Source organism: Pseudonaja textilis, chromosome 1 (genome assembly GCF_049901715.1).
Source record: "Pseudonaja textilis isolate UNSWEBS1 chromosome 1, rPseTex1.2, whole genome shotgun sequence".
NCBI lineage: Eukaryota > Metazoa > Chordata > Lepidosauria > Squamata > Elapidae > Pseudonaja > Pseudonaja textilis.
The window spans coordinates 227,763,471-227,870,124 of record NC_141990.1 but is presented as its reverse complement, the minus strand read 5'-3'; the positions used below and the strand labels follow the sequence as shown (position 1 = coordinate 227,870,124).

Below are 106,654 nucleotides of genomic sequence, written 5' to 3'. Positions count from 1 at the left end.
CTGCAGACCTATTTCAAGTAAATTGCACTTATTTCAAATAAATGCAGTGTTAAAAGTATAGAAGGCAGTAATTTGAATATAGACAGTCTCCTAGAACTAAGACTGCAATTCCAAGCACACTTACCTGTGAAAAAGTCTCACTGAGCCTACTGAGACTGTTTACAAGTAGATATGCAGGGTTACATTATCTGTTACCACAAAGTATAGTTCTTCTCAATCTTCTTCACAATGTACAACTTCTAAGCATAACATAGCATACTAATCATTCATGGGAGCTTAAAAAATTCCTCAAAACCACTTTATTTTAACAGCCTACTTGGAGGCTTACAGCTGCAAACTTAAGGGATTTACTAAGGACATACTTCATGACCTGTAAGATGAGTTTAGTGTACTTTGTAGAACCCAGACACAGTATATTGAACTAGTCTGAAGGTAAAAATTTGCTGTGGCATTAAAGTCATATTCAGTTATATTTTAGCACAATACAAGATTATTGTATGCATGTAGATCAAGTGTTTAACTTCTACATAAATGTTATTTCATCCCCAATTTCTCCATTGGAAAATCCCTGCAATTTTACACAGTGTCACCCTGTTGTCATAAACATAATTGTGAGCACCAAACTGCAGATTAATAGCTGAGATGCGATTTCAGGAGCTGCTGTTGTGCAGTTACCTCATATTCATAAGCCCGTAATATTCAGTTGGGTGTTAGGATGCACTACACAGAGGGTTAATGCCAACATTCCAGTCTTTCTTTCTAGTAAGGATATGTAATAGCAATTATTCTTACTTTTTCCCTGGCTGAGTTAGGGCCCCTTGTCAATAGAGAAATGGGAAGGGCAGAGAGCACATTTTTCCCACAAAAGTAGACATTTCCTGATTACCTCCCAAATGTTTAGTAGATCTGTAAACATACATGAGATTTCAATATGCAGTAAAAGCCCCTTTTTTCCTGAATTCAGAGACAGACAATATTATACTGCAATTATAAATGGGAACAAAATAGTTCCATACTGAAGGACTTGGGGAATAATGCAGGGCATAGGCAAGCTTCTTGAAGAACAAAAGCTAGTTTAGACCAATTAATCCATGCAAATAAAGATGACAATTATACTAGAGAGCAAGATTGTCTCTATTTCATAGTGGTTTGGGGAGCTGTGTAACAATGTGAGACCCAAGAGACTGTTCACCCCTCCAGTGGGTGATGAAAGATGGAAATGGCCTTCAACTCTCCAGCACACGTATTTTCTTTCTTCTTAGAAGAAGAGCAGATATCACTGAACACAGAGCTAATCGGAGGAGCACAGGTTGCCCCATCCCAATTCTCACTGCACCCAGTTAGGGTTTAAAGCAGGAGGCTGCATTCCTCTGGAACGCAGTCAATGGCTATAAAACGGGAGAGCATGTCATTAAAAAAAATCATGGTGACAACAATAAACAGGTACTTGGATCAAACATGACACACTAGTGCAATAAAGCCCAATGTCAGAATTTCCTTGATTTTGACATGACAATTGGGCATTATCAGACCTCAGTTACTCTAATTATGTAGCCCATGGACAGTACGTTCATAATTTCAGCAGGAAAGGCAATGAGTCTGCCTTCTTGTTAAAGAAATATGCTGAGGTAGGGAAACCAATCATCTAACTTCAGTGAACAAGACCCTGAAAAGCAGCAAGCTGCATTAGGCAGTGATTTTCTCCCTAACTAAAGAACATGACCCATGATGTGGCATCTTTCATGCTGAAATCCTTTGCAGTGCCATTAGTGTAGCACCCAGAAAGGGAAACTATACTTCCCCATGCATTTTCACCCATTCTCACTTGCCAAGAGACCAGCTCCTCCAAGTGCTGTCCCAAGATTCACTATTATAGGATTAGGTATTCTGCACCTTCTCTCCTATATTAGAGGGCTGAGATCACAAGGTCTTCTTGTTTGGCAGGACTGGTCATATTTCCAGTGGGAGTGGAAGTCCGGATTTTGTTAGTGGTGAGGCATTCTTGGCTACTCATGCCTGTAGGAGTGAGGTCCATAAGCTCTCCAGAAGAACTCAGAGGGAAAGAAGGGGAAACAGATATGCCTGAGGAAGGATCTGTTGAGCCTGCAAATAACCTGGGGGGCTTTGGGACTAAATTGGGTTCATACTGTGCTCTTAGCAAGATCTCCTGGTCACTGACTGACTTGGGAATCTCAGCAAAATCACTGGTGCTGTCCGATACCATCATGCAGTAAATGTCCTGAAAGGAACTGCTTTTGCTGTCCAGGTTAAAGAGACTATCTATAAACTCTGCAAACTCCAACACTTGTGGGCTGGGGGCATCACTTAGCCTCCCATTTTGGAGGGTCAATTCTTCTGGAGTAAAGGAAATATGATCTGTATCACTACCCGCGCCTTCATCGCTGCATCGCCGCTGAGGAGTGGTCTCTCCACTGTTCTGCAGGCCCTCAGGAGGTTGAGTTTCCTGGGAGTGTTTGGAGAGGCTGTCAGCAGCAAGCAGTTCTGTCCGTGAGCTCAGAGAGGGGTTCTCCTCAGGAATTGCTGGATCAATATAAAAACAATGAGTTTCATCTTTTTCCATGACTGCATGGAGACTGGGTGAGCCACGGATGCTACGGAAACCAGAGGAACGCCTTGAATCAAAGCTATAGATGGATTCATTATCAGATAGGCTCTCCATTGTAGCAAGAGGAGCACGCCGGTCCTGCAGTTCTACAGACAGGCGTTCCTTGGTATCTAGTAGCAGGACCTCCACAGGATCCTTCTGCACTGGTGACAGAAGCTTGGTTTCATAAAACCCTTCCAAACTGATTTCAGTGTGAGCCTTAGTCCTGCAAAAAGAGAGTACAAATTATATGAGACTAAGGTAAGACTAGTACTATAATTTCCTGGAACAAGCTACAGAAGTGCATACAGAAGGCATGATTCTTTATGAAATTATGATATTCACCAACAGGATAGCAGGAAGGAATAAGATCACCAGCAGCCCTCGTAAGCCCTTCTAGAAAATCAGAGCCATATCCTTACTTAGTACTGCTGTTCCTTCTGTCCACTGTTATGTCTCCAATTCCAATCTGTACAGAAGGTCTACTAGGCAGGGGTTGATTCAAGAAGATTAATTCCGGGTTGAGGTCCACTTCTGTAGGACTCACCATCACTTTGGCTGCAGAAAGCAAAGCTGTTTTGCCCTTGTTGTAATTTTCCAGGACCTATGTAAAATAAATTAGTGAATAATAACTTTCCTGTATTTTCATTTCTGTTGAGTACTGTTAAATAAATGCTAAGACAAATGTAGATCATGTTAAAGTAGCCTATAACAGATCATGTGATTTGTAGTATAATTAAGATCTTACCAATGGTAAGATGGATAAGAAACTATTATACTCAGGGAAAGTACCAGCTCAATATAATCAACAGACATCCAACTTGTTGCTCAAATGACAATTGCTCTCCCTTCCAAAAATCTCCTTGCCAATTACAGTAAACAATGACATTCCAAGGTAATTTTCAGCAAGATATTATAGCAGATGTAAGTAAGTAAACGTAAGCACAGACCACTTTATCTTAGTCTGGTTTTACAAAAGTAATGCATTTGCATTACTCAGAACATGAGTTAAACGGAATGATTGTGTATATGATGGGTCCTTGATGCTCTCTGAGCTTGTTTTCTTGCAGACATTTTATTACCCAAACTAGGTAACATCATCAGTGCATTGTGTACATGTGTCTGTTTTGCAGTACATAAATGTAGAAGCATTCATGAAAACTTTGTTACATTATGTTCTACTCATTCCATATCTGTGAATCATAGAATCTACATTAGTTCTCCTCATCAAGACACTCAGCATGGTGTCTAATTGTTCACTCATCATTCAATCCCAAAACCATTGAATGATTATTACCTTGTTAAGACCCTCCATTACTACGTATGGCAGATGTTCATGTAGCATTGCTGGAGAAATTATCACTTCATTAAATGCCTTGTTGTCTCCCCAAATGGCAAAGTACGTAGGTTCTTCCTGATCACAGCAGCTGTAAAAGAAATCAGATGAGGCAGTCATTAACCATCACTTCTAATTTATCTTTTTATGAGGCTACTGTGTGATTTAAGCAGAGTAAACACAAAGAATTTATTCAAATCTTCTGCCTTGCCACTGCAGCATTTTCCTTACATAACTTTTTAATTCAAGAATCAGGATAATGAATAAACCATTTCATTGCATAACACTGCATTTTATTGTATAAGTATATATCAATATTATACAATGTATTTCCTTAGACACATGATTGTCAGTAGACATTAAGCATAACTGTACTGCAAACCTAAAAAAACTAATGAAAAAACATCAGGAACATGTCCATATTGTACTTCTTAGCTGAACTATAATTACTTCTAATTCAGAAATTCAACTTTGTAGCTTATCTTTCAACTAATAAAGCAGATACTCAGCTGGCTTTGTATTGTGAATAGATAGTGAATTGCCTTTGTTTCAGGACCTTTAAGTTCCGGTTAATTGAAATGACTAGTACCATTACCTGCAAACAATTTGGGTGGGTGTTATCTTTATTCAGCTTTACATTTTTTGGTTACATTTGGGGTAGGAGAAGAGGAGAGATAATTATTTAATTTTGTGGTATGTGTAGAACAGGGGTGTCAAACCCACATTGTCACAGCAGCGTCACGTGACATATCAGGACTTTTTTCCCCTTCCCTAAACTGGGCGTGGGCATGGCCAGTATGTGACGCATCCAGCCCACAGGCTGCGAGTTTGATAGCCCTGGTGTAGAACATGTAAAACAAAACCACAATTCCCTGGGAAGTAATAATGAAAATATATACAGCATCATCAATAAGCATCACCAATATTAAAAGTTCAAAGAGATATTTTGAAAAAACAGACCTATATTTTTTCATTCTAAAAACCTCCGATAACTTTGTTAGTCATTATTCCTCCACTTACCAGCACTGTTCAACAGGATGATTATGAACCACATGGATAATGTGCCCAGGAGGATAGAGAGGTGTGCTGGCTGACAGGGCAATAGTTAAGTCACTAGGATGAGTCCAGAGGCGGTTACTGGTTATTGAGTTCCCTTCAGGCTCTTCAGGGAGCTCAGACTTGGGTATGCATTTGGTTGCACCAACTATGATTCTCCACTATCCAAGGGGGAAAAAAAGTAATAAAGGAATATGAATTGTCCATTATTAAAAGCTAGCAGATGAAAGAAAACAGCAATCATTTTTTCTCATGGTTTTAATCTTTAAAGTTAGTGGGTGTGGGTGTGTTTGTGTGTATCAGAAGCCACAGTATCTCAGCTTGACAGACTGAACATTTTTGTCCATTTAGACTTAACACTGTGCCTTCATTCAACTATAATATGTTAATCAATACAATAGCAGAAATTCATCAACACAGTATACTACAGCTGAAACCACCTTTTGTGTAATTCATATGTTCTGTTACTCTTTCATCTATATTTACTGATTTATTCCAGAGAAACTGTGCTATGGTAGTTAAAATAATGAATAAGGATTATAGAGACCCAGGTTCAAGTCTACCATTAATCACAGAATTCATTAGATAATTTTGGGCCAGTCACTTTCTCTCTGTCCAATGTAACCTCAGAGGAGTTGTGAAAAATACTGGAAGAGAGGGTGCTATATAGTCTTGTGAACTCCTGGAGAAAAAAACAGGATATACATCTAATAAATACATATGTACATAGCACAATACTGTGCTAAGATGTGCATACATATTCTTTATTTCCTTAAACTTTAAAAAATATCCTGACCCTTGTTGTTGTTGTTAGTTGTAAAGTCGTGTCTGACCCATTGCGACCCCATGGCCAATGTTCCTCCAGGCATTCCTGTCCTCTACGATCTTCTGGAGTCCATTTAAGCTCACGCCTACTGCTTCAGTGACTCCATCCAGCCAACTCATTCTCTGTTGTGCCCTTCTTCTATTCCCCTCAATCTTTCCCAGCATTAGGCTCTTCTCCAGTGAGTCCTTCCTTCTCATTAGGTGGCCAAACTATTTGAGTTTCATCTTCAGGATCTGGACTTCTAAAGAGCAGTCAGGGTTGATCTCCTCTAGGACTGACCGGTTTGATCGCCTTGCAGGAAATGACCCTTAAGTAGGTTTAATGGTAAACTATCTCTCTTCAATGATGTATTAATACAACTGAAGTATTATGCAAGAAACACATCTTTAAATAATGTGTCAGTTTGAGAATAGGTCCAGTTAGGAATTCCAATACTTTTAAAACTAGAAAAGCAACAATAGGAATTCAATGGAAAATAAATGCAAAATGTACTGTACATGTTTAGAGAAAATTGATACAATGTTTGTTGATTGTCAAAATAAATAATTCATACTTGCAAGAAATACAATAATTCATAGAATGAAAAGATTTTAAATATCATTTTTTCTTTTCTTTTCCAGCTGCTTCCTGTTAAGTAAGTTAAGTACGTCTGTTCACAGAATACCTAAAGTAATTAGGTATTACTAAGCCTCATATTCCTGTAAAGTATATAAAGTTGGCTGTACACATGGTTACGGCTACTAGGACACTTTATATTTCTCACTTGGAATTACACATAAATCTCTTTAGAGGAAACACAGACCAAGCTATTGGAGTATGCATTGTACAGCTTCAAAAAGGCCTTACATCTTACACTGTGAAGGTCTTGGGCAGCCTATACATTTAATAAATGAATAAACAAAAATGAAAGCAGTATCAACTCTGTATTTTTTAAAAATAGTCCAATAATTTAACATGAAAACAATTTATGGATTAGAATTCTACAGCTGGATATGTACCATATCCAAAGTGTGAGGTTCTCTTAACAGGAAACTGCCAGCTAGGTTGGAAGGGGGGAGATCAAGCTAAGGCTTAGCTTTTGCATAGTCACAAAAGGCAAAAATGTGTCTGCCCCCAAGATCCATGAAACTTTATCAGGTTGTTTCCAGGGAAAGGCAAGTGACTCTGGGGAGATTCTTGTAATTTAGGTAGAAAACAATAAAGTTCCTTGCTTCAGCCATTTATGAGCAGCTCTGGTTGCTTGCACCTGACAGTTACAAGACAACTACAACCTACATAAATCCGAAACAAAAAAAATTTAAAGAACAGTTTTATAACAATTACTTTCATTTCAGATAGATTTGAAATTTGTTTACCTTTGGTTTATTACTTCTCTGCAAAACATCAAGAAGTTGCCGGCGAAATCCTTCCAATTGTGAGAGGCCAATCCTGAATGATAAAGAGTATCAGATGCAATGATGCAGGTTTAACTATTATGAGAATCATAAATAGAAAAGCAAAGAGAGATTTAATCAGATATAACTTACCCATGATAAGGACAAAGTATATAAACACCCTGGATTTCATCCATTATCATAAGATTTAAATAATACATACAATATATTTAGATACTGTATGCTACTAATAACCAAACAAGAGTTCAAGCACTTAGCAAATAACACTTGCTTACTGTTCAAAACATACAGTTGACCAAACATATGCAGGAAGAGTTACTATGCTCTCTAGGACATGAGTGACATTTTAGAGCTCACATTATAGGTGAACTAAGCAATAGTGATCTGAAACAGATCACTATTGATACTAGAAGATATAGACAGATTTTCCTTTACGAGATTATGAAGATATGCATCAGTATTTTTAATTCACAGATTTCAGATGTTACACAAATCAAATATAGGTATTAATATTTTTGCCTCTATTGGGAAAATGAAGTATGTTAAATGTGATTATTACTGATAGTCAGTTGAATCTTTTTTTCTGTAGCCATTCCTTCCTTCCTATATCCTGCATTTTTTGTAAGAGTCAAAAATAGCAATGTGGTGTTTGCCAATTTTTTGCTGGGAAGATTTGCTATACAATTTTCCCTTTGCATGGAGACTATCTTGTCTTCACTACAACTTCCATTATAGTGCTTGCTCATTGTCTTTAGCTGTCAACATTCCTAAAATAACTATGTGAGAATGATTGCTTCTGTGACTTAAAAAAAGTACTGTGCAAAGATTCATAACTGCATTCTAGCTACAATGACAAGGAAACTGAAAAAACAGAAAGTAACAATGCACACATCTGAAATGAAATACCATTCAGGTAAGCAAGGAATGATAATATACATAAAACAATAAATTGTACACAACTATAAGATGACACAGCTCACATAATACAAAGATGCTAGACAGAAGGAAGATGACAACACTCAGAGATCAAGATAAAGTGCATAGATGGGAGATGGCACGGAAGATATAGCCAGGAGATAATTCACAGATGTAAGATGGCTCAGGAGAAGTGACCTGGGAGAAAGTACAAATGTATAAATGACAGCATAAATAACTAAGGCGGTGCTACATATTTGTGCATATTTCACCTTTTTCAGTAATAGAGACAGTTGAGAGATTAAGAAGGGTTATGTCAATATCCAGTATATGGTAAAGTACAATATGAGTTTATGGAAAAGATACAGTTAATGGGTAGATAGCTGGAAAAAAAAGTCAAGGAAGAAGTATAAGAATGGTTGTTAAGTGGTAAAATGAAACTGATTTTGAGTGGAATTGAGACAAGGCATTATAGCTTAGTATAAATACAAGAAAAATGAAATAAAGAATTCCAAATGAACTGACTTGCCTGGGAACAAGGTCTTTGCCTAGCACAACTGCAGTCACAAATTCTTTGGAGTACTCCATAGCATCTTCGCTGTAAGAAAAGGATACAAGAAAATGATGCTAATATTTAACAATGTAAAAAAAAGTAAGTATAACAAGTAAGAAATCAATGCTCCAGATCAAGAGGCATGGTGGCTCAGTGGCTTAATGAAGCTGGAGATGGTCTCTGCTCCAATGGTTTCAGTCCTAGCACTGTGTAGCGGGGTAAGCTTTTGTCACTTGCCTCAACTTCTGTACGCCTAACATTTATGAGGTGATTCTAGGGAGAGGAGGGAGCCTAGGATACTGCTGCAGGAAAAGTAGCTCCCTTTCTTACTGATGCTAAACCAACTCGCCCTCCTGAGGTGCACCTTGGGAAGCACATGAGTGTAGCCTACAACAGAGCTGGTAAACTGGCAGCCAAACTACTACTCTGCAATAGCATTGTGGTCTCCTGGCTACTGTTACTACGCCACATAACAACAACAACAACAACAACACTTTGGAAGCTTTGCCAGAAGTTTAGATTCAAATGCAGAAAAAATTACTGGGAACACCAAGTTGACAAAGTTCTTGAAAACGAACAGGTTAAGATCCTATGGAATTTTTGGATCCAAACAATCAGATATTTGGCACACAACATGTGTGATGTCACTATTATGGGAGGGGGGAATTAATATTGCATTACCAGGTGATGCATGACTTGAAGAGAAACAGCTAGGGAAAAAAAAACACCAAAATATTGTGATTTGTGAATTGAACAATTGTGGAGGAAGAAATCAATGGTTGTACTAATAGTAATAGGAGTCCTTGGAGTAATACCCAAAGGGCTACCTAGATACATGGAAATTTTGAATTTATTAGACCTGAATATTCTGACTTTGCAAAAACACCACCTTACTCAAAACTGTCCATCTGCTCAGATGTTATTCTAACAGCATTTAGGTCCTTGGTTAGAATTTGAACTGTTTAGTTTTTACCAATCCCAGACTGTGAATCAAATTGAAGATTAAGTCAATAATGATGATGATGATTCAGGTCTGCATAATGTACTTCGATATCAGGAGAAAAGCAATTTGCAGAGAATTATAGATTATATAGATTATAGATTATAGATAAAATTTACTCCTGGGAATCCCAGTAGATCACCCATTTGCCAGTACACAGAAATGTATACTAAGATAGATACTTAGTAGAAATCACAAAAGAGAACTAATAGAAACATACGAGGTTACAGGAAAATGGAAAGTCAATGTTGAAATACTTTACACATAAGATTTTAGTTTGACAGAAGATTTGTAGAGGGAGAATATATATTCAGGAACCAAATCCATTAAAAAATTTAACTATCAAAGACATTAGACTGCCTGATAATAGGAAAGTACCAAGACCTAGTTGAAACACCAGCTGAACTGTTTAATATTGCAGAGGAGGCAATTCAAGTGCTAACATTTCTATGATAATAAATGTGAAACAAATAGAGATTGGAGAAGATCAATGTACACCAAAAAGAAAAAGAAAAGAAAAGAAAAAGGGAAATGGAAGAAGATCCACATATTACCAAACCCTCGAAACTAATTCTTCACACAAGCAAAGTTTTGCTTAAGAACTTAAAGAAAAGAATAGTGCCAAGTATAAAAAGGAAAATACCAAATGAAGAGGAAGATTTAAAAAAAGATAGGGATATAAGCTCAACAGCTAACATAAAAAAAAATAAGGGACAGAGAAAGGAAATAAATGAAAGATGTTTATTTTGCTTCATTGATCACATTATGCCAAATTGTGAGTTGCACTAAGAATATCATGTATGCCAGAACACCTGATTATTCTTCTGAGGAATATTTCTAAAGAATAAAAAATTATTGCAACCATACAGTGTGGAGAAACAGTGTTTCAGAATAAAGGAAAATAAGGTTTTATTGTGTTCCCATACCATTTAATTTGTACAACAAATATACAAATGGCAGGTCTGGAAGAGATGACGAATTCAAAATTGGAGGATGAAACACTAATAAGTTGGGATGAAAGTGAAAGGCTGAAAGACGTAATTATAAAGTAAAAATGGAAAATGAAAAAAGAAAAATAAGGGATAATGTCAAATATTAAGAACACATATAGAATTTTAATTTTCTTGGGCTGAAAAATAAAGTTGGATTGTAAGGAAAATAAAGAAGAGATTACTCCTAGGGAAGAAGATATGGATGGATACACTTAAAACAAAATCAAGAGTAATTCTATTTTGGTTATCTTCTCCCCGCCCCTCCCCCAATCTAAATAGAACACTTAACACATTGAAAGAGTAACAACATATTTGAATGATGGCTCTGGAGATCATTAGTATGGATACTCTGGACAGCAAAAAGAATCCATCAATGGTCATGAAAAAAGAATGACTGACTGTTCTGTTAAGGTGATAATCATACTCTGGCCTATATTCAAGTCATAAATTACTGCTACACATGCAGAGTCAAAAGAGAATATATGAAATGTAAGCAAGGTTGGAAAATTAGCACATCACAGCAAAGACTGATCACAAGTAACTGAAGCCTAATCTACAGTTGCTGGAATCACTGAACAGATGGCCAGGCATAGATTTAAATTACATAGGATGGGCCATCTCCTTTGAATGCAGTTTTGCTAACTGCTTAAGAATGTTTGTTTATTTATATGCCTGTGCATCTCTCAAATTCAATTCTGGGTGGTTAATAACTTGTTAAACTATAGAACCAAACAATCAGCAAAGACAAGGACAAATTGGCAGCCAAGGAAACCAGCAACAAACCCATCTGGGCTCCTCTAACTAAAAAAAGAATCAGGTCTTTTAAAGCTTTCAAAAAGGTCAATAGGGTCAGGATTGTTATGCAATGTTATGCAATATGGTATTCCAGAAGGCATCTGCTATGATACAGTCTCACAATTTGCGAACTATGTGTGTGTTATACACACACACACATCCTTTATTCTTGGGGGCTGGAATTTCTTAGGAATGAAGGGAAAGGGCAGAATAACAGAGTTGGGAATGAGCTTGGAGGTCTTCTAGTCCCGTTAATTCTATTTCCAGGAGGACTGATGGTCCAATCTCAATTTCATCTGGTGGCTGTGCCTTGTCCATTTGTTCTGAGCCATGTTATCGTTCTTTTCATTTTAGGATTTAACCAGAAGTAGGTATGACACATTAGCTAGCGTATGACACAACTTCATGATGGATGAGAAAAATCAACTGTGCTTGGCAAGGCTGTGGCAAAGAGAAATGGAAGGTAATGGATAAGGTGAATGAACAGAATCAAAGAGAATTCTGCTACAATGACTTTGCAAGAGCAGGGAATTATCAGCAGAAACAGGTTGCTGGATCAGGATAATTGAGGGTATGATAATACCTAATGAAGTAATTGACATGGAATGTAAAAATCCTCCTACTAACAGGGGAGTTTAAAAAGTTGGTAACTATTCTTAAAATGGTAAATAAAACCCTGAAACTATTTGCCAAAGTTTGGTGAGATCTCAGAGGTATTATCACTTCTTGTGATCTTGATGTATCCTAGGAATGCACTGCCTTTTTCGGCAGTTGCAGCTCATTGCTGACTCATAACTTAGAGTTCCTTATTCTCTTATTTTCTAAATATACTGTAGATACCTACCTTAAAAGCCCACCTGGTGGAGAATAAGCAAAGCACTTTAGAGTTGGATACTGTGGACGTAGTAGAAAGGACAAAATGGCTGCTGTGCCTGCTCCTAAGGAATGGCCCACTACAATTAGGCCATAATGTTTTGTTCCTCTGCCCTACAAAACAAAAGCCTTTTAGATATTTGAAGGATTAAGGTATTTCCATCTATTTATGCAGTTATCTACCATATCTTTTTAAACTAATTGTCTCAAACCACAGTGTAAAATGTATGTTTTAATTAGTATTGAAACAAGCATTTTTCTTAAAACACTATTTAAACATGCCATTTTGATAGTAACAAATTGCAATGTAACATTTAAAGAATGAAAAAGTGGGGAACAAAAGAAAAAAAGTGGCACTCAGGCTGATATTTTTTAAAAATAAATAGAATACCAAATAAAACAATACATAATTTCTTGCAATAACCAATGAGAAACTTCCAAAACATTCACAAATAAGACCTTTTTAATTTTAGCAAACATAATCTGTAATCTTCTAAAAAAATTGCTACAATTTGCTCATGAATTTTTTTTAAATACATAAATCAATTCCAAATGTTTTAACTTTAATTTAATTAAATTTAAATTAACTTAAATAAATGTACACCATTACTCTGAATTAAAATGATCTTTTCAATAACTATCACTCAGCTTTATAAAGGAAAAAACTCTTGTTTTCAGATGATGTTTTTGAATTTTAGTGGCAAATGTTTTCTAATAGCAAATGAAAAAGAAGTGTTCGGGGTTGCACAAAAGCCACCTGCAGGCAATTGACTATTTTCTCATATTCTAAACAGCATAGTTAGCATGAATGAGAAATCACATTATTTATGAGATGGATACTTGTGAAGGCTTCTTAATCAGTAACATTTTAATAAGTGATGAATACATTTTACTTTATTTTTAGCATTTGTAATAAGGGACCTTTTCATCACATTTTAATGGTTTCAATTAATTCATTTGAAAAGGTGTGTATAGTTAATGAATGTCAGTAATATTTTAAAATTATAAATTGTTTTTAAATTTTTAAAAAATTGTTTCAAGTAATTGTTCTTAGAGTAGTGGAAAATGCTGGACATTTTTAAATTGTAGAAGTATTTCAAATACTTTGGACATAGTGTTCAATAGTTAGTAGCAAAACATGGAAGTAAAACTCTAGTTTATGAACATATTGCAATAAAACAAAAACTTACTAAATCACGGCCAAAAGCCTGAGACAACACCATCTCTTGCTCCAGTTTCTTTTTTATATATTCAGCAGATAGCACCATCCCCTAAAAAGAAACAACAAAGAAAACAGAAAATGTGAGTTTTAACAAAGTTAAAACGCTGTACCAGCATTTTAAAAATTAGACATTAATTCAAGTGACTGAGGCAATGTGACTCTTTCCTTCTTCAGTAAAATGGGAAATCCAATGTTGATAAAGGATCAAAGGGACAGATTACACTGAGCACCACTTCTAAAGCTTAGTAGCTCATATTAGTTTGAGTAAGGGAAATCAAGATTTCTTGGACTTCCCTAGAGATTGAATCAATGGGAAAAGAACTTGGGAGATCTCTAAAGGAAACAGAGAGACTTTGATGAAATAGTTTCAGTTCCAATCCAAACCCTAGCCTGTTATAATTTTGTCACTCATCGCCACTGTGTTCATGTTTTCTACATTTTAATTTACATTCTTTTTTAATTATTCTACATTTATGGTATAAAATTTGTTCAGTACTATACACTGCCAGGTGAAGCATAGTATGACAAGTAATATATATGTGCTTAAATAAATGATAAGATATCCCTGGCAGAACTATAGCTAAAGCGTTTTTTGTCGGTAAGCAGAGCAACTTAGAGACAAACTCCTATACCCAGATAGAGAAGCACTCTGCCTCATCCTAACCCTCTCTGACACCTTTCTATATGGCACAATGTTGCACTGCAACATTACAGTTTATTACAGTATGCTTGTATAGTATGCTACTGAGTCTGTCAGGGACTCCAGACAATTTTCAACAATCTAGAACAATTAAAAATCTATAGTTGTGTATCAACAAAATATTCACAGTAAGAACTGCAGTAATTTAAGATACTCAAACACAATTCTGGTAATTTTACAAGCTAAATTAAAATATAACCATTTTCAGTAAACGATCTGAATGATCAGAAAAAAAATCCTAATCCTAATAATTGTTCTATTTATAACTGAGTTCCACCATTATCTGGGGCCAGTTCAATTAATGAGAAGCAGTTCCATAGGTCTAGGGTGGTGGTAAAAGAAAAAGCAACACAAGCATTGGCCTAGGATGAAAGTGAACCCAGCAAATGTAAATTGGACAATCAGTGAGATGCGGAACTGTGATGGGATATGATTTTGTTGTAAGGTTTGTGGGTACATTTATTTTGTTTATACGGAATATTACTGTAAACTGGTTAGGAATATTGTGCATAATACGGGTATCTACATTTGCTAGATAAAAAGCCTCAGTGCTTTCACTTCATGAAAGTGGGAGACAATATATCTCTTATATGGCATGAATATATTAGTTCAATAGATTATGGCTGGTAAGGCAGTCCTCCATAATGTTAAGCCATAGAAGGCTTTTTCAATTTAAATCAGCGCTACTGATAATACCCAGAAATCTGTTAACAACTAAAACAGATCTTGAAGATATGTACAGCATGTCAAGACCTATACCTGGACCGCTGCATTCAAGACCGTTTGAAGTTTTTGAGTGCTAATCAAAATTGTCTCAGCTCTATGCCGATAGATGAGACACGCTGCAGATCTCTGATCTCATCAGTCAAGAAATTCTTAGTAGCAGGGTCCAGGAGAAGAGCCTTCTCTGTTGTGGCCCCAGTCCTTTGGAACACCTTGCCCGCTGAGATTGGCTCCTGCCCTCTTGACCTTCCATAAGTCCCTGAAGACTTGGTTCTGTAGTTGGCTGGGGGGGGGGCGCTAATGGGGGAGTATCACACTGCAGGTGGTTGATCAACTTCCCATCTTTTAGTTTTAGTTGTATAGTGTCTGTATTTCATTGTGATTTTATACACTGGTATATATATTTATGGTTTCGATGTATTGCTGCCCAGATCTGCCTTGCAGAGAGATGGGCAGCAAACACATTTAGTAAATAAAAAAACAAAATGCATTGAATCATTTATTTTCAGTGTGTTTTAGGAATATTAGGAATGGTATTTAAAACTGGGAAGTTAGGTACTTAACTGGGAAACTATCTGCTAATAATGGGAAGAATCAGAAAGAATGGGTATACTCTGATATATGAATCGACTATTATAATTCAGATCATAAATGTTACTTTTTGCATCTATAAAATGGCAACTCATTTTAAAAAAATATAAATCTATTCTATATCTTTCAAAAGGATTTATGAAGTGATAACAAGGCCTTCCACAGGATAAGGATTGGAAAAAGCTATAATAGAATATGCTTACCAGATGGAATCAATTATCAAGACACAAGAATGCACTGGCTGGCATAAGAATGTCAAATTCCAAAGATGGAAAATGTAATTTAAGATTTGTGTGAGTGCATTCAGCAGATGTCACTTGAAATGGTGATTTGTAATTGCTTATACATAATCTTTTCAGATTTACTGACTATAGAGCAGAGGTCAGCAGATCTGCAAAATCTTTATTATTTTTTAAAAGAACCTGGTTATCGGTACTGGTAACCTATTGGCACCTGAAGATTCCTAGCTTTTTTTAAAAAATCTGCATGATGTTAACATATTTTAACTTAATGAAACTCAAAGCTCTTCCACTCATAATCTATTTTTAGAATCCCTCCCCTTGCTTCCAGCACTGTCATTCAAGATGAGGGAAAACTTCTTTGGTAGTAAAAAGTTCTGGCTGAGCCACCACAAATCATCCAGAGAAAGAAAGCAGTTCCTGACTTACACTTGCACTGTAATACTGTCAAATGTTTTATCATTTGTAAACTATTGTACATATGCTTGCTTTTCTTACCTCAGGCTTTTATAATTTTTGGCTTAGTTTTTCCTACTTTTTTAATGCAACAAAGCTTTCTCCAAAAGCAAACAGAGTAATGGATAGGTAGGTTTGCATGCAGATGCATCTTCAGATGATGTACAGTGACATCTTTGGCATCCTGGTGTCATAAATGCTTTTATAGCAATAGCACTTATATACCGCTTTACAATGCTTTATAGCCTTCTCTAGGCAGTTTATAGCATATTGTCCCAAACAATCTGGGTTCTCATTTTACCCACCTTGGAAGGATGGAAAGCTGAGTCAACCTTGAGCCTGGTGAGATTTGAACTGCCAAATTGCAGTCAGCTGGCAGTCAGCAGAAGTAGCCTGCAGTACTGCATTCTAACCATTGCACCAACATGGCTCTAAATTCTGTTCTTGCCATATTTGTTAGATATACAGACTCATTACATTCAACTTTTATTGCATATTTCAAAACACAGTATATTCAAACAAAATAAATGAAACATTGATCGGCAGTATATCCACACATTCATTTTCCATAATCCAATGTAATAAAGGTATTTCTAATTATTAAGCATATCAATATATAATAAAATATTCTGCACTCCTTGGAACGTTAAAATTGTCTTCTGTTACAGAATTATATTTCATGTTCCATCAGTCTTTAACTGCCAGTTGTTTTTGGGGAGGACACCAATTTGAATGAAAGTAACTTTCAACAGCTTTTTATACCTTTTTCAGTACTAACAGATTGCATGCTGTGGCTTTCATACAAGGGGTAAAAATAATCTTAAATTATATATTCCAAGAGAAATTTTAAAGGAATGATTTGAAATTATAGTGCATATATTAACCAATTAAAATCAAAAGCATTCTATAAATACCTTGTGTCCAAGCCATGTTCCGTGATGACCCTCCACAGGGAGGCGCTCAGCATCTCCAGTCAAATCAGTCAAAGCATCCTTTGGGGTGAGGAGAAAAAGACTTGCACATTATGAGGCTTAGACATTGTTACAAATCTTATTAATACACTTGCACATTAGCAGATTTCTAGGATCAGAGCATGAAAGTGAGTGAAAAAAACAGGAAAAAAATTACCTTTGGTGATAAAGTTCCTCGAATGCTGATGACTACTTTCTTCTTTTCGTGATCTACAGCCACGTAGAAGGGGGTTTCATAAACCTAAAAGTAATAAAGTATATTACAATATTTAATGTTTATAGTGGTGTCTTCAAGTTAGTGCTGACTCCTTGGACAACTTCCTGCAGCTTTCTTGGTAAGGTTTTGGAAGTGATTTGCCATTGTCTTCTTCCTCGCCCAATGTTATCTAGCTTTCTTTGTTCCTAAGGTGGAACTAGAACTCATGGTCTCCCAGTTTCTAGCCCAGTGCCTTAATGACTATACCAAACTTGTTCTTTCTATTTAGTCTTACCTAAATGCCATGCATTTTCTTTCCTAATTAATTTCTGGTAGAGAAGCAACATTTTTGAGCTAATTCTGTCAGGAATTTATAATTTTACACCTGATAAAGAGAATTCAGATTTGTCAGCTCCATTATTTTACCCCAGGTGGAAAAGTCAAACACATATTCTTATACTGATAATATTTGTTGGGGATGAAATGGGAAGGAAAGTAGGACTGAAAGAAACAATGGTAGGGCCAGAATCAAAGCCATAGGACTACTTAAGATTGTTTGAGGCCTCCCTTTTTCACTTTTTGGCATCTGCTTTTTCTCTCCAAGACATTAAACATAGAAAAGCAATCAACAATGCTTACCAAATCTGTGAAATGACCTCTTACATAAAGGGTTTGAAAGCTGCTTTCCTATTCTTACCTTAGCACATTTCTCTGAAACACTTTAGCAGTATTCTCCAGCACAAGTTATTTCTCATATAGCCCTTACCGCATCATGACATGAAGTGTACACAATGTCCACAGAAGTCATGTTTTCATCAAGGAAATGGCGTCGAATGGCAATAGTATTGCAGCCACAGCAATTATCTTCCTCAATGGTGACACCAGGTGCATAACGGGGCCGAGTAGTGCAGAGGCAACAGCAACTTTAAAAGAAAGCATCAATCATGGAAAGAAAAAAGAAAACAATTCACACTACTTCTTTTTACACAAAATTCCACTTTAGTGTTTCATAAGAAAGCTCTAAAACTATTAGACTTCAACTGTCCAAAATTGTCATCTTTTTCTCAGTACCCTGGAAGTCAGCTTTAATGGCAAAATGCTTCTAATCCTAACAACGTTTTTAGTTTGAACACATGAATAAATAAATGCTCATCTCAGCTATTAGTATGCTAAGGTTCCCCTTGTGTGTATTAAAAAAAAAAGAGACAAAGGATTTCTACTGCAGATAGCAAAACAAAACTTTAAATGAATAGCTTGCAATGGCCTTTTAGGGATTTTATGTAGGGAGTTTATATTATGTTATGAATATTTATTAACTTAATTTATAGCCCTTCTTTATGCTCTGATATGTACCTAAGATCCAAAGTAAAATTAGTAAAATTAGAAATGAAATACAGTTTATATTAATTTCTAAACAATTGCCAGTAGTTAATACATAATTGAGCACTGATTCATGTGATGATGGTTACTAATTTGAATGACTTTATCAGATATATTCATGTAGGACGGGCTATCAAGGGCATGTGAAAACCTAATGTTAGGGTTACAATAGGAGCAATATCCTGCCAAATAGATCAGTGGTGCGAGAAAGATGTATTCATGTTCGTTGTTTGTGAGCTCATTAGGAATATTTGTGGTCAGAGAGAAAAACTAAATGCTGGCTCAATTCAGAACTCTGTTCTTCAGTTCTAAAAAATAAATCAAGTCTTCACAAATTTTCTGTATGCCAAGGGTATTTATTGTCCAAACATGCTTCCATTCTAAAGCTGGGAGCAAATATATTTTTTTTTTAAAATGAATGAATGAATGAACAGATAAAAATAACAGATAACAGATAATCAGAGTTGGAAGGGACCTTGTAGGTCATCTAGTCCAAGCCTCTGCCTAAGCAGGAGACCCTACACCATTTCTGACAAATGGCAGTCCAATTTCTTCTTGAAAGTCTCAAGTGATGACGCTCCCACAACTTCCAAGGGCAAAGTGTTCCATTGATTGATTGTTCTCATTGTCAGAAAGTTCCTCCTTATTTCCAGGTTAAATCTCTCCTTGTTCAGTTTCCATCCATTATTTTCTTGTCTGGTGTACAGGTGCTTTAGAAAACAGCTTGACCCCTTCCTCTCTGTGGCAGCCCCTCAAATATTGGAAGACTGTTATCATGTCTCCCCTGGTCCTTCTCTTCACTAGACTAGCCAAGCCCAATTCCTGTAACCGTTCTTCATATGTTTTAGTCTCCAGTCCCCTAATCATTCTGGTTGGTCTTCTTTGTACTTTTTCTAGAGTCTCAACATCTTTTTTATAATGTGGGGACCAAAACTGGATGCAGTACTCTAGGTGTGGTCTTACTAAGGCTTTATAGAATGGTATTAGTACCTCACTTGATCTTGACTGTATCCCTCTATTAATGCAACTTAGGAATGGCAGATCCAAGAAGCAAAACAAAACACACACACAGACCTCAATAAAGGAGGAGTGCATGAGGAGACAGAGGAAGAAAAAAAAATAAAGGAGATAATAAAGTAAAAGACATTTAAAACAATCTGGATCAATACTTACGAGCAGGATCTGGCCAAGCGACAGAGTCCACAGGTAGGCTTCCTCATCAAATACATGGGCCAACCATAAGCAGCCAAAGCAAAGAGCATATAATAGCATACTTCTTTATATCGCAGCATCTCTTGCTGAAGGGAATAAAAGAAATATGGCATGATGCCATGCTTAGAAATAACTTCCTCTCACTTAGTTATCAAGAAACTATAATTTCTGATTAGGTTTTCATAGTCTATTTGATCTTTCAATTAAGCTCCAAATAGCCACTTCCAGGCACTGTTTGATGGAAGAAGCCTGAGATTAGCACTCTGGGATAGCTGCTGAGTGGATGAGAAATTATGACTTCCAGCTGGAGAACCTTATTATTGCGTACCCTAGCTAAGAAAACTGATTTGTAACATGCGATCTACTAATAAGCCAAGTTCCTAACCCTTAACTTGATTCTGGCTTGTTTGAACAACTAAACGAAGTTCATGCATTTTTACAAAATGAAGCCCTCTGATTAGTTAAAAGTGGAAGCAAAACCTAAATAGTAATAATAAGATGCAGTGCAGTCAAAACTAGATTGGGCAAAGGTATTTCCCCTACTGCTAAAATATTATTGAATGAACTCATGTGTAACTCCAAATATTTTTAGAGACAGAGAATTTGTAAGAATTGGAATCAAAAGTTGGAATACCCTGTTTTAACAAATGAACGGTTAAAAGAATATTAAGATATCATGATCTTAAAATGAGACTAATTCAATGACAGATTTTTTCTATATTTATTAGATACTGCATAAAGCTTTTCAAAAGAATTGGCTATCAACTTCATTATGCTGTAAGTGTAAAATAATGGAAGAGACACTTATGTATTCATGCCACACTTATACAATTTGGGTTTGTTTGTTGATGATTTTGAGAAGAGTGCTGTATAGTTTACACGTGCAAGTTGAAATTACGTACAATTTTTATTTATTTATTACCAAATGAAGAACTCCTGATTTATGAAGTGTGGAATTTACCAGAACATAACATTCTTATATGATAAAAAGACAGTGCTACACAGAATCCTGGATTGACGATGTGGATTTGCTCACTGATCATAAATTAGTTCTGTGTTGATGTAATGGAAAGAGATACCATTATTTTGAGTGGTAAAGCTTCATGAAATGTTTAAAAACAGCTGTTTTCAAAATATGCATTCTGTGTCTTTTTTCTTAATTTTCTTCACTTATGTATCTTTTTTTGTATGCTACAGCAATAAAAATGTCTACATTTGAGGTTTATAGCTTTAATTCAAAAGTATTACTTATTTAATAGTGTAAGACTCACGAAAGTCCCAGAAAATTTCAAATGTTTTTATTACCCAGGTATAAACAGTGCTATAAGAAAACAGACTTTAGTGGTCAATTCATTCGTATATATAACTCATTTGTACAAATAACTGTTTACAAAAAATGGTTTACCTATTCTCAAAATGTGGCCCATTTTCGTGCCCTGAGACCCTTTCAGGCCCCCCGAAAAACAAAGAAATAATTTAAAATTTCTCAATTTTAAATTGTAGTACAGTAAATATAATTAAAAATAACCCATAGATCAAAACTCTTTGGGGCCTTTTTACTTCTTGTCTATATTTTCAGGTACTGTGGAGAATAGGTATATGGAGAATAACCCCCGCTTCTCTGTGATAGCCCATCAAGTACTGGAAGGTAACTATCATGTCACCCCTATTCCTTCTCTTCAATAATTAGACAGACCTAGTTACCTTAACCATTCATCATACGGTTTTACCCTCCAGACCCTTTATCACCTTTGTTGCTCTTCTTTGCAGTCTTTCTAGGGCATCAGGATCTTTTTTGTATCGTGATAACCAGAACTGGATGTAGTATTCCAAGTCTGGCCTCACTAGTGCGGAATAGAGCAGTGCTATCACTTCCATATTCTTGATGCTATCCCTCTGCTGATGCATCCTAGGTCTGCAGTGCTTTTTTTTTTTTTGCATCTGCAGCACAGTGCTGACTCATACTTTAGTGGTGGTCCACTAGGATACATGGATCTCTCACACAGTTACTACTGCTGAGCCAGATACCACCTATTCTTAACTTGTGCATTTTATTTTTTCTGCCTAGGTGCAAGGCCTTACTTTTCTCACCACTGAACTGCATCTTGTTAGATAGGGCCCATGCTCAAGTCTGTCAAGATCCTTCTGACTCTTCAGTCTGTCTTCTAAAGTTTTGGCAATTGCCCCCAGCATGGTATAGTATGTAAATCTGATAAGGTCCCCTTCTGTCCTCTCACCTAAATCATTTATGAAGATGTTGAAGGGGTATCCTACTACATGCCTACTACATAACCCTAACCCATCACCCAAGACTAGGCACGCACACCCCCAACTATTCAAACTACAACTGGCCTTAAATGCAAGCTATTCAATGCAAGAAGCCTTATAAATAAAATACCTGAATTTCTCCTCTTACTAAATACGGCTAAATTCGACTTCATATTTGTCTGTGAAACATGGCTCAATGCATCTCTCCCTGACTCCATTACCTCAGTAAGAGACTATTATGTTTACCAATCTGATCGTGAAATCCATAGAGGAGGTGGTGTTTCTATCTTCTATAAAAAGTCCTTACATCTAAAAAACATCCAAGTTACCCAAGAGCTTGCTCTTCCTGAGACCATTATCTGTGAACAGACTTTAAATATCACATTTTGGTTCTTAGTATGTTACGGAGCCCCTGATTATGACATTGAACATGTAAACAAGCTAAATACACTACTAACATGGGCAGCATGCTGCCCACACACTTTTATCTTTCTTGGTGACTTCAATCTATCTCATATTAACTGGACCCTAAACGAATGTACAACTGAACCCATACATGCAACCTTCTACTATGCTGCAACAAATCTGGGACTGGAACAACTACTAACCAACAATACTAGGCTTAACAACTGCCTCAATCTCATCTTCTGCAATAGTTTGAATTCAATTTACGAAATACAAATTAAAGAACCCTTTTCCAACAGTGACCACAACATGATTGACTTTTGTCTCAACATACGTCCACACAAAAATCATCACAATGACAAAATCCCCAATTATAACTTCAAAAAAGGCAACTATGATCTTATAATCAACAATCTCTCTTCCCTTGAATGGCAATTTCTATTCACTGGATGCAATACTGTTGAAGACCATTACAACATATTCTTACTAGAAATCAAAAGAGCCATCAAACTATATGTACCAATAACAACTCCCAAAACCAGGAAAAACAGATTACCCATAACAATAAGGAAGCTTCAATCCAAAAAGAGATCACTTTGGTGAAAAAACAAATCTGGTCACGTTGCCAACTTCAAAAACTGATGAAAACATCTATGTTACCAGATAAAAACTGAATGCACTAATTATCACATTAAACAAGAGGAAAACCTTCTACGCACAAATTTCACCCGTGCTTTCTACAATTTTGTAAACAACAAACTAAAAGACTCAAGGTCCATCCCACCCCTGAAAGTACCTAATGGTAAAGACTGCAACAACGACACCATCAAAGCAAACCTCTTTAACACATTATTTGGCTCAGTATTTGTAAACAGCAATGAATCAAGCCCAGTACTTCCTAGTCGAACCACAGACAACTACAATGATCTAATGCATATCGATTTTACAGAAGACATTGTTGAAAAAGCACTGCGCAATATAAAACCATCCCTATCTGTTGGACCAGACGGAATATGTGCCTACTTCTTAAAAAAGCTATCCACTGACATAGCCGAACCTCTTAAGCATAATCTTTGGAAAATCTTTCAGGACCAGCTCCTTGCCAAAGCTATGGTCACAAGCCACAGTCATCCCCATCTTCAAAAAGGGAGACCCCAGCCTAGTTGAAAATTACAGACCAATCTCCTTATGCTTCGTCACCTGTAAAGTCATGGAATCAATTATTAACCAATCCATTATCCTCCACTTAAGAGACAAACAACCTACTCTCTAAAAAACAATTTGGTTTCAGAAATCTGAATCCCTGTAATCTGCAACTCTTACACTGCAAAACATATGGACTACACAACTCTGTCAGGGCAAAGCAATAGACACAATCTACATAGACTTCTGTAAAGCCTTTGATTCAGTGGTACACGACAAACTACTACTAAAACTAAAATCTTATGGTATCTCTGGACAACTGCATAACTGGAAAGAAGCATTCCTGTCAAACAGACAACAAATGGTCAAAATTGGGAGTGTCCTATCAAATTCTGTAGCTGTCAACAATGGTGTTCTCCAAGGCAGTGTTTTAGGACCAACTCTCTTCATACTCTACATAAATGACCTCTGTGATCATATTAAGAGCAACTGCTTTCTCTTTGCTGTTGATGTAAAGCTATTCAACACCACAGACAATACTACTACCCTCCAAAAAGACCTTGACTATGTATCAGAATTATCAATCAAATGGCAACTTCAAATCTCAACAAATACATGCTCTGTTTTACATACTGGCAAAAAAATATACATCAGAAAATAAAATACAAACTGAACAGTCAAGACCTTGTTGAGGATCCAAACTCTGTCAAGGACCTTGGAGTACTCATCTCTAATGATTTAAATGCTAGAGCCCATTGTAACTACATTGCCAAAAAGGTATTAAGAGTTGTTAATCTAATCCTACATAGCTTCTTCTCTGGTAATATCACACTACTAACTAGAGCATTCAAAACATTTGCTAGACCTATACTTGAATACGGCTCATCAGTCTGGAACCCATATCATGTATCTGATATTAACACAATTGAAAAAGTCCAGAAATATTTCACAAGAAGAGTTCTCTGCTCCTCTACTCATTGCAGAATACCTTATATCACCAGACTTGAAACTCTAGACCTAGAAAACCTAGAACTACACCGCCTTCAATCCGATCTAAATATAGTATATAAAATCATACATTGCAATGTCCTACCTGCAAATGAATATTTCAGCTTCAATCATAACAATACAAGAGCACACAATAGATACAAACTCAAGGTTAACTGCACCGAACTTGACTGCAGAAAATACGACTTCAGCAACAGAGTGGAATACTCTACCTGACTCTGTGGTTTCTTCCCCAAACCCCAAAAACTTTAACCTTAGACTGTCTACTATTGATCTCACCCCCTTCCTAAAAGGCCTGTAGGGGGCGTGCATAAGCGCACCAATAGTGCCTACCATCCCTATCCTATTGTTTCTTTTTATTTTTCTTATAAATAGGGAGTATTCCAAACTATGTTTATTCTTATGGATGTATCTTGTAAGCGATTGACAAATCAAATAAATAAATGCTTTCCTCCGTGTAGATGTAGTGTCATTGAGGACTACACATTGAATATGATTGATCAGCCAGTTGCGAATCCATTTAGCGATGATGCTATCTATCCCACATTTTTATACCTTATTAACAAGTAGGCTGTGATCTACTTTGTCAAATGCCTTCCTGAAGTGTAAATAAACTATATTCTGATATCTCTCCAATCCATTCATTTAGTCACTTTGTCAAAGAAGTCAGTAAGGCTTGTCTATCATGATCTTTGTTAAACAAACCCATGTTGGCTTCCAATAATCACCTTGCTCATTTCAAGATGCTTGCAAATCCACTGCTTATCTTTTTAATTATTTTCCCAGGTACTGATGTCCACCTGATTGGTCTGTAATTTCCTGGATATATTTCCTCCCTTTTTGAAAATTGGAACCTTATCAACTCTTTTGTAGCACTCTGGCAGTTCTATGGAACTCCAGGAGCTTTGTATTGTATGTAGGAGCATTCTACGGAGTATTTATTTCAGGTTAGAAGATTTCAATCTTTCAAGAGTTACATGGTACCTCTTTTAAAGAACTGACCAACATTAGAAGGAAATTTCAAAACACAATTAGGGTATAGCAATAACTCTCTGATACATCAAAGAAACTGAAAAGAGAATCACAGAAAACTGATGACAAAAAATACTCAGTGGTCCATCAAGTCTGTTCTTTGTTTTGTTTGTTTGCATTTTCTTTTTAATTTATTAATTATTTTAATTATTAATTATATTTATTTTTGTTTGATTTTATTAATTAGATTTACTTACACTTTGACAGTACTTTACTTGTGAAATAACATCTGTTGTTTCCTTTGGCAAGTCACATTCATGGGGGTTGTTATGAACTAATATATCTCTACCTTATCTAATCGATCTCTTAATGTCTAAGATTAGAACAAGAGTTTATCCAAGGAAAGACAGAACAACTAATTCCTTTGATCCACTGAGTTTGTATATTTTCTGTAATAAACAATCTGATAACTTACTGAGTTTTTCAGGTCCAAATATTTTGTGTTCCTGGTAACTGGCATTCCCGACAAGAAAGCTAGTATATCATTGTTTGCCTGTAAATCATATAGGTTGGAAAAAAATGTAATTAAAATATTCAGCATGTACTTAAGAAGTAAACACTTCTTCGTTTGAATTAATGCAATTGGAAAATATGTTATTCTCAATGTGTGTTATCAGTTTCTTTCCTTTGTTTTTCTGTCTTCTCTGAATGTTGTAGGCTGAATTCTTTTTTCTTTTTTTTAAACTGAATCTGAAGCCTAGGAATGTATAAAACCGTCAGTTTTGTAACATCTTATAGGCAATCTTATTTATTTTTCACATGTTTGAACCGCCCATCTTCTTCAAATAGAGCAATACATTTATGGCTTGGCTTTTGTGGACTAGAATACAAGTACGATAATCTGATTAAGTGGATTCTAATCCACAAAAAATTAGGTTTAATTAAAATAATTATCAGCCTTGAAATTGTTAAAAAAAATTGCTTGGCTGAAACTAAATTGTTGTATAACTGATGATCACTCATTGTCATTGAACCTTCTTATGACAATAGCTGTTTTGTCTCTCTTGTCATATTCCCATTACTTTCACACAGTTTTAGTTGTGACCTATATTGCTCAGCTGAGATGCTTGGCCAACATTAAGGTATTTTCTGTCTTCTGGATGGAAAGAGGAAAAGAATGTTTAATAGGATATTTGCAACTATCTCTCATAATAAGCAATTTCTTCATTATTCAAATCACAGTATTTGCCACTACTCAATTGATCCTAGATGTTCTCTATATATATTCCTAGAATTAGTACTCAGACCAAATTAAAGTGTTAATTGGTTAATTTAAAAAAATCAGACAGAAAGAATTGGTGCTTTATGGTATATTTTCTCTAATAACGAACATGATATTGAAAGGCATTTAAAACCGTAATTTCCTCTATTTCAGTACACGAATATTAATTCAATCTTGTCAATAAGAAACAGTGAAACTGTAAGTAGCTGGGAAGTGAATTATGATGAAGTGTTAGGTAGTTTTCAAAACTGAAATGTATCACAGAAGGTGATTTTAAGTAACATTAAGCCTATTTCGTCCACTTTTCATTGTTAAAATGAGAATTCCTCACACTCACTTCATCCAATACTGCACTGCGTTTTGCTCTTTGTCGTTGACGTAGTAGAACGAGGCCTGCTATAATATCAGATGGGACTATGTCAAGATCTCGGAAAAATTCAGCAAAGAGATATGCAATTTCAGAGTAAGCATCCTGAAAAATCCAAAGAAGAAAAGATGAAAAATTAATCTGCAACGAGCAAGAGTCAAGAGCTTGAAATAGTTGTTAGCTTGTTGGATTGCTAAAGGCATCATATTAAACCACAATGGAGTTTGCTTTTTTTAAAAAATACAGTATGTAAATAATCTTTTATAACTTAGTTTATGTGTGAATTAGGCAATCATTGAGTAAACAGTAATCCTACCTTGGTATTATGTATAAATACAGCCATTTCTGGATTACCAGTTTCTGCACTTGGCTGAATGTATTGATTTTTATTTGCATTAAACTTTTCTTCTAAGACAGTTAAAATAACATTCATAGCATTTCTTCAATTTTTCTTTACTGTGGTAGTCAAGAAATAATGCTTGAATTCATATATCATATGTCAAAAACAAGCCAATTATGAAAAGCTTTTCTATTGTTACAAAAGAGAATCACTCATTGGGTCAACATATATGTGTGGAATATCCCAATAGGATACTAGTACCATATTTCCTCTCATCATCAGCTACAGTTTTACTATAATACTATCAAAATCACGAATTATATTTGTTTTTTAATGAAGACAGTAGTTGCTTACTGATTGTGAATCTTTTGTTCGTGTACAGCAGAGGAAAACTTTCAGACGGCGGGTCCAGCTGCTAGCCTGGCCTTCTTCCAAGCGATGCCTTAAAAAAAAAAAAGTTACAGTCAAATGTCAGTCAGATCAAAAGGACATCAAGAGCTTAACATCAAGAATATATAAACACTGGAATAACATGGAAAGAAATTGTGAAAGTTCTGAATGTCATCTGTCTTAAAGCTTCCACATAATTTTCTGAATAGTGGCAGATTTAGAACTCTATAGTTACTTTATAAGGTAAAAGTAAAGTCTTCCTCAAATACAGCTTAGCTCCTAGTAATTAACATGATGTTCTTTTGCAACAGAAGAGAAATGGTTTCCCACTGTCTTCTTCCAAAGCTTTCTTTCTTTTTTACTTCCTACTCCAGTTTACAGCTCTGGGATTTCCCAGTGGTCTCCCATCCAAATAGTAGCTGAGCCAACTTTGCATAATTCAGCCAAAGTAGGCTAGATGCTGCCACCTGCTGGAATACAGTTGCATTACAGAGATACATAAGTCGCCGTAGAAAAAGAACGTCAGGAATTACTCAGATCAGAAAAAGGTGTTTACAAAGCCTCCTCACTTGATACATTGTTGATTAAATAAGTCCTTATGCTTAAGAGATAATGGAAACCTTTTCCTTTTGTACCTTCCTCTCTTCAAATTTGTCAAGGTTTCTGTCTTTGTGGATTTTTCAAAATATGCAGCTCTTACTTCAAATACAATCAGTGTCAGTTAGCATTTAAAAACAAATGGACTGACCCCTTACTCTGCATCTCAGTTAATACATGTTGGGTATATGGATACACCAACTAAGTTTGGGTGACTAAATATATAAACCTAGGTTTAAGTGTTTGTAGCTTTAAGCACAAAACTGCAATGTAATAAGATAATTAAGGGTGCGGTTGCAAGCAGCAATATAAGGAAGTAAGAGAAACGTAACACTTCCTGGTCACTGCCCTGGTTACTGGTCTCTGGTTCCTGGTCTCTCTGCTGTCTGCTGCCTGCTGTTTACTCCTGTTTGAGACGTCTGCTTGTTTGGCTACTGTGCTGGATACCGTTTCTACTGAACAAAAGGACTGTTTACTTGGTGAGCTGATATCCTGTGCATACTCAGCGTTGTCTTCGAGAGAAAGGTATCGGAAGGTGAAGATAAAGACATTGTACTGTCTAGTTTAATGAACTAAGTTACTGGATGGATATATTGGATAATGACATATGGACTGATTGACAATGCTTAAACTCTAAATGAATAAAATAACTATTTAAAATTACAAACAGTGTTTTTGTCTCCAGTGTGTGTATACTCTTGGGCCCAGCCTCTCTCTCATTTGGCTGCCTGGCTTGACTGCTGCTGTGCACTCTGCTTGGGGGTTTGTCCCCAAACACTAACAAGGTGATTAAATAAGTCCTTATGCTTAAGAGATAATGGAAACTTTTTCCTTTTGTACCTTCCTCTCTTCAAATTCGTCAAGGTTTCTGTCTTTGTGGATTTTTCAAAATATGCAGCTCTTACTTCAAATACAATCAGTGTCAGTTAGCATTTAAAAACAAATGGACTGACCCCTTACTCTGCATCTCAGTTAATACATTATAAGCATTTTTAAATTGGGAGGTTCTGCTACTTAATTACTCAGTATTTTTAGCACTCTGTTTAGGTTCTGAACCATATTCTCCAATAAGGACTTCTGCTCAATTCAAATCTCCAATACAACCTAGGCAATATTACAGAAGTATAAACTCCATGGATTGTGAAGGAAAACAAAATGATGGAAAATGTTAATATTATATGTTTGATCAAAAATCCTACACCTTTGTGGGTGGGGGATCATACTGACTAAATTAAATTAATTATAAAAGTTTTACATATCTATTTTAACTTTTTTATTTTAAAAAATAGAAAATTGCAGAGTTGAAAATCCCATTTTGTTGTCAAATACTCCTGGCTTATTCAGTTATGACAAACCAAATATAATTATTTTGTAGCTTTGGGTGAATGACCTCTAATGTGTCATGCCCTTGGTAGAGTCGGACTCTGAAGGAGAGGAGGAACAGCCGACAGGGAGTGGAGGTGTGACTCCGGAGGTTGTGGAGGAGGCTGGGGAAGGGCAGAGGCTGGCTGAGCAGTCAGAGGAAGATCCAGGCCCTGGAACGGAGAAGGAAACAACTTGGCTTATGAGAGGGGAAGTGGCCATGATCCCCCTCATTAGTTGCAGCTCAGGAGAACAGTATATAAGAGAGACGGTTACAACACAGCGTTGCCAGAAGCAAAATGTGTTTTATTTTGGACTGAAGTTATCTTGGTTGGTGTCCTTCCAATAGACTGTGCCTTGTTATCTCCTTGAATTTGGTTAATTACTTATTATCCTGGTCCATTGTGGAAATTTCTTCATTGTAGTTTATTTGGTTTTTTATTTCACTTCTGTCTGCTCATTAAGTTCGGACTGTATTGTTTTCTTTTGAAGACTATTTTTGAGTAAGTTTTATCTCCAACTGAGAATTATTGAACAGTGGGGCCAAATTGGAAGCATTAAAGGACATTTATTTACATTTTGGATTTTGTTATGTTTGTGTTACCCTCTGGGTCATCACATAATGTATTCCATTTATACTTGGATGATCTTGGCTAAACCATTACCTTTTACTCTTAATGTACATGATAGTATCATTGAGAAGAAAAAAAAAGAAACCAACATTGACTAATGTATGTTACAAGACCTTTATTATTTATAATTTTTAAAAAGTATCCCTAGCACATAAACTGCACTATTTGCTGCCACACTCATTTGTGCTCATCTACATTGAAGACGAAAGATTTGTATTTATCTAAATTGAAAATCTATTTTATACAAATTCTGAGTCAACCTCTACAATTACACTTTTCTTACCTCAGGTTATATGTTCTTAGATTACGCTGTCTCCTCTTTGTGGCTCGCAATTTAACAAAAGTCCGTCCTGTTGGGTCAAAGACGCAAAGGACAGTGATGCAGACGCTCAAAATGACCACCCAGTTACAGACCACCATTCCTAGTGAAACAGAAGAGGCAGAGGATAAAGCCCAGCTGGTAAGTGGCAGATCTCATTTGCACACTTTGCTTGAAGTTCATGTGTTCTTTTTCATGGAGTAATATTCCCTGTTGTTTTTTTTTACAAGATAAAGATAATTCTTGTATAAAACTTCTGATACTCTTGGAGATTCTGTAGCATCATAATATATCATAAAATACATTGCTCAAAAAAATAAAGGGAACACAAAAATAAGACATCCTAGATCTGAATGAATGAAATATTCTTATTAAATACTTTGTTCATTACATAGTTGAATGTGCTGACAACAAAATCACACAAAAAATATCAATGGAAATCAAATTTAGCAACCCATGGAGGTCTGGATTTGGAGTTACACTCAAAATTAAAGTGGAAAAAAACACTACAGCTGATCCAACTTTGATGTAATGTCCTTAAAACAAGTCAAAATGAGGCTCAGTAGTGTGTGTGGCCTCCATGTGCCTGTATGACCTCCCTACTACACCTGGGCATGCTCCTGATGAGGTGGCTGATGGTCTCCTGAGGGATCTCCTCCCACACCTGGACTAAAGCATCCCCCAACTCCTGGACAGTCTGTGGTGCAACGTGGTGTTGGTGGATGGAGCGAGACATGATGTCCCAGATGTGCTCAATTGGATTCAGATCTGGGGAACGGGCGGGCCAGTCCATAGCATCAATGCCTTCGTCTTGCAGGAACTGCTGACACACTCCAGCCACATGAGGTTTAGCATTGTCTTGCATTAGGAGGAACCCAGGGCCAACCACACCAGCATATGGTCTCACAATGGGTCTGAGGATCTCATCTTGGTACCTAATGGCAGTGAGGCTACCTCTGGCGAGCACATGGAGGGCTGTGCAGCCCCCTAAAGAAATGCCACCCCACACCATTACTGACCCACTGCCAAACCGGTCATGCTGGAGGATGTTGCAGGTAGCAGAATGTTCTCCACGGCGTCTCCAGACCCTGTCACGTCTGTCACATGTGCTCAGTGTGAACCTGCTTTCATCTGTGAAGAGCACAGGGTGCCAGTGGTGAATTTGCCAATCTTGGTGTTCTCTGGCAAATGCCAAACGTCCTGCATAGTGTTGGGCTGTAAGCACAACCCCCACCTGTGGACGTCGGGCCCTCATACCACCCTCATGGAGTCTGTTCCTGACCGTTTGAGCAGCCACATGCACATTTGTGGCCCGCTGGAGATCATTTTGTAGGGCTCCGGCACTGCTCTTCCTGTCCCTCCTTGCACAATGGCGGAGGTAGCAGTCCTGATGCTGGGTTGTTGCCCTCCTACGGCCTCCTCCACGTCTCCTAATGTACTGGCCTGTCTCCTGGTAGCCATCCATGGTCTGGACACAATGCTGACAGACACAGCAAACCTTCTTGCCACAGCTTGCATTGATGTGCCATCCTGGATGAGCTGCATTACCTGAGCCACTTGTTTGGGTTGTAGACTTCGTCTCATGCAACCACTAGAGTGAAAGCACCACCAGCATTCAAAAGTGACCAAACCATCAGTCAGAAAGCACAGGAACTGAGAAGTGGTCTGTGGTCAGCACCTGCAGAACCATTCCTTTATTGGGGATGTCTTGCTAACTGCCTATGCTTTCCACCTGTTGCCTATTCCATTTGCACAACAGCATGTGAAGTTGATTGTCAATCAGTGTTGCTACCTAAGTGGACAGTTTGATTTCACAGAAGTGTGATTGACTTGGAGTTACATTGTGTTGTTTAAGTGTTCCCTTTATTTTTTTTTGAGCAGTGTATATTTAATAAGGGTTATCAAGCAAGGCTCAATGAGTATTGTTGGATAACAATAGTGACCCCAAATAGTTGCATTACCACTTTGTTCAATTTACATCTTCAGTCCTTCAGAGGATCATGGCATAAATGTATAAAGAACACTTTTTTTTAGCACAGCCTAGTTAGATTTCAATAGTTACTTCCTTTCTAGTTGTAATACTATTGTTATCCTATGAATAAATGTATATGAATGGTTTTAGCAAAACCAAATTACAACAGTAAAACAACAAAACCTTAAAAATTATGCTTGCTTAGCTTTATGAACAGGTTAAATCTCAACACACTGTGGTGAGTATACGTCAGGGGTGTCAAACTTGCAGTGTCATGGTGGTGTCACATAACATTGGGACTTCCCCGCCATTGCTAAACTGGGCATGGGCATGGCCAGCGCATGACACATCCTGCCCGCGGCCAGGAGCCTGACAGCCCTGGAATATGTGATTTTAAATACTTATACTTTTAAAGACATACCCAAAGTAACACTCTTGGCAGTAACATCATTGCAGGAACTGTAGTACTGGGTTAACCAAACAATACCCACAATAGCGTAGACAAATTCAATCACCAAGATTGCTGGAACAATAAGAACAGAATGCACAATGATATAACAACAAAAACAGCAATAGCTGATTTCACCATATTTCTTAGCAGCAATTCTTAGGCAATGAGAAAAATATCCATTCTGATGTGACATTCTAAATAGGATGATCTCATTGCAGTAGCCATACCAGAAGAGGTTAGGTGATTAGCTTGCTTAGATATCAAATTATAACAAATTATAACATCTATCTTATTCTATAGTGCCATTTTATAGTGATTTTATGGTTTTATCTTGAATATTGTATTGCCCACATATATATTTGCTGATATATTTTATTTAAACTTATATTTTTAAACTTATATTTGTGTTTCTATGTACAGTATAATGTGTTTTGTTAAGTGTTGTATATCAGTGATTGTATAACCTTTGTAGATGCCATACACTAAATAAAAATAAATGTCATTATTTTCACTTTACCGAGGCATACATGCAATGTAGTTGTCTAGGGAAAAATATTAAAGAATGATAATGGGGAACCTTAACTATGAAAATGAACAGGGAAAGAATCCAAAATGTCTTATCTCCTACCTCTCTATAGCACATGTATCTGTATGTAGCCATTTTGGGGAGGGTTGAAGTGAATCGCATAATATATTCCATACACACTTTGGGGTGGGGTAGATAGGCATCAGATTTTTTACAAATGAAAGCTCATGGTAAGCAAACAAAGGAAATAATGTTGAGTTTGAGAAAGATAATTATAGTATGTGTTTCTCTTCACAGAATAGTAAACTATATTTACTTATCCTTAAAAGTATCATGGTAACTTGTTTGTCTTTTCTGAATACAAAAAACAGCACACATGCAACGTTATCAAGGCATTAGACAAAGTATATGTATTTCATTAATGAGGTTGTGATTTTTTTAACAGTAAAAAATCATAAATGTGCATTCACCCAAGAAAAATTGATACAGATTTTATGGAGTCATAAATAGGCATATTTTCCTATTAGGGGAAAATAGGAGTTTGTTTTCCCACATCTGCAAAAGTAGTGAAACAGTCACTAAACTTGCAAATAATATTTAACTTCTATAGGCATATAACCAGATGCAGACGTCTTTCGGTGCCACAAATGCCCCTGGATCACTCAATGTTTGTCAATATTATGAATGGAGAACCCTTTGAGAGCACGACAGCCAGCTGCATCAAGACTAAACATTAATAAAAAAAAAACCTTGGCTGCTGCCTCTTACCTAGTCTGACGTATAGCACATATTGCATGGAATCCCGGGGTTCTGTGTACAAAATGCTGCCACGCATGCTGAGCCAGATGATTGCAACTTCAGCGATCATGCAGCTGAGCAAAATACCCAGATAACCTCTGCCATGGTCCACCAGATTGAGAGAGCAGGTCTCATTGGGATTGTATGCCAGTCCAAAGAGCACCACAGAAAGGATGATGAACCTGCCGTACACAAGCCACATTCTTTTGACAAAGCTTGGGACAATATATACATGACCAAAGACTTTTAGCCATATAAGGAACAAGAAGCCTAATGTTTATTAGATTTTTTTTTAAAAAAAACCTGTTGTGATTTGTTTTGCTTTTATATAAGCTGAGAAAGGAAGTATCTCCTTTTTAATTCCTGGGAATAGTTATTACTATATAAATAACCAAAACTGTTTGCAATTTATGAAATTAACTGCTGCCAAAAAAGGCTTATCCCACAATAAATTACTATTGTATCTCTAAGATATTGTAGTATGTGTAATATTATATTCACAGAAAAATTATTTTTATATTATTCATAAAGTAAACATGTCAAAATTTCAGTTCCTATATAGATTATCACATTGATTTTATTTGATTTTAGATACGGGGGTTATGGGATTCTCAGATAATAGAATGCATCAGTTCAGCCAACAGCAAGTTTGTATTTCGTGAATATCATATACTTATGGGTGTTATTCATCGTTGTGCTGCTGCAATAGTAAAGTGCTGATGGTTAGCTAACAAAGTTACCCCCACCACCCCTCCCACCCACATACTGATTTCTGGATTGTGTCCCAGAACACACTCTGTGTTCCTCTGCAATACAAAGGGAAACAAGGCTGCATCAATCTCCTTGAGATTTACTTGTCTCTCCATCATGTAAAGGGGCCTAGAAATGAGAACAGTAAAAACCTGCACATACTTCAACAGTCAGCAGAGGGCTTTTTGATTCCATACACCAATTATAATGTTTTTATCCTGGCATGTAATCTACCATGCTTGCCAATACATGTGTACACATTCTCTCCCTCTCCCTCCCTCCCTCTCCCTCCCCCCCCCTCTCTTTTACACACACATACAGTACATCTTAACTATCACAGGCTCCTAAATGTAATAAATTTGTTTGCTCATGAGGAACCTACCCAAGATGACACATAAATGCCATTACCACCAACAATTATTGTTCTGTCCATGACATTAGGTTAACAAGTACTGATTTGTTTTTTATTAGAACCTTGAAATCTCACAACAGGAAACCAGTCTCACAGCAAAATAATTCCGAGGTCAGATATTAATATTAGGTATCAGAACTAAGGAGAGATCATTATTCTTTCACACACAAAAACCCTGTCCCCACTTTGTTAAATATCTGATTGAGAGTGTCTCTGTGTCCAACGGTCCATCCACCCAATTTTATGGTTTTTAACCTCAACCAACGCAGCATTTTTTGTCATATCCTTTCTCACTTCCATCAACTTCTTGTAACATTTTGTATAATAAAAAGATCTGGGTATCTCAAAAATGTGTTTATGGTTTTGTATATATTTATTTCTAATAAATAGAACACCAGTGTAGTTATTGGATTTCTTCTCCTTGGGAATAAGTATGACTCACTTTAATTACAAAAATATTAATGGACTGATATGGAAGAACTGCATTTGCCTCCAATCTGGTTTTGAGCTTTCCAAATGTAGCTTGATCCAAAAAGCTCTGCTTTTAAAAGTTTCTTAATGGATGCTGACATGGTTCAGCTTTCTCAGTGGCAGTATTTATGTAGAAACCATTTAAATCAGTGGTCACCAACTGGTGGTCTGTGACAAAATTTTGGTGGTCCTCAGAGAAACGTCACCCCCAGAGCACCCACTAAAGAAATTAATCCAGGCTGCGCGGGAACACAAGGCTGTGCCACCCACATGGCCCGTGGGAACCCTCCCCGCCCATTCCTTACCTGGCAAACTTGCCTGCTAAATTGCTATTTTTCTTTTTTTCCCCACGACCATCAGCTGTTCTACTGTGCCGGGAGATTTAGATTAGCTAGAACCGAACCTTCCTTAGAACTGAAGGTTCTATTATTCAGTGCAGACTCAGGTAGCCGATGGCAGAAAGATAGATCTCTGAATGAATCTGTGATTCTGTGAGCAACTCAATCTGCCTGCCTGCTTTGCCTGGTTTTGGGTAAAAGTTGCTTTTTTAAAAAAAATAAAAAATCCAATATTTACATACATGGTGTGTTGTGAGTTAATTTTGTGAGTTTGCTTGCTAGCAAATTTTATGAGTTTGCTTGCAAGCAAATTTTATGTGACAGACTCAGGTAGCCAATGGCAGAAAGATAGATCTCTAAGTGAATCTGTGATTCTGTGAGCAACTCAACCTGCCTACCTGCCTGCCTGGCCTGTTTTTAAAAAAATAAAAAATTCAATATTTACATAAATATTTACAATATTTATATAGAAGCCATGCCCAGCCAGTGACATGACCATTAAGACACACCCACAAATTAGGCCATGCCCACAAAACTAGTTGTTAAGAAATTTGAATTCTACCCCTGCTTCTGTGTGTTTGTGTGTGCGTATGTGAGAGAGAGAGAGGGAGAGAGCGCGATTAGACCAGATCTCTCTCTCTCTCTCTTTTTCTCTTTCTCTGTCTCTCTCAAACATTTAAAAATAATTATTTGAGCCTGAACTTAGCTACATGCATAGATTCACTTCCATACTTTGTATATATGAACTTTAGCAGAATATTTTAAATAGCACCGTAATATTAGTACCTGGACATGAAAATTACAAAACAAATATCAATGGCTTATGACCTAACAACAGAAGTCTTCTTCTCATGTATATTTTCACTTACCAAGTTGTATGAAGAACAAAGAGAAAAATGGCGGGCAAAACAAGATCATCACTTCCCACAGACCAGCGACGACGGAACACCACAATGCCAGGCATGGCTAGTGGGCCTGAAAAGGGTCACCAGGCACAATATTAACTTTCTGTAATAGAAATAGAAAGAACAGAAACATAAATTATTTTGATATATGACAAAATCAATATTGTTGCTACAAATTTACTACAAAATATAATGTCTAGACTCACTGCTTTTAAAATTCTATGTTTGTTAAGTCTTCGAAGAATCAGTTGCAGCTCATTTTTATCAGAAGTTAGAATATTTAAGTTAAATTAATACTATTTATGTTAGAATAATGAGTGGATCATGAAAATGGAACCTTACATCACAAGCGTAAACCTGGTTTCTTTTCATTTTAAAATATGCTAACATTACAAAAAATGTGGGTTTTAATATATATGATCTTTCAGAGAACATTTAGTAGATGTTGGGTGCATCTCCTTGCTTTTGGAGATCCGCAAAATATAAATCAACAAAAAAAATTTGTTGGTTATATTCACCTATTTTGAAATTCAGTGTTTGAATTAGGTTTTGTTTTGGGGCTTTGGTTTCTGTAAAAAAGAAAGGAATGGGACTATTAATAATTTACTTTGTTTTGGTTTCTTTCTTTTTAAAAAACAACAACTCACATTGTTATCACCATTTATAGACACAAGGAAAGACAGAAACACACACACATACACATACAATCACACTTTCATTTGATTGGCTTGATTTAATAAAATATGAAAATTACATTAGATCTAGGGTTGTAACAAAGTGAATTAATATCTACAGTAATCTACAAACTCACGCAGTTATCAATACAAGGGGAGATGTACAAAAATTGCCACAACCTCTACTTTGTACAATGTATAATTGCATAAAAATTGTTTGCAGCTTTATAATATCATTTCTATTATTCCTTAAAACTCTGGGGGATAGGTATCTGATCTTTCCATTACGCATTTTTCTGATTACTAGATGATAAAGCTGAAAACAAACAAAAAAAACTCCTGTTCAAATAAGAAGGCAGAGCCTAACAGAACTGTATTCCCGATTCTAGAGGAAATTCCCTTAAGTCAGGGGTGTCAAACTCAAGACCCGAGGGCCAGATTTGGCCTGCAGGATCACCCTGGAAACAGCAAAGGATTCGCCCGCGGTGCCTCTGCCAATGAAAATGGACCTCAGGAGGGACTTGTGCAGCCCTCCCTAGCTCTGTTTTTGGGGGCAGACGATTGCAGGAGGCTGTTGCAGCCGAAAATGGAGCCCACGAGGACTGCATGCAACTCTCCAGAGCTCCATTTTCGCTGGCAGAGTTGCAGGAGGCCATCACTGTTGAAACAGAGCTCGTGAGGGCTGCGGGCAGTCCTCTAGAGCTCCATTTTCACTGGCAGAGAGTTGTAGGAGGCCGTCACAGCCAAAAATGGAGCTTGGGAGCCCATTTTTGCTCAAGCACTCGGGCCATCACAGGGGCTCCTGACACGAGTGATGTTGAGCTGGCCATGCCCACCCTAGCTATGCCTGCCCCTGGCCCTTCAAGATCAAACACAATCCTGATGCGGCCCTCAATGAAATAGAGTTTGACATCCCTGCCTTAAGTCATAGGAATTAACTTAGGCTATATAGACTATATTTTATTTCTTATAACCAATAAATAAATCAATATAATGAAACATAAATGAAAAGGATTACACATATGCTATTTCACTGGACACTGTTGTGTTATCTGTTCAGACAAAAATATTTCATGGTTCATTTCAACTTGATCACCAGAAAAAGAGAGCCTACAGAAAGTAGCTACTGGCGTTAACATCTTCAGCCTAGAGCACTCTGCAGATTGTGCAGCACATCTGCAGATGCAAATTGTGTATCTTGTAATGTCAATAAATGTGAAAAAGCTAATTATCTACATGCAGCTATTGCTACTTTGAGGTTTGCTCGTGTTACTATTCCTCTGAAAGGTCATGATCCCCCTAGGGATCAGATACTACATTCAGAGCAAGCCAAAAGATACACTCTCTAGCCACCAATTTTCCAGATTTTCACAAGAGGCCAATTATTGAAATTCCAATGTATGGTTCAGACAAATTGGAGGTCATTGGCACACCTCCAGTGTATGCCATGTATACATTCCCTGGATTTAGAATGGGTTTGGGAGCAGGAATAAACATAATTTCTTATAGCCACTAAAAGGTCAGATTTATCTGAGATATAAAGTAGGATACATCTTCAATTTTTTTTGCCTTGGTGGATGACATAAAAATCTTCCCTTATACACTTCTATGTACTTTCGAACAAATCTAACATTATAAAAACAATTTTGTTCCTTGTATGTACACTGAGACTTTATGCACCAGAGACAAATTTCTTGTGTGTCCAATCACAATTGGCCAATGAAGAATATTCTATGCTGTGCTATGCTCTGCTCTGCTATGTTATTCTATCCCTACCACATCCTCTTTCTTCAACCTTCATTCATTCTGAAAGTTTTTCATCCTATAGTCATTCTCATTCTTGTTTCTTTCACTTTTTGACCATTTTCTTGGACTGATATAATACACTGTTTTCTATGCAGTCTACACAAAACTAGCAAAGATATCTATTCGGTTTCAGTATTTAGTGGATCTATTTTTAATATCTTTAAACAAATGGCAACTGTGATTTTTAGTCATTCCTTGCTATTTGTACAACAGCTAGAGGAATATAAACTACCTACACAAATGCAAAGAAAGTTGTGCAACTGGCTGAAAATCTGATAACAGTTAATAATCTATAGTAAGCCTCAACAAGAACAAAGTTATTGCAAATTTTAAGATATCAATTGCCTTTTCCTATATTTTAAATTTCTAGCAGTTTAAGCGTGAAGCTACCAGTAGCACTCTCAGTACTGCTTCAATGCATCTTAGTTCTAATCCCTATTTGCCTCCATTGTTTTTTCAAGTATTAAACAAGCATTGTTTTCTCAAGCAAGGACAAAACCTAAATCATCTAGTTTCTATTATGCATTATAACTAGGACTTCTTTTACAGAACACTGTTTTGATCATTCACAATATATACTTCTAACATTATCAAAAGTTATTGTTTTATATTAAATGCAAATTCCATTTTAAGTACCATCACTGGATCTGTAATCTTCCACCATGAGCTCTAAGTATGAAGCTGCATCAGAATCCCAAAGTGCCATTACCGTTTCTCTCTTTGTTTTAATCTGAACTTTCTTCATAAAAATAGATTCATTACTTTCCAATTTCATATCTTTACTGTCATTTGTTCCTATAGGGTTGAAGTTGGTCAAGTCTGTACTTTTGGTTCATATTCCAGAAAAAGAGATTTTGTAAGTAAAGAGGATGGACAGCAAAAACTTTCAACACAGGAACCCATATGGACATTGACTCAAAAATGAAGAAAGAAACCTAGGTTTCAAACTGTGTGACTAATATACAGTAAGCACGTGATTCCTGGATAAGATCTTGAATGTATTACTTGATTCTCTATAAGAAATCTATTTATCTAACCTTCTTAAGTTTGCTTTGGTAACGCAGATCAGGGAGATAGTTTTAACTATATCTAATATAGCATCTTGATCATTTCAAAACTGTACCAAAAAGATTTGATCTCTTATATAAAGAATGGGGTCTTTTTTGTTCCTTTAGTTAGTGTTGATCAAGGTCTCCCAGCTCCCTATTTTATGCCTAAAACGGGACTAGAATTCAGCCTCCAGATTTCTAGCCTGATGGCTTAAGCACTATGCCAAACACCTTTTCTTTGCAAAGGTTATCTACAAGAAAATAAAGGAAATAAATATTTATCCAAAACCCCTGAATTAGTAAAATCACCCCATTTTAGTTACTCATTTCAAAAAGTGATGTGACACATTCAACCAACATAATACATGTAGTCCTTTATCAACTACAATTGGGACTGGCAACTTGGTAGTTAAGAGAAACAGTTGCTAAGCAAAAAAAAACCACATGACATGACTGCACTAATGATTATACTTCAGCTTTGCTTTGCTTTGCAATGTCAAAAAGATATGGACCTAAACAGCTGAGGGAGTGCAAATAGTGGGGAAGATTTCTGGGACTTAATTCACAAGGAAGTCTGGATAAAAATTGTATAGTCCTTTTCTTCCATTTTCCTGCACTTTGGAATGATCACCCAAAGACTAATTAGAAAGACAAGAATTGACTTTGTATTTATATTCATTGGAGAGGAAGGGACTACAAGAGAATAAGCAGGCATACAAAGGTAAAAATACATAGAAAGGGATGTGTTAGCATCAGCTCTTTGCCTAACACACAAGAGGCTGTAGTCGCAAGCTACTTAGGAACAGGGATGGGCTTTAAAATTTTTAGCAATGGGTTCTCTGTTGGTTGTTGGATGGGCGTGGCCCTCATGGGCGTGGCCTAGTCGACCTCCTGCACCATGGCGGTGGGGAGCATTTTTTCCCTCCCTGGGCTCTGGAGGCTTTCTTTAAGCCTCTGGGAGGGCAAAAATGACCTCCCCGGGCTCCGGAAGCTTTCTGGAAGCCAGGAATGGGCGCATTTCTGGCCTTCCTGAACTTCTGGGAGGCCCGTTTTTCACCCTGCCCGAGCCTCTGTGCGTGCCCTGCACTTACCTGCATCCAAACAGGACGTGTGGGGGCTCCTAGGAGGGTGGGGTGGGATGGGTGGGGCCAGCCAGGAGTAAGATTTGGAGGTTCTCCAAACTGCACAGAATCTTAGCTAGACTGAACCCCTGCGAACCTCCAGCATGCCCACTGCTTAGGAAGCAAAAAAAGTCTTTAGTCTGAAACTGATTAGGGTCTTGTCAGTTAAAGGTAGCAGTTGTAGCTGGTGCAGGGTTCTAATCAACTAATTAAGGTCACAGAGCATAGCTTGTTACCTTGTGGTTAGCACTTTTTAGGGATGTACTGTTCTGTAGGAAAAAAAGTATCTCAAGAAAAGGAAGAGAGGGAAAAAAAGACAAAAACAGGTCAGGCATAGGACAACATGTACTAACTGAGAGTAATGGTGAACTTGTAATTGAGAGTGAGACATGGCCAAGATAGCAAATGTGAGCATTAGTCACAAAGTTACTTTTTCATCACCATTGTAATTGCAACTACACACTGTCCAAAGCACTAACTTATAGACCACTACCTGTATCTATTTAACTAGTAACAAGTCCCAAACTTAATTAACAGCATTTTGGATTCTGATGGAGTCTGAATCTAATCCACAAATCCAACAATATCATATATCATCTTATTGTTATACAGGATACAATTTGTCAGTGAATGTTAAGAATGAAAGACCAGGACCACACGTGAAGTCCCAATTAAACTGATTTATTACTAAATGTGCTTATGCACATCAATTTACTCCATTAACCATTAATGCTATCTTGACCTAAGATAAGAGTCAACGGAATTCAAGAGGGGTTACAGTCCATTTGTGGCTATGTAGAGATTTTAGGCAGAGTCGTCTTCTGACTCCACCCCCGGATTCTGTCACTCCTTCCCCTACAGTAGATAAAATGTCCCATTTTTCAGCTATGAGTTGTGCTTACCTATAAAAATGCAAACTATTGCTAGAGAAGGTACAATTTTTAACTAATGCATAATTCCTTTTGATTTCACAAAGACTTCCATTCACTGAATATACAAATCATGTCTGAGAACTTAAAATAACCTCAGTAAATCATTGTTTCCCTTTTTATAGTAACAATAAATGATATATAGTTAAATTTTAGCTATGCATGGAATGTCTCAAACCATTTATATTCACTCATATTCCTTCCTTCCTTTTTTAAAAATGGTTTTTATTAAAAGATTTTTCATATATAACTACATTCAAAGAAAAAATATATAGCAAATGTGAAAAGGGGAAAAGAGAAAGGAAAGGAAAAAAGAAAATAAACAATAAAAAATAGAAAAAAAGAAAAAAGAAAAGGACAAAATATGAAAAGAAATATTAAGAAATGGTTTATGATTTAGCAGTTAAGAGATGAAATTCTAATCAAACTTCTCTAAGATTATATCATACTTCCTTTCTTTCTATAACCTATTCTTTTTAATCATCACAACCATAAGTCATGAAGTTATTTTCTTTTTTTACACAAAAGTCCATAAGGGGTTCATATTTTCTCTTTTCAAATAACTAAATGCGCCCCAGCAATTTCCACAGGACCCAACCAACCAGATTTAACTTCAAACCAAGTTGTTCAAATGATCCCTAGAATAATTCTCATAGCAATCTTGCAATAGCTCATCCAGTCTCACTTTACCTAGGAGAGCCCAAGTCACTTGACAAAGAACCATTGGCTGGCTATCTATGGATGCTCTTATTGCATCTAATAAGAGCACAGAAGTGAGAATGCTTTGCTGCTCTTACAAGTTACAACTTCTAATAAGTTCTTATCTGTGTCTAGTTGATTTTATTCTTTGTCTTTCTCTGGCATTACTCTAGGCATCACTTGCATTGCTACAAGGACTCTGTGGGATCCATGATCACAGAAAATCTGCATGGGTGCTAATGGATCCAAATCTCTCATCATGTGTTCATTTCTAAACTATGACTAACATTTCAGTTGAATTGTGGATCTTCAGGAAAAATCCAAAATGCTCTCTGAACATCTCTATAAGGTCCATCAATTACCTGGGGCAGGCTGACTGAGTAGGCAACCCTGTAGTAAGATTTGGCTATAAACTCCAGAGACAAAAGAGAGTAAATTGTCAATGGCAAGGAACTAATGTTACATCTACTAGTCTTAGCTTACTTTTCCACTGCCCTGAGACAAAAGCCAAGCCCAATGTGTGATTATGATGTAGGCCATCAATAAGTTCAATGGATAAAGTCAATGGTTGCCATGGTGGCCATGAACTTCCAATTCATGGGGCCAAAGAATAAGATTGAAATCCTCAAGCACCATTAAGTCTGGTTAGGTCCAAAGGCAACTTAGCCACAGAGTCAAGGAGCTCAAACAGAGCCGCTGCTAGGTTTGGAGGAAGGCAAGCAAATGATCCCTATAGTCCAATTCCACAAAAAGGCTCTCCCATTTGGCTGTGTCTGGCCACCAAACATTTTCAGATAACAGCAGCCACATCCACCTCTGCCCTGGAATTGCAGCTGATACAACACTTAAAACGCAAAAGGATACATTTTTGAGAAAGATCTCCCCCTCTGCATCAAATCAAATCCCATATGCACCAAGCTGCCCCCCTTGTCCATGATCAGATTATGGATGAGGTATGCTTTGTTGGAGGCTGACTTGACATTAAGGAACAGCAGCTCTGAAGATATCAAACATTCAGCCCCACCATTCTTACATATCTCAAATAAGAGCAAGAAGCCAGTACAGTTTCACCATATCCCCAATTCCAAAAGAGTCTCTCAACCGGCAAATCTCCCAGAAGTTCTTTCTTTTCTGTCTTTAAACTTTATTGCTTCAATTCCCACCAAGGAAGATAGCATATATTAACTTTTTCCCCCTTTCTATTATGCTAAAAATCAAGATGTTGATTTTTAGTGCTCCTTGCTTTACAAGCATACAAGGCATTCATTTTTACTGATAATTACTAGAAATAAGTAGTTGTAATATTTCACTTGTCTTGCATTTTGACATCACACACCATTTGTAGCAGTGACAACACATGGTGATTAAAAGAGCCAAGAATAATTCATTTTAACAGCTAAACTGATATAGGATATTCTTTCCTCCTTACAGAAATTGTGTTCTCTATGTGACTAACTTTTGGATCTATTTATGCCCAAGCTAGTACTTCCACTAGTCAAGAATAAGTCCATATGGAAATGATTATGAAGAAGTATCTGATTTTCTTATACAGGTACTCCTTGTTTAATGACCACAGTTGGGACCAGCAACACTTATTAAGCAAAGCAGTTGCTAAGTGTGAAATCACATGACTGCAACTGTGCTTTTCAGCTCAAAATTGGTAAGATTAATCGGTTTCATACCTTTTGTTTGCTTCCTAACCAATCCAATACATTTTGGAATGCACACACCAGTGCTGGTATAATTAACAAGGGATTTACTGTTTGTATTTACATTCATTGTGAAGGGGGAGGGGGAAAAGAAACAAATCAGACACAGAAGGGACCGCCTGCAGAAATTGCTTGTTCCCCTCTCACATTCTTGCAGAAAGGAGAGATTGGACTGCTGGCATGGTACACATTGCTTTTATGTGTATTCTCCACTGTATGCCTGCTTACTCTCTTGTAATCCCTTCCTTTCCAATCCCTCTGCTCTGCAAGGAGGGAAAAGAGAAAATGGGCGTTGGTCTTACCTGACACGCCATTTCTAGTCGAGCTGCGAGGATCATCCAGAGAGTGGGAGGTGCTCCAGTCTGCGTCTGTGTAGGCTGAGCTTAATTACTGAGGAACGCTCCGCCCTCTATCACGTGGTCCCTTGCAGCGTTCCCCAGTTTATGCGAAGTCGAGAGAGGAGGAAAGTCGTCTAACTCTCATCTAACTAGACTTAAGGTATCATTGGCTGAAACAAGGCTCCCCCAGACGGAAAGGAAGGAAAAAGGGTGGGGCTGGATGATCCTCGCAGCTCGACTAGAAATGGCGTGTCAGGTAAGACCAACGCCCATTCTCCCTCGAGCTGCTCTGATCATCCAGAGAGTGGGACATACCAAAGCTTGGCTGTCCTACGGGAGGGAATCCGTCTGGGGTGGAAGCTCCCTTGGGTCCTTGATGACCCGCTGGAGGACTCATCTGCCAAACGAAGCCTCCGCTGAAGCAAAGATGTCAATCTTATAGTGCCTAATGAAAGGGGAGGGGGAAGCCCAGGTGGCTGCCCGAAAAATGTCCGCAATTGGAGCTTGGGTAGCCCAGGCAGCCGAGGTGGCCGCACTTCTGGTGGAATGTGAGGTGACCCCGCTTGGAACTGGTAAGGCCTGAGACGAATAAGCCTTGGCAATGGTGGCTCTGATCCATCGTCCCATGGTGGAAGGGGACACCTTGTGGCCTAATGACTTGGGTTGGAAAGAAAGAAATAAGGACTCGGACCTTCTAAAGGGTTGTGTGAGTTGAATGTAGATGCGGAGGGCCCGCCTCACATCCAGAGTGTGCCATTGTTTCTCCCTCTCCCGTGAGGGATTGGGACAAAAGTTGGGGAGTGTGAGCTCCTGTGCCCTGTGAAAGGCTGAATTGACCGTGGGCAAGAAGGTCGGGTCGGGGCGTAGGACCACCCAATCAAAGTGGAAGATACAAAGGTCCTTTCTCACCGAAAGGGCAGCAATTTCCGATATTTGGCGAGCCGAGGTAATTGCCACCAGGAACACTACCTTAAAAGTCAAAGTTTGGAGGGAGGATTCTCTGATAGGCTCGAAGGGAGGCTTAGTTAGGGCCACCAGGACCTTGTTAAGATCCCAAGTGGGGTATCGGTGCACGACAGGGGGGCGGAGGTTAGTGGCTCCCCTGAGGAAGGCCCTGATACGGGGATGGTGAGAAAGGGACCCAGGTTGTCGCTAGAAATGACAGTCGAGAGGGCGGCTACCTGGCGTCTCAAAATGTTAGGTGAAAGACCTTTTTTGAGCCTGTCCTGGAGGAAGTTCAAAACTTGGGCAACTGAAGGCGAGAGCGGGTTGACCAGGGAGGAATGGCACCACCTGCAGAAGCTGACCCAGGTAGCGTTGTAAATTCGGTTGGTTGAAGGCCGTCTGGAGGCCAGGATGGTATTAATAACCTGGTCAGATAAGTTCTCCTTCCTCAACTTTTCCCGCTCAACCTCCAAACGGTTAACTGGAGCCATTGGGGCTCCGGATGCTGGATGGGCCCCTGGGAGAGGGAGATCCTGTCCGGAGGGATTTTCCACGGGGGAGACACTGACAGGTTGCGGAGGTCCGCAAACCACGGCCGTCTGGGCCAATAGGGGGCCACTAGGATTAGTTCTGCCTCCTCCTGGATCAGTTTCTGAATGACTCTGGGCAGCAGAACTAATGGGAGGAAGGCGTACAGGAGTCCCGGGGCCACGGACAGCAAAGGGCGTCGTGATTCTCGGCCCTGGGGGAAGGGAATCTGGAGAAGAACCGAGGGAGTTGGGAGTTGAGGGGCAATGCAAAGAGATCTACTGATGGAAGACCAAAGATCATGGTCGCCTCCCTGAACAGAGACGGATGGATGCGCCACTCGGACTGGTCCACGGTGGCCCTGCTCAACCAGTCCGCTCGGGTGTTTGAGGCCCCCGAAATGTGTTCTGCTTTGATCGAGAGGAGGTGACGCTCTGCCCAACAGCAGAGTCTTTCAGCCTCTCTCATCAACCGGATAGACTGGGTCCCGCCTTGCCTGTTGACATGGGCCTTGGCGGTGATGTTGTCCGTGAGAATAAGGACGTGCCGCCCGCGTACCTGAGGCAGGAAGTGGCGCAGGGCCAGGTGGATGGCGTGGAGCTCCAGCCAGTTTATGCTGCATACCCGCTCTGCTTGGGACCATTTGCCCTGCGTTGTAAGGGACTGGATGTGAGCGCCCCAGCCGTTCAGGCTGGCATCTGTGGTGACGATGAGACGATGAGGTTCTTTGAAGTGATGACCCTTGTTGATGGCAGGGTTGGTCCACCAGAAGAGAGACGAGAGGACCTTTGGAGGTACCTTGATGGTGGATTTTGAGTTGCTTCTGCCGGACCTTTGAAATGGGAGCAGGAGGCACTGCAGGGACCTGGTGTGTAAACGGGCCCAAGGAATAATAGAGATGCATGAAACCATTTTCCCCAGTAATTTAGACAATTCTAATAGAGAAGCCCTCTTTGATCGTCGAATAACATGAATAGAGTTTTGGATACTCAGGAGCCTTTCCGAAGAAAGGAACACTTTTCCCTGAACTGTGTCAATAATGGCCCCCAAGTGAGCAATTCGGGTAGAAGGGACCAGTTGGCTCTTTTTTTGGTTGACTAGAAAACCATGGGCCTGGAGTGCAGAGAGGGCGAACTCGGTGTCCTTCTCTGCCTGGGATTTTGAATGGGACAGGATGAGGATGTCATCCAGGTAACAATGGAGCCAGACCGGGTGGTCCCTTAAGTGAGCCGCTAAGGCCGCGAGGATCTTAGTAAAAACTCTAGGAGCGGAAGCTAACCCAAAGGGAAGGGCCACATACTGGAAATGACGATGATTGTAACAGAACCTGAGGAATTTAGAGTGGGAGGGCCGAATTGGGATGTGGAGGTATGCCTCAGAGAGGTCTAAAGAAGAGAGCCAATCCCCTTGCCTGGTGCTCAGCAAGATGGATTGAAGGGTGTGCATTTTGAATTTATGGATGGTTAGGTAGCGATTGAGCCGTTTGAGATCCTGGATTGCTCTCCACCCCCCCCCGAGGACTTGAGAGAGATGGGAGTAGAAACCCTGACCTCGTTGAGAGGGGGGGACTGGCTGGATGGCCTGGATGGAGAGTAAATGATGGATGGCAGAGTCCATCAAGCTGCGTTTGGAGGGGTCCCTAGAGGGAGGAGATGCCATGAAAAACTCGGGAGGTTGAGAATTGAACTCCAGAGCGAGCCCAAACCTAATGGAGTTCCTGACCCAGTTATCGGAAGTGGTGAAGTCCCATTGGCCGGCGAAATGTCTAAGCTGACCACCAATGGGAGGAGAAATACGAGATTTATTTGGAGCGCCGGAAGGGTCTCCCCCTGGAACCTCTGAAGGGATGCTTGAACCCTCCGCCCCTCCTATTCCGATCGCCCGGGTCGGAGCGATCCTGGGGATATGGTGTTCTGTAAGAGGGAGGCCTCGGGTATCTGGGAGGGAAGGGAGACTGGTAGAAGGCCCGGGAAGACCCTCTTCGAAAGGGCTGAGGGGTTCTAGAGTCTGGCCTCCGAAAAAGAGAGGGGAGGAATTTTTTCTTGCCCCTAGTTTCGGCGAACAGGGGGTCCAGGGCCGGACCAAAGAGCTTCTCCCCCTTAAAGGGGGCGGAGGCCAGCTTAACTTTATTTTTAACGTCCGCCTGCCATGGTTTGAGCCAAAGCAGACGACGAGCAGTGACCTGGGAAGCTAGCGCCCGGGAGGAGAATTTGACAGCATGGTACGTGGCGTCGGCCGAGAATTCCGCCGCTGCCCTGATTTTCGCAATGTCCTGTAGCGCCCTTGTGTTGGAAGGAGGAATATGCGACTTTAGTTGGCGGAGCCACCGGATAGAGGACCTGGTGAAGAAAGAGGCGGCCGTGGCCAATCTAATGGCCCAGGCGTTGGCTAGATGAGCCCGACGCAAAGCCAACTCGGACCTCCTGTCCTCAGGCTTGAGGGCCTCCAGAGGGTCACTTGGGGAGGAGGATGAAGCGAGACCAACAATGGGCTCGTCCACCTCCGGGGTATTGAGGAGGGAGCAAAAACTCAGCTCGAGGTTAAATAACCTCTTATTCTGGGTGGATGGGGCAGGGGGGCCCCCCGTAAAGCCCAGCTGGTTAGAGACCAGATCATGGAAAATAGGTGGGGCTGGGATCACGTCCTCAGCTACCACGGGCTGCCTAAACATAGCGTCCTCTGGGTCTTCCCCAGAGGAGGGGGGGGGGCAGAGGGGAGTTGAGCGGCCAGGCCAGAGGTGTTCTTGGCCTTAAACAGGATGGATTTGAACATGTGGGGTTTGAACAGCCCCACAAAGGAAGGCTGGTCGGGGGTAAGGCCCTCGTCCTCCGACAGCTCTGCTTCCATTGGGTCTAATTCCGAAAAGGGTTCCCCATGGAAGGTAGATCCCCATTCAAGGTCCTCCTCCTCCTCCTCCCTGTAATGGTCTATGACCTCCATGCCCTCGTCCAGTTCCCTTTCTGGAAGAGGGCTGGCCCTCCGGGAGGGTACCTGACCAGGAGCGGGGTCCAGGGTGGGCGTGGACCTGGCTGGCACAGACTCTTGTGCAGGAGCCGTCTGAGGAAGGCCTGGCCCGGCCATCTGCTGCATGCCTTGAGCTATTCCTTGGCGAATAGCCTGCTCCATCCAAACTCTCATGTACTCAGGCATCTCAATTGTGGGCAGGTCCTCCTGTCTTAGGCCAGCGGCCGTGGGGATGAAGGTGGCTTCGGGTATCCGCCTGGTTGCTGGTCCAGGGGCCTGAGACTACTGGGATGAGCTGTGCCTGGAGAGAAGAGAACAAACTGGAGAGGGGGGGTGCCTGGAAGTAGAAGGGGCGGCTGGGGGTGTTGGTTGAGTCACCCTAGAACGCCTGTCGAACTCTCTCTCTAGTGCCTTATGGCGCCTTTGAGAGGCCTTGGAAGCCTCCTGGGAGGTTTCCTTAGCCTGTCTGTGCACATGATGTGACTTAGATTTTGCCTTCAAAGAATGGCGGTTGGTTTAGTTGTCGTCTGCCATTGTGAAACAAATAGGTGGAGCAATATAAAGGCGGTTGGCACGCCTAGGATACGACCTGTGGGTAAGGCTGGGTATCCAGAAGCTGGCCTGCGCCCCCTTTTAGAATTTGTAAGGAATAATCTGAAAAATATAATCAAAAATCCTGTATTGCAACAGTTATAGATTTCTATTATACAGAATATATACTGTCAGGATATGGATCCAGGAAAAAAACACACTGCTGTGCAGAATGAGAAGCTCTAAGCAAATCTGAAAATGATTGAACACCAATTGAATAAACTTGGATCACCAATGTAAAAAAATATGAAGATATCCTGTATTAAAGAGTGACTCAGAGACAACCTAGGAGTTGTGGTAGAAAAAGCCAATTAGTCAAATTAACGCCAGGAATAAAGGCCTCGGGCAGCTTGCCCCCCCCCCCCGGGAGGGAGTGGCTGCACTTGCTTCCACGCCCTGAGCTCTGCTGCGGGAGCCAACACTTTCACCACCAATGAATATAATTTGATGTTTTTTTGTTTTTTTTCCTTTTTAGAGAGAGAGAGAGAGAGAGAGGCCCTACTAGGCTTGGGAGCCTGAGGCAAGGGCTAGCAAGATCGTCGCAGCAATATGGAGGCCTCAAAATGGCGCCCGGCCACGAGGCGACGCCCAAAATGGCGGCCGCCTGGGAGACGATGTAAAAAAGAGAAACGGGCTGTTCAGGGCGGATGAGTCCTGCAAGCCACGAGGGCGAGGACGCTAAAATCGCCTCTATCGGCGTTGAATGGGGGGAAAACCAGCAGTGCAATAGATCCGGACCGCTGTGGGCGGCACAAGGACGACAAGGCAGGAACGGGAGAAGAGAAACGGCAGGGTGTGTGTGTGTGGGGGGGGGGTTAGCGCTAAAGCGCTGCTAAGCCGCCCGCTCAGCCCCCTGGGGGCGAAAAACGCGCACCCCTGGATCCCAAGGCACCCTCAAATGCGCAGAGGCTAAGGAAAGTTAAGAACAAACCTGAAATTATTATTATCCTGCTTGAATCAGCCAAAGAGTGAGAAGCACAATCAAAACACACAGCCTAACTCTGCGAAGGCTGAGCATAAACTGGGGAACGCTGCAAGGGACCACGTGATAGAGGGCGGAGCGTTCCTCAGTAATTAAGCTCAGCCTACACAGACACAGACTGGAGCACCTCCCACTCTCTGGATGATCCGAGCAGCTCGAGGGAGAAACAAGTCAGACACAGGACAATGCATATTGATGAGTGTAATGGAGATAACATGACTGAGAACAGCAACATTGTAACTTCAAATGGGCATTATATGAGGTAATTGGTAAGTGAGAATTACTTGTAAAAGCAAGGTAAATGTTAAATGAAAGGAACACACAATTAAAAGGAATAAATCATTCAGATTTTGTATATGAGAAGACCTACAATTATGAACACAGTAAAAAGGGTTAAGTTAGATAACTAATCTTTCACCGTTAGTCTCCATGAACAAGATTATGAAAATTCTATCTTAAGTTGTGGAACAGAAAACCATGCAGCTTTAGACAAAAGAAAGAAAAATAACTGAGATCAAGATATGCTTACATAGCATGCAGAGCATGTAATCCAGTAGAAGCACATTCTTCTGTCACAAGAAGCTTTATTGGGAAAGTCTGTATCCATGGATGTAGACTTTGTGAATGAAGGAGGAACCAGCATAGTCACCCTGTAGCCACTGAAAATCCCAGGGAGAAGAAAAAAGCAGCTCAGTGAATATTTGTTAATACACTGTTATTACCATCATCGATACCATCCCTCTGTTTAACAATGCAAAAATTTTTCCAAGCATGTGAAATGTGGGGGAGGGAGGCATAATTTATCCACTTCTTTCTATACCCTTATTTAGCCAAAAGACTATGGGATAAAGGAAAGAGAATAAGATGATATAGTGTTATCATATTGAGAAAAATACTAAAAGAGAAAGAACAGCACTGAAGCAATTTTGCCTCTTCCACAGGAAATCTAGAAAGTGATGGTCATGGCTAGGAGAGCCTTTGGACAACTGTGGACAACTCTATGCATTCAGTCACTCAAGCCCTAGTCATCTCTCATTTGGATTATTGCAATGAGCAATACATGGAGCTACCCTTGAAATGCATTAGTCTTTGGGGCCCATAGAATGACCCATGCTACAGCACTGTCTCATGAGCTGCACTGACTGATGGTTTGCTTATGGGTGCAGTTCAAGGTGTTGGTTATGACCTTTAAAGTTTTCCATGGCAGGGTTCATGTCCAGGTTACTCGATGAGTCATCTCATCTGGTTAAGACAAGCCCACCCTACTCATGCTGGTAGAGGAGGCTGGCTATGGATCCAGTCATTTAAGGAACTCTTGGCTGATGGGAACTAAAAGAAGAGCCTTCTCTGCTGTAGCATCAAGCCTCTGGAACATCCAGCCCACCAGGGGTAAGGTGGGAGCAAATCTCACCCCTGGTGGCAGGATGTTCCAGAGAATAAACGCTACAGAAGAGAGGCTCTTCTTCTGGATCCCATCGGCAGTAGGAATTAACAAAATGAACCAATGGTTTGGGTAAAATAAGAATTCCAATATAAGGGAATATATATATAGCTCAGGACTGAATTACAAAGTTATTGAGGCTCTTGGAGCTTGGTACAAGTGAGTACAGGGTTTGCTGCCTGTTTTGTATAGTAGATTGACTTGCCAGTTTTGATGGAGATGCAATTTCCTCTTTGATGATACCTTGATTGGAATACTGATTTCTGCCTGAATGCTTAGTATTTATCCTTGTTTATTCAAGTTTTCACTACTGGAGAGGACCAAGTCCTCCTGAAAAATCTACAAAATTCTTCTTCAATATTCTATTAAAACATTAGAAACTTGCATAGAGGTTCATATAATTTCATAATGAGCAAGAGTATAATGCATTTTAAAAAACTGTAGAACTGTATATGTGTAAGTATACCCACATTTTTAGAAATAAGAGAGATGAGGAAAAATGTATGCCTTCTGGGAGGAATTTTTTATACTTAATTGCTTTTAAAACACAAATAGTATATGCTTTATTTTAACAGGTGATCAAACTATGGGGAAAATGCAATCTAAATAAATTCTGTAGTAAATAAGTATCAGAAATATAACAAAAAGCAGTATTCCTGCTTTTCTGGGTTGCTTAACTTATTTTTAACCACCGAAGCCAAATCATAACAAACAAATATACAAACAAACAAAAGACAACGGTTCTACTAACTCAATTCTCATGAGATGGATAGCTATATAAATTTGATTTATTCATTATTCAATTAATTTTGATGGAATTTGATTTATTCAATCCATTTATATCTTCCCATTTCACATACATGGCAATGGGTGGTTTACAATGGATGAAGAATTATTAAAATTATTCACTTACTATGATGATAGAAACACATAGCATATGAGTATATTTCATATAATTTCTATTTCTCTCTGAAGAAAATTTCAGGATCAATAAAGTTATTACTCAACTTGTATGTTCAAATAATAAAATAATACTCTGGCTTAACCCAATATGTGTACCCTGCCTCTATAATAAATTTATTCCAGATAATGAGCAGAGACAAAGAACAATGCAATCTGTATTAGAGTTGATTAACGATAATTTTATCTAAAGTAGATGTTTTCAAACATTTTCAGGTATGGAACCTTTAAAAATGCCCAGAACCCTGATCAAGAGGCAAAACTCTTTGCCAGAAAACTGATTGCATGCAAGTATTTATTTATATACTGTTTGCTTCTAGGCCCATTTCACCATAAAAGAGACTGCATATAACTAAATCAAATACTTTAACAAATCCTTTATTTGTGGTGTTAATTGCCACAGAAGGATTAGGAAATGCCAGCATGTTACTGATATTTGTTGTTCCAATGATATGCTATACTGTAGAAGGTGCTATTTTCATTCAGAATATCACATTATTTTAAGTATTATAGCTGAAAACTGAGTCCATTTGAGGTTTAGACAAAACCCTCATCTGATGTGACTCCCCATCACAAAATCTACTAACCACACCGCCCTTACAAAAGAGGAACACTGACACTGACATCACCTAAACTCTGCTGAAAATGTTACCTAGCCTGGTAACAAAATTTTAGAAATCAACCCACAAGCTCAGAAAATGAACCTCCACCCTCACACAAAAAGTGGTATTACATGCCTACTGCTATAATAATGCCCACTGGGTCATGTTAAGCACACTTCTCTGGCTGGCCCATATGACATCCTAAACCAAGTATGGATGGAACCACATTCACTCATGGAAGGAGCTTGTAGATACAACCAGACCAGTTTGTAGAAGCATGGCTCTTACCAGATATCTGAACTGGTAAGTTATACAATAGGCCACAGATCTAGTTAATCAGGATGGGCAATCACTTTTCTGCAATATTGCACAACAGCCGGAGATGGTAAACAAAGTAACTAGAAGGGGCGTTGGTTCTTACCTGATACGCTTCTTTTCATGGAGCTGTCGAGAGCGTCCAGGTTGGGAGGAGCTCCAGTCTCGGCTCTTACAGGCTGAGCTTGAAATTGAGGAACGCCCCTCACCGTCACGTGGTCCTCGGGCGCTCCCCAGGTTTTTGCGCAGACGAGAAGGAAGGTCCTGTTCTCATCACACTCAGGAAGAAGAAATATATTAGATTGCTCAGTCGAACAGCCAGGTTTCCCACCAGACGGCCTACGGGTGGGGCTGGACGCTCTCGACAGCTCCATGAAAAGAAGCGTATCAGGTAAGAACCAACGCCCCTTTCCATTGAGCTGTCTCGGCGTCCAGGTTGGGACATACCAAAGCTTGGCTAGTCCTGCGGGTGGGGCCCCGTCTGGTATAGAATCTCTCCTGGGACCCTGAAGACCCGCTGGAAGGCATGCCCAACAGGAGGAACCCCTGGAGGTTGGAATGTCTCAACAAGGGGCCTAAAGAGGAGGCGGAGCTGTCCAGAAGGCAGTCCCGCCAAGGAGGCCAACAGATGTGCACTGGAACCGTGATTCAAGAGACTGGGAAGGTCGACCCGTGTTGGGAATTCCCTGGGAGAACTCTGGGACAGAGAGAAGGAGGGGAGGAGGGGCCCCTCTGCTAGGATCAGGAAGGCCCGGGAACCAATTGCCTGGACGTAGCGAGTTCCCCGAACAGCAGCCTGCCCCGGGGAGCCAGGTTCGGTTCCGCCCAATGGCGAGGCGGACGACTTTACTCAAGGACCCAGCTGGCCGAGGGCTGCCTTGTCTGGGGATAAAAGTAGTAGTGAAGGCTAGAGATCTGTGTGAGGACCGGGAGCGCAAGGAGGGGCCCCAGCTAGCATTGGATGGGGTAGATGTGTTGCCGACCAGTCGCCCAGGGCAGGGTGAGGGGGACAAGAGAGCTCCTGGGGTAGGAGCCTGTTGCAGGCAGGGGTTAGAGGTCGGAGTAGAGATTGGCCTTCTCGCACTCCTTCCTCTCTCCTTTTTTTTTTTTTTTTAAAGCAAGCGCCTGGGGACGACTGCATTATCGGAACAGCGGAGCGAACCTCTCCGGATCCCGGGAGGGCTTCCTGGAAGAGTTACCTCCGGACCCATCCGGCTCCGCTCGGTAGGGAGATCTGTAGGGAGAGGATCGGTAGTATCTGGAAAAGGAGGAGGAATGGGAAGAACCCTGGCGAGGAGAGGGAGAGGAACCTCTGAAGTCAGACCTCCTAGAGAGGGAAGGGAGGTACTTGCGCTTGTTCGGGTCTCGGCCAGGAATGGGTCGAGAACCGGTCCAAATAACTTCCCCCAGAGATGGGGCTGATGCTAGCTTAGTCTTGTTTTTAACGTCCGCTTGCCAGTGGCGGAGCCAGAGTAGACGGCGGGCGGTAACCTGGGACGAAATGGCCCTGGTGGAGAACTTTGCCGCCTGGAAGGTGGCGTCTGCAGCTTCGGCGCGGCCAGGATCTTGGCAATGTCCTGGTGCGCCCTGAGATTGGCTGCGGGAACATGCTGCTTGAGCTGCTGGAGCCACTTGATGGAAGACCTGGTGAAAAAGACGCGGCAGTGGAGGCCCTGACTGCCCAGGCGTCAGAGAGGTGAGCGCGGCACAGGGCCAGTTCAGCTCGCTTGTCCTCGGGCTGGAGAGCATCGAGTGAGTCGCTGGGAGTAGAGCGGGAAGCCAGGCCTACCACGGGCTCGTCCACGGGGAGGGGATCGAGCAGGGTGGAGAACTGCGGTTCCAGGTTAAAAAACCGCTTGTCCTGGGCGTTGGGGGGGGGAGGGGGCCCGAGGAGGCCAGCTGCCTAGAGACCATGTCTGAGAATATGGGCGGGACAGGGATCACCTCAGTTTCCACCACGGGCTGAGAGAGAGAGAGTCGGGAGGAACCCGTGCCGCCGCTGGTGGGGAGGGGGTTCAGGCCCGAGGTAGTCCTGGCTTTGAACAGGAGGGACCTAAATAGGTGCGGTTTAAAGAGCCCTAAAAACGCGGGCTGGCCTGGAGAGAGGCCCTCGTCCTCCGACATGTCCCCCTCTAGGGGCCTGTTCCCGAAAAGAGTTCGCTGCCTATGAGGGACCCCATGTCAAGGTCCTGTTCGTCCCCAAAGAGGGAAGGGTCCCGGGTTCTTGGGCCTCCATCCCCTCCATCTCCAAAGGTAAGGTTAAGTCCCCTTGGGGAGTTGCCTGACCAAGCGAGGCCGCTGATCCTAGGGCCTCGGGGCCGCAGGCCGAGGAGCCAGACCGGCCAGCTGCTGCATCTGTTGCGCTACCCTTTGCCGGATGGCCAGTTCCATAGCCTGCATTAGGTTTTCGGGTATTTCCGCCATGGGGGTGGGTGAGACTCCTCCGGGCGCAGTTCTACAGCAGTGGTGGGCAAGGTGACCTCAGGGGCCTGTCCAGGCTGTGGGGAAGAAGCAGAAGCAGGAGAGGAGGGGAGAGGAGGATGGGTGGAGGTTGATGGAGCGGAAGGGTCCCGGGGCACAGAGCTTGACTCCTGAGAGCGTCTGTCAATTTCCTTTCGAGGGCCCTATGTCGCCTGAGGGCATCCCTTTGGGAAGCTTTGGATGGTTCCTGTGCCTGTTTGCGCAGGTGGTGGGATTTAGCCTTGGCCTTCAGAGAAGTGCCACGAGAGGTATTGTCGTCTGCCATCTGGAGAGGAGAGAAAAAGGAAATAAATTTTCTGGTTAATGCGAGGCGGTTAACGGGTCTGGGTACAGCCTAAGCAGAGGCTGGAACTCCCAGTGCTCGTATTGCACCCCTTTTTGTCAAGGCAACAGAATTGTTCTGCAACGTGTTGGGAAGTAGGGCCTAGCCGGGGCCAATCAGCCAGAATAAACGCCAAGCTGTCCCTGCCGGGCGAACCGGGAAGGGACCTAGGCAGGATTGCAAGTATTTGAGCAGTCCCAGGATCTGCCCAGGAGTCAGGGAAACAATGCGGCCTACTGGTAGGCCTCAGATAAAAACCAATGACCCTGGGGCCGCAGGTAGAAGGAATAATGTAAGCTGAAACCAGGTCTGGATGCGGCCTACATGGAGGCCGGGAATCCCAGCGCACGTTCCACACACCCTTTTAGTCAAAAAATTTTTTCTGTTTAAAATAGAGGTTTGGTACGAACCAGGGCCCAGCCCAGAGACCAATCAGCCAGAAGGTGAACGCCAGGCAGCTACCCCTGCCGGACGGACCGGGAAGGGGTGGGGGGCAGAGCTGCTACTTCGCCTGCTGGGGAAAAGGCTGCAGGGCCAACGGGCCCTATTTCTGCAGGAGGCCTGTCGGTAGAATGAAAGACAGGCTGAGCGTGGGAGTCCCAGGCTGCCTAATGATCAGTTAAGGCTGCGGCCTGTAAAAGGGCCTCTAGTAATGGCGGACGGCCATGCGGCCACTCACAAGATGGCGGCTGTTCCAGGGCACACCCAAGATGGCGGACGCCACAGGGGCCCAAGATGGAGGCCGCAAGTAACGGAGGCAGCCCCAGCGGCGGTAAACTCCCAGGGAAAAATAGAGAAATTGACCCTGGGAGAACCAGGGAAGCGTTCCTGGGCTAGATGGCGTTCGGGGGAACGGCGGCTAAAGCGAGAGAGGCAGGCAGAAACCAAGCGGCGGCCTGCGGAGCGATTAGGCGGCAAACGAAGCGGTGGGGGGCAGCGCTCGAAGCGCTCTTTTCTCCCTTAAGGAAACAGTTCGGATGTTAAAAACACTCCTGGGAGTTCAAACCTGAAGTCCTGCGCTGCCTGCGGTGATCCAGTAGAAAGCGATGAGAAGGAGAGGCCTAGAATGCTGAACGACCGAGCAAGGGAAAAACAGCCTGTTTGCCACGAGGCTGAGCAAAAAACTGGGGAGCGCCCGAGGATCACGTGACGGTGAGGGGCGTTCCTCAATTTCAAGCTCAGCCTGTAAGAGCCGAGACTGGAGCTCCTCCCAACCTGGACGCTCGAGACAGCTCAATGGAAAAAGGGCTAGATATGCATGAGCAGCTCTTTCTCACGTGGTTATTTTGCTATGTTGTTAACTGATTTTTAAGTTAATGGTACAACTTACTGCATAAACTTATACAACTTTATATTTATGATATTATGTAGTAGTGTTTAAAATGAGATAGGAGATCAAGTTCACATTCCATCCAATGGTGACATGGCATCAGTCATTACCTTTCAGCAGAAGTTAGCTAATTAGTTATTGCTGTGGCCATAAAATGAGTGGACATTCTCCATTAGATGTGTTACTTTTTGCTCCAAGAGGAAAAATGGAATATACATATTATAGATACAAAAATTAATTATAAACAATCCCAAAAAAGAAGATTGGAAATGGAAGAATATGGCAATTGTGGAAACAAAAAATGGGGTATTAGAGAGAAAAGGATGGACAGAGAATGATTGAATGAATTATTACTCAGATACTATACAGCCATAAATATATTCCTAAAAAGATGATAAAGAAAGATTGATTTTTTTTTCCAGGACTAAACTACTAATATATACTTTTTTCCAGAATGAAGAGAGTGAGTGAATGAGTAAGTGTCTGTCTGCCTGTCCATCCTTTATATGAATGAGTCTAAGACATAAAAAGAAACAGACTATAGCAGGGGTCAGGGAACTTTTTTACCTCTTACCCCCCAAAAAATTTATAAACGCAGACGTTACCCTCCCGGCCTCTCCCCTCCCGGCCACCTCAGGCTGCTGACACATAATTTGGAGGTCGAGGCGGAGGAGGTGCCCCCCCCGCGGCTGGGAAGAAGGCGGGATAGCTCGCTCCAGGGAATGAAATGTCACCAGGCTTCCGAGGGCTTCTGGGAATTTTCTCGGGGCCAAGGCGGCAGTTGCAGGTGCCTCTTCGCTTCCTGTGTGCCTGGCAGTGATATGAGAGGCTTGGGGAGGGAGCCGGGCTGGCTGGCTAGTTGGCAGGCAGGCAGGGCCTGGGGGCGAGGAAGCGGGAAGGGAGGATGATATTTGGGAGCCACGGTGACACAAACTGCGCGCGAAGCGTGCGGTCATCGCAGCGTGGGAAAGCGTCCTTTTCCCAAAATGCTCTGCCCTATGCCAGAAGCTCGCCTTCCCTAAAAACGGGCGGCGCGGCTCTTGCAGAATCTAGCCTGGAGTCATTTCCGACCCAGGAAACAAGGGTGGGGTGGAGGGGATAAATTTGCCTCAAGGGTGTTTTAATAACTGCTGCTATGCCGATAGTTCCGCCATTGGCCAGCGCAACCTCCTCATTACCCCCAGATTTTCACTTTTACCCCATTTGGGGTAATTTACCCCTGTTCCCTGACCACTGGACTATAGTAATGACTATATTTAGTTTGGCAAGGAATATTTGCTATTGTTACTTGTATCCAGAAAAATCTAGTCTCAGATGGAACATATTCTACGGTCAATAGTAGTGTACCCTTTGAGTGACAGCTGTTGCAGGATGGAAGCAGAAAATACTATGGCAATCATATTATGTGAGCTTTCCTTATTGTTTCCTGCATTGTTTAAGCAGCAAGAGATACAATGTTGTGTGACAAAGAGCTTTGGTCTAATTTAACACAAAAACTTTTTAATGGATACCACCCCACACCTAGGATTGAGTAAAGTAGTTTAAACCTGTATATACTTCATTAAAAGAAGTAATTTAAGAAACAATTTCATAGCTATGTGAAGCTGTTATTCTCAGGAATTTTTCCAGTATGGGTATTTTGTGGTACACATTCCAAATATATTATAAAACATATTTATTTCTTAGCATCAGGAAACCATTCGACCTAATTTCTGCCAAAAGAACTCTATGCCCGGCTTACTGTCTTACTTGAAAGACATGAAAACAAGAAATACTGAATATCCCAATCTATATTATATTTATTACAGCTACTCATATCACTAATCTCTATATTCAGAAGAACACCAGATGGCATACTCTTACCATAAGCAATTCAAACGGAAATCTGCAATTAGGATATGTATAAAACATCAGTCTTCAGGCTGCTATTTTAAAGCTCATGAATAGAATTCTTTCTGCCTCACAATTTCACATTTTCACAATCTGAAGATTGTTCTGCTTTCAAGGATATGATTTCATCTTTCACAAATGTTTTTTGGTTATTGGGGAGGGGCATTTTAGCTCAGCCTTACTAAAAAAACCCATTCTCTTTCTGAACTTGGATGTAATTTGTAACGGCATATAGTTAAGGGATGCTAATGTGATATTTCAAATCATTCCCTCAAATCTGCCTGCCACAACCAGCGTTGTATCTTCAGAAGGGATTAAGCTAAAGTACCTGAAACTGCATTACAAACTACCACCAGGAAACATGCAGATTGACTTATATATTTCTGCTGAAGCTTCTCTAAGTGGATGTTTTCTAAACTTTATAAAAAGATAGCAGAAAATGAGTAATTAAAACCCACTTCCCTCATATGCTAAAGACTGTAACATCCTGAGCCTTAACCAAAGTGACAAAGTGCCAGCAGCACCAGAAGCAAAGTTAGCTACTGCAGTTAGCATTTACATACATACAGCATTTACATTTATTACATGCAAAACCAGGGGCGTCAAACACATGTCATCAAGGCAGCATCATGTGATGTATTGAGACTTTCCCCCCCTTCGCTAAGCTGGGCATGGCCATGGCCCGTGGGCCATGAGTTTGACAGCCTGAGTAAATCCTGAGCTGAAGTAACAAACTCTCAATAGCCTTCTCATCTGCTAAAATCTTCCCTCTTACTGTAGTTGTTCAGAGGCAATTCCAATAAATGCAAGGGAAATTAAAACTGAAGGACAGCTTTCTACTTTGGACAATAATTTCTGATTTGAGGAATTTTCTCTTATTGTTTGTTTCAAACAGAGATATGCAAACTGTTTCAAGTTAAAACACTATATGCTCAAAAAAGCATTTTAAAAATACACAGTTCAAAACAAAGCATTTTGTGTTTTGAAAATTTTGTTCTCTGTTCAGAACAAAATTCAATGGTTTTATATCAATACTATTTCTACTGTAGCATGATGTTTTGAGCATCATGATTGACTTTATGTTTTTTACATTGCACATGGCTTTTTAAAGTCCAATTAGCCAAGGTTCAAAAGATTTTTATTATTTTATGCATATTTCTAAATTTTAAACAGAAGGGACATTTCAACATTCCATTCTCCAATCAATGGAGTACAGAGCTTCTTTGCTACAGAAAAAGCTATATATATATTCAACAATATAACAGTTGTAGGTAGATAGGTAGGTAGGAAGGAAGGAAGGAAAATAAAAAAATATGTAGAGCCTTTGGCTTTTTATTTCTATAGAGTCCTGCTTCTACAAATTAGGTAAGGCAGAGTTTTTCAAATTGCATTTTACAAAACTCTATGGTTCCACAGTAACTTGATAGGATTCCATGAGAAGCTAAGGGGAAAAAATTACTTGAATTCAGCCAGGTTATCCAGAGCAGCTTTCTAAAGTGCAGCTGAAAGAGTGAAGCATGTTCTCCTGTGAAAAAATGCTGTAGCAATCATTCTGCGGATCAGGGGTTTCAGAAAACAAATTCCTATCTGTTTGAAAAAACTCTGAACAAACTGAATATAATGCACATATGAAAACTAAAATCCAAGACAGAGGTTTGTTTTAATTTTGCACAGCTCTCACCATCCTACTATTATAATATCTTTCCAAAATTAATGGCCTTGAAAAATTCCTTCAGGAGAAAAGATTTCACTGATTTAAGGGATGCAGCATAATAAACATGTGCAAAATACTGCATGTAGAAAGCATACATGTTCTCTTCCCACCAGGTTTTTTTTCCAAGTCTCCAAGTGTTTGTTTCTTGGAAAACTAGCTACAAGCAAAAGACAGTTCATATTTCTAATGCATAAGATTATGCAAACATATTTATCTATGGAACTAGTTTCTTCATTCATTTTTAATATTTTCCCACTATCAGTTGCAAAACAGAAGGCATACCCTATCTAATCATCACAAACGAAGGAAGATTAGGATTGTAGAACTGTGGCTTTCTACAATCATAGAACCTAACTTTTTAGGTTTCTGTCTGGCTTATGATGAATGTTTAGCCAAAATTAAATAAGTAAACACTCACCAAAATTGTTAATAATAAAACAGAAAATCAAGCAAAAATACATTATCGGCTGAGCAAAACACTAGAACTCTTCAGTGTTCCTAAAATATGGTTTCAAAGGTTTTATATAATACTTAATATAGCTTTATTATCCAGCAGTATACTTTTACTTACAGCCAATGTTTTCTGGCAGGTCCCATTAAATTAGGTTATTCTAATATCAATTAGAATTTTCTTTTCCTCTTAATAGCTTTTCTTAATTTCCCAAATGTAAAGAAGGATGACATGAAACGGATTTATGTTCACCTGCCCCTTTTAAGAGGGGGGGGGGGAGGAAGGGAGGGAGATCTCCTAGACAGAATAATTCCATATAGAACTGAATAACAAGAATATAGAGAATAAGGAAGATGACTTTGCAAAAGCTGTTATACAAGAGGCTGAATTTTTGAAAAGTTTAGAACCTCTAGATCAGATATCCCCAACCTTTATGGCTTGGCAGCCCGTTTGGGGGGGGGGGTAGGCCGATGCCAGCCCGCAGCTTGTGTGAGTTGAACTGTGTACATGGGCACATGATGGCCCACCAATAATGGGTTGTGGCCTGCTCTAGATAACATTAGAAAGCAGCTAATTTCAATTAAAGTAACTTTAATTAACTTTAATTTTCCTGTGGAGTTGATTTTTACCTATCTTTCTACCTATCTAGTGGGGCTAACAAAACTGCAAGTCTTATGTTTCCTGTTTTTACACTAAGTTTTCCTTAGTGTAATACAGCACATTAGTCAGAAGTATGAAAATTCTTGAGTATTAACTAATCAATTCAGTGTACTGCTCTCTCAAGGAATCATGTTACATGGCCTGTGACTGTTTTATTATGGCCAAACAGAGAAGTGCCAGGGAAAGGGTGGGGAGCGGAATTCTTCATTAAGAAGTATTTTCTTATTAAGGTAGATTTGGTATGATCTTATGATTTATTGCAAAATAAATTAAGTAAACTATAGTTATCTCGTTAAAATATAAATTAACAAAATTATAAATGTTTTTTTTTTAGTGATGATATTAGGTTATACAATTATTGATTGATAATATGAGCTATTATGTAATATAATTATACTAGTGACTAGGAAATGGATGCACAAAAAAAAGTGGTAAACCAATCGATGCACTGTATGTAAATTCATGAAGAAGGATATTTTTATGTTTTTTTGTGGTATGTTTATGTTTATCTTGTTATGTATGCTTATGTTTATCTTGTTATTAAAAAATAAAAAAAAATTATATAAAAAAAGAAGTATTTTCTTCACTTCTTAGTTTTGAAGGAAATAGGAGCTGGAAGAAGTATTAGATATGTTTATCACTTTGTGTTATTTATAAATATAAATATTTATAAATTTAATTTTAAAAATACTTTAAAAAGAAGCAAATCTGGATTAATTTAAACATCTGCTCACCATAGCTTAAATTGGCAGCTGAATAAAGTAGTCTTGCCTGCTTGTAATAGCTGCCAATTTTCAGACATCATGTCCACTTGCTTTCCTGCTACACATATCCCTCTTCCCATTCTGTCTTACAATTTGCTTTTTTAAGCTTAAATGACTGGGCAGATAAGGCTACGTCTGGACACCAGTACATCCTTAAAAACACTAGCGTGTGGCTCAAATAGCAGGGCAGCTGGGTTATTGGCTTGAATGCCTATCAGTATAATTCTGAGGGAATGGATGAATGCCTAAGGGAAGTGGGAATGGGGGAAGCTTGTCTGTACAACTTCAGCTACTTTTCAAAAGAGCAGACAGTAACACCATTTTCACTCTCTCACATGCAGAGGCAGCAAATTTCATGGTTTGTTGCAACTTGCAGCATAGATCCTCAAAGCTAGGATTCCGCAATGATAGCATAATTCTTCAACTTAGAGCATAAATATGTCAGAAAGAGTCTGCCTACTAGGCCATCTCTTTTGTCAAAATAATGACTCACAAACCCCAATTTATTTGGAGATTAGGCACTGAGATGGAAATTGTTACACTTGCTACATGAAGTTCATTTGCGCAGCTACCTATTGATATGTAGGAAAATGTAGTTAATTGATAAGATCAGGTGGTTGAGCCATTATAAAGTGGGATATAAAAAACCTATTAAAGGTTTCTGATACACACACACACACACACACACACACACACACACACCAGACTAAGACAAACATTTCCTTTAACATAACATATAAGCTGTACAATTCAGTTGAAAAAGAAACTGGAATCTTTTAGGGGTGAAAAGAATTTTAAAAATGAGAATAAAAGGGCTGCATAAGTGTTAAAAGTAGGGATGTGAAAATGTTCAGAAATAACCAATCCCATTCAACCTGTTGTTAAATAATAGTCAGTACATGAATTAAAGTGACTCTGATAGCAATAGCAATAGCATTTAGACTTATATATCTCTTCATAGTGCTTTACAGCCCACTTTAAGTGGTTTACAGAGTCAGCCTATTGCCCCCAACAATCTGGATCCTCATTTTACTGACCTTGGAAAGGAGGGAGGCTGAGTCAATCTTGAGCCTGGTGAGATTCAAACAGCCGGCAATCGGGAATCAACAGGGTTTGCCTGCAATACTGTATTCTAACATCCGATTTAACATAAACTTCACATAAACATAAACAGCAACTTCAATTAACTTTTCCTGCTCAGTTCCACAACTATTATATATAGCATGTACTTGAGGCTGGAATACAGCAGCTCATTCTTTTGTGAGAACTCTTTACAGAAGGTGTACAAAGTTATCTTATATCAGGTCAGACAATATCATAACACTTCTCCTTTGGTAAAAGCTTGCTAGGGTATAAGTCCATCTTATTACCTACTACCACAGCCTTTAACAGAAAACATTAGATTCTTGGATCTTCTGCATGTGAACCACATGCTTTTCGGTTGAGCATCTATTCCCTAAATGATGAGTTAAAGTAAAATCTGAATCTATACTTTTCCTTATGTTACCTTCCAAATAAGTACATAATATTGCCTATATTAAGAAGTTCCACCATTCTACAAACCAGAAAGTTTCTCTCTGTAGAATATTACTTTTCATTTACCACTCTGCTAATTGATCACCTTAGTTTGTCTCCTAATTTCAGTCTTCTGTTCTTTTAGCTTGTTATTGCTTCCAAAACATATCCATCCTGAAGATTTAAACTATCACAGCAATCTTTAGTTTAAGCTTCCCAATCATGAAATATATTGGAAACATTCTGCCTTCATATCACATATTGGAGATAAGATAGTAAACTCAGACTATGAAAACAGTTCACGTTGGCTGCACATTTTGCATCTCTCTTACAGCATTAACTAATTTCTACATAAAAAGTAATTTACGGCTATTATTGCCCTACAAATTTGTTTCTAGGGAACTGAAGCCAAACTGAGTACAAGCTGAATTCTGTTTCAAATGACTTCCATCTTACTGCTAAAGCCACTCATATTCCTTTAATGTTAACATTTGACATTTTCTATGGCAATACCTGTGTTCACGTAGAACTATCCTTGGTGCTGAAAAAATGCTCTCTGACTTTTTACAGTTTACCGATGATTTCCATGCTACTGAATTTCCAAATTATTTTTCTAGGCCTTTGGATTTATCCAGACCTTGGAAAAAGGCAGATATTTTACAACAATAGTTTTCTCCCCTTGCAAATAGATGTAAGATTGTGTGTGTGTGTGTGTGTGTGTGTGCGTGCGCGCACACACACACACACACACACACACTAATCAACAACAAAGCTCTCTCTTCAGAGTTCTCTTTTAACAATCTGTTATAATTAACTCATAGAAAGTCTACCACAAATCACTCCATCATTATCTCTGATCTATTCAGGATTAAATATCCTCATCTGACACTTAATAATAAAACCATTCCTTAGAATACTCTTAATAACAATGCCATTAATTAGGGACTTTCCCAACAATTACATCTCATTCACTAGAAGTATAAATCTCTGGTACAGGTGTTTCTTCAGCATCCATTGTTCAAAAGGTCTCTCTGAAAATACAGCAGTCATCTTGCCAAGAGGATCCAGCCCATCACATATCAGTTCCATTATCTTATTTGTGGAAACAAAACTATCTTCAACATTCTAAGGAAGATCAGTAAAGAAGAATAATGTTCCACATTCTGATTCTACTTTTCCTCTAGGGTAATCTACTGAATTTAGGATAGCTGGTAGGAAACAAAAATCACCCTGTCCGGTTGGATAGGATTGCCACTGGAGGAATAGAAAAACACACCCCTTTAAGTATCTTGGTCTCCAGTATTTTACAAGAAAAGGCAGAAGCAGTAAAACTTAAGCTGTTTGAATTATACAAGTGAATTATACAATTATTGAATTATACAAGGCCCATCAACCACAATCCCAAAGATAGCATTTAAAACAGGCATCCTATAACCAATCAACTCACTAGAAATCGACCATGTCTAAGTAACAACAGTCAATCAAACAGTCCGAAACCAGACCATGACTCAGAAGTATCCAAACAACAACACTAATGCTAATTTGCATCACCTAAAAAACTATTTAAAGGCCAGTGTTCTGAAGATGAGCACAATTCAAAGAGCACTGACAATTTCTCCTCGAATGGTAATGAAATGCTTGCAACCAAATTGCTAGGCTCGGAACTCAAACCAACAGCCCAACTACCAACCCAAGCTAGTAATAATCGAATACATTTCAACTAATATTCAATCACATTTCAACAAGTGATTCTAGTGAATTTTACAAGCTTAAGGTTTGAATATAGTAGAACTCTTTAAACATAATACCAAAATATAGGTAGTCCTCGACTTATGACCACAATTGAGTCCAAAATTTGTTGCTGAGACAGTTGTTAAGTGAATTTTGTCCCATTTTACAACCTTTCTTGCCACAGTTGTTAAGTGAATCACTATAGTTGTTAAATTAGTGACAAAGTTGTTAACTGAATCTGACTTCTCCATTAACTTTGCGGTTCAGAAGATTGCAAAAGGCGATCCCATGACCCTGGGACACAGCATCATCAATATGAACCAGTTACCAAGTGTCTGAATTTTGATCATGTGACCATGGGGATACTGCAATGGTCATAAGTGTGAAAAATGGTCATGTCACTTTTTTCAGTGCTGTTGTAACTTTGAGCAGTCACTAAAGAAACTGTTGTAAGTCAAGGATTACCTGTATCCAAAATATTATTTCATTAAATTCCAATATTTTTGATCATTGAAAACCAAATAGATATCCTGAATCAGATGCCAGTGATCAGTTATATTAATACGTGGGAGGGTACTATGCTTAGGGAGTTACACTTAAACCATTTAACTAATATAAAATATATAAACTTTCCCACTTTAATGACTGAATTTAAATGTAAATTAAAATTTGGATTAAATATTGACTATTTCTAGTTATATAATCAAAATCAGAACACATAACAGCAAAATATATTTCTGTCCTTATTATAGTCAGCTTTTTGCAATCTGCCATGTACTTCCTAATCAATTCTGACCTGCAAGCTAGGACTTGCAAGACAAACAGAAAACCTGATGATAGAAAATGCAACATTATTGGGACCTCCGGTTTGAGCTTCTTCAGCGACAGACCAAAACCTCGTCTCTGTGAGGCTTCGATCCGTGCGCGCCGCTGGAACGCCCCGAGCCAGCTGGTTTTGGGGCTAAACCACCCCGTAGAAGTGGTGAAGAGGGGGGAGGCTGCCAGCAGGGCTGAGGAGAGCCGCATCTCTCCTCCCCAGCTGGCCCTTACTCCCTTTCCCGAAGGTGGTTGAAGTGGTGGTCAGAAATGGCCACCACAAAGAAGAATTTGATCGGAAAAGAATGTGCAGGAGGAAGATAAGAAGAGAAAGTTTTGGTTGACCGGGTCAAACAGCAAAAGCAACAAATAAGGTACCCTGGAACTGAAACTGTTAAAAAACAATAACATTGTTCCCTAAGAAGATTTTTAAGCTGCGAAGGAGAGAGAAAAGGGAAAAGATTTGGTTTTCTCCTTTTCCTATACTGACAGCTAAGAGACTTAAGCAAGAAATTGGAAAAAAATCCACTTTGACACCAATAGGCATTTAATGCTGAAAATAAAAAGTCAAAGGAATAATAAAGATTTCTGTATAATTAAAAGCTTTTGAAAACAGGAAAGGAGAGAAAAAGAATAAAAGGGTAGGATCTGGAAGGGAGGAGACTGCCTGGAATTAAAAAATAACTTACAGCAAAATCTCAACAAGACTTCCAAAAGATACATTCTAACTGAAATATTGCAACAAAAACCCCAGGAAGGGAAAGTCGAAGAAGAAATAAGAAGATATAACTTGGGACTATCTGGATTACCTGATGATTTCTGGATTCTTGGTTATTGTTTTGAATGACTAAAATCAATCGGGTGGCTGTTTAAAATGGCTCCACTTTTAGAAGAACTGAAAATGGAACTTAAAAAGTACAAAGAAGATGCACAAGAAGGGAGAGGTTCTTTTGGCTTTGTATTTCAGTTTTTAGAAATGGAGATTTGGAATTATGAGAAACAACAAGAAATGCTTGCAGAACAAGAAGATTGCAACAAAGAAGCCACCTTTAATGAACAAGTAATCTTAGATGGGGGAAAAAAAGGAAAGGGGGCAAAGAGAATGGAAAGTTTAAGATTGGGAAAAACAACTCCAAAAAAAAGAATAGAGTGAAAACTAAGTATAAAATAAGAAAGCAACAGAAGAGGGAAATGCAGAAGAGAGAATTAGAACTAGAGAGACAAGGGGGTAAAAAGGGGAGGGAGAAGATGAGAGGGAAGAAAGAAAGGAAAAGAAGTTATAAAGGACAGAAGCAAAATATAGAGAAACAGAGATAATGGGTGAAAATGGAAAAAGGGATTCTGCAAAGGTACATAAGATAGTATGGTTATATTAGAAGCAGAAATAATTTTAGAAAATGTGAAACAATGATTAAAATGTCTGATAAAATAGCTGTTGTAATTCAGTGGAATGCTTGTCAATAAATAAATGTAACAAAAGGTATATCTAATGATTTATAAAACATATGTGAAAAGAAATAAGGGAAAAATTAATTATGGAGATTATATGTGTTTTTAAGGAAGTATGATATTTAATTGAAAAGAAGTGTTAAAGATGTTAAGATTTTAATTATTATTAATGATAGAACTGAACTGGAATGGAATGAGGGTTTATAATTACATATATTTACAATCTTTCTTTTTTTTTTTTAAAGAATATAGTGTGTATTATAAGAATGTACCAAGCAGAATTCGATTGGAAGTTATGTATTATGTATTATATTTAAGGTCATAAACTTAAGATATATATTGAAGTTTAAATAAGAGTTGAATGGATGTAATTAAAAGATATAAAGGTGTCATACTCCAATTAGTAACTACAGGAGAAAATTTGTTTAATGAGAAAAGATAATATGAAATTGAAACAGAACAGACAAAAGTATAAATATAATGATTTGAATTGAGATGAGATAATCAAAATAAAATTGAGAAAATTAAAAGAGGAGAAAAACTATATAGAAAATGTAAAATAGTATACGATATGGAATAGAATATAAAAAAGAGCATGAAATTGAGTTTTGTGTCCGTATAAAGAAATTCAACCCAGGACCATGCTATTTTCAAAAAAGATGTTTTACTTGTATTTTGTATGTGAAAACCCAAATAAAACTTTATTAAAAAAAGAAAAAAGAAAATGCAACATTATTTATTTTTGTTCTAAGACCAGAGAAAATATTAATATGTCTGTAATTCTGTGTCATTTAAATTGTACATGTATTCCTTCAGCAACTCAGAGCTAAATGGCTTCTCTCTTTGCACAGACTGTCTAATGACTACGCTTTCACATACCCAGCATATACTCCTCCTACTCAACACCCACACACAGTACAATCTGCACAAATGTACACCAAGCACATAATCTTTATGCTCTTACTTTCTTCCTCAGCCATACAACAGGGACCTCGGTGTAACTGTGACTTGTCTTTCTATCATACAGAATGTGTTTTTCAAATCAACCCTTATGTTCGCTCCATAAGGAAGGTTATGAGAAAATTTTTTTGAAGACATTTGTAGTGTAAGTATTTAATTGGATAACCTCATTTTTAAAAATAGTCTGCAATTCCCAGATTCTCTAATTCAGGGCAATCAAATTTCTGGTGCAGTTAATAGAAGACTTTTTAAAAATATCTTCACCTCTTATAGCAAAAGCTATACATCAAGGATTGCCAATTAATCCACTTAATGCTTCACTTTCTCTCCTTTTTCAGGAGAGTTTCAGATCTTAAGTCTTAAAAACAAGATCTTAATAACCAACATTTGCTTCTAACAGCCAATAAGGTGACACATTTATTTGTTCCATATAATAAAATGAAACTGCTCTCCCTTTTTAAAATAAACTGGAAACAGTATTTGTGTACATAAGCATAAGTGTATAGAAAGAGGAGTATAGACACTTAGCAAGCTATATGTCTGGAACTGACATCTTTACTCACTAACTGTACTGCACCAAGAACAGTGGAGCATGACTGGAAACTACATCTTATCTTTCATCAAATCCTGTTGGGGCAATTCCAACTACAATCCAATAGTCAATGTCCCTTTTTCTGGAGATGAGATCTCCATTTTACATGTTTCTCTTTGTCCCCCTTTTGTCTTAATGAAATCTGGGCAAAAACCATCAGGGATTTCATCACTTTTCTTCCTGTCTTGGTATTGGCAGCCAGGATTTATCCCACAACTCTGTCTTGCCTGGTTGGAGGATCTGTTTCTTTATCAAAATGGTTAAATGTGAAATTGGTAGCAGAGAGATTTGATTAAAAAAATAAAGGAAAAAAAAATCAGCCTGTTATGATTGTCCTTCCTTTTGATATTTTATTCCTTGAGTTAAAGCATACTCACAATAATGTGAGGTAAAAAATAAGAGATCTGTTAATCACCAAAAAAAATATATTGATGAGGAATTTTTTGTTTCTTCATTAAATGATCAAATTATTATATAAAAATAAACATTTTTATATAACAATTTGATTATTTAATGAAGAAACAAAAAAATAAATCCTTAGGTCTGTAACCTTGGTTAAACTTTTTCAGAATATTTTCCTAGCTTTCACAAAAGATGACAAAGTACCTTTTATTACACAAAGAATCTGTTAATGCTAATAAATGGCAATAAGTATTTATTCTTAAATCTGTTACTTTGAGAGTTGGAGAATTCCCTGATCTTCTCTGAGGCATGTCCTTTTATCCACATCTCTTATATCATATTCTTCTCATTTCCTATCTTCCAGAATTTAAGCTGGAAATTGGGTTTCTATCTTGAGTAACAGTTCTAACACACAATCATGATAGTAGGATCTTTATGTAAATAAGAAAATAATCACCATGCACTTTAGAAATGCAAGCTATATTCCATTCTGTAATAGAAGTAGGTTGGAAGCAACTGATACCATCATAAAGCAAGAGCATCTCAAAAAGTAGTTAATGTGATAAAAGTCCAATATCCTTCTAAGGCAGGGTAAAGAACTTGAAAAAGAAGCCAGGACTGTTTCCTCCTGGAAGAGTACTTTTCATTGCTAACTTTTAAAAGACAAACATAGGATGAGCAGACGCAGCAGGGGCAAGCAGAGAGAAAACAATGTCTCTTGAGTGGGGGGCCATGCCATGCCAAGCCCAAGTGGAATATCTTTCACAAAGGAATGCTCAGAGTAACCTGGAACAACACCAGCAACAAACCCAATGCTTCCAACTGCTGCTTGTCCTGAGAATATCCAAAATATGATTAAGAGATAGAATCCAACACAAATATGCAGTTAGAGACCAGTATATAAAATGATTCACTTCATTATATTTCAGGCTCTTCCAAAAAAGATAAATCTGTTGATGAGGCTTTCAAAACTCTGGTGAGCTTTCCTAGAAGAGCAAAACACCATGGAATTATCAGAAATTGAAGATAAATGCTTTGCAGAACCACAGTAGGCAGAAGCAAGGATGAACAACAGTAAAAATAGAGTAATTAAAATAAATAATTTTAATGCTGCAAAAATTTCAAAGATGAATGTGCTATCACTGTGGCTGTCAAAAATAAACTGAAGCGATTCAGCAAGTGCTGTACCAAACCATGATACCAGCCTGATATTTCTGTAAACCAGAGAGGTTCTGAAAGAGGCTGTGTACCATGGTGTACCATACCATGACCATATCATTGACATCACAATAAGGAATATTTACATATGAAAATATCCAAAAGCAGCAATGACACTGTAAGGTAGATTAGATACTTTGATTTTCAACAACAATACTGCACAAATTATTGAATTTGTTTCTTAACAATTTAAAAGCCTCCAACTTTTACACAGATATGAAAGCAGACATTGCATTTAGTGCATTCCTTTCCCCAGTTGTGTTTTTCTTCCAGTTGTGGCTATGTTGTGATGAAAAGGCTACATCAATATTCAAAGTGCTGCTTTGATTGAGAAGAGAGTCACACTAACTGGCTAAAATAGAAGCTCTGCTGAGGGAAAATAGAAAAGCTAATGGAATGAAGTTATCAATAATTCATAAGTTGATGGACAGCTGCTTTTAACAGCCTTAAAAACATTTCATACACTTCAAAAAAGGAATTAAGAAAAAAAGAATAATAAATGGTTTTAAGCAATCCACAAGAAGGATTTTATAATTAAAATCCAGTACTTGTGGAATTTTGAGACACCGATCTGTTTGCCAATTCTTTGTTCTACCAGTCATGAGTCTCCCATTACTTTCCTGGAAGTTCATCACAAATATATTGTATACAGAAGGTTCTTAAGATTTCATGAAATAGAAAACTAGTATTGGAATCACTTAAGCAATAAATACAATACAACCTTTAAAAAGTGATCTCCTTTCACTCTTGAATCTGGGAATAAAATTCCATCACTATTCTCCACTGTGTTTGCAAAGTGATAGTAATGATGAGTTTTAAAGTACAGGATTTTCTACTGAAAAAAAAAAACAAAAGAAAAAGACCAGTATTGATTTACCTCTTGCAACAAGAAAAGCTAAAAAGGCATTTTAGTGGCAGGATTTTATACTTTGACACTTTATCTTTTGGCATGGCACAGAATAAATGTGTGAAATAATGTGTTTCATATGTTGACAACCCATTTTTGGTATTCTATAGATGTCATAGGCATTCCATAAAATGCCTGATTTCACACATTAACAGTAACATATATACTACCTTACAATCTTAGCATGTTTAGATCAGGGCTGTCAAAATTGCAGCCTGTAGGCTGGATGCGTCATATGCTGGCCAAGCCCATGCCCAGTTTAGCGAAGGGGAAAAAAGACGTGATATGTCATGTGATGCTGCCATGATGCTGCAGGTTTGACACCTGGTTTAGATCAAGACTTCTGGGTGGAAAGGTAAGCCACAAATACAATATATCTTAAATATATTAGGAAAGTTAAGTCAAAATTATCAAGCTTTAGTGAAGGGTTTGGTTAGTTCATCTGTGACCTTATAATTTATTATTTTAAGATCTTTCCCAATTGCTTACTGCTTGAAGATTTTGAGCAAGACAATTTTTAAGAAACTGAATAGTGCTTCTGTAAGGCATAATCTGCTCTAACACTGAAAGGCAAAAAACATGAAAAGACTTCAGAATCAGCATGAGAATAGTAATTCTTTTAGAAAACGAGTTTTCTAAATTTTAGTGTCCCAACTACCCTCTTGGTCATTGACCAAGGGGGTTATTAAGAGAAACAAAAATTGGCACTCCTATTGTGGTCATTAAGCAATCTTGCAGATCATTAAGTAGACAGAGTCCCAGGTAAGAAATGCATGATACCTCAGGAGAGTTGAGGAGATCCTGGGAGGTTCTGCTCAAGAACTGAAAATCCTCCCTGCTGAAATCCAAGGAGGATTTTCAAACCTTGTGTTCAGCCTGCAGCAGGCTTTCCAGGGTCACCCCAACCTGCCTGAGGCCACCCACACTACTTACCTTACCGTGCTGACTCTCTGTTCTCTGCTTGGATTTAGATTCTCTCTGTTCGGGTTGGCTGAAAGAGCTGCCTGCCCAAAGATTTTAGCTCCCCTCTGTGAAAGGAAGGGCACTCCCTCCCAGAGTGCATGGATTAATCTTCAGGATTTCAGTTCTCTTTCTGCACCACACTGAAGGAATTGTTAATTTTATCAGTAAAATGTTCCATTACAAAGCTTTCTATTCAAGTATTTCCTGACCTATGAAATAGTCTTTAATTAAGCATCTGTAAGATACCTAATAGCTGCTTGGCTATTGAATGTCAGCCACAGTAAATACCATGCATTTCAAACTTTTGTTCAAAACATTACTTAAGAGGTGTATTCGAGTATTGTATTTTCCTCAGTTTCTATCCCATTTATGTGTTGAAATTTTTGGCCTAAATTAAAATACCACTCTCAGCGGTATGTAATGTTGGCTCCTTAGTTCCACAAATGCTTCAAGAATCCAATTGGAATTTTTGATGATTTTCTTCATAAGAAGAGTTTTCATTCTGGGTACTGACATATAGTATGGCTTAAACTCTTGACTAATGCACAGTAATGCACTTTACATGAGGCTGCCCATGAAGAGTATCCAAAATCTATAACTGGTGATGTGATAAGGGCAGTTATATGCTCTCCTAGATCAGTGATCGCTCTGTAAGCTGCACTGGTTGCCAGCACTAGATCCCAAAGTTCTGGTAATGACTTATAAAGGTAAAGGTTTCCCCTGTGCAGTCGTGCACAATTCCAGGGGACAGTGCTCATCTCCGTTTCTTAGTCAAGGGAGCCAGCACTGACCAAAGATATTTCCTTTGTCATGTGGCCAGCATGACTATACGGCAAGTGCATGGAACACTATTTTGTACATAACATGGGGCCTGCTTATTTGAGTGATGGCATCTTTTAGTTATATCTACCTGTCCCTTCATGTCTGGCAGAAGGGACATGTTACACATCCTGTCTACTAATGACTGTCATCTGACAAACACTTTTTTTCCCCACTGCACTCACTCTTTGGATCATAATCCCCCGAGGTTATATTTGCCCCAATCCTCTTGGCCTTTTGTAGGGCCCTGAAGATATGGCTTTGTTATTGTGCCTGGAGATCTGGTGGCAGCATACTGTAGAGCCTGTAAAATAACTACACCGTAAAATGGATGCAATCTCTTGTAGACTATGGTTTTCCTGGTTTTATGTTGTTATTGTCTGATTATATATTTTGGGTGCTTGGGTTTTTGTGTGTGTGTGAATCGTCCAGAATCATATATGTGAAGGGGGAAGGGAACTATACAAATTGAATAAATAAATAAGAAAACAAACTCAACTGAAGCATTATTCTAGCTCAGGCAAAAAGCAAGTGGAAATAGGAGACACAGTATAAATATTTTTAATGGCCTTGTTTATCAGTATTTCAGCTACCCAATCCAATTTCAGAGAGGTTAATTTCTGATACAATGTTCCCTATTGCTGAGACTCTGAAAATAAGAATATTTTCAGGAACTTATTTTCCTTTATTGATAATGTTCGGCATTTGCACTCTGATTGTACAACTTCACGGCTCCCCATACCAAGAGATACTTGGGAATAATAGATATCAGCGGCCCTTCTCTTATTTCACCACAAGATAAGCATTCTGATAATTTTATTTGTCATGTCAAAATCCCAGAGTGCCTGAAATGTAATGTTTGTTGCTTTAATAGCAGCATGCCAGGCAGATTCTGGGCAGGAACAGAGGTGAAATGCTGCTGGTTTAGCCTGGTTCAGCTAAACCGGTAGTAAAAAAGGCTACCGGTTCAGCTGAACTGGTATTTCCGATGATCAGCTAGGTGACAATCAGCTGTGCTGCGCAATTTAGATTAGCTAGAAAGCAGGAAATAGTCAGAGTTCTTGCTTTCTAGCTAATCTAAATCACACGGCACAGCTGATCCCTCCCTTGCTGTTGTACTTACCTTGGAAGGCTTCAAAATACTTCTTTTTTCAGCACCCAGGAGGCTTCCCTGAGGCCCAGTAGCCAAAAAATGGGGCACAAGGGGTGCTGCATGCCCCCTGTGCCCCTTATTTACTCCCAGGAAGCTTCTGAGGCCCACCAGGCCAAATATGGGGCACAGGGAAGGTATTGCGAAAGAAAAAAGGACTTTTGACCCCCCCCAGTCACATGATCACAAAGCCACACCCACCCAGTCACATGACCACCTGGCCAGCCCACTTAGCCATGCCCACAGAATTGGCAGGAACATAATAGTATGACTTAGTAATTATCTTTTTTCTCTGTATCATTTTTCTAATTAAAATTTGCTTGAAGACATTGCTATCCGACCCACAGCAAAAACCTTCAAAATAAATATGCCAGTCTCTGAGTCCGATTGATTTCTAAATTTAGTTGCCTTAAATTTTGAGCTGAACTGCTATTAAAATTAGCTTCAGATTTAATTTTTGTTCTTAGCAATGATAATGCACAATTATTTCAAATTCCAGAAGAATTTAAGATTTGTCTTATAAAGTTACCAGTTCTTGTTAAACAAACAACAGTTTGTTTAACAGGGATAAGGGTCCTATGACTTTTTTGTCCAATTTGATTACCTCTTTTTTTGGATAAAGTTTATACATATTGATACAGGATCTTTGGGTAAGAAACGTATAAGAGAAATTAAGCGATACACTGGTTGGCTTTTTTTTTTAATAAACTAAGATGCATTTTGAATATAGGCCCTGGTCAAAAAAAATGTAACCATAGCATCCCTGTGATTATTCAAAACCATAGAAGGAAGTTATAATGGATGAAGAACACAATCTGAAAATAATTGTTCTGTACTAAAAGTTGATTAAAAGGGTAGACAAACAGCAAAACAAGGAAGAATGCTTAAAATAGGCATGTAACAAAGGTGGAACTTGGACATCTAGCACTTCCAATAAGCCCCAAGCCTCGATTTTATATTTTCTTCTATTATAATGTTGTATTCTTTCAGACTTGGGATAAGACACAAATATATTCCAAATAATAAGGCACATATTAATCATGCTCCTAACCAATAGAAGGCACTGTCTTGTTAGAGAAGCAATAAAGAAATGGGTGAGAATTCCTGAAGACAAGAAAGAGGCAACGTTGGGAGTTTGTGTGTGTGTTGAAACTGCAAGCTCAGGAATAACTCAGACACATCAAACAGAATGCTGAGTACTTAGCAAAAAGCATCATGTTGTTGAAGCCTGCTCATTGCTTTTTAGGCAAAGACATATAGAGATAGCATTGAGAATAAATTCATATATACCTTACACCAGAAGTGTCAAACTCACGTCTCACAGCAGCATCAGGTAACATATTGGGACTTTTCCCCCATTCGCTAAATCGAGTGGGGGCAGGGCCAACACATGATGCATCCAGCCCACAGGCCATGAATCTGACACCCCTGCCTTACACCATTGGCCTTAGAGCAGTAAGTCATCAAACTCTAGCTATGAATCCTTGCACAAGACTAGAAATCATGGAACAGAAGTACAAGCAACAACAGGCAGCATCGTGTAAAAATGAGAAATGCACATCAGTCTTACACCCAGGAATCAGGACACACAACATCACAGGAAGTCCAGTTCTAGCAATCTGAAAAGCCAAAAAGTGACAAGAAAGAACAAGTGAGCATAGAAGAGAACCTGAAACATGTGGGTTTTTTTTGCTAGGTAGAGTTTCTTGGTCACAACTATGTTGTGTTGAAATGTCAAGGTGTTCCAATGGCCAAAGTGAAGATATCTTCCCAGAAAAAAAAAAACAACAGATAGTAAGCAATGGAAAGAAAACAAAAACAGGAGTGACTACTTTAATTTTGAGTGCTAGATATGTTTATGTAGACCATCGTATCTAATTACTTAGTTTCTGTTGAGATGCTGCTTTTATTATGTGTCCAAAACAGAACTATTTAATCCTTCCTTTCCCCATTTTAATCCATCAATTTATATTGAGTTATTTCTGTACCATTATATATGTATCATATGTTTACAGCATGCTCAAAGAAAAGACATCCATTTTTGAAGATAGAAAATTCTTATCTTCACTACTTAAAGTTATATATTTGTCTATGTAAGCTATCTTGAATTTGCAAAATTCCTTTATAATACTTCATACAAATCATATGATTATACCACATATTTTAGATAAATGTTACATTTGTTCTTATATTCCAAACTGCTTTATTGCCCAGACTGTGAATACTGCCCAGTATCATGGCCATTCTCTTCGAGCTGCGAAGAGCATCCAGTAGTGGGAGGTGCTTCAGTCTCTGCATTCATAGGCTGAGCTTGAATTGAGGAACGTTCCTCCTCCTCCACGTGACTCCTCCACAGCGTTCCCCAGTTTTGCGAAAACGAAAGGAAAAAAATCGTGCTCTCATCCTAACTAACGGTTCATTGGCCGAAACAAGACCCCACCAGACGGTGAAATTTGGGTGGGGCTGGATGCTCTTCGCAGCTCAAAGAGAACAGGCTTATCAGGTAAGTACCAACGCCCCTTCTCCTCAGAGCTGCTCAGAGCATCCAGTAGTGGGACATACCAAAGCTGGGCCTGTCCTACAGGAGGGGCTCTGTCTGGTCTGGAACCACCTCGGGGTCTCTAAAAACTTTCTGTAGAACCCTTCTACCAAAGGAAGCCTCAGCTGAGGCAAACACATCAATCTTATAGTGCCTGATAAAGGGTGACGAGGATGTCAACGTCGTTGCCCGGCAGATTTCGGTTATTGGTGCCTGAGTGGCCCAAGCTGCCGAAGTTGCCGCACTTCTGGTGGAATGAGCAGTGATACCTCTGGGTAACTGCAAGGCCTGCAACTGGTATGATCTAGCAATCGCCGCCCGTATCCAACGGCCTATGGTGGACGGAGATACCTTGTGCCCCTGCGTCTTGGGTTGAAATGAAAGAAACAAGGCCTCTGATTTTCGGAAAGACTCTGTGCATTTGATGTAAATTTGCATAGCGTGTCTCACATCCAGTGTGTGCCATTGTTTTTCTCTTTCCTGTGATGGCTTGGGACAAAAATTTGGAAGGATAAGTTCCTGTGCTCTGTGGAAAACCGAATTGACTTTGGGCAAAAAGGTAGGATCAGGCCGGAGAACCACCCGATCAGTGTGAAATACGCAGAGGTCTTTTCTAATGGGTAGGGCTGCGATCTCCGAAATTCTGCGGGCTGATGTAATGGCTACAAGGAAGACTACCTTATAAGTTAGAAACTGGAGAGAAGACTCCCTTAAGGGCTCGAAAGGGTTTTTTTTGAGTGAGATAAAGACTCTGTTAAGGTCCCAGGTTGGGTACCGGTGTAGAGTTGGAGGGTGTAAATTGGTGGCTCCTCTAAGAAACGCCCGAATACGGGGGTGATGAGAGAGGGAATCGACTCCCTCACAGGAGATAACTGTTGATAAGGCTGCTACCTGTCATTTTAATGTATTAGGAGACAGCCCCTTACTGAGTCCCTCCTGCAGGAAGACTAAAATTTTGGCAACTGAAGGGTAAACAGGGTTAATTTGGAGTCTGTCACACCATTTACAAAAGATGGACCAAGTGGCATTGTAGATTTGTACAGTCGAGAGCCGTCTGGCTGCTAGTATAGTGTCAATGACCCTGCTAGATAGGTTTTCCCTCTTCAGGCGGTCCCGCTCAACCTACAGACGGTTAATTGGAGCCATTGGGGGTCCAGGTGTAGGAGGGGTCCCTGAGACAGAGAGATCCTGTCTGATGGGATCCTCCAGGGCGGAGCCACTGAGAGGCTGCGGAGGTCCACAAACCAAGGATGTCTGGGCCAGTAAGGTGCTACGAGAAGAAGTTCCGCTTTCTCATGAAGCAACTTCTGGATGACCCTGGGCACTAGCGTTGGGGGGGGAATGCGTACAGTAGCCCCGTAGGCCAAGGGCAATGTAACGCATTGTGATTCTCTGCCCCTTGGGATGGGAACCTTGAAAAGAACCTCGGGAGCTGGGCATTGAGGGGGGAGGCAAACAGGTCCACTACCGGTTGCCTGAAAATGGATGCTGCCTCCTTGAATAGGGATGGATGGAGGCGCCACTCCGACTGGTCTATGGTAGCCCTGCTCAACCAGTCTGCTTGGATGTTTGATAATCCTGAGATGTGTTCTGCCCTTATGGATAGGAGGTTGGATTCCACCCAGCGGCAGAGGCGCTCGGCCTCCTTCATCAATTGTAATGATTGTGTGCCCCCCTGCTTGTTGATGTGGGCTTTGGCCATCACATTGTGAGGATGAGGATGTGGTGGCCGCGTACCTGAGGGAAGAAGCTGCGAAGGGCCAGGTGCACGGTGTGAAGTTCCAGCCAATTTATGTTGCATGATCGCTCTGTCGCTGACCATCTGCCCTGTGATGTGAGGGACTGAACATGAGCGCCCCATCCGAATAGACTGGCGTCTGTGGTAACAGTAAGTCCTTGGGGCTCCTTGAGGAGGCAGCCCTTGTTGATGGATGATTTGCTCCACCACAGGAGGGACATGAGGACCCTTGGCGGAACCCTGACCTTGAGTTTTGAGTTGCTTCTGCTGGATCTCTGGTATGGAAGCAGGAACCACCGGAGGGATCTGGTGTGTAGACGGGCCCAGGGGATAATGGAAATACACGAAATCATTTTTCCCAGTAATTGAGATAATACCAGTAAGGAAACCCTCATCAGACGCCTGATGGTTCTAACAGATTTCCGGATACTGAGGAGTCTATCTGAAGATAGAAACACCTTCCCTTTCAGGGTGTCAATCACCGTCCCCAGATGGGTTATTCTAGTGGAAGGGAACAATTGACTCTTTTTCCAATTGATAAGAAAACCATGCTCCTGGAGGGCGGCTAGGGTAACCTGGGTGTCCCTCAGTGCTTGATATTCAGAGTGGGATAGAATGAGGATGTCATCTAGGTAACACTGAAGGTGCACAGGGAGGGTTCTGAGGTGAGCCGCTAGCGTCGCTAGGACCTTGGTAAAGGTTCTGGGGGTGGAGGCTAGACCAAATGGAAGTGCCACGTATTGGAAGTGACGATTATTATAGCAAAAACGAAGGAATTTGTGATGGGAAGGCTGAATGGCGATGTGTAGGTATGCCTCTGTCAGGTCTATGAATGTCAGCCAGTCCCCTTGTCTAGTTCCCAATAGGATAGATTGCAATGTGTGCATCTTGAACTTGCGATATATCAGATAGCGGTTGAGTTACTTTAAGTCCAGTATCGTTCTCCATCCCCCCGAATGTTTGGGGACTATGAACAAATGGGAATAAAAACCCCACCCCCGTTGTGCCTGAGGGACTGGTTGGATGGCCTTTATGTCAAGTAGATGTTGGACAGCGGAATCCATGAGGTTACGCTTAGTCCAGTCCCTGGAAAGAGGACACGGCATAAAGAAGTCGGGGGGGGGGGCGGAATGGAACTCAAGGCCAAGGCCGAACCTGATGGTGTCCCTGACCCAGGCGTCGGAAGTAGAGGAATCCCATTGGTTGGCAAAGGCTTTAAGACGCCCGCCAATGGGAATGGAGTCGTATGACTTATCTGGAGCGCCGGAAGGGCCGGCTACCTGAACCCCGAAAGGGCCTTTTGTAGCTACTGCCCCTTCTGCTTCTGTCAGCTGAGTCGGCACGATCTTGGGGTTGGCCCGACCCAAAGGGAGGGGGCCTTTGATATCTAGGGGGGAAGGGAGCCTGGTAAAAGGGCCAAAAGGGGCCTCTCCGAAAGGGCTGCAAGGATCTGGACTCTGACCTCTGGGTGAGGGAGGGGAAAAATTTCTTCTTATTGCAACCCTCTACCAATAGGGGGTCCAAGGATGGTCCAAATAGTTTGTTTCCCACAATGGGAGTGGAAGCCAATTTGACCTTATTTTTAAGATCTGCCTGCCAATGTTTCAGCCAGAGCAGACAGCGGGCCGTGACATGTGATATGATTGCTCTGGTGGAGAATTTAACAGTGTGATAGGTGGCGTCGGCTGAGAACTCAGCAGCGGCCGTGATCTTGGCGATGTCCTGATGTGTTCTGACATTGGAAGGTGGAACATGTTGTTTGAGCTGGCGGAGCCAGCGAATGGATGAACGAGTGAAGAAAGAGGCGGCTGTGGCCAATCTGATTGCCCAGGCATCCGACTGGTGTGCCCGGCGCAAGGCCAGTTCGGTCCGTTTCTCCTCCGGCTTCAGGGCCTCCAGAGCGTCACTCAGGGTGGAGGAAGAGGCGAGGCCCACTATGGGCTCATCAACCTCCGGGGTACCTAACAATTGAGAAAATTCTGGGTCCAAATTGAAGAATTTTTTATCGTGGCCCAACGGGACAGGGGCCCCCGCTGCAGAGGCCAACTGTTTAACCACCAGATCAGAAAAAATGGGAGGAGTTGGGATAACTTTGGCCTCCACCACGGGTTTTTAAAGATAGAGTCCTCTGGGTCCTCCGGAGCCAGAGGAGAGGGATCAGAGGATGACTGCGTATTTAGGCCCGAAACATTCTTGGCCTTGAATAAAAGGGACTTGAATAATTGTGGTCTGAATAGCCCCACGAAGGCGGGTTGATTGGGGGCGAGACCCTCATCCTCGGACATCTCCCCTTCCAATGGATCCACCTCTGAAAGGGGTTCGCTGTATTGTATAGACCCCAAGTCAAAGTCCTCCTCTTCCCCAATTATATCTAGGTCCCCTTCCTCCTCCTCCTCCTCCCTTACTGCAGGGGGAACCTCCCCCTACAGGGGTACCTGTCCATGGAGCGGCTCCGATCTGGGCATGGATCTTATGGATTGAGACTCGTGCTCCAAGGCTGCCATGTAGTGCCCAGGCCTGGCTGTATGCTGGAGTCCAGCCGCGATGCCTTGGCGGATAGCCAACTATGAGTGATTCCTCCTGGCGTAGGCCAGCAGCAGTGGGCGTGAAAGTGGCTTCAGGAGCCCTTCTAGCTGGAGTTCCAGGAGTCAGCGCCTGATGACCTTGAGAGGGCGAGCTGCGACTGGATAGTGAGGGAAAATCTGGAGGAGGGGGGAGCGGATGTAGAGGGAGTGGAGGATGGGAGTACTGGAGCAGGGGCCTCTTTGGAGTGTCTGATAATCTCCTTCTCCAGGGCCCTATGGCGCTTCAGGGCATCCCTCTGGGAGGCTTTGGAGGTCTCCTTAGCCTGTCTGCACAAGTGATGGGTCTTAGATTTAGCCTTCAGAGAAGGTCCTCTAGAGGTGTTACACTCTGCCATTTCTATGAGAAATATGAGTACTGCAGAATATGAGGCGGATTGAAGGCGGCTGGCGTGCCCAGAGGCCAATCTGTAGCAAGACCGGGAGCCCTGATAATTATCTCACTTTCCCCCGTTCGTATTTTGTTTATTTATATTATTATTAATTTTTTATTATTATTATATTATTGTTGTTGTTGTTGTTGTTGTTATTATTATTATTATTATTATTAATTAACCAAGACCGAAAAGGAAATAAAAATTGAATCAGCCGAAATGAGAACACCTGAGGCCCAGTGAGGTAAAGGAAAAAACTAGGGCCTTGAGCAACCTTCCTTCCCAGGCAACACTGGGTGTGGGTTGCTGCTGCTACTGCGCAATTAACAATAAGCTGTGGGAAAAGCCAAATATTATTACAGAATTAAAGACAAACCTCAATTTTCAAATGGCTAGGGGTGAGGTTAAATCGCTCTGAAACAGGCCTACGGGTCCTGTAACGACGATCGGAGATTCCACACAGCAAGGAGAATTACAAACAAAATGGCGGCGGCCACGAGGCGGCTTCCAAAATGGCGGCCGCAATGATGTGAAGGGTCGCAGGCAACTCAGCGGCAAATTTCTCTGCCAAAAAATGAGCCTGGGCTCTTAAAGGGAGAGAGAGAGGCAGGGAAGGGGGGATTAGCCCTTCCTAGCTATAAACGGTGTTCTGCAGGGGGAGATTAAATCTAAACAAATCAATCCGAACTGAAGTAAAGCTGCAGACTGCGAAAGGAGCGAAGTGGCGAGAAAACTAGGAAGGCAGGGAGGGGAGGGGGGGTAGTGCGAAGGCACTACTAGATTTCCCCTTTGCCACCCCTGGGGACACAAAAGGAGCACTTCCCCTGGGTGGATATCAAACGAACTGACCACTTGCGCAGGGCTAATTGAAAGAGAAGTAAATCCAACCTGAAATTCAGAAGAAATAGCGATTGAAGACAACGAACTCTTGAATCGGCCAAGGAGCTATTCTATGCACTGCCTGTCTCGTACGAGGCTGAGCAAGAACTGGGGAACGCTGTGGAGGAGTCACGTGGAGGAGGAGCGTTCCTCAATTCAAGTTCAGCCTATGAATGCAGAGACTGAAGCACCTCCCACTACTGGATGCTCTGAGCAGCGCTGAGGAGAAAGGGAGGTTAGTTTCCTGCTCTCATTTACCTCAAGAATTAAATTACTTCAAAATTGTTCTTTGCTTTAAAAATGCAAGTTTCTTTCTTCCTTTCTCTTTTTCACATTTGATTAGATGCCATGAAGTTGGTGCTGTCTCTTAGCAACCAAATAGAACCTTTCCAGCATGATTATCCCTTCAGGTCTTCCAATGATGTATTATCCATCAATGTTGTAATCAAGTCTATCCACTTTCTTCTTGATCTTCCTCTTCTTTTTCTTTCCCTCTTTACTATATATACTTCCAATGAGAAAGAGCATCAATAGTACCATAAGTGAAAGTTGCAATATTGCAACTGCAATTTAATATACAAATAATGTTTCTTCAAAAATGTTTTCATGATGGTGTAAGCATTTGCATATTGTATGTTATATCTGAGAATACCTCTATTAAATAGTTGTTTAGAACATATTATAATAAGAATTTGGTTCATGCTGAGATTTATCAGCTATTAAATACATAAGATAATATGGATGTCAATGCTGAGTTTTCTGTTGAAGGATTCAATTTCTACTATTTTAGTGATTTGCAAATTGAGGTTTAAGTGCCTTTTCTGCAATCATGCTACTTAGGCTGTGAGACATTAAAAAACATTAGTGCTTTTTCTTTTTTTCTTTTAATTTGTTTCAACATTCAATCACTTAAAGGTAACTAAATTAACCTGATTTGTTATTAATTTAATATGGATCTGAGTTAGTTACTGTTACTTCTCCCCCCACATGGCTTATTTATTTAGTTTTATTTATGTCCCCCAGATTTGGTTATGTAACTTTTCAGTGTGGCCTGCATCAATAAAATACAAAATACGAAACATAAAAGTAAAAACAAGATAATTAAACATAGTTTAGCTATTAATAATTTGACAAAACTGGTCCCCTCAGATATCTAATCAGGCCTTCCTTAAACTCTTTAGAGCAGGGGTGTCAAACTTACGTTGTCATGGCAGCATCACATGACATGTTGAGACTTTTCCCCCCTTCACTAAACCGGGCATGGGTGTGACCAGCATGTGACACATCTGGCCCAAGGGCCAGGAATTTGACAGCCCTGCTTTAGAGATTTAAAGATCAATAGCAAAACTTTAAATTCTACTTGGTAAACAATTAGCAGCCAACACAGATCTTTCAGTGTAGCATCATATGTTTCCTGTATCTTGCACTGGTTAGCAACTAGAGCCCACATTGGTACCAATTACAATTTCCAGACATTTTTCAAGAATAGCTCCACACAGCATTCATTACAGAAGTCAATACAGGTCACAATCATGATATGGATAACTGTTGCTAAATCCAGTTACCTCAGCAAAAGTTGGTGTTTACTATTCCTAATGGTATAAACACGTTCTTTAATATACAACTATCAAATTCAGCAATAGCTGGGGGTCATGAAGCACTCTCAAACTACTCTTTCCTAGGAGTGTAATCCTCTTCAGAACAAAGTTCACTTCAATGCCTGAGTAGTTTTTTCTTTCTCTCTTTGTCACAATTTAATTCTCACTTATTTTCTCTCATCCAGTCGTTATAAGATTAGGTAATGCTCAAGGTTATTAATTATTTCCTTGGAGTTATGAGGTAGGAAGCAGTAGATGCTATCAATTGTGCTAATGGCATCTCATTGCAGAACTCTGAATGACTTGGAGCAATATCAAACAATATCAGAGTCAACAACCTAGATAATAGCCATATGGATGTGTCCCAATAGAACAGACTGGAAATACTGCAAAGAATAAGAGGATGGTAAAAGAAAAGAGCACAAAGAAAAAGGAAGGAAGGAAATCCAATTCTTAATACTATATTTCAGACAATACTGTATTTCAGAAATGGATTACAGATTAGAGATTAACAGAGTTGGAAGGGACCTTGAAGGTCATCTCGTGATTCTAGTCCAATCCAAGCAGGAGATCCTACTACACCATTTCTGACAAATGGCACTCCAATCTCTTATTGAAAGCCTCCAGTGATGAATCTCCCACAACTTCCAAAGGCAAGTTGTTCCATTGGTTGATTGTTCTGTCAGAAAATTTCTCATTTCTAGGTAGAATCTCTCCTTGATCAGTTTCCATCCATTATTCCTGTCTGGCCTTTGAGTGCCTTGGAAAATTGCTTGACCTCTTATTCTCTGTGGTAACCCCTCATATATTGGAACACTCCTATCATGTCTCCCTTGGTCCTTTTCTTCACTAGACTAGCCATGGCCAATTCCTGTGACCATTCTTCATATGTTTTAGTCCCCAGTCCCCTAATCACCCTGGTTGCTCTCCTCTGCACTTTTTCTAGAGTCTCAACATACTTTTAATAGTGTGGGGACCAAAACTGGATGCAATATTCTAGGTGTTGTGTTACTAAGGGTTTATAGAGTGGCATTAGTACCTCATCTGATCTTGATTGTATTCCCGTTAATGCAATTTAGGACTGCGTTGGCTTTTTTGGCTGCCACCACAAACTGCTGGCTCATATTTAACTGGTTGTCCACTAAGACTCCAAGATCCCTCTCACAATTACTGATATTAAGCCTGGTTTCATCCAGTCTATATGTGTACTTTTGGTTTTTCTTGCCTAAGTGTAAGCCTTTACTTTCCTCTACCTTGAACTTCATTTTGTTAGATAGGGCCCAGTGTTCAAGTTTGTCAAGATCCATCTGGATCTTGGGCCTATCTTCTAGGGTGTTAGCTATTCCTGCCAGCTTAGTATCATCTGTAAATTTGTTAAGTTCCCCTTCTATTCCCTCATCTACATTGTTTATGAAGATATTGAAGAGTACTGGACCTAAGACGGAGCCTTGTGATACCCCACTGTTTACTTCCCTCCATGTAGACGTAGACCCATTAAGGACTACTCATTGAGTACTGTTTGTCTGCCAGTTATGAATCCATGTGGTGGTGGTGCTATCTATCCCACTTTTTTCTAGCTTACCAAGAAGTAGATCTACTTTGTTGAATGCCTTGCTGAAATCTAAGTATATTATGTCCACAATATTTCTCTGGTCTACTAATTTAGTCACTATGGTGAAGAATGAAATAATATTGATTTGGCATAATCTGTTTTTTAAAAACTCATGCTGACTGCTAGTTATTTACTCCTGTCTAGATGTTGGCATATCTGTTTTTTTTAAAAATTATCTTTTCCAGTATCTTCCTGGGTATTGATGTTAGGCTGATTGGTCTGTAGTTTCCTGGATCTGGTTTTTTTCCTCCTTTTTTGAAGATGGGAACCACATCAGGTTTTTTCCAGTCCTCTGTTAGTTTCCCAGTGCTCCAGGCTTTTTGAAATATGTGGTACACTGGTTATTCTGAAATGATATCCACCAGCTCCTTTAGAACTCTGGGATGTAATCTGTCAGGTCCCAGTGATGGCTTCAGCCAAATGTATGTAGAACTACAAGGACAAAACTTTTCAATCATCTTACAGTATTCAAGAATGGAATACTGTATTTAAGATCAATGAATATTTACTGAGTTCCTTCAGCAAAGATAACTTATTTAGTAAAGATCCTGAAACCACCTGCTTTAAGCAGGCAGGGATGCTCCCCACACTTACAGAGACATTAATCACCTCCCTTAACTACGGGGCAGATCCCAACCTGGCTGACTGAATAAAGTAGGAGAAACGAACATACTCCATAGAAATGAGAGACACTACCTGTTTGTTTGGCTCTTGCTTCTCCTACTTTATTCAGGAATACTGTAGGTTGAAGAGTTTATTCCAGGAGAAAACTATTCTGAAGATAAAAGAGTCCAAGTAATACAATATAAGGCTTTATAGGTAATAATAAAGTAGTCACTGTGTATGAATTGGGCAGCCATATAAATCTATTTAGTAAATAAATAATAAGCAACATCTTGGATTGGGGCCAGAAGCAATGCAGTCACTGCAATGCTGTCACTGTTATTTTGCTTGATCTGGCAAGCACCAATCTGTTACATTCTGGCACATTCAGTTTTTCTGGGTCAGAAACAACTTCCAGGTCATCTTCAAGGGCAGCCCCATATAAAGTGAATTATAATAGGCTGTTAGATGACTGGTGCCTTTGGGTCCAGAAACAGGAACAAATGGCAGAGTTGCAAAACTTAGTCAAAGACTTTCCTGGCAATGGCTTCTATCTACTGTTCCAGCAGGAGCCATGAATCCAGGAAAATTCCAAAATTTTGCACCAGCTCTTTCAGGGGAAATGTAATGTTTGTTAGAACAAACATTGCATATTACTGTATTTGCAGTTTCTGGGAGGTTTTACACCAGCATACAACTCCAGCTTGCCTTGAATTTGACTAGTAATAGTGGTTACACACCCAATTGGTGTTATTGTTGGAGCAGTGCCTATGTGACCTGGAATTGGTGGTTCCCTTGTCATGGTTAGATCACAGTCTGGTGGCAAATTGGTTTTTCAAGGGCTGTACCACCCCCCCCCCCCCGGGAGGCAGGACCTATTACACTGGTCTGCCCCCATTGACTAATGGACCCAGATCCAGAAGGAGCTGGGGGTTATAAGTGCAGATCTACTGTACAGTCCAGCCAAGCACTTAGTCACTGTTTGGAATAGAAAGATGACTGAGACTCTGGATAGGACCCATGCGACTTCACCCTTAGACCTCTCAGTGCCCCATGGTACATAGAGGATCTAAAAGGGATTAAATACATGAGGAGAATCTAGAGTACCCCTGGCAGAAGATAGGGGATGAACTCGATCTAACACAGGTAAAATCTGCTACAAAGGCCTACCTTGTGGTGATTTGTGTGGCGAAGTGTAAATACTTCTAAACACTAATTGCATCAGCAGATAATCACACAGTGACCCTCTTTAAGGACCCTCCTCCTGGGTAAGGAGGAGATGGAGGTCCACTTGAAGTGGCGTGCTGAGAAATTTGTGGATTTTCTGTAAGATAATATTAGCTCAACTTCATTCCCAGTTAGTTGCCAGTCCAGTGGAAACCCCTTAGGCAGGTTTTTGCCCTGTTATCTGGGAACAGTTTGATCCTGTTGTTCCCGAGAAAGTGGACAGGATCCTAGGGAGTATGCACGCAAGCACCTGTGTTTTAGACCCATGTCCCTCCTGGCTAGTGAAAGCTTCCCAGGAGGTGATAGGCAGGTGGACTCTGGTGGTGATTAATGCTTCCCTACAGGAGTGAGCAGTGCCCTGGCACTTTAAGGAGGCTGTGGTCTGCCCTCTTCTTAAGAAGCCATCACTGGATTCCACCGTGTTGAATAATTTCTGACTTTTGGGGGAAGGTTGTTGAGAAAGTGGTTGTGCGGCAGCTCCAGAGGTTTCTGGATGAAACAGATTATCTTGACCACTAAGAGTCAGGATTCAGGCCTGGATTTGGGACAGAAACGACATTGGTCGCACTTTTGGATGATCTCTGGCAGGAGCGGGATGGGGGTAATGCATCCGTCCTTGCTCTACTTGACTTCTCAGAGGCTTTCGAGACCATCAATCATGGTATTATCTTGGAGCGGCTTCGGGGGATGGGAGTGGGAGGCCTTGTGCTATTGTGGTTTGCTTCTTTCCTCTGCAGCCGCTCTCAGTCAGTGGTGATAGGAGGGGAGAGATCCAGCCCTTGCCCACTGTTTTGTGGGGTTCCGCAGAGCTTGATACTCTCTTCGCTCTTGATCAACATTTATATGAAGCCACTGGGTGAAATCACCATCACCATGTACTGAGGTATCACCAATATGCTGATGATACTAAAGCTGTATGTCTCGGCCCGTGATTAGTTAAGTGATGCCATGTCCTCCCTCTCTCAGTGCCTGGAGGCTGTTAGGGGCTGGATGGGGAGCAACAGGTTGAAACTAAACCCTTGCAAGACTGAGTGGCTCTGGGTTTGCGGTTCGTTGGCTCAGAGAGAATTGCCACCTTTAGTCTTGGATGGGGTGGCACTACCCCAAACAGACCCTGTGCATAATCTAGGCGTTTTCCTGGACTCATGACTCCTGCTCAAAGAGCAGATGACAGTTATGGCCAGGAGGATCTTTGCGCAACTGCGGATGGTGCACGAGTTATGCCCTTTTCCTGGACCAACAGTCCCTACTCACAGTCACTCATGCCCTAGTCACTTCCCGTCTTGACTATTGCAACATGCTTTACCTGAAGCTGCCCTTGAAGAGCATCCGAAAGCTCCAGTTAGTGCAAAATGCAGTGCCCCACATGGTTTTGTGCAGACCTCAGTGTGCACATATATCACCTCTCCTGTGGGAGCTGCACTGCTTGCCGATTTGCTTCCGGGTGCAATTCAAGGTGCTGGTTGTCACCCTTTATGGCTTAGGACCAGATTATCAGAGGGACCGTCTCTTGCTGCTCACATCTACCCAACACATCAGACCGGGGAGGCAGGGAATGTTGCGGGTCCCATCCCCAAGGGAGATACACCTAGTGGGACCCAGAATAAGGGCCTTCTCTGTGGTGGCTCCCTCTCTCTGGAAGATCATTCACCTAGAGATTAGATTGGCCCCCACTCTAATACTCTTCCGGAAGGTGCTGAATACCTGGTTCTGCCAGTGGGCCTGAGGAACCCAGAGCGGGAGGGAGTCGATTAAATGGCTCATGTGATCTGCTGTCGCTGGGGTGGGGGGTGGGAGTTGGGAAGTGATTTTGTTATATTAATTTATTTGCTTCTTTTTGTTAAGTTTTTATTGTTTTAAATGTGTTTTTATGTTCTGTAAGTTGCCTTGAGTCGCCATGGGCGAATAGGCGGCAATATAAATTCAATTTATATATAATCATGTGTGTTTGTGTTTGTGTGTGTGTGTGTGTGTGTGTGTGTGTGTGCACTAAGTCAGGATTTCCACTGGATTTTCCACTTAGACTATGGCAAAGATGTAAAGCTATGTATCATCAATACATAGATTATATTAAATACAAACCTGACAGATCATCTCCCCAGAGCCTACAACAAAAACACTTTGTGAAAAGTACAGGACTCAAAAAAATTAGAATGTAGGTTGTGCAGAAAGAGTGAATATGTTAAACACATATCCTTCAGAAGCACACACACATGTTTTCTGAGGTTTTCGCGGGTATTTGTATGTGGATCTTTGGTTATTCGGGTTGGAAGTATTTTGGCGACATTTCGACGAAATCTCATCCGTCATCTTCAAGCTTGTGTCTTCAGCTTTGTGCTTCTTGAGTAATGTGAGCTTGCAGCTGTTTTTTCTTTTAACTGCCAGTGGGAGTGCACCCTCATTAACAAACGAGTACCTAACATGAAGAATAACACCAGACCCACACCCACGAAGGCCACACAAGACGCTACCACCACACTTCCGCGTAGAAAGCAGATTCACACCCACACAGATGATGAGACACGACCACGGACCAGAAGCCGTACTGCAGCTGCATCACTACCCGCTTCAAACCCCTCCGACCCATACATGAAGCAAACTAACGCCCAACATGAAGATGTGGCATGACCACAAGCGCGAAGCCAAACAACAGGATCACAGCTCACCAGCTCAAATCCCCCGACAACTAAGACTAACCTGAACACAGCCAACCCCCCACCTGAACAGAACACACCCCCACCCAATCAGAACACAGCCAAGCCCCCACCCAGTCGTCGCACTCCCATTGGCAGTTAAAAGAAAAAACAGCTGCAAGCTCACATTACTCCAAGAAGCACAAAGCCGAAGACACAAGCCTGAAGATGACAAATGAGATTTTGTCGAAATGTCGCCAAAATACTTCCAATTTTACGTGGGAGAAAACCCGAATAACCAAAGATCCAGATAGATAGATAGATAGATACACACACACACACACAGCATACTGCCACATTTTCCGCAGAATTAACACTCCTACAACAATTCATGTAATTCTTTACCCATTAATCCTTATTTTTCATGTCTAAAATGCCAGTTTTTCTTTCCTTTCCTTTCTTCCACACAAAAGGCAATAAAAATGATTAACTAAACCTGTATGTAAAGACAGTACTGCCTAATTATATTTGAAATGGAACATTATTATTTCATTTATTTTATTTTATTTGCTGCCTATCTCACTATGGGGCTATTCTAAGCAGCTTACAACGCTTTGATTGAAACCAATCCAATACTCCATTCTGTGAACTCAAAAGTATAAATAAGACTCCAGGTTTGCATAAAGAAAAAAAAACTTATTTTTAATAATATTACTGGGTAGTGGTCGTGGTAGTAGAACATTAATAGGTTTGAATAAGGAAGATTGCAACTTACTGGACACTGCACTCACAGTTTATAACTAGACCTAAATGTCAATGGGTGCAAGTGATTCCTATTATAAAATCAAATCAATATTTTTAAAAGCAATGAAACATCAACTTAAAATCTTAAAAATATTATTTTATACCACGAGATGTGTATGCTGTTATGAAAATCAGGCATTAATGTACAGTACTCTCATGTCTTCACTCAGGTCAAATTTATATACCACTCATGAATAACTGTGATCTACATTAATATTGTTAAGATAAAAAAGCAGCTACTGATACTTCCAAAGAATATTACCCAAACCATATATATTCCAGAACTTAAATATTTTTCTTTGAAAATCAGAACAAAATGTACCAAAAACATAAGCACATTAGGATAAATATCTGAGATTGAATAGAATAGAAATGAGATTGAAATCCAAAAGCAACAATTCCTTACACACAAAACTAAAGGATATTCCATTTCCTCATATGTAATACGCACTTTTTTTCAGTAGAGATGTGATTCAGAAATACTGCAATGGAAAGAAAACTTAAGCTTAAATAAGAATGAAAATGTAGGAGATGACCAGGATGAGCCTGAGGGCAGGGTCAAATGCATCATCAGTTTAAGTCTCTTCACCCCATAAGAGATCCAAGTCTAGCCTCCACTTCTCATCTGTTGCCAATTTGCCTTGATCATCAGTCGTTCAGATTCTTGTTATAGGTAGCATGAAACAAACTTGCAATACTTCTATCTTGGTCTTCTGACTTTTTGTACGTGACAGAAAATTTTAGAAAGTTATTATTCCTTAATTAAGAAGTAAAAATTTCTTTCCCCCGCAGAAGTCTTCTCCAAACTTTCCATTTATTCTTTCTTGACATAAATGCTTCCTGATTAAAAATGAATAATTATAATCCTACATAAAAAATATAGAAAGGGAGTGTACTTAATAAATGCTCCATAGTATCTATGATACCATCTATGTACACTATATTATAATAAGTTTTTGTAAATTAGAATGATAAAAATGCCAACTATGCACAAAGTACTTTCAATGACAACATATATAATTATATGGGTGTATAATGTTATAGAATGCATAAGCATTAATTTATTAACATACTTAAGGAATCACAATTAATAAAGGGGATCCAAATTCATGGTATCATAACCAAATCAAGTAATCTACTTCTTGAAGTTCTGCTTTTATTAAATAAGATGATAATTATTAACGCTTCCTGTAACTACCCAAAATAAAAAGCTAAAATTCACAATTTCACTAAAGAAGAACCATTGCTCAAAGCACATACAGGAAGCCATTTAAAACTATTCCATTGATCATTGTTAGTCTGTTTCCTGAAAAGCAGGGCACTGTAAAAATCTTGTGGGTTCAAATAGTCACGACTTCCTAGCTTCCAGCTAGAACCAGTTTCGCACACTAAAAAAAAAAAATCCTTGTCCAACTTAAAATAGAAAGAAGACATTTTTAATTGTCCAAAGTCCCTTCACTCATTCATATAAGTCTTCCAGAACAGTTTAAGATATAGAACAATGTTTCTTCCTTCTCAGTTTAAAGAAGAAAATTATTCTTGAATGAGCCAATTTGGTACAGTGGTTTAAGGCTGCAGGCTACAAACCAGAAGATCATGAATTCTAGTTCTGTCTTAGGCACAAAGCCAGCTAGGTGACCTTGGACCAATCACTGTGTCTTGGTTCTAGAAAGGAGGCAATGGAAAATCACTTCCCAAAAAGTGCAGGGATCATAGTGTCCAGGAAATTGCTAGGAATGTTCTTTAAAAAAAACACCTTCTGATTTAGAAGTATGTACAACACACACACACACACACACACACACACACACACACACACACACTTCTTTAAAGCCAATTTGGAACTTGATGTGTTTTCAAAGTGCCACAAAATAGCAATATGGAAGATTCCTCGCCACTTGTCTATATGCCCTTCAGTTTCAAACTGGAAAGAAAAGTTGGAGCTCATTTTATTTTTGTAAATGAATATTCTGGTGGTGAAAGACTACTATTTTACTTAATGCTTTTAACTACCTATCTTTTGATTTCACACAACAGAATTATGCTGATCAGGAGATAGTTTGAAAAACATTGTGTGTGTGTGTGTGAGAGAGAGGGGAGGGAGGGAGGGAGGGAGGGAGGGAGAGAGAGAGAGAGAGAGAGAGAGAGAGAGAGAGAGAGAGAGAGAGAGTCACATGTACTGTATGCTAAGAATTTCTAGCTTGCTGGCAGCCATTCCAGGTATCAAGGCAAAACCCTAGAGCATTAAGAGTCAATCTAGAACACACTATTCTTTGAGTGCATTAGTGCTAGGCTCCCAAGCAGCAAAACAGGTTAGACCAGGAGGTTTCAACTCATTCAGGCACAGAAACTAGTAGCGTAAATATTGCTCTCTCTCTCCTCAAACACAGTCTTTTATAAAAGCTCATCAAGTTTTCCTGGAACCCTAGATTTCCACTGAATACAGTTTGAGAAACAGGAAGGAAGGAAGGAAGGAAGGAAGGAAGGAAGGAAGGAAGGAAGGAAGGAAGGAAGGAAGGAAGGAAGGAAGGAAGGAAGGAAGGGACTCTTTATTCAAATTCAGCGTATTTTTTATTCCACAAAGCTTTCTTTTGATACAATGTACAAATCCCTATAAGATTTATATCCTTGCTAACAAATGATTTCATGGATCGCTTACTTCTAAAAAATATTGATATGTTGACACTAATCTTACTTAGAGGATTTACCAATTCTCACAGAATGACCTCTTTGACACACACAACTATCACTTGTGGGGAAGTACATTGAGTTGAGAGAGAGTGACTCCTGCCTTGGGCTGGGATTTAGACTAGAAGACCTCCAAGATCCCTCTTAGCCCTATGATTCTATGACAGAGTCATCCAGCTGGCTTCCATGTCAAGGAATAGACTAGAAATCACAGTCTCATCCAGTATCTTAACCACTTCACTGAACTAGTAGTTGCTATAATTGATAATAAAGATAATAACTGAGAGCTAACTAGAAGCTGGAGCAGTATCTGTCATTATGGCACAACTCTTCTGGATTCAGAGTAAGGAATGTATTGAAAGGAGAGCTAAATGGGGCTGAATCTGTAACACATTAATGAGAGAAATTAATTAGTACATGCAATATACTAAATCCAAACTTTTCAAAGTTTCAGTGCTTCTTGAAGCTTAGTACCTTCACCTCAGTGTACTGAATTAGAAACTGGTAACTGTTTTTTTCTCTTCTCACTTCTCTATGTCATGAAGAAAATAGTATCCAATCCACATTATTTTTGCATACCACCAATGAATATATATGCTAAGATTTAATCTTATATTATAAACTGAGGTTACATACAGTAGAGTCTGTACTAGCAGTCCGCGAGAAGGCTGAAGTAAAGAGGCAAAATTTGCTTAATGTTTATTCAATTGCACAATTGTAACTGGTTTTTGTTATGTTTGCAGATATCTTTCTCTGGACAGGGTGCAGGAGAGGATTTGTGTGTGCTTATAAAAAGTTTTCATTGAAAGTTCTACATTTTTTGTGCTTTGTTCTATACTGTGCTATATAGAAGCAAGTATATGCTCTGACATTTGGAGACTTTTACCTTCTAGTCAAAGAAGGTTGGGGCATGGAAGCATTAATTATACCCTAAGGAAGTGAGGAGTTGGGAGAAAGTAAAAGAACACAATTTAATCACAACATAAACATTTTTTTTTTTTGCTGTTTGGCATCCTGTTAATCAAAAACTTACATTGGTTTGGGCACAAAAACAAAAAGAAATTAGGCTTTGGTGTTCAAACATAAGCAATGATTAAAAGAAGCCAGGATTCCTAAGTAACGACACCATCTAAATGTGGTTTGTTGTCACCCCCCTCTAAATTTGTACCTTGCAATATGTTTGGATTTCAAACAATGAGGCTTAAACAATTATTTAGCAGCATGAAGGACCAGATTATACTTTTAAAAGGAAGATTTAGATTGTTAGGGGTGGAAAACCAAGAAGGAAGCAATAAAAGTTACAACAAACTTCCCCAAAGCTACTTATAACTCGGTTTTGAAGATACGGTGCTGCACCACTACCACCCGCAGTCATGTCATTATTATTTTGGCTTCTCTCTTACCTTTATAGCCATTAGCAGCATTCAGTGATTACATGACTACAATTATGGTGACTTTTTTGCCCATTTTGGAGGGAAAAATTCATTGGTGGAAATTAATTTGCTTAATGACTGTGGTGCTTGCTTAGAAGCTGACAGAAAAATGTCAAAAAAATTGTCTTGTCATGTAATGCCTCAACTTATGACCACAACAACTTACAACCATAATTCTGGGTTCAATTATGGTTCTAAGTAAAAGACTACCTGTGTGGTCTAAAATGTGATCTGTTATCTGTTAACTTTGGATAATTTTCCACAGTGAATAAACAAGTATATTTTTACTCGTTTACTTAACTGGGTCCTTTTCATGTAGATTTAGGACTTGGGTGTGGAACATGTTTTAGGTCATATTTATACAAAAAATTCAAAATATTTCCCAAATTTTTAAACCCCATTGTAGCTCTTCTATTATAAAACAGCATATTTATTTATTCATTTTATTTTATTTCTATAGCCAAACATCTCAACAAGTGACTGGGTGGTATATATCATAAAGATACTTTAAAAATATTCTTTAACACTCTTTAACACTTTAATACACTTGGGCCCCTGGGCCTGGGCACATAACCAGGTTTTCACGGCCTTAGGAAAGCAAACCTAATCCCTGAAGGGAATTTATTCCAGAAGACAGGGGCTGCGGCAAAGAAGGCAGATCTCCTAGTCCCTGCCAGTCAGCATTCCATGGCTGACAGCACCCATAACATACCTAACCTACTGGATTTGGTTGGTTACCGAATTGGATGGCTAGAAATGACTGGGAGAAGCCAGTCCATTAAGTAACCTGGCTCCAAGCCATGATAATTTTGAAAATTAAAATATGAAACTAGTGTTTACAGTTAATCTGTTGGTTACATTATTACTCTTTCCCAGCTTTGTTATCAGTAATCCTTTAACCTGAACTGAAGTCTTTTACACATTAAATATTTGCTCTGTTACTGCACTATGATCTTTACAAAATCAAGAACAGTTGGTCCAGCATTTAAATCGCTATCTGTGAACCTAAGCATTTTTAAAATGAAGTTTGTACCCCTGCAAGTATAGTTTTCTCCTATGGTTTCAATCTATCCATAAGATCAAGCAAAGTTTATGTACTTCAATTCAACAATCTATCAGACCCAGGAAACATCTTTTTTGTTATGAACCTACCCTCGGAAATATCTCCCCACAAATCCAGATGGCTCCCATTCTAATTATGTTCTTTAGAAATGTGGCTATTCTCTCAGATTTTCGAATACAATGGATATGAAGCCCTGTTGGTGGTTTTTTAATATTGTTATTTGAAAATGTTACAATTTTTATTTATTGTTCATCTTTATTGTTTTTCTGTTTTTAAATTGGAAGCTGCTTGGTGTCATTTTAGTATTAAACAGCATCCAAAGCAAATAAAAAACAAATAAATTTCCAAGCTGACTTGATTATGCTCAGATTGTTCGCCCCACATTTTAGAATATCAATGCAACAACATATCACACATTAAGAATGTAATATTACATGGATGATCAACAATCCATTAACATTTTCACAATGACTCAAAATACATTTTGGAGAAGAATGTTAGCATATTCTGTCTCTACCATACTTTGCTGAAAATAAATTATAAGTGCTAGAATGAACAGAGTTTCCATATTTATATTTTCAACTTTCAATAAGAATATTTGCAATATTAATGAACAATGAAGAATGTATTACAAAATTTTGTTGAGCTCAATTCCTCAACAAGTGCAACAGTTATATACGTTTTAAAATTCACACACCTTCTCAAACTTTCACTAACTTTGTAAGATGTTTGTGTATAAAGAATGATGTATAAATATCTATATCTGTCTTTACTGAAAAAATATTTTTGAAGCAGGTAGGCAAAGCGAACCATATCTCTATTTACTTAGCAATGTTTATAATTTATTATTTAATATCCAAAAGTAATATATATGCTAACATTTCCCCTCATTAAAGAGATTTTTCAAGTCATTTTAAAAGAAAACTTTAACATTTGAGTAATTATCTTTCAGTTTAGTGTCAGATTCCACCTACCACATTAGTTGTACAACTATTCCAATTTGTGAACTACATCAGTAGTTTCTTTAATAAGAATGTGACTGTTGAAATATAAGATTGCAAAAATACATTATAACTTACAAGACAGTAACATTTTTCAGATGCCAACTTTATGAAATGATTGATGGCACCTAATTTATAGGAAATAGATCTCCTGCAAAATCTTAAAAATTCATTTTTGAATGCAGCAGAGCGCTATATTATCAGACTATCGGCACTTAAATTTTCTAACTAAACTAAGTTAATATGGAACATGAAGACCTATATTCAAATCCATTCTTAACCATGGGAATTTATGAGACAATACTTGCATAGTTACTATTCTTTCACTCCAATATGCTTCACAGGGCTACTGTTATGCATAAAAATTGAAAACAAGAACATGCCATCTTTTATGAATTCTATATTAAATGCAGAGATAGTACCACAATAATGCTGAAAATAAATGAACAGAGTCTGTAAGAGAATACTGGTATGGCATAAAGTATAACAACACAACACAAACTCTTGCATGATAAAAAGGTTTAAAAGTCTCATCTTTCCATCAATGACCCATAATGTCATTTTTCCAACTGATCAGGCCTATAAAACCCAAGATAACGTCATCTTCAAGTTTGACTTCTGATGACTCCAATGATACGTTTCTGTTACTTCTTCGCCAACAATAGAGAGGTGATTCTATGCTGTTTTTCCCCAGAAAGTTTTGTCATTCTAGCTTTCCAGGTGGCCTCACCTTCATGTATTAGTTAAGTCTGACCATGCTAAGCTTTCTGAAATCAACTAAACTGGAGCAAATGTTCAGGGGAACATTGAAAAAAAGAAATCCGGGAAAATTTTTCTTCTTCAAACAATCTTTCTATGGAGTTATGCATCTGTACACAAAATATAGTCATTTTGTGATTTAAATTTAACATAGCATCTGAATCCAGGGGGAGGATTAGAATAATTCAATTTAACCAAAGTATTTTCTATCATTTTCAAGAAAATCAAGGTTTTAACCATTGAGTCATATCACATGCTAACGTGCAGAATTGAAGCCTCCTAGCAGAAATGAGAGAGAGGGTAAGAGTGCCTCTGCTACAGTACTAGTTTCTTTTGTACAGGGCAATACTACTGTACTTAGAAGTAAAGAAGCTGGAGAAAGAATTTTTGCTTCTACTTTACATGTACTACAGTATGTGAACCATGCAATGTAGTCAGTAAATATGGCTCATGACTTTGTGTAACTTAATTTGGCTTACTGAATGAACCAGTCATGGTTTTACATGTTATGTGAATATATAACCACAGTAACTGGGAGAGAGGAAATAATTTGGTGGTAGTTTGCCTAAAAGATAACTTCAAGCTACAGTTAATGAACCTGATTTGTTTGGATATAAATCACACTTGATAATTACTGTAGTTCTCAGTTTGGATGTCATAACAAACAGCAGTTGAAAACAGAAGTAAATACTTTCACGTTCCTCCTCCAAGCCAGCCAGGGAAAGGGTAACAGTTTAGCAACCTATACAAACCAGAGAGGTACACTTATGTCTCCATAACACATATTGTGGGAGTCCTTCTATTTGAATCCCAAACAGAAGCCATTAATATTTAAGACAGGAAATGACATTGCCATAGTTTGTACTGAAATAAACAGATTTTGCATGCTGTTATGGTATTTAATTTTTCTTTTATGAATGTGAGATTGCAAGAAAAAAAGTTTCTCTGTGGAGGTCAGGAATGCTAAAAGTTAATAATATAATATTTCGAAGGAAAACCTTTTTAATGGAAAAATATTTCCTAGAAAATATACTGTGTTTTAAAATCAATACAGAATTAGTATAAAAATCTTTACACAAAAAGCTGCCTCAAATTTCCTCTTCTATAAGGCATAATAGCTTAAAATTATTTTAAACTTTATCAGATTTATTTTAGTCTCATTAAAATATTATCTATTTATCTCATTAAAATAGTTACACCATTGTCATAATTTTCTAATGCAGATTTCACCAATGTGATGGACCCAATATATGAACTGAGAATTTGGAGGACTGCTGTCTCAACATTTCTGGAGAAACTCAGATTGGGAAAGTAGCTCTGATTAATTGACTGAGTGACGGCTTTTGTTGCTGAAACCTACCTGTATAAGAATCTTGTGGGTACAGATTTAGTTTTAATACAGATCGAAAGGTAAATATTTAAAAGTACTTTTATTCCAGAGCTCTAGAACAATTGTTTCCTTTATGAGTCCATTTTGATGAATATATAATGTCATTTGTTAGTTTGTTTTTGGAGTTACTGTCTTTAGAAAAAGACACGATCACAGATGTGGAAGTATTGCTAATACACTTAAAAAGGGAGATAAAGTTAGTTTTCAACCATTTTTAAAAATGATTACATGCTAATTAACAGAAATAGATGTACTGTGCCCTTCTTATTGATAAAAGACTTATTCTTCAATATTTAAAAGATAATTATACTGCATTTTCTATCAGTGGACTGAAAATCTGATGTTACTTGCAACTAATGAACAGGTATAGATTATGCATGTATACTTAAAATGAATATTGTAATCCTTTACTGAAAGGATTGTATAAAGTATTATTTACATATATACATGCATGAGAAGCCCCATATATGCATGAATTTATGCTTGTCTTTGATCTTTTTCATATTTTTAATTTAAACTCCTGTTCAGTATAATACAGTAATAAAACACTCCAGGTAAGCTTTGAACTACAGCTGAAAATGTCAACTCATCATTTTATTATTCAGAGGATTCTAAATTTCAAAACATGGGAAGCCTATAAATGAGTGCCAATATACAATATATTATAATGTTAGCTCTAATTTTGCCATCAGTTCTGAAAGGAATTTCATTCAGGAATAAGAATTGTAAAGAATGGTAGAAATCTGATTACCCAGCTCCTTTAACAAAAGCCCCACACAAATTTTTGATTCTATTGACAATGACAACACAAAACTGACTTTTGTTAGAGACAAAAGCAATACAATATTTTCAAGCCTTGGAAAAAGTACCGAATGCTCTTTTTCACTTGCATTCACATAGTATTTATTATGGTTAGTAAGGAGGCATCTGTTCATGAAGATATAACTGTACAATGAATACAACTATAGGAACCTTGTTCTAAAGTTGATCATTAGTTTTAAATCATTCACCCAAGAGAGGAGGCCACACCTGAGCCTAGCCTCATGCAAACAGTACTTGTTTACACTTTTAAAGAAATTAGCTATCTCCACAATGCTTTTCTGTAGAACTATTACTAATCAAAGAAATTGCATAATTTAGTATGCTGAACTCCACCCATTTAAACTATGTTCTAAGTTTGAATTATAGCCATGAAGTGATTATCCTTTTTAAAAGCTCTCTTCATTGATCCATAATTTTTATATGTCCTTTTAACCCATAACTTTATCCTTTTAATAAACATATAAACCTTTAATAAACCTTAATCACTCAATTAATAAATTACTTTTTAAAATTAGAAATCTTTGGAGGCAATTTATTTCTCATTTTGTCTTTTTCCACTTTTGTTCCATTCTAATACGGTAGTGGGACCCTGGGCAATAATCAAAATACAAGTACTTATCTCACTCAAACCAACATGGCTACAATCTCTTGAGCAATTCCAAATCATAAGGCAAGATGTCCTTTATTTCATTGTACATTTACACACACACACAACTTTTAATGGACACTATATCGCCTGACAAAAATTGCACGATAGAAGCATCTCCTTGCAGAAACAACCTTCAAAGATGAAAGATCCATTATTTTCCCAGCTAGGTTTATAGAAAGATTTTCAGTTTTTCTGCAAAGGAAATGTTTATATATACATTTCCAGCCCACGGCATTTGATTATGAATCTAGACTCTTTATTTTCCACAAAAGGCACCATCATGCACAGATTCGTCAACTGGGGTGTGGGGTGTGGGACAGACCTCTCCACTTTAAATCCACCCCCCATGCCCCATGGTATTAGGAACCCTTCTTAACCTTTTGTCATCTCCCTTTTCCACAAGCATTGGAAGCACATACAAGAACCAATTTCAGCTTGCTACACTGCAGTTCCATGCTGCATCCGTCCTTCCTTACCCAACATTTTCAACTCCCAGGCAGATTAATCCCCTCCACAGGCCACACCACCCTGATTCTACCGATTTCTTGGGGAAAGGGTGAGAGACCGTGAGGAGGAGGGGGGGAACGACCCAAGGCCACATAGGAAAAGCCTCCGCTTCCCGGGAAAGCAACGCTTCCTTCCTTCCAACCCCACCTCTTCCACCACATACCCGGGTTTGGCAAGGGGAGAGGCGGGGAGGGGAGCAGCAGAAGCACCTGCTTGGGCACGAGAGCGACAGGATCGCTTGCCTGCTTACCGTCCAGCTCCCACGCTGCTGGTGCCGGGGGAGGAGGGATGCTTCTCCGTTCCCCTTGGCAACCAGGCCCTCCACCTCTGGCGGCGGAGTTGCCGGTTGGCGGGGCGGGGGGGGGGGAGATGTGAGGGAGGGGCGCGCGCTCTTCCCCCTCCTGCCCTTCCCTACGCGCGCTCCCGTGCTGCCATATGCCAAGGCACCGACGCCTCTGCACTCGCTCGCTCCCGCGCCAGAGCTGCCTCGGCCTCGCGGCTTTCTCCGTCTCCAGCCCCGCCCGCCCTGCCTCCTCCTCCTCCTCCCGCCAAGAGGTGCGCCGCGGCTCCTTCACCCGCAGCGAGAAGTGGGCATCCGCCCTCCGTGGACCGCCACCACCTCTCCCGTCTCCCTCCCGGCCGCCCTCCAATCGCTCATCCGCTCACCTTTTTGCCGCCGCCTGCGGCGCCGCCGCCACCGGGCCAGAGCCACTGCTGCCGCCGCCTCCATGCCGGGGCTTCTCAGCCCCGCAACTCTTCAACGCCGCCTCCGCCTATGCCAGGGCCGCCTCCGCCTGTGCCGGGCCGCCCACTGCGTCAGCTTCGTAAACCCCACTACGCACCCAGCGGTAACTATGGCTACGGTGGGTGTGCGCGCGCCCCCTCTGGTGGCCAGTATTGCAACCTGGCAGGGACGGTTGATCACAGATGCCCCAAGCGTGGCCAAGAGGATTTCCCGCTGCCCCTCTGGGCTGAGGAAGACACTGCTGAAATATGGGGAAAAGACATTGCTTGCTTTTTATTAATCTTTCAAAAGAGGATTTGCGAGAGTCTATTTATGAAATACCTCACTTCTCCATAAAGGGAACCCTGCTTTTTGATCCACCCTTCACTTGAATGGACAAAAGCAGTGACTTCAAGGCATTCACAGATGGAAGAGCTGCGCTCTTTAATCCTAAATACACAGGGAATAAAGTGCTGTATTACACAATCAAAGGAAGCTAAGAAGCAGTATTTAAAATGAATACATTGCTTTTTAAATGTTTTATCTGCAATATGGAAATAAGGTTCTGTAGCTGTTGAGCCTTAACAAATAGCATTATTTTCTCGAGAGCCAGGTATAAATAAATATGAAAGGGACATTGGAAGGGTGGAGAAAACTGTAGCAAGGAAACTAATTTAGATAAGAGCAAAAGCGGTAGGTAGAAACTGCTGAAATTTGCTGTAACATTAATTGTAATAAATGAAAGCTTTTTTTGCACTATGAAGATGTTTTATGTTCTTCTAAGACATAAAAAGATAAAACACATTAGTTCATCTATTGCTTCTGTGAAGTAAGGAACGCAGGGCTGATTACACAGTCTTCCTTTATTTAGTGCCTGTGGATATCCTTCCATTTCAGTCATTCCTAGTATGCATGATAAATAGAAGATTACTACTACATGAACAAAACTATTGAAAAAAGATTTCATTTGTTCTTCAGAAGCTTTGCTTTGATCACAGCTCCCAATGGTATCAAGTAACTCAAGATAATTGAGAATAGTAGTCAACCAATATTGTGCAAGAAGTTGTCTTGGAGAAAAAGAAAAATCCAATTGATTGTTTTTCAAAATAATTTGCAACTTACTTTTATAAGATTCAGATCTCTCAAACTGGCTCATAATACCGACCGCCATAAAATTATCTATAAGAATAAATCACATAAATTAGCAACAGAGACTATAAATAACAGCATTAAGTTCAGCATCGGCATTCATATTGAATTTTTGACTTTCATCTTCAGCTCATAGCAACCATTTTCACAGCTTCCTCCAAACCCCCAATGTTGGAATAATTAAGGGTGGACTGTTTGTAAAGATCACTCTGATCTAATCACAAATAACACTCTGATTTGAAGGTAGATTTTAGTCTGATAGCATTTTATAAAAGAATTAAAAATTATTTTCCCTTTTCTAATTGTGTAATGCCACATTTGCAGTATAAAATATATTGGGGCCAAAGCTT

General features: G+C 39.6%; 1 protein-coding gene across 7 annotated transcripts; it reads right to left on the bottom strand.

Annotated features, from left to right (window-relative positions):
- Window positions 1–284: 284 nt before the first annotated feature.
- Window positions 285–105,235, bottom strand: DAGLA (diacylglycerol lipase alpha). Of its 7 annotated transcripts, none has more exons than XM_087920845.1 (22): window positions 105,098–105,235; window positions 52,608–52,737; window positions 38,262–38,312; window positions 37,708–37,846; window positions 34,838–35,049; window positions 33,514–33,615; window positions 31,085–31,223; window positions 28,175–28,262; window positions 27,451–27,585; window positions 26,307–26,384; window positions 19,997–20,121; window positions 18,210–18,366; window positions 17,405–17,488; window positions 17,191–17,268; window positions 13,536–13,616; window positions 12,317–12,459; window positions 8,662–8,730; window positions 7,179–7,251; window positions 4,962–5,158; window positions 3,903–4,032; window positions 3,028–3,209; window positions 285–2,831 (listed from the first exon to the last, which is right to left on the bottom strand). In XM_087920845.1, exons 4-22 carry the CDS (start codon window positions 37,800–37,802, stop codon window positions 1,907–1,909), a joined length of 3,093 nt encoding a protein of 1,030 aa, XP_087776971.1. In that variant the 5' UTR covers window positions 37,803–37,846; window positions 38,262–38,312; window positions 52,608–52,737; window positions 105,098–105,235; the 3' UTR covers window positions 285–1,906. The 7 variants fall into 7 exon arrangements, with proteins under 7 accessions (XP_087776971.1, XP_026575897.1, XP_026575896.1 ...); XM_026720112.2 differs by lacking the exon at window positions 105,098–105,235 and adding an exon at window positions 104,682–104,944; XM_026720111.2 differs by lacking the exon at window positions 38,262–38,312.
- Between the last annotated feature and the right edge of the window lie 1,419 nt (window positions 105,236–106,654).

Bases quoted from the DNA above. Each gene is read 5' to 3' on its own strand.
- DAGLA (XM_087920845.1), bottom strand. From the start codon at position 37,802: ATGCCTGGCATTGTGGTGTTCCGTCGTCGCTGGTCTGTGGGAAGTGAT. The intron at 17,269-17,404 runs GTAATTTTTTTC...CTCACCCCAAAG, and splicing joins GAGGAACTTTATCACCAAAG to GATGCTTTGACTGATTTGAC. The intron at 13,617-17,190 runs GTATTTATAGAA...GTTTCTTTTTAG, and splicing joins GAACATGGCTTGGACACAAG to GGGATGGTGCTATCTGCTGA.